Here is a 144179-nt window from a genome sequence, read left to right as displayed (position 1 = left end):
CCCTGTGCCATGGCACTGGTCGCACTACCCTAGTTACGGCCCTGCCTGGTCATATATCTGAGAGTCAGTGTTGGGACTGGCCAGATGAGAATGACCGTGAAGTGGTGGTCAGCTTGACAAATTATTGCAATATTTTGGAACTAACATTTCCTGTATTCAAAGGAATTACAGTTTGAAAAGATAGTGAGTGCCGCGTTTGTATGATATTATATACAGTATATCCGGACAAAGCTGCTGTGATTTCTCTCGAGTGCCAGTCCCTGGTCTATATATATATATATATATATATATATATATATATATACACATTATATGTATATATGTATGTACATATATACAGACATTCCTCACTTAACGACCGAGTTCCGTTCCTACGACTAGGTCGTTAAATTAATAGGTCACTAAACGAGGAACCAGGAGGTAATCATTTTTATGCATTCTGAATAAAGAAAAGGTCTAAAGGAAACTCAAACTTGATACTATAACTGTTTTACTTTGCATAACTCTTACATACTGTACAGTACAATTAAAGTTATTAAAAAAATATATTCAGAATAACATTATAGTCATTGTACTATGGGTTCCAGCTGGTCAGAGTGCTGGTCGTATATCCGAACGGTTGTTAAACGAGTAGGTTGTTAAGTGAGGAATGTCTATATATATATATATATATATATATAAATAAAAAAATAACACACATTTTAAAGGGATGGGAAGGAAATGGAGATAAAATATATAAAATGGTAGCCACGTTCCTTCAATGGTAATCATGCACACTACATAGAATGGCATAGAAACTCCCCTGTAGAAATCCTGTGTTTGCCCCTGTACTGTACAGTATCAGTCAGTATAATACAGGGTCAGTATAATACAGGGTCAGTATAATACAGGGTCAGTATAATACAATATAGCTGGGTTTCAGAAAAATGGCAGCACTTTCATTTGTTTTTGTAACACACATTTCTGTTCTAGTTCCTCAGACACCTGCTATATTTTCCACAGAGACATTTTCCTCTCCCACATAACGCTCAAGCTGTTTCAGTAGCTGCGTTTTAGCTGGAATTGTGCCTTGATTTTTAGCAGGGATTTAATGAACAGACAGGAGCTTTGTATGCTCATGCTATTTTTACATCTAATTATAGCACACGGAAACGACAAAAGGAAGAAAAGCAAGGCAACTACAATATGACATGTTGGAATAGTGCTTTAATGTAATGTGCATGTAAAGAAATAAACACAGCACACGATCTTTAACCCTTTAGTGACCATGGGGGAAATTTACTAAAGTGCCAGAGGTTTTTATGCAAATTGATGTTTGGTTTGTAAACCCAACAATTAATAAAGGCAAAACTGCTGATGAAATTACATGAATCAAAACAACAATGTCTCAGTTGGCATTTTCAGCGTGTAGACTTTACTGGGCAATCGCCACTGAAAAGCAGAAAAGATAAGACGTGGCTCTAACAAGCAAGATAGCAGAGACGGCATGCTGTGTGAACTATCTCGTCTGTCAGAAATGAAAAAGAATTGAGTAAAGTAAAAAAAATGAGAAGACTGCCATTCGTACATCGCAGATTTCTCAGCATCAACCTCTGCTTTTTTTGTGAGGGAGTCCCAAAACATGATTGGGCCCCTATAGATTACCAGCCCATTGTTGGCTATTCAGGGGGCAAAGCTGGGGGTGTTGGCGCGGCCTGTGTTCCGGGTGCCAGATGTGGTAGGCACATTAGTCAACCCTGTGACTTGAGGAGGTCTATCTGACTCCTTAGATCTCAGCTATCGGGGAGAGTTCAGGCAGACTCGCTCCCACAACCCCATGCTCAGAGGAAGTGTGTTCACTTCTCCTCCTGACTGAGCAATATAGGAGCTGTACAGCAGAGCAGCACTGCAGCAGAAACCTGCCGAACAGTAAAATGGCGATGATGGGGGCAATGACAGAAATATGGTGGGGTCAGTAAGCGTTGTGAGTTGGCAGTGAGAGCTATGGAGGGGCAGTGAGATATGGAGAGAGGGGACAATGACAGAGAGGGCAGTGAGACAAATATGTAGAGGGCATTGAGAAAGCTATGGAGAGGGCAGTAAAATACATATGAGAGAGCTATACAGGGGGCAGTGAGAGCTATGGAAAAGGCAGTGATAGAGCTCTAGACAATTGTTGTACATAAATCTGGTGCCTGGGAAAGAGCTGTAGAGGTGGACTCACCGTCTGAACATATGCAGGTAAATGCGTTTTTCATGCGCGCCTATTTTCCTGCTTCCCTTCAGGGCGCAAATGCATCTAACTCTATATAAGCCACATACTGAGAACTGATGGGGCCTATTTAGCAAAGGTAAAAACAGATGTGATGAAAGACTATTTTTGCCTTGCTATATGCTTCATATATTAATGGGATTCCATTTGCGCGGCCACCATGCTTAATCAGCAGTCGGCTATACATTGGGGTATATTTACTAGGTCAATTTTAACCGATTTCGATAGTTTTTAAATCGGTCTAAACTATGTTGTGATTCATTTACTAACACTTAAAAATCAAAAATTGTCTGTATTTAACACATCTTGAAAAATATATTTTGATTTTATATCAGGAAAACAAATGTATTACAAAATTCTCACTATTTAGAAGTAGACACAGACACGTCATAACATGTAAATGGTTTCTGGTCTTTGTTTTTATATGAAGTGAAGTGGTGAAAATCCCATCTCGCATAGGTAGGTAGGTAGGTAGGTAGGTGGCATATAGTATCATTAACTGCACTAGAATTGATCATACAGTACTTGCTGACTTTACATAAATCCTCAACGGGAGAAGCCCGGGAAGGAGATGCAGCTGACAGCTTCAGGGGTGGGGCAGGGGCCTCCAAGTCATTAGGCCCCGCCCCTGTCATGGCAAAAAACAGCGATTAGTGGGTCCGTGAGGAGGGTGCGTGGCCAAATGATGCAATTTGCAGATTGATCCACCGTCAAAGCGCAATTGGCTGGTTGATGTGCCTGGGCTGACAACACAGCTGCTGCAGGGGGACCGCCGACATCTCAAATGAGCGGGCATTTATATTAATCAATTTGTCACAGACATATCGGTTGTGCACAACCTCTGGTGCAGTCGTGATATATCACTCGTCAATAGAACAAGCGATATATATCACCAAGGGCATACCCAGTCTAACGGAGGAGTGTAACAAAGAAGGTGAACTGGGAGAAAGGGTAGATGGGTAATCAGAGGAGCTGAGTAGTGAGTTACGAGAAGCTGAGTAGTGAGTAATAAGTAGCTGGGTAGTGAGTTATGAGGAGCTGAGTAGTGAGTTATGAGGAGCTGAGTAGTGAGTTACGAGGAGCTGAGTAGTGAGTTACGAGGAGCTGAGTAGTGAGTAATGAGGAGCTGAGTAGTGAGTAATGAGGAGCTGAGTAGTGAGTAATGAGGGCTGAGTAGTGAGTTTGAGGAGCTGAGTAGTGAGTAATGAGGAGCTGAGTAGTGAGTAAAGAGGAGGTGAGTAGTGAGTTATGAGGAGCTGAGTAGTGAGTTATGAGGAGCTGAGTAGTGAGTTACGAGGAGCTGAGTAGTGAGTTACGAGGAGCTGAGTAGTGAGTAATGAGGAGCTGAGTAGTGAGTAATGAGGAGCTGAGTAGTGAGTAATGAGGGCTGAGTAGTGAGTTTGAGGAGCTGAGTAGTGAGTAATGAGGAGCTGAGTAGTGAGTAAAGAGGAGCTGAGTAGTGAGTTATGAGGAGCTGAGTAGTGAGTTATGAGGAGCTGAGAAGTGAGTTATGAGGAGCTGAGTTACAGAGCCGTAACTAGACTTTTTGGTGCCCTGTGCCAGAGAGAGCATTGGCGCCCCCCCTCCATTTTTTAAATAGGGACATAAGATAGTGCACCTGAAAAAGGGCCATGGCTTCATGGGGAAGGGCCAGGGAAGAGATAGGGGTACTCCTGGGGCAGCCAGGAGATGCTGGGGATAAAAAAGAGTAAGCTACAAGTAAGAATGATAATAAACAGGAAAATTGACAGCCCCAAACAGTGCCCCCTGCAGTGCGGTGCCATGGCACAGGCCGCACTACCTTAGTTACGGCCCTGGTGAGTTATGAGGAGCTAAGGAGAGTTATGTGGAGCTGAGTAGTGAGTAATGAGCTGAGTAGTGAGTTATGAGGAGCTGAGTAGTGAGTAATGAGGAGCTGAGTAGTGAGTTATGAGGAGCTGAGTAGTGAGTTATGTGGAGCTGAGTAATGAGGAGCTAACTAGTGAGTAATGAGGAACTGAGTAGTGAGTAATGAGGAGCTGAGTAGTGAGTTATGAGGAGCTGAGTAGTGAGTAATGAGAAGCTGAGTAGTGAGTTATGTGGAGCTGAGTAATGAGGAGCTAAGTAGTGAGTAATGAGGAGCTGAGTAGTGAGTTATGTGGAGCTGAGTAGTGAGAAATGAGGAGCTGAGTAGTAAGTTATGTGGAGCTGAGTAATGAGGAGCTGAGTAGTGAGTTATGTGGAGCTGAGTAGTGAGGAGCTGAGTAGTGAGTAATGAGGAGCTGAGTAATAAGTTATGTGGAGCTGAGTAGTGAGTTATGTGGAGCTGAGTAATGAGGAGCTGAGTAGTAAGTTATGTGGAGCAGAGTAATATTGAGCTGAGTAGTGAGTTATGTGGAGCTGAGTAGTGAGAAATGAGGAGCTGAGTAGTAAGTTATGTGGAGCTGAGTAATGAGGAGCTGAGTAGTGAGTAATGAGGAGCTGAGTAGTAAGTTATGTGGAGCTGAGTAATGAGGAGCTGAGTAGTGAGTAATGAGGAGCTGAGTAGTGAGTTATGTGGAGATGAGTAATGAGGAGCTGAGTAGTGAGTTATGTGGAGCTGAGTAATGAGGAGCTGAGTAGTGAGTTATGTGGAGCTGAGTAGTGAGAAATGAGCTGAGTAATGAAGAGCTGAGTAATGAGGAGCTAAGTAGTGAGTAATGAGGAGCTGAGTAGTTAGTAATGAGGAGCTGAGTAATAAGTTATGTGGAGCTGAGTAGTGAGTAATGAGGAGCTGAGTAGTGAGTAATGAGGAGCTGAGTAGTGAGTTATGTGGAGCTGAGTAATGAGGAGATGAGTAGTAAGTTATGTGGAGCTGAGTAATGAGGAGCTGAGTAGTGAGTTATGTGGAGCTGAGTAGTGAGAAATGAGGAGCTGAGTAGTACGTTATGTGGAGCTGAGTAATGAGGAGCTGAGTAGTGAGTTATGTGGAGCTGAGTAGTGAGTAATGAGGAGCTAAGTAGTGAGTAATGAGGAGCTGAGTAGTGAGTTATGTGGAGCTGAGTAGTGAGTAATGAGGAGCTGAGTAGTGAGTTATGTGGAGCTGAGTAGTGAGTTATGTGGAGCTGAGTAATGAGGAGCTAAGTAGTGAGTAATGAGGAGCTGAGTAGTGAGTTATGTGGAGCTGAGTAGTGAGTTATGTGGAGCTGAGTAATGAGGAGCTAAGTAGTGAGTAATGAGGAGCTGAGTAGTGAGTTATGTGGAGCTGAGTAGTGAGAAATGAGGAGCTGAGAAGTAAGTTATGTAGAGCTCAGTAATGAGCAGCTGAGTAGTGAGTTATGTGGAGCTGAGTAGTGAGTAATGAGGAGCTGAGTAGTGAGTAATGAGGAGCTGAGTAGTGAGTTATGAGGAGCTGAGTAGTGAGTAATGAGGAGCTGAGTAGTGAGTTATGTGGAGCTGAGTAATGAGGAGCTGAGTAGTAAGTTATGTGGAGCAGAGTAATATTGAGCTGAGTAGTGAGTTATGTGGAGCTGAGTAGTGAGAAATGAGGAGCTGAGTAGTAAGTTATGTGGAGCTGAGTAATGAGGAGCTGAGTAGTGAGTAATGAGGAGCTGAGTAGTGAGTTATGTGGAGCTGAGTAATGAGGAGCTGAGTAGTGAGTTATGTGGAGCTGAGTAGTGAGAAATGAGGAGCTGAGTAGTGAGTTATGTGGAGCTGAGTAGTGAGTAATGAGGAGCTAAGTAGTGAGTAATGAGGAGCTGAGTAGTGAGTAATGAGGAGCTGAGTAATGAGGAGCTGAGTAATAAGTTATGTGGAGCTGAGTAGTGAGTAATGAGGAGCTGAGTAGTGAGTAATGAGGAGCTGAGTAGTGAGTTATGTGGAGCTGAGTAATGAGGAGATGAGTAGTAAGTTATGTGGAGCTGAGTAATGAGCTGAGTAGTGAGTTATGTGGAGCTGAGTAGTGAGAAATGAGGAGCTGAGTAGTACGTTATGTGGAGCTGAGTAATGAGGAGCTGAGTAGTGAGTTATGTGGAGCTGAGTAGTGAGTAATGAGGAGCTAAGTAGTGAGTAATGAGGAGCTGAGTAGTGAGTTATGTGGAGCTGAGTAGTAAGTTATGTGGAGCTGAGTAGTGAGTAATGAGGAGCTGAGTAGTGAGAAATGAGGAGCTGAGTAGTAAGTTATGTGGAGCTGAGTAATGAGGAGCTGAGTAGTGAGTTATGTGGAGCTGAGTAGTGAGTAATGAGGAGCTAAGTAGTGAGTAATGAGGAGCTGAGTAGTGAGTTATGTGGAGCTGAGTAGTGAGTAATGAGGAGCTGAGTAGTGAGTTATGTGGAGCTGAGTAGTGAGTTATGAGGAGCTGAGAAGTGAGTCATATGTCATAGTGACATTTTACATGACAGATAATAAAATAAAAGCTGTGTGCTTTATTCCTGGCCCATCCTTCTATTTCTGATCTACCATCCATTATGTAAAAGATCTGCAGACTGCACTTCTATTCTAATACAGGGATTAATAATCCCTCATTTAAATGCTGTTATTTCTCTGTCCACCATGCTGTACCATATGGGCATAATCTGTTCTGCGCCTATGCATAACGGGTCCTGCGTCGTCACACGCAGTGCCACCCAAGCCGCTGCATAATTGACAAACTGCGGCCGTTTGGGGGCGGGGATGGGGCGGCGAAGCATTCCCGATATTGGCCCCAGCAGCTAACGCCATCTGAAGATAGTGTTAGCCGCTGTAGTCTATAGGCACTTACCGCATATCAGCAGGCGGAGGGATCTCCCAGATCCCTCCGCCGGCAATGGGCGCCGCTCAGGTGCAGTCCGCAGGACTGCGCATGCGCAGAAGCCCCGACTGCCCTCCGGAGACATCGCAGGGACGGGCTCTATTCGGAGCCCGTCTCCCTGCATGTCCCGGATAATACATCCGGCAGATAGGATCGCATTTTGCAATGCGATCAGGGGCGGTACTGCATGCCCTGATCGCATTGCAAAATGCGATCATTAATAAATGGGCCCCATTGTCTGCTGTCCATCATATTGATGATCACTACACCCAAACAAACAGGTATGTTATCTAGGTGCTGATTCATGAACAAAAGCAAAAGATAATCCAGGAACAGTAAAGTATAAAGAGACAGCATCACACCCACGTATACTGTATTGTGCAGGTTCAAGAAAAGGTATTTATCAAAAGTGTAATTTAGTCCAGTCACCTTTGTTCTAGCCACTGTCTGAACATACTAGCAATAAATTATATATGGATATCTTTATTAGAGTGCATACAAAGATGCAACAAAGCATTCATCCCTATTGCCATTTTCACATCTTATTGTAATATATAATTGAATTAAATGGATTTAGGGCCTGATTCAGGTTGGTTCGCAAGGCTGTGAAAATATGCTAATAAATGCAATTGCACGGCAACCGCAGCACTATACCAAGACACCCACCACTGTATAAAGCCGCTCACTTCCCATGACATGCATCCGCAAGTCAGCGAAAACATCAGTAACATCGAACCTATGCGCACAAACTGCTAATCTTCATGTCACCAACTAGATCTCTGGCTATATATACAATCGCAGGGGCTTAATTATGCATGCCCCTGTAACGGCGTTCAAATGCACAGGCACGCCTGTGTTCACCCAACCACCCCTCTTCTCCACCCCCAAACAGTCACTTCCTGTCAATCACTGTGTCATGGGACTGCATGCTTATTACTGCGACCGTTTCCTGATCGCAGCGGTCAGTTGTGCACGGCGATGCATACGCATGCGCAGAATGCAAACATCGGACGACTGCGGTGTGTGCGTACACAGCCTTGCGAACCAACCTAATACAGGCCCTTAATCAGAAAATCTTACCACTGATCTAAATAGACTCTTTTTTTTTTTATTATTAATTACATCTGAAAAAAATACATAATAATTGATTACACAGATAATTCACCACCCCTTGTTTTAGTGCTTGGGGCAAGATCTACTAAAAATCGTGTTTTGCTGAGGTTTTTAAACCAACAGAAACATTAAAGTCTGGTTCTGATCCCAAAATACAGCATTTAATATAGGTCATTTGGTCTCCTAAAAAGAACCCGCTGTGCATCTGAACCCTTATCCCACCACAAACTCACCACGGTTTTAAAGAACTGCACAAACCTTAAGGTCTGTACATGATTCTGTATTGAAATAAATATATACAGTATCTTATATATATAAAATTCATTGGTCTGTTTCTTTGTTTATTTGTTTGTATGCCTGTCCGGTTATGCATTCGGACATCCCTGCACCGATTGGGATGAATCCAATGTGAAGTGGTCCAGTTGGAACCTGGCCAGGTTTTAGGGGGTTAGGGCAGAGCTGTCCCCAGCCAAATTAGTGCCCTAGGCAAGATTTTGGGTGGTGCCTCCCCATATGATCCTGAAAAAGCATGTGGCTCCACAAAAGAGGTGTGGTCTCACTGTGCTGTGGCCCCTTCCCCATTGTGTTGCGCTCCCAGCACCCCTAACCCAGCACAGATCACAGCACACGTCACCCAGCACCCCTCACCCAGCACAGCACCCCTCTCCCAGCACAGCACCCCTCTCCCAGCACAGCACCCATCCAGATTCTCTGCCCAGCCAGCAGCAGGTGCCCCAGCCGTGCATGCCCCAATCTTCTGCCGGCCCTAGGCGGGCTTGGGTGCCCCTAGACATTCCAACTGCCCTAGGCATTTGCGTAGTGTGTCTATGTCTAGGGCTGGCTCTGGGTTAGGGTCCCTGTTGAACCTCCCGTTGGGGTACATTGGGCAGGACTTTGACCCAAAGAGCCTGTTCTAATAGTAATAATAATAATAATAATGATAAGCCCATTTTTTTTACTTTTTTAATTATGAGCAAGTCCATCGTTTATTATATTCTTCCTCATGTATCCTTTGAATGTGAAGTCTCAATGTAATTAAATTAAAGTGAAATCACAAAATTTAGGGCCCACCCCATTTATCAAAGAGACATAAACCCTTTAGCAATTACTAAAGGGGTTTTGTCAGCCTTTCAATATTTAACAAACAGCAGTAATCTAAGATTAGCACTGTTTGTCATTGCATTGTGCGATGAAGACAGCGAAGCCTTCCAGGCACTGATGGGACTCACCGGGTTCATGTGCGCATGACACAGAAACCCATCGCTGGCAGCCAGTGAAGTGCGGTCAGGTGAGGCAGAGCCTTTCCTGTCATACTTAGGTATATTCCAGAGTTTTCACTATAAAAATTCTAAGAAACATTTAAAGAAAATATTATAAATATCTTCTTTGTATTCTAATAATTTTTATAGTCAAAATGTCTGGAGTAAAAAGTGTATGGCAGGTGAGGCACTGCCTCCCCTGTCTAACTTTTCCGCAAATCCCTGATTAAAACACACCAAATTTCCAGCACTATATACTGCTGCACCTTTGTATAATGCCCACATGAACCATCAGGTTCATATATGTAGGTGTAAATCTGGCTCTGATACTAGCCAGTGCCTCCCCAGCCATTTACCTCACCGCACATAAAAGCTGGCAGCGATAGGCTGCCAGCAACAAAGCAGAAGATGCTGCTGAGGAGGCGGATCGTCGCTGGACCTCGCTGGAGGGATAAGTAATGTTGAACACCAGTGGTATATACATTTGTATCACTACAATACTAAATGAAATATGCCGCTGGTATGTAGATTCGTTGATAAATGGGCTCTTTAGGTGCTAAGCAATTAAGTTTTAATGCTCTATTTAGTAAAAATTGTGGAAATAGTTTGAAATATATCGGTGGTTTTCAGGGCATATTAACAAACTATTTCTCCGCTACTTAATGCAAAGTATACCTTGCGCTAAAGGTACTGAGAACTTCTCAGTGAGTAAATGTCTGTCCTGACGAAGTTGGTGATCAGCCTCAAGAGGGTGATCTCCAATGCGCATGCACCAGCTACTGCTGTCTGCTGATACTAGCTGTCTTGTAGTCCGGCAGTGCAGGCTGCTGATGTTGCTCCTGTTTGCTGGCCAGTGGGCAGGGGTGTATCTAGGGATCCGAGCACCCCTGGCAGTGTAATGGACTGGCGCCCCCCTCCACTCATAATTTCAGGCAGTGCCCCCAGTATCGGCCACCCCCCTATGCAGTGCCCCCAGTAGTAGTCCCCCCTATACAGTGCCCCCAGTAGTAGTCTCCCGTATACAGTGGCCCCAGTAGCGGCCACACTCCCCATAAAGTGGCCCCAGTAGCGGCCCCCCCTAGACAGTGACCCCAGTAGTAGTCACCCCTCTACAGTGCCCCCAGTAGCGCCCACATCCCCCCCAATACAGTGCATCCAGGAGCAGCCACCCCCGACACAGTGCCCCCCCATGCCAGGCTTACACACACACACACAGAAAAAAAAAACTTACCTGATCTCTGATCCTGCCGACTACCACCGCTGTCCACTCCTACGGGCCTGCTCTCGCTCTGCAATATGGGATGGGAGAGACGTCATGACGTCTCTCCCATCACCCGCTGTGGGGTAAGCCGGAAGACGGAGCTCATGAGAGAGCTCCATCTGGCTCCGTCCATGGATGACGCAGCAGCCAATGAGTCTGTCTAACTCTCATTGGCTGGCTGCTATAACAAACACACAGCTGCTGCTGGCGGCTGTGTGTGTTTGTTACTGTGTAGGGCTGCGGAACCTGAGATGTGCTGAATGTGATGTTACAGTGGGGGTGCTTTTGGACAGTGTGGATAGCGTCAGTGGTGTGCCACCTCAACGGCACAATGGCAATGATATCTACACTATTCCCAGGCTCCGTCACCATACTAGCACATCTGTCCACCATAGCCGGACCATACCTCCAAACTGTCCATGATGTACAGCCAGTGACTCCCACAGCTCAGCAGCGATCTCCGCATAGATAGCCTCTCATCTGCTGCTGCCTCTGATAGTATCCAGTCATTGCCTCCCAGGCAGGTGCTGATATAGCAACGTGCTAAACATCATAGAATAGACACAGATCACAATCAATGGGTGGGTTGTAAAAGGCAAATAAAATAAAAAAGAGGGGGGAAAAGTTTTGATAGTAATGGTAGGAGCATGCAGGGCCGGGGCGCCTGTGAGCGCAGCCTGTCCTTAGTGCTTTATTAAAGCTGGGACAGGGTAACTTCTTCTCTAATTCGTTAACCCATCCAAAGGCACCAGGAGCAGATGTAAGTTTGGGGCAGGAGCTTAGGAACTGGAGGGAGCAGAAGGGGCAGTTGCCCCCCCCCCCATGATTTCTGTTGGGTGAGCAAAGACTGTGTTTTGCCCCCCCCAATGAACTTCTACACAATAGCAAATGGTAAGAATGAAATTAAAATGGGGATGAAGCCATAATAGCTTTATTTGATCTCACTAATTGCTGTTGTTTCTGTTTACCAAAAATAAAGTTATCTTCATGTTTGTTCTGCGTATTTTCTTCTTGCAAACGCTTTTTTTTCTTTCTTAGAAGCCTCACTCATTTTGTTATCGCAATGTGCAGAAAGCATAAGCAGACACAGGAGACCGGGAAGCTGCACTCCCCATTGACTGTTCTTGTGAGTTGTACGACAATGGAACAGAGAGAGCGAATGATTGCGGCCTGCGAATGGTCTAAACCGTTAGCCGCAGTCTCATTGTCACCGGATCATAGCACATACCAGATATTATAGCACATACCATAACCAGTGAGGCAGTGGCTATTTATAGATTTAAAAATACTCCCAATCAAATGAGATTAGGCTGTCAGTGAAATCTGAATAAAAACTAGGTTAATGGCTATGAAAAATTGTACATTTTTAAGATGAACAATTTAATGTATCTATCTTTCTAACAGCTGTTGTACTAATTGGTAGTTAATATTAACATTTATTTAATAATGTATACATTTTTATAGTAAAAGAAACAATGAAAGTGGGGTTGGCCAACCCCCAGAAACACTGACGAAAATTAACATAGGAATGGGAGTCATTGTATATCTACAGCCACTGTTACAAAAACGCAAGAAAAAGGGGCTACAGGCCCTATAGTAGTCCTTGGCCTTTTTCCAGCCCCCATGAAAATTCTGTTCCTACGCCCCTGGCTGTGAGATGAAGATGATGCAGGAGAGATGGGGAAGAATGTGGCTACTTAGCAGCAATTAAGAGAATGATTTCAGACTGAGCCCAGCATTGTCCAGCCGGAGCACCCAGCACGAGGGCAATGTACCAGCACACTGCTGCCACTCACATCACCCGGTGCAGTAGGGTGAGCACCTTGCACAGCTGAGGGATCCAATGTTCTAACCATCCCACCCCGAGGGGACAGCGGGACAGGGAGGGGGTATGGGGCCTATCATGTCCCCCCTTTCCCAATCCTCTTTAGTCTCACAGCTAAGGATGCACGGTTCACACAATGATAGCCAGGGAGTACGCCATGGATGTTAGGTTTGTCACATGCCACAGAGCGAGCTCAAAATTAGGTGATCATGTTTGCTTGATGACCTAATTTTGATCATGGAATGATTTATATATTGTGATGACTTGGGGTAATTAACTCAGTAGATGGGTGTCAGTGGTGCAGTGTTTAGTGCTCGAATGAGGGCCCACGCAGCTTTTCCAGGTAAAATAAATGAAAAGTGCTTTAATGTCAGTATAATCAGGAAACAAAAATAACAAATGTCTAGCCCCCCTTCAGGGCACTGACTCACTTCTTCGCCCCTGAATAACCTTGGGCAGCTAGTCTGCAAACAAAGCCTCTCAGTCTCACACTCTGCTTTCTGCAGAGTAACACTGGGAGTTAGCCTGGCCTGGCCTCTGGCTTCTCAATTGTCAGCTATCCTGCAGGTTAACACAGGCTCCGGCCTGGTCTTTAGCTGGCTGGCTTCCACAGCCTCACATTTGCAATCTTAACTCAGTCATGTTAGAGGTTAGGGTTCTCCCTACCTCCTGTAGGTCTGAACCCTGGTCTCTTAGCCACCAGTGGCTTCCACACTGGTCTCCAATTGCAGTCCCATCTGGACTGTCTGCCTGGTCTGCCTCAGCCCTCCCTGGACTGAATCCACTGGGCAGCAATTAGGTGAGCTAACACCTGGCTTTTTTTCCCTGAGTGGGCGGATGTCTCTCACACAGAATCTGCTGCTCATCAGCGCCATCTCTGGTAATCCTGTCACTATATATATATATATATATATATATATATATATATATATATACCCAAAGTCCTTAGGTAAAGAACAAAGGGCGGCACTCCAATTCATCAGAAGCAAAAGTGTTTGTATTCAAAACATTACAGTTGTAATGTGGCCATCATCGACGTTTCAAAGTCATTCAGACTTTTTCTTCAGGATGTATCACTGTACATAGATCTATGAATTGGAGTGCCACCTTGTTCTTTACCTAAGGACTTTGGGGACTTTCATTATTTGATTTGGGAAGGCACCCTACTTGTGTACTTATCATCTGGAGTGCCAACGCTATCCAGGGACACATATATATCTAAAAATTTTTAAAAATGGGGTGCACTCACCAGTCTTCTGAATAAAACTCCTTTATTAAATTATGACATAGCAGGTTTCACATCAAATCGACGTTTCGGTCCCAAGTTTGGACCTTTGTCAAGATATCGTGTAGATATGTGTGTAGTATGCTGTACATGTATGTATGTGTACTTAGAGACAACACAAAACGATGGAACAATATATATCGTGCCGGCCGCACACACTACATGATCCTGTGTACAACTGCGCAATATATCATTCCATGCTGCATTTAGCAACATGGCGTCATTCATTCAGTGGCGGCTGAAGGCACGGGCAATCCGGGCCATCGCCCGGAGCGCCATAGCCTGAAGAACACAGCCCTGCCTAAACAGAGGCACTGACCACCGGCCAGCTACAGAAAATCCTGCCCTCCCACTCGCTGGCGTTATTGGTATATGCTCAGGGGGTGGGAGTGGGGGAGGGTAGGAGCGCGACAGGACGGCGCTGGAAGCAGAGAAGCCTAATACAGGCCCTGGTTTCATTGCATCGTCACCATCTGCTGTGTAGCACAGCAGATGGAATTATGCGAAGTATGACCACCATGCACGCATGATTGGATGTACACACTATATGGTGTGTGCGATATATTGTTCCGATCCGCATCGGAACGATATATCATGAGACAGATTTCAAAGTGTGTACCCAGATTAACACTTAAAAATCCTTTTTTTTAATATCCAATTTATTTGTATTAATACTTTTGTATCTGCCTGCACAATTAATTGTGTGTTTCTATGCATTCTCCTACCATAACACCATATGGACGAGATGGACGCTAATGTGATCGCAGCTGTGAAAACATGCTAATAGTCCCAAAGATCACCCAAGCATAGGACGCCCTCTGCTGCCTTCTCATCTGCATATGACGTTGCTTACATGTGTAAATATTGGTAACATTGACGCACATCTAGCAGCCATCTTGCCCTTTCGGCAGGTCTGACCAGCTGCAAACACTGCAGCTCTCCTGACAAACAGATAGCTCTCATGCTGCACAGGAGATCACAATAGTTAATTTATGCACGCCCATGTAATGTTTAAACAGTCCGACGCACTTGCGTTTTATTAACCACCCCCCCGTTACCTCCTCCAAATGCTGACTACCTGTTACTCATTTTGTGTATGGATCCCCTGTGCGTGCGTAATCGCAGAATAATCACAGCGCGTGCACAGTGCGGCTTACACGCAGGAACATTAGCATCTATCTCTAAATCAGGCCCTTACGGCTTTGCGTATTTATCAAAGTCCCTAGTCATAGGTATAGCTAGCTAAGCATCACTCATATGCTCATGTGGCTTTTTTGATAAAGGGATGCAAAGATGATTATCTATGGCTGTAATAAGCAATGACAGAATTTTTTATTTTCTGAAGGACCTTGATAAAAGACTTTTAAGAGTTTTACACATCTGGAAAGTACATTGGTCACCCATTGTTCTTTACAATATTTCTCCCATTCCATAAAGTTGAATGGGGACTGTGTTTAAATTGTAATATTTACATAGATTTAGATGGTATTTAGCTGCACGGAATGTATTTCCTGGAGCATGTAGGAAGAAGACTTCAAATTACCCTATCAATTTTTTGATGGTATGTTTGTACATGTTCACCAAATGTATGGTCTACAAAAAGAGTACTTCAGAGTCCAGGTAACTACTGGATTAGAACTAACTGCACTTGTTTGCATGAAATAAACCATAATACTACTGTGCCTCACCATCATCTGAATTTGTATATAACAATAAACTGGATTACATTACCATCAAAATGCATTCCTAAACCAGAGACAGAAGATGATGGCTACATAATTACAGCCAACCCATTTCTATGTCCCAATGTACTTGTATCTGGTAAGAGGATCTCAAAAATATTATGAGATAGCATCTGGTAGTGGAACAGTATAATCTAAGGAGATAATTAAAATGTACAAACCCTATTCAAGCAAGCTCACCATCTGCAAACTACCAATCTAAAATCTAGAATTTGTTTGCATGTTCAATTCTTGCAGCTAAATAAGGAAATAAGACAGCAAGACTTGATATACTTTGAAACAAAATTAGTAAAAAAAAATGGATGTAATTTATAAAATGTAATAACTAATCTGCACACCCCTACATGGTTCTCAAGACCTCCGAATTTAATTGTAAACAGAGATGGTGACTATCTGATGAGAAGTCAGCCTACTCATCGGCCCCCCACTCTTATTGAAAGCTGTATACTGGCAAGAAAAAACATGGTAAATTCGAGCAAAACAAAAAAATCATTTGTGTTTTCTGAAAATTAAAAATGCGGATTGTAATAAATGAGCACTTTAAAGTGAATGAATGTGTGTAATATATGGTCACGTCTAATAAGAATTTATATTAATAGAAGTGGTCCTGTGCATGGACACCCTCTCGTCCCCACCAATACCCACCACAGTTCCTACCAATCCAGTACCCAACTCTGATCTGACTGTGATTTTGACCTCCACCCGGTTACATAGGAACATAAACACAAAACTCTTCTCTTGTTACATATGCTCACACCCTCCCTTGTAAATAATGACCCACTGTCACTTTATCATATTGCCCCCACACGCTCTTCTTGTCGCATATACTGTGCCTCCAACCTCCTTCATATTGTCACGTTTCTTCCCCACTATCCCTTTGTTACCTATGTGCCCTCATTATTCTTCCCTTGTCAATTACACATACCACTTTACCCAGTGGTCGGTGACACCCAGTGAAGCAAGTCAGCCACCTGCACTCACCATAGGCCCGTGCCCATAAAAAGGGTGGTGGCCTCATTGAGAGGGTGCATGGCCTCACTGGACACCCCTGGATTCATCACTCTGGGAGCGTGCCCAACATTCCAGGAGATGCCGAGCTGCCCCCAGAGACTCTCCCTGCATTGCCGGCTCCTCCTCAGTGACCGAGAGCCAGGCGTGGCACAGTGATGTTAGTGTGCAGAGCCCAGCTCCCTGTCACTGAGGAGGAGCCAGAATTTTGTTGTCACCCCCTCGGAGGGTGACACCCGGTGCAGTTCACATCCCCCTAGTGACGCCAATGACTTTATCCTCCCCACCCCACTACTTTCCCATATCTTCGTCACCCCCAATAGATCCTGCAACTTGCAGTAATATCCTTCTAAGCAGCTTGCACTGCAGCGCCTCCATATGGGAAATAACTGTGCGAGACGTGATGGATGCTCTGCACAGGCTCTGCTCTGCACATGGAGTGTGTAGTGCAGTGCAGCCCTTAGTTCACTCCTCCACTGCACACACAGGGCCTGAGCTACCATTAGGCAGCTGCTTAGGGCGCCAGGATCTTGGGGGCGCCGCCGAGGCCGCCTAAGACTATAATGAAGGACGTCTCTGAAGGGAACTGAAAATGAAGACTGCAGGCAAATCACTTGGATTACCAACAATAATAATAATTTAAGTAAGTATTTATGTATTTAAAATAAATGACTAGTAAATACGAGTAATCTATACTTATAATAAAGTTGTAATGGTTGTGTATGTACATAGAATTTTTTGGGAGAAATGTACTCCATTATGCAAAGCGGCGGAGGAGCCTGTAGCAGCGTCGGGACCAGGAGCGGGGTTACAGGTAAGTGTTTTTTTTTTTTACATTTCTTTCTACTGGGGGGCTACTACCGGGGGGTACTACCAGGGGGGGATATCGCTACTGGGGGCACTACCAGAGGGGGGGGATTAATAATGGGGGAACTACCAGGGGGGGATGTTGCTACTGGGGGCACTACCAGGGAGGGGGGGAATACTGGTGGCACTACCAGGGGGGATGTTGCTACTGGGGGCACTACCAGGGGGGTTAATACTGGGGGCACTAACAGGGGGGGATATTGCTACTGGGTGCACTACCAGGGGGGGGGATTGCTACTGGGGGCACTACCAGGGGGGGATTAATATTGGGGGCACTACCAGGGGGGATGTTGCTACTGGGGGCACTACCAGGGGGGGATTAATACTGGGGGCACTACCAGGGGGGGATATTGCTACTGGGGGCACTACCAGGGGGGGATATTACTACTGGGGGCACTACCAGGGGGGGATATTACTACTGGGGGCACTACCAGGGGGGGATTACTACTGGGGACAGTACCAGAGGGGGGATTACTACCAGTAGCTGCTGCATTTCCCACCCTAGGCTTATACTCGAGTCAATAAGTTTTCCCAGTTTTTTGTGGTAAAATTAGGTACCTCGGCTTATATTCGGGTGGACTTATACTCAAGTATATACGGTAATTAAGGTACAGATTTTAACGGGATCTGGCGCAGGTGAGACTGTGTTTATACCACTTCTGCCCCTTATCCCCAACATTTTCCTTTTCAATGCAAACGCCTGCAGTTTCCTGTAAGCGTCTGCTTCGCTATGGCAATCAACAAGTCGCAGGGATAAACGCTCAGGGCTGCAGGAGTAGATCTCAGGACCAGCTTGTTCTCCCATGGGCAGCTTTACGTGGCTTGCTCACGAGTTAGTAGCTCCAAGCATCTTTTTGTGTTACTCCCTGAAGGAAAAATGGGAAATATTGTTTTAAAGTCAATTTTGTGATGTTTACAATATAAAATATACATCACAATATTAGATGTCACAACTGTCTTTGTAAAATAAGTTCCGCTGACCAATAAAAAACATCCACGCAAGCGAAGCTGTGGGCAAACGCTAGTCATAAAATAATGTTACTTTCTTCTGTAAAAAAATTAACTAATGTATGCTTTTTTTTCCTATTTAAGTTTACATTGTATCTACACCTAGAAGTCCAAGTCCAAGAAAGAGTCCAAGACAGGCCTGTAACTTAGTAAGTTACTGGCTACTGCTCCCAGCCAGTATCACATGGAAGCTGACCATTGCTCAGCTGTCCTGGTGACTTTGTATTGTTAAATAAGCCCGAAAAAGATGGTGATAAAAATTTCAAAACTTTGATAATAAAATATTGTGCCTTTAAATTACATCTACATGCAGTTAGGATGGCAATAGCAGGGGTAGCTTAATTTATTTATTTAGTGTATTTTTTTATTTATTTAAATCACATATACAGTAGACTGTACTAGTGTTTTTTCTATCTTTTAAACATTTCATTTTTTTAAATTATCTTTTCCACTTTTTTACAAAAGTGGATCTGAAAGCCCAATTCCGGATTTAAATTCCACTGCACATGTGTGACCCATATTTAAAAAGTCCAGTGTGTGTTTGTGAAGGGCTAGGAAAAGGGTATTGGGGTGCATGGGCGGCAGGGTGATGCTTTGTCTATGGCACCTATAAACCTTGCACTGGCCACGTATATTATCCCTCATCACTGAAATATTTCATCCCTCTCTTCATATTTTTCATATTTAGACCCAATAATTAAATATAATTTCTTATCGCCGCTATTCATGGCAATGCAGGAATGGGTGCTCTGAAAGGAGCCTGTCTTTGCAATGTGTAAGAAGAAGTGATCTCTAATTATCGCTAATTCTGTTATTATTAGTGATCCACATACTACATACAAAATTGTGACCCAGCACACTATAAATTACACACAAGACCCATGCTGACAGTTATACATAACATATATAAACATTGCCTCTTCCAGTGCCAGCAAACAGGTTCCCAAAATGACTCAGATATTTACGCCATTGCACAACAGCAGGGAAGCACAGACGCAGGGTAGCACAGGGGCAGGGAAGCACAGCTGCAGGGTAGCACAGCCACAGGGAAGCACAGCCGCAGGGTAGCACAGGCACAGGGAAGCACAGCCACAGGGTAGCACAGCCGCAGGGAAGCACAGCCACAGGGAAGCACAGCCGCAGGGTAGCACAGCCGCAGGGAAGCACAGCTGCACAGCCACAGGGAAGCACAGCCGCACAGCCACAGGGAAGCACAGCCACAGGGTAGAACAGGCGCAGGATAGCACAGGGGCAGGGAAGCACAGCTGCAGGGAAACACAGCCACAGGGTAGCACAGCCGCAGGGAAGCACAGCCGCAGGGTAGCACAGGGGCAGGGAAGCACAGCTGCAGGGAAACACAGCAGCAGGGTAGCACAGCCGCAGGGTAGCACAGCCACAGGGAAGCACAGCCGCAGGGAAGCACAGCCGCAGGGAAGCACAGCCACACATCCACAGGGAAGCACAGCCACAGGGTAGCACAGCCGCAGGGAAGCACAGCCACAGGGAAGCACAGCCGCAGGGTAGCACAGCCGCAGGGAAGCACAGCTGCACAGCCACAGGGAAGCACAGCCGCACAGCCACAGGGAAGCACAGCCACAGGGTAGCACAGCCGCAGGATAGCACAGGGGCAGGGAAGCACAGCTGCAGGGAAACACAGCCACAGGGTAGCACAGCCGCAGGGAAGCACAGCCGCAGGGTAGCACAGGGGCAGGGAAGCACAGCTGCAGGGAAACACAGCCACAGGGTAGCACAGCCGCAGGGAAGCACAGCCGCAGGGTAGCACAGCTGCAGGGTAGCACAGCCACAGGGAAGCACAGCTGCAGGGAAGCACAGCCACAGGGAAGCACAGCCGCAGGGTAGCACAGCCGCAGGGAAGCACAGCCACACATCCACAGGGAAGCACAGCCACAGGGAAGCACAGCCACAGGGTAGCACAGCCGCAGGGAAGCACAGCCACAGGGAAGCACAGCCGCAGGGAAGCACAGCCGCAGGGTAGCACAGCCGCAGGGAAGCACAGCTGCACAGCCACAGGGAAGCACAGCCACAGGGTAGCACAGCCGCAGAATAGCACAGCGGCAGGGAAGCACAGCGGCAGGGTAGCACAGCCACAGGGAAGCACAGCCACAGGGAAGCACAGCCACAGGGAAGCACAGCCGCACAGCCACAGGGAAGCACAGCCACAGGGAAGAACAGGGGCAGGGTAGCACAGCCACAGGGAAGCATAGCCGCAGGGTAGCACAGCCGCACAGCCACAGGGAAGCACAGCCACAGGATAGCACAGCCACAGGGAGGCACAGGGGCAGGGTAGCACAGCCACGGGGAAGCACAGCCGCACAGCCACAGGGAAGCACAGCCGCAGGGAAACACAACCACAGGGTAGCACAGTAACAGGGAAGCACAGCCACAGGGTAACACAGCCACAGGGAAGCACAGCCGCAGGGAAGCACAGCCACAGGGTAGCACAGCCACAGGAAAGCACAGCCACAGGGTAGCACCGCCGCAGGGAAGCACAGCCACAGGGTAGCAAAGCCGCAGGGAAGCACAGCCGCAGGGAAGCACAGCCACAGGGTAGCACAGCCGCAGGGAAGCACAGCGGCAGGGTAGCACAGCCGCAGGGAAGCATAGCCACAGGGAAGCACAGCCGCACAGCCACAGGGAAGCACAGCCACAGGGTAGCACAGCCACAGGGAAGCACAGGGGCAGGGTAGCACAGCCACAGGGAAGCACAGCCGCAGGGTAGCACAGCCACAGGGAAGCACAACCGCAGGGAAGCACCACCACAGGGTAGCACAGCCGCAGGGAAGCACAGCCGCAGGGAAGCACAGCCGCAGGGTAGCACAGCCACAGGGAAGCACAGCCGCACAGCCACAGGGAAGCACAGCCACAGGGTAGCACAGCCACAGGGAAGCACAGCCACAGGGTAGCACAGCTGCAGGGAAGCACAGCCACAGGGTAGCACAGCCACAGGGTAGCACAGCCGTAGGGAAGCACGGCCACAGGGTAGCACGGCCACAGGGAAGCACAGCCGCAGGGTAGCACGGCCGCAGGGAAGCACAGCCGCAGGGTAGCACAGCCGCAGGGAAGCACAGGGGCAGGGTAGCACAGCCACAGGTAAACACAGCCGCAGGGTAGCACAGGCACAGGGAAGCACAGCCGCACAGCCACAGGGAAGCACAGCCACAAGGTAGCATAGGCGCAGGGTAGCCCAGCTACAGGGAAGCGACTGTGCAATATAATATTCTAATGCCTGCAGGAGGCTACTGAGGGAAAAAGATCCATTCATCCCTTCCTGACACCAACTAAAGTCAGGGAACGCACCTGTAAATGAGCCCTATAAAACCCTTTATCTTATTAAAACATTCTTGCCTAGCAAAACATTTTATTTTTGCATGTTGTTGCATAATTGAACAAATGAATGCATCTGACCAATACTTAGACAAGGGTCACCCTCATCCCTCTCTAAGCAACTTCTCCACTTTGGCCAGCAAATGTATTGCCTCCTTGTAAAGCTACAGTATGTACAGTAGTCATTATGATTATTGTCTATATTGTGCCACCATATTACTCAGTCACACCAGTCCCTGCCTCACAGTAACACAGAAGTGGCAATGTGATGAATATTTGCCCTGTGAGGTTATAGTCTGTAAATGACCTTTAGTGGGAAACTTCTCCTGTACCCTCTTCATGCTCCTCTTTAGTCCTGAATGTCAGCGACAGTTTTAGTCCACCAAAAGTGTAACTCAGAATCCCCCTTACTTTTGCTGACATGTCTTATCTCTGTCTTGTGTCACTGACACTATCCTTCCATACGCATCTTCTATATGTGATATTTCCTGTGCTTCTCTGTCTCTCTACTTAAGGTACCCCAGCCCCAGTCCTTTGGAACTCATCCAGTCAGACTCTGGGCCTGATTCAGAGACGGACGCTAATGTGACCGCAACTGCATTTTCGAGCGCAATGCAACTGCGAAAATATGCTATTCGCAAAGATCACCTGAGCATAAAGATGCCCACTGCTGCCCTTTTACCTGCAGGGCGACGGCGCATACCTATGTAAACATCGGTAACATTGAAGCACATCGGCGGCCATCAGACCTGCCGCATCCTTGACATGCAGAGCTGCGTATGTAATAGCAGTGGCTAATTTATGCACATCCATGGCATTTAAACGGACAGACATGCCTGCATTTTGTGACCACTCCCCATTACCACCCCTAAACGCTGGTAGTCTGTCACTCGCTTAGCGAAGAATTCCTCTGTGCATGCGTAATCACAACGCGATTGCAATGCATGCGCAGCGTGGTAAATACGCAAGCGGAATGGCAAACAATCACTCAGTCTGCGTGAAAATTGCATTAGCGTCTGTCTCTGAATCAGGCCCACTGTACGAGTCTCCCAAGCTTTAAACATGTCCTTAAAATATATTTTTATAAAAATAAATATTATCAGACCTCCTCCAGTCTCCCAACTGTTCCCCTCTTCTCCTTAGTAAAGCTCTGTTACCAAGGCCAATCTGCATGACCATAGGTATACTCGGGCTGATTATACAAGGATCTGTGACCTATGCTGTGTATGCAGTCATTTGGATTTTCATTCCAACCAATCAACTAGTTAGATGGTTGGAGAGAAAATCTTTAGGTGTGTTCCCAGCCTAAGTCATGCCAGGACTCTCGTGTCATATGGTGCAAAAAGGATAGGTGTATGAGGAGACATCTTTGTACCTTCAGCCATAGAACAACACTCTGTCATGTAGCCACACCAAAGGCTTATCCCCAGGACACTCATCCTTGTACCATTGTCAACTACTAAGCATGGTAGAAAGGCTTGCAGTCTTCATAGTTGGAGGACTGCATAGCTAGCTAGGGGAAAATTGCCAACTTGGAGAAGCAACAATCGGGGAAGAGGATTGTATCCCAGCCCCTGCCTCCCATGGTAGAAGGCTCACAAACAAAAAAGGTACAATTTGTGAACACCTGGAACACTGCAGAGGACAAACTTTGCATTTAAAATGGAGCTTCTGCGGCAGCAACAGGGCACTAACCAGTTAATGGCTGCTTGAGACTGGCCTCAAGCCTACAATTTATGTTAGGGAGGTACCATCGATCCCTGGAAGACTGTCTAAAGGAAATACCCAGCGTGGACAAGTACAACATTTTCCCTGAACTCTTTTCAGTTCTTGTGGGGAGGTGTCCATCTAAAGCAGAGTGACAGTAACCCATTACCACTGTCTTGCAGGTAGCCTCAAAGGAAGGTGTTTCTAGATAAGCTTGTATGGGGAGGTGTTTACTGTATAGTTGCAGCTTATTTATAAATGTTCTAATTGCTGTTTGGTGCAATTATATTATATATATATATTTTTTAAATAATTCTTATATTTCACCTTGGTGGTTCTGGGTACCAGACATTCCCTATAAAATGTAAGCTCTTTCAACATGTAATGTAAATTGCCAATTGTAATCATATAATAATGTCTGTAGGTATTTTGTAAACTTGTCTTTGTAAAGTTACTGTTACTACGTTCTATTCGCATAGCACAGTTTCACAGTCCCCTTGTGGCGTCATGTACAGTAAATAAATGATAATGTTATCCATTATATGACCACTTAGAATTAAACATATTTAAAATTACCTCAAAAGAAAAAAACAAGCCCAATAATTTTGTAACAAACTTCATTTATATGTTCAAAACGTCATTACAACCAAAACTGCACAATCATAATTACAGAAAAATGTTTAAAATTAAGTACAGTAGCTTATCTAGATTTTATTCAGGCATTTTACACTTTCACACACTGAAGAGGGCTGGATACAGTATTTGGCCATTGATTCCCAGTGCGACAGATGTAAAAGTAGGGCAGAAATTTTCCTTGTTGTCATGAAGTTATCATTTCTTTGTAGTTCAACACAGTCCAAGTGAAACAACAATTTAGAATGTGTACGTTAAGCCCGATATCTACTCCCATTTCCATATCCTCTCAGGAGAGAGGCTAAAGAGTATGTCGCCTACAGTAGACTTGGAATCGACCAACAGAAATGGTCCATGCTCACACAATAGGGCACCCAAAAGAAGGGGCAGAGGTAAAGGAAACCATATGTCTCATCTTAAATCGAGAAATGTAGGCACAACCGACACCTGGTCTTTCTGAAGAGTTAGTACCTACCAGATGGCTTGTTCGAAATCCTTTACTGCAGGGCCAGCTCGAGGCATGTTCGACCAGTGCGGTTGAGCAGGGGTGCCACCCTATAGAGGGCGCACCCCTCCCAGCAATTCCCGATTTCAGCGGGACAATCCTGTTTTTCGGGCACTGCCCGTTGTTCCACCCGCGGGACGAAGTGTCCTGCGGGCGGTCAGGAGGTTGGGCACCTCCACCACCGCACAGCTGGATGCCGGCCCCGGAGAAAAGGAATGGATGCCGCGCGCATGCGTGCACCATTCATTCAATGCTGGAAGAGAAGAGGCGGCAGCCCAGCTGATGCCCCAAATAACATAATTAAGGGGCATGGCCTATGGTAATTAGGCCACACCCCCATTTTCGGTCAGGGCCGTCGATTACCCGTCCTGAAACAGGGCGCGGCTCCCCCTGGAGCCGGCCCTGCCTTACTGTAAATGGGAACAAGAGAACCTATACATCTGAAATTCAGATACTTCACCAACTTCCCAAATGTTATCCCCCCCCCAAGATTTAAATGCTGCAGGAGTTAGGGGCTTCTACTGTACGATGGCAAATACCATCTCCTAAAAGAATGTGATAAAAAAAAGCCTCACACGAATAAGGTATAATGGTGGGTAATCAGTGTAGCATATCTTTCTCTCTTCTAAGTTACTTGAAGATTAATTATGTAATATTCCAACACTACCAGATACCTTAGTCAGTGGTAATATGGTTGGTTAGTCAGTGGTGCTCCCCAGATACATAGAAGTATAGTATTATAACAAAAAAAAAATAAAGAAACAAAGGACACTGGGCCTGATTCAGAGGTGAACGAAAAAATCTTCGCTGATGTGTCTTTGTGCAGTGCAGCGGCTGTGCGAAAATAAGCCAAAGATGGAGGAGACATCTTGTGTAAAAAGACGCCCACTGCCAATGCAATATTCAAGCAACATCGCAACCATCGGTTGCAGCAATGGACCTCTGAATAACCCTCAGGTTACTCAGGATGCATGGCAAAACTACACTGCAGGGGCCAGTGGAATGCATCTGAGGAAGCAGCCACTGGCTTCATTAACGCCCAGGTTATAAAGCCAACAAGCCCCCATTTTCTGCAATGCAACCCCGTTGCCACCCTGAAACACCTGCAGCCTATCAGGCTGAGGTTTACAGGGCACTGACATGAGCAGTCACGAAAACAATTATCATTTGCGACTGAATCGGGAACTGCGTCTGGGCCTGAATCAGCCCCTCTATGGGGGACACACTTGAAGAAGAGATGTTTCTTTGTTATAGAAATTAAAATCTAACTTTTATTAGTCAGAAAGGGAAAAATAGCTAAGTGCTTCAGTAATCAGTCTGAGTAAACTAAAATCAGATCGCAGCTCACCAGAGAGGGCTGGATAACCCCTAAAAGGCTTGAAAGAACGAAGGGACTGGGAGTGGGATCAGATTCAATATAATAATTTAATAATGCAATTTTATTAGTCTCGTTTAAAAAATATGATCAAGTAATTAAAAATGGTGGTGAAAAAACCAATAGCATAGGCCAAATATATTTGATAATAATGACATTCCTTTGAGCTTACCGCTGTTATTTCGAAGGTAGTGCGGGCCTTAAATCCAATATTGCACATATATATAGATATATATCTATATATATATCTATCTATATATATATATATATATATATATATGCAATGTCACCACAGTCCCATGCATCTCACAACAGCCTCCTGCTTCTCACTCCTGCCCCCTGCATCTCACAACAGCCTCCTGCTTCTCACTCCTGCCCCCTGAATCTCACAACAGCCTCCTGCTTCTTACTCCTGCCCCCTGCATCTCACAACAGCCTCCTGCTTCTCACTCCTGCCCCCTGCATCTCACAACAGCCTCCTGCTTCTCACTCCTGCCCCCTGCATCTCACAACAGCCTCCTGCTTCTCACTACTGCCCCCTGCATCTCACAACAGCCTCCTGCTTCTCACTACTGCCCCCTGCATCTCACAACAGCCTCCTGCTTCTCACTACTGCCCCCTGCATCTCACAACAGCCTCCTGCTTCTCACTACTGCCCCCTGCATCTCACAACAGCCTCCTGCTTCTCACTACTGCCCCCTGCATCTCACAACAGCCTCCTGCTTCTCACTACTGCCCCCTGCATCTCACAACAGCCTCCTGCTTCTCACTACTGCCCCCTGCATCTCACAACAGCCTCCTGCTTCTCACTACTGCCCCCTGCATCTCACAACAGCCTCCTGCTTCTTACTCCTGCCCCCTGCATCTCACAACAGCCTCCTGCTTCTCACTCCTGCCCCCTGCATCTCACAACACCCTCCTGCTTCTTACTCCTGCCCCCTGCATATAACAACAGCCTCCTGCTTCTTACTCCTGCCCCCTGCATCTCACAACAGCCTCCTGCTTCTTACTCCTGCCCCCTGCATCTCACAACAGCCTCCTGCTTCTTACTCCTTCCCCCTGCATCTCACAACTGCCCCCTGCATATAACAGCCTCCTGCTTCTCACTACTGCCCCCTGCATTTCACCGCAGCATCATATATTTCACAACAGTCCCTTGCATCTCATGGGCCCCTGCTTCTCACTCCTGCTTCTTGTCACAGCCCCTGCATCACACCACAACCCCGTTTCTCATACATGCCCCCTCCATCTCAACAGTGTCACCACAACTCACTGCTGCTGGATGGGGCCCGGCCACTGGGATGTGCTGGGAAGGGCAGAAGGATCATGGATGAGAGATTTGTATTGCAGCTACCATAAGCATTATCAGCAGCATGGTGTTCCGATGGTTGTTTGTTTTTATTAAATTCCTGATAGTTAGGCCTCCCCTGGCTCCTTCCTGGCTCCTGGGACTGCATCAGGGCATCTTGACGGGTTCGTTGGAGGCAGTCTCTCACTCTCTGGGCCTGATTCAGATTTGGGAAGAGTAAGATAGAGCAAGTAACTCAGTAACTGGACAAACCATGTTGCAATACAAGCAGTGTAAATACATACTATTTTTTTGTATGTGGGGTATACTGGCTGCTTTTGCCTGTACAGATGTGTCCACATACATCTATCCTCCATGCGCTACAAGTCACGCTACACATAACGCGGGAGCTCCGTGTGACTTGGAAGCGCAGGGCGTCTTTTTACCTTCACATGTGTCTTATTAGCACTTTAATGTGAATAGGTAGCACAAGCAGCCTTTTCTGATTAAAATGATATGCATCATGCCTATGTTCTGTGTTCGACTGTAGGTATATCTGCGTATGAAACGCTACGTTACAGTGTTGCAGCCGCTGACACAGTAACGTAGCGTTTTGCATGCAGATACACCCGCACTCGCTCACAGAATATAGGCATGCTGCATTTGAAGGTCAAAAGTCGCACGAAAAGATAGTTATAGTTATCCTCCCCTCTCCCACTATGCATGTGACTAATGACCACACGTATTCACCCTCCAATGTGCATTTGTGTACCAGGCATACTTATCCATCTTCAGGCCCAGTGACAGGGAGGTACAAGATGGACACTTGTCCTGGGTGTATAGAGGGGTCCCAGCTCCCAATCACTCAGAGGCTGCCGCACGCCAATACAAACTAACAAGGTGACTTACTATAAGAATATTTTAAATAAATAACAACAAAGTGAAACTTCACCAACCTCCTGGTTACCCTCAAAGTGTAGGAGACGGGGGAGTGGGAAGCCACCAGGCCACATGCGCAAAGCTTGATGACACAGCGACAAAATGAAAGCGTTTCTCCTCTGGAGCCGTCTTGGAACCAGCAGCATCGGATTAGCAGCATCTATCGGAATTGCCTAGCTGGGCGCTGTGTAGCTAAAGCTGGCCATACACGTAAAGATGATCTTTCCAACGCTCCAACGTGTTGGCTGGTTAGAATATAAATCTGCTAATGTATGGGAGCAAATGACGAAAGGTAAATGACAAATTAGGTAAATCAAACGGCCTTAGGGGATGGGCTTTGCTGAACGAGAATTAATTCAGAAGAAGATTAGATTTGGACCTATTGGAAGAGAGGGAGCCGGCCTTCTGCCCTAGCTGTCTGAGAGCAACTATTGTAACTTTTATTGTGACTCTAGCATATTTTACAGAATAATATGAACTGGGGGCACTGGCCCTGATTCAGAGCCGCTCGCTCTGACAGAGCGCTCGCTCTGAATCAGGGCCAGGCTTTTTTTTTGAACGGCCTCCTGGCCTCTCACATAGCTGTGGGTGACCAACCACAGCTATAGCGAGCAGCCAGGAAGATGGTCGCGATGGTCAAAACCATCGTGACCATCGGGCTTGCGACGAGACCCTTGTGGTAGGGTCTCGTTGCCGCAAGCCCCAGAGAGATTTCGGCTCTAACAGAGCCGGAATCTCTCCACTGACATCACTGTTGATGTCAGTGGGGCCGGCCCCAGACGGAGGCGTTCACATGGGAACCCCTCTGTTTGGGCAGCCACTCCTCCGGCCGCCCACCAAAGGAGGCATGCTGTCACTCAACATCGACAGCATGCCCCCTTTGTTGCGAGACCCGGAGCGATGGAGCATAGCTGTGGGTGACCACCCACAGCTATAGCGAGCGGCCAGGAAGATGGTCGCGATGGTCAAGACCATCGCGACCATTGGGCTTGCGACGAGACCCTTGTGGTAGGGTCTCGTTGCCGCAAGCCCCAGAGAGATTTCGGCTCTAACTGAGCCGGAATCTCTCCACTGACATCACTGTTGATGACAGTGGGGCCGGGGAACGCCTCCGTTTGGGCAGCCACTCCTCCGGCCCGCCCACCAAAGGGGGCGTGCTGTCACTCAACATCGACAGCACGCCCCCTTTGTTTTGCAAGACCCGGAGCGCATGCGCACTGGCCCACCATCGACCCGGTTGCGAGCGCACAGCGCTTGCGACCGGGTCTGAATCAGGCCCACAGTGTGGGATCTTATGTGAATTAGGAGAAAAGTGTGTTGTATAAAGTCAATTGGGGCACAGTGTTGCATATAGGGCCAGATGCTGGGTCAGACACAGAGGTGGTGTACATCCGCACCTCTACAAGCTGCAACACCGCCAGTTATTAGGGACACGCCACCATTGGCGCACCATCAACACTTGTACAGCCCTATGGCAGGTGCAGGTTCTCCATCTGACTGTGGACTCCTATGTGTGCGGCCATGAGTCTCTGTATGTGTGACACTCCCATAAACACAATATCTCTGTGCGTCTTCTTAGCCACCACTCTGTTACCTCCCAATTAATGTCCAATAATGCCCCTACATTTCTGCTACAGTGTGTCCATTCTTCATGTGATTCCGTACAAACAAAATAGGCTCCATCGTGCGCATACGCGAGACCCGGATAGCGACGGGCACTCCGTCACTCCGGGTCTCGCAACAAAGGGGGCGTGCTGTCGATGTTGAGTGACAGCACTCCCCCTTTGGTGGGCGGGCTGGGGGAGTGGCTTCCCAAACGGAGGCGTTCCCATGTGAACGCCTCCGTTTGGGGCGTCCCCACTGATATCACGAGTGATGTCAGTGGGAGAGATTTCGGCTCTGTTGGAAATCTCTCTGGGGCTTGCGGCAACGAGACCCTACCACAAGGATCTCGTCGCAAGCCCAATGGTTGCGATGGTCTTGACCATCGCGACCATCTTCCTGGCTGCTCGCTATAGCTGTGGTTGGTCACCCACAGCTATGCGAGCGGCCAGAAGGCCGTTAAAAAAAAAAATAGCCCGGCCCTGATTCAGAGCGAGCGCTCTGTCAGAGCGAGCAGCTCTGAATCAGGGCCTTGGAGCAGTGTCCACTGCACATGTGCGAAATATTGTGAAAACCCTTGCGGTTACTCTAAGTGGAAGCACAAAGGAGCTGTTGTGTAAACAGGCCCTGATTCAGAGCCGGACGCTCTTACAGAGCGCTCGCTCTGAATCAGGGCAGCATTTTTTTTGTGCCGGCCTCCTGGCCCCTCGCTAAGCTGTGGGTGACCACCCACAGCTTTTGCGAGCAGCCAGGTGATGGTCGCGACCATCGGGCTTGCGACGAGACCCTTGTGGTAGAGTCTCGTCCATCGCAAGCCCCAGTGGACTTCCTGCTCTAATAGAGCAGGAAGTCCACCTACTGACATCACTAGCGATGTCAGTAGGGTCGCCCACAAACGGAAGGCGTTCCCTCAGGAACGCCTCCATTTGTCCAGTCATCCCCCCTGCCCGCCTCCAAAACGGGGCGAGCTGTCAATCACAATCGACAGCCGCACCGTTTTGGTGCGAGACCCGTAGCGACGGAGCACCCGTCACTGGCCGGGTCTCGCACATGCTCACGCCGGAGGCGGCGCATGCGCAGGGGGTAAACATTACCCGATTGCGAGCGCATAGCGCTTGTGAGCGGGTCTGAATCAGGCCCACTGTACAGGACAGTTGGCATCAGAAATGGCAATGGAAACCATAGGCAGTTCTGGGTAGATCCCTAAAGACTTTACTAAGGATATGGCGATATATGCATGTTTTAATTGATGATATATGAGTGCAATATAGTAATGTCCTTTGTTTGAAACAATAATGCACTATTTGTTCTATTTGTATTTGAGATCCTATATCATCTACTGGAAATCAGAAGAAATATTAGAGACACTGTGGAGAGAAGCTCCGATAAAGGATACACCTTGGATATGGTGATATATGCAAGCTTCGTTATTACTAAATGTGAGCGCAATATTGGAATAAAACACTATGAGGGGTATTCAATATGAAACGTAAACTTCGCTGTCGAAGTTTACGTTTCATATCGGAGCTTTTACCTGGGATAAAGTATCGGGCGCGCGCCCGCTTATCCCCGTATTCAATATGATACCTACGAAAACGGGAGCCTGCGAAGTGGGATTTGCGTTAAATTACGAAATTTTCCTTAGAAAAATTGTAGGACCCCCCTAAAGCTGTAAAAACATGGGGGATCACTATGGGTACCCCCATTTTTGGCCTGCAAATGAAAGTGGGGGATTTAAATAGCTGCGGCAGGTGTTTTTTCCCGACATTTAAGAAGTGATGCAGAAGAGCACTTAGGTTTTTTTTTTCGTTTTTTTAAGTGGTCCCATCAAATTTGGGGTACATGAAAATGGGTACTAGCATATTTTTATGTCCCTAAAGTAATTTTTAAAAAATTCTGCAACTGTGCACCTGCCGCTATAAATCTATTCTAGAAAACATCTGCCGCATTTTTGCAGAATAGCCCTGAACCTATTTCCCTATTGTTAAACAATTTTTTCCCATTTTTTTTATTAATTTTTTGGGGTGTCCCTATTTTTATTTTTTTTGACAGTTATTTTTAAAATGTCATTCCCAGGGATGTGCGCTTTTTTTTTTAAGCCTGCACCCCTAAACCCCAATTCTGCACTTTTTTTCACCACTTATTCAGTGGTGAAAAGTTATCCCCGTTTTTTTTCAAAGAATTTTCGAACCTGCGAAAAGTCTTTGAAATTGAATACAGTGTAAAACTAAAACCTGCGATAATGCCGTCATAGGTGCGATATTAACGCAAAAAACGGACTTATCGCTCCATATTGAATTCCCCTATATATTTAGTTTATGATAGTATTACACTATATTTGTTCTTTTCATTCTTTACCGAGAAACAATATCTGCGGAGGAGTGGAATGGGGATATATAAACCTCATTGATGAATCTAAAAGTGGAAAAAACAAAATTTGTGTAAGAGATTATATCACAAAAACTTGGGAGAACACGTGCTTATGCGCCTTTGTGGAACACTATTTTTTGTTGTTGTGGTTGATATTGGAGTGTGGTGAAGGCTCTTTTTTGTGTTACACAGGCAGCTTGGCACCTTATGTTTGCGCATTTCTGATCTAATCCTTGTTGAAAAAGTTTGTGGGTGGCAGCCTGAAGTGAAAGCAAAAAAGTCTGTCGTGTGGACATGTTAAGGGAGTGTCGCGGGACTGTTTTGGAAAGTGGCTGTGTTCTCAAAAGCAGAGCCGCAGCCACAAAGGCCATCTTCAGACATACAGGGCCTGATTCAGACCCGGACGCTATTTGCGGACGGTCGTTCAAAAAAATGGGCCGGCTATTTAACTTGTGCACTCGCTCATTGGGGTTTGTTGACGCCTCTATGTCTGAGCGAGCGAACGAAAAAGGCGCTTGCTATTTTGTAAAGACGCCCCTTTGCCGTTCGCATCACACGTCATCTCCGGTATTTATTTGATTAATCGGGAACATCGAAAGGCATCTGAACTGCTCGCAGTGCTTGTGGTAGGTTTTTCTTACCGCAATCACTACGAGCAGTTCAGGCTAAAAGACAACCAAGTGACGTGGTCGATGACGCTCCTTTACTAATTATGCACTCCCATTAAACGCCCTTTTTACCATTAGGCACGCCTGCGTTCGGATCTCCACTTCCCCGTTTTCAAGCACCTTCCCGTTACCACCCACAAACGGTACATTCTGTCACATCAAATTAGCAGTCCCTCGCTGTTTTGTGCGTGCTCGATTTCCGACCGCAATGACTAGTTTGCGCATGCGCATTATGACCCATACGCATGCGCACTTGTGCGAACATCGCTCAGAGCTAACAAGCGGCCGCTTACGAGCGGCTCTGAATCAGGCCCAGAGTCTGCACCTGTCATAGGGCTGGTGTAATTGTCGATGGTGCATGTGATTGTGCAGGCGATGGTGGAATGTCTTGAATCACTGGTGGTGTTACAGCGTGCAGCATGCTAGTACACGCGGGGTAGGTTGGCACTAGCATTTTCAGATTATTTTTTATCCGCAGAAACTTCACAAACATACGCACCAGTGGCTGCAACTGTGTGAAACTCTGAATAAGGACCATAATGTGAATTAGGAGCACAGTGTGGCATATAGGGGCTGATTCTAATACACCCACAAAGTGGCTGTAGAGGCGGGCAGCCACAGTAGCCTGGTTTATTACTTTATGCTAACCTGTTAAATTAAAGCTGGGGTTGGTGTGTGTATAAACGGAACCTGTGTTGCACACTGATTTTACAACGGCTGCCGCAACCGTCATCGTTAGTATCAGCACCTGCCGCATGCTAGGTGCCAGAGATCCCAATGAAACAGGCGTTCCTTCTCACATAACTCAGGATCACATGGAGCTTTTGATTCACTCCCATGACACTTCCACAGGCCAGGATGGTTCCATGTATTCGCTTTGCCACCGCTGGGTTCCCACCCCGAAATGTCATGAAGAGATAGATCTAGCCAAGTTGCGACCAATTCAAAATAAGGTGCGTAAAGTCGCTTCTGCGCATTCTCTGTATGCGACAACTTGCCATTTGCGTCTGTGATGAGAGATCTATGCAACTCAGAATTAAGGTGCGTATCCACTACACGAGAGTGGAACGACTGTACGATTACAACATTGTAATCGTACAATCATTCATCATCCCGTGCAGTGGATAATGTGCCCACACTGATTCAGAGCGAGCGCTCTGAAAGAGCGTCCGGCTCTGAATCAGGGCCTGTCTACACAACAGCTCCTTTGTACTTACACTTAGAGTAACGCATTTGTCCCGCAAGGGCTTTCACAATATTTCACACATGTGCAGTGGTCACTGCTCCAAGTTCACATGTCGATGTTTTAAGTCTGTGCACGCGTCTTTAGTTGCATCGCACATGCGTCCCTATTTTGTTTGTACGGAGTCACAGAAGAATGGACGCACTGTAGCAGAAATGTAGGGGCATTATTGGACATTAATTGGGAGGTAACAGAGTGGTGGCTAAGAAGACGCACAGAGATTTTGTGTTTATGGGAGTGTCACACATACAGAGACTCATGGCCGCACACATAGGAGTCCACAGTCAGATGGAGAACCTGCACCTGCCATAGGGCTGTACAAGTGTTGGCTTGTCCCTAATAACTGGCGGTGTTGCAGCGTGTAGAGACTAGGATGTACACCACCTCTGTGTCTGACCCAGCATCTGGCCCTATATTTAACACTGTGCCCCAATTGACTTTATACAACACACTTTTCTCCTAATTCACATAAGATCCCCACACTGTGCCCCCAGTTCATATTATTCTGTAAAATACGCTGGAGTCACAATAAAAGTTACTGTAGTTGCTCTCAGACAGCTAGGGCAGAAGGCCGGCTCTCTCTCTTCCAATAGGTCCAAATCTAATCTTCTCCTGAATTAATTCTCGTTCAGCAAAGCCCATCCCCTAAGCCTGTTTGATTTATCTAATTTGTCTGAACGACTGTTTTTGTCTTTTTTTCCGTTGTCTGGGAGCAAATGACCTTTTCATCATACATACATCTTTACGTGTATGGCCAGCTTTAGCTACACAGCGCCCAGGTAGGCAATTCCGATAGATGCTGCTAATCTGATGCTGCTGGTTCCTAGACGGCTCCAGAGGAGAAACGCTTTCATTTTGTCGCTGTGTCATCAAGCTTTGCGCATGTGGCCTGGTGGCTTCCCACTCCCCCGTCTCCTACACTTTGAGGGTAACCAGGAGGTTGGTGAAGTTACACTTTGTTGTTATTTATTTAAAATATTCTTATAGTAAGTCACCTTGTTAGTTTGTATTGGCGGGTGGCAGCCTCTGAGTGATTGGGAGCTGGGACCCCTCTATACACCCAGGACAAGTGTCCATCTTGTACCTCCCTGTCACTGGGCCTGAAGATGGATAAGTATGCCTGGTACACAAATGCACATTGGAGGGTGAATACGTGTGGTCATTAGTCACATGCATAGTGGGAGAGGGGAGGATAACTATAACTATCTTTTCGTGCGACTTTTGACCTTCAAATTCAGCATGCCTATATTGCTGTTATTTAAAATATTCTTATAGTAAGTCACCTTGTTAGTATATATTGGCTGGCGGCAGCCTCTGAATGATTGGGACCTGGGACCCCTCAATACACCCAGGACAAGTGTCCATCTTGTACCTCCCTGTTGCCAATCGCATAACGAGACTGAGGGCCTCTATGTCTGAGCGAGCGAACGAAAAATGCGCTTGCTATTTTGTAAAGACGCCCCTTTGCCATTCGCAACACAGATCATCTCCGGTATAGATTAATCGGGTACATCGAAAGGCATCTGAACTGCTCGCAGTGCTTGTGGTAGGATTTTCTTACCGCTGTCACTGCGAGCAGTTCAGGCTAAAAGACAACCAAGTGACGTGGTCGATGACGCTCCTTTACTAATTATGCACTCCCATTAAACGCCCTTTTGACCGTTTGGCACGCCTGCGTTCGGATCTCCAGACCCCGTTTTCAAGCACCTTCCCCTGTTACTACCCACAAACGGTACATTCTGTCAATCAAATTAGCAGCCCCTTGCTGTCTTGCGAGCGCACAGTTTCCGACCGCAATGACTGGTTTGCGCATGCACATTACGACCCATACGCATGTGCAGTTATGTGAACATCGCTCAGAGAGAACGAGCGGCCGCTTACGAGGGGCTCTGAATCAAGCCCAGAGTTTGCGAGAATGCTCTCTCCCAGCAAATACCCTCCCCACAATTATCAGTGTATCTTTTGCAAGAAATACCGTGAAAATGTGCCTCCGCTGGCCTCAATAACCCTGCATTCAGATCTGGCTTGTGATCAGCCTGTGAGTCTAAAAAAAACACAGGCTGATCACATAGAAAATAAATAGAATAGAAAATGAGTTGGGGTTTAACATAAAATTGTTCCAGTGCTGTTCCCCCTCTACCCTCCCTCTTACGGGCCGCGGACAGTCAGCGGCTGTACTTCATAGTAATAGGCTGCACAGGCCATACACCGCACGGAGGTGGAAGTATGATGTTTTAACTTAAAAATTGGCACTTTATACCCCCTCCCTCATGCGGTGCAGCGACTGTGCACCCTATTACTATAAGGCACAGCCCAACAGACCGTGGCCGCTGCTCCTTTGAAATGTATGGGGGGGCGAGCCGTCCCCTTGCCCCCGTTCCGACACCCATGATCGCAAGACTCCCTCTGAAATTATTTAACATTTTAATATTAGTAAATTTGAACAAATTGCATTTCCCATTAAATGTGATCTGCTTACTGAAAAAAAAAATAAGAAAATAAAAAATCTAATTTAAGGCTTAGAGAAATTTGGGTACTTCCGTATCTTTGCGGCCCCTGGTTACGCTACTTGCATATCTTCAATCTTCAGTGAAGATACGTAAGTAGCGTAAACTTCAGGAAATACTATTCGGACCCTTGCGGGCTCGCTTCGCTCGCCACGCTGCGGGCACAGTGGCTCGCTTCGCTCGCTACATGGATTTATTCCCCCTCCATGCCCACTTGGATGGTAGGGAATGACGTTGGATGGTAGGGAATGACGTTGGACACTGGCTTATAAGCTTGTGTCAAACGTTATTCCCTACCATCCAGGTAGGCATGGAGGGGGAATAAATCCATGTGGCGAGCGAAGCGATCCACCGTGCCCACTGCGTGGCGAGCGAAGCGAGCCCGTAAGGGTCCGAATAGTATTTCCTGAAGTTTACACTACAGTACTTACGTATCTTCAACACACATCCAGCAGGGGGCCTCAAAGATACGGAAGTACCGAAATTTGAAATGAAAAACCTATCCAAAATCCCTTTGATACAGTTAAGTGAAAATAAATAATGCGAAAATAACACCATTTTCACATTATTTGAGATTTTTTTATATATATATATATATATATATATATATATATAAATATGCCCCATAATGTGAATTGGGGGCAGTGTGGCATATATTGGTGAATTGGGGGGCACAGTGTGGCATTTATGGTGAATTGGGGGCACAGTATGGCATATATGGTGAACTGGGGGCACAGTATGGCATATATGGTGAATTGGGGGGCACTCATTGTATTGCAGGCACAAGGATGCTCTTTGTAGCTACTGGATAGGGGACAAATGAGCATGAGTGTACCGTGCCCAAGATTCCTGTTGCCAGCCGTGTTCCTCTCCCACACACACACACACACTGCATCTGCCTGCTGAGGCACACTTACCCCAACTGTGCCTGTGTGCAGGCGTCCTAACCTCAGCTGACACCCCTATGTAGGCGCCTACCAGGAGACCTACCGTATGGCCGCGGGTGTCCTTTGCCAACCCTAAGGCCGGGCCCAGGACAGGTCACGCCGCCCCCAGCGGGCAGACAGAGCATCAGGTTATTGTATGTCTCTCCTATAGCTGTCAGGCTGCCTGTGTGAGTGACCCCCTCCACTCCGAGTCCTCTATGTCAGTCAGTGATGATGTTCCCTGCCCTCCTGCCAGTGTCTCACTGTCACCCCCTCCATGTCCTACCCATCCGTGCCAGTGAGTGACCCCGCCCCCATGGTTGTCACCAGCTGCCAGCAGCAGCGGCGGCGCTTCCTCTCTCCCAGCCCGTGTGTGTATGTGCGGTAATCTCGCGATACTCGGCCCCCCCCAGCCACTGGCCCGGCCTGTCAGCAGCAACAGCCGCGGCGTGTATCCTGTATGTCAGCCTTGTCAGTGCCTCCGGGGAGCGGCGCCCACTGAGGCCTGTCCCGTACCCTGCCCCGGGGACTCCCGGCCATGGCGTCCGACAGCGACACAGAGGAGTTCTTCGATGCCCCCGAGGATGTGAATCTTTCCGTCTCCCCTATAGTGTGAGTATCGGTCCTGTATGTGCATCACCCTCTCTCTATATGTATCATCCAGTACCTGTCCTAGTATGTGAGTATACTTATGTGTCTCCTGTAGTGTGTCTCTCCTGTATGTGCATCACCCTCTCTCTATATGTATCACCCAGTACCTGTCCTAGTATGTGAGTATACTTGTGTCTGTCCTGTATGTGCATATGTATCACCTAGTAGTACCTGTTCTAGTATGAGTATACTTGCCTCTCCTGTAGTGTGTCTGTCCTGTATGTACATCACCCTCTCTCTATATGTATCACCCAGTACCTGTCCTAGTATGCTTGTGTCTCTCCTGTAGGGTGTCTGTCTTGTATGTGCATCACCCTCTCTCTATATGTATCATCCAGTACCTGTCCTAGTATGTGAGTATATTTGTGTCTGTCCTGTATGTGCATCACCCTCTCTATATGTATCACCCAGTACCTGTTCTAGTATGTGAGTATACTTGTGTCTCTCCTGTAGGGTGTCTGTCCTGTATGTGCATCACCCTCTCTATATGTATCACCCAGTACCTGTTCTAGCATGTGAGTATACTTGTGTGTCTCTCCTGTAGTGTGTCTGTCCTGTATGTGTATCACCCAGTACCTGTCCTAGTATGCGACTTCTCTCATTGTATGTAGCATCAAGTATGCGCATGGTTCCTGTGTGTATCCCTCTCCTAGTATGTGAGTATCACTCCTGTGTGTGTGTCCCCCTTTCGCTATACTGTATGTATCACCAAGTATCTGTCCTAGTATGTCAGTATAGTCCCTATTAACTTTCCTGTACTGTGAGTATCGTTCCTCTGTGTGCCTCAACCAGTATTTGTCCTCCCCTGTCCAAGTATTGTATGTGAGTTGTAGTCCTTTCATGTCTCTCTGGTATGTATGTTACTCTCTCCTAGTATGTGTATATGTCTCCTCCAATATCTTCCCTATATGCTTCTTTCATTATGTCTCTTCCGCTCCCCTAGTATGTATGTTACCACTCCCATTATGTGAGTATTTTCCCTATGGGGGCATTGCATCGGTAAGGGATAACTGCAAAGCGCCTCTGTATTGGTGGTGGTGAGGGCATTTTACTGCCAATAACATTGTTAATATTCCCTGACACCCCATAGAGCTTTGCAGGAAAATTAGCTGTGTTACTGGACTGTAATGTGCCATTATGTGCGCAGTGGAACGTCGCTTAGAATTGAATTCAAACTTATGTCTTCCTTTCTCCTCCCAATTCACCCAATATTACCATCCATAGATTGCATTACCCATACATTGCACCCTTCTTTTTCTTCTACTATACAAGCACCTCCCTGTATATGTATCTACCAGGCCTGACTTTTATCCCTACTTTATCTCTTCACTTCTTTCTGCCTTATTAGCCGTTTTATGGGGCCTATGTATCAAACCTTGATGTGAGATAAAATTGTGAAATATAGATCACCAACCAATCGGCTCCAAGCTATCATTTCTTAAACACAGCCTTCAAAATGTAAGTTGAGCTGGGCATACACGGCCAGATGAAATGCCTGTCAGACCGACAGACATTTTATCTGGCAGCCTGCCAGCCGCAGATGTCCGCGACATACACTGTGAGATTTCTCACAGTGTATTCGCCTGACATCTGCGCTCCGCCTCTAGGGGAGGAGACATTTCCCTGTTCTTTCCATGGGAAGGAACACAGGAAATATCTGTCTGTCTGTCGGCCGCGGCTGGGCATACACAGCCCGATGCGGCCGACAGTCACCTCGTAAATATCGCATCGGACGGGCATGCTGGACAATCCGCCATGCCAGACCGAGCAATGTTTAACAGTCGGTCGCCAGCACACGTGCTACAATTATTGGGGCGATCTGCGGATATCGGGCGGATCCCCCCGATAATTCTAGCGTGTATGGCCAGCTTTAGAAGCTGATTGGTTGGTGATCTATATCTCACATCAAGCTTTGATACATATGCCCCTATGTTGGTTATATGTGAGAAGATGTGCCTCCTTTCCTCCTGTGATCTGTCCTTGCTGTCACTGACACCTGTTCCCCACATTCTTGGAATCCTGCATTGTCTCACATATAATTATACCTCTGTCATCAACATGTTACATGCAAATGTTCATGTCTGCTCCCATCTTCCTTCAGTATGGATCTCCCAGCAATCTCTTGTAAGCATGTTTAATTATCATTTTTACATATGTGATCACTTGGCACCTCATTTTACATATGTGATCACTTGGCACCTCATTTTACATATGTGATCACTTGGCACCTCATCTCCCACTCACTCCTTCTCTCTGCTTTCCTCATCATGTTACACATTATTGCCTGTCCCTTAATGAGGAGTCCTCAATCATGGTGCACTCTGTTACATTTATGGCTGTGCATTCCCAGTCTCTTTACAGTAATGTGTTCATGCTTTTGATGTCTGTTATAATTATCAACCTTCCTGATTTTTAAAAGCTGCCTTCTTCTACCTGTGTGTTTGTATTTTAAAGAGGTTTCCACTGAAAAACAAAAAAAACGGATTTGAGTAAATTGTTCCTTCCCAATACTGCTGCTGCCATCAGATTTATGTAGCAGGTTCTTGGTGCCCAGATATAGCGGAGCTGCTGCCATTCACCTGCTGTATTATGCTGCTTTCTCGCGGCAGGAGACAGCCAACAAAGACTCTAATGGAGATACTTTGAAAGCAAGTGACCTCCACCATAGTACAGTTATTGGAATGGGAGGGGATCAAGTAAACTTTTTATTTTGAAAGTGGATAGAGCCTTCAATTCTCCTTCCCCTACAGTCATTTGTAAAATCTTAATTTGTTAATATATATTGGGTCTAATTCTGGAGTTATGATAGATTGTACTTATGTTGTATATAGTGTAGTCTAGTTGTGGAGTTATGATAGATTGTACGTATGTTGTATATAGTGTAGTCTAGTTGTGGAGTTATGATAGATTGTCCTTATGTTGTATATAGTGTAGTTTAGTTGTGGAGTAATGATAGATTGTACGTATGTTGTATATAGTGTAGTCTAGTTGTGGAGTAATGATAGATTGTACTTATGTTGTATATAGTGTAGTTTAGTTGTGGAGTAATGATAGATTGTACTTATGTTGTATATAGTGTAGTCTAGTTGTGGAGTTATGATAGATTGTACTTATGTTGTATATAGTGTAGTCTAGTTGTGGAGTTATGATAGATTGTCCTTATGTTGTATATAGTGTAGTTTAGTTGTGGAGTAATGATAGATTGTACTTATGTTGTATATAGTGTAGTCTAGTTGTGGAGTTATGATAGATTGTACTTATGTTGTATATAGTGTAGTCTAGTTGTGGAGTTATGATAGATTGTACTTATGTTGTATATAGTGTAGTTTAGTTGTGGAGTTATGATAGATTGTACTTATGTTGTATACAGTGTAGTCTAGTTGTGGAGTTATGATAGATTGTCCTTATGTTGTATATAGTGTAGTTTAGTTGTGGAGTTATGATAGATTGTACTTATGTTGTATATAGTGTAGTCTAGTTGTGGAGTTATGATAGATTGTACTTATGTTGTATATAGTGTAGTTTAGTTGTGGAGTAATGATAGATTGTACTTATGTTGTATATAGTGTAGTCTAGTTGTGGAGTTATGATAGATTGTACTTATGTTGTATACAGTGTAGTCTAGTTGTGGAGTTATGATAGATTGTCCTTATGTTGTATATAGTGTAGTTTAGTTGTGGAGTTATGATAGATTGTACTTATGTTGTATATAGTGTAGTTTAGTTGTGGAGTAATGATAGATTGTACTTATGTTGTATATAGTGTAGTCTAGTTGTGGAGTTATGATAGATTGTACTTATGTTGTATATAGTGTAGTTTAGTTGTGGAGTAATGATAGATTGTACTTATGTTGTATATAGTGTAGTCTAGTTGTGGAGTTATGATAGATTGTACTTATGTTGTATACAGTGTAGTCTAGTTGTGGAGTTATGATAGATTGTACTTATGTTGTATATAGTGTAGTCTAGTTGTGGAGTTATGATAGATTGTACTTATGTTGTATATAGTGTAGTTTAGTTGTGGAGTAATGATAGATTGTACTTATGTTGTATATAGTGTAGTCTAGTTGTGGAGTTATGATAGATTGTACTTATGTTGTATATAGTGTAGTTTAGTTGTGGAGTAATGATAGATTGTACTTATGTTGTATATAGTGTAGTTTAGTTGTGGAGTAATGATAGATTGTACTTATGTTGTATATAGTGTAGTCTAGTTGTGGAGTTATGATAGATTGTACTTATGTTGTATACAGTGTAGTCTAGTTGTGGAGTTATGATAGATTGTCCTTATGTTGTATATAGTGTAGTTTAGTTGTGGAGTTATGATAGATTGTACTTATGTTGTATATAGTGTAGTTTAGTTGTGGAGTAATGATAGATTGTACTTATGTTGTATATAGTGTAGTCTAGTTGTGGAGTTATGATAGATTGTACTTATGTTGTATATAGTGTAGTCTAGTTGTGGAGTTATGATAGATTGTAGTTATATATAGTGTAGTCTAGTTGTGGAGTTATGATAGATTGTACTTATGTTGACTCTGATGCTTTCACTTAGGGGCCTATGTATTAATAATCGCGGCACCGCTGTGATTATTAACGTTACATCTCGCCAGGAATATTTAAATTTTTAATGAAAATATCCAGGCTATGTACTACCAGGAACTCGCAGGGACAGCGGTTGCGGTAACTGCTGTCCCCATGAGTTATATCCCTGGCATTTTGGAGAAGTCTTTCACAGAAGTGAAACACTTCTCCGGGGGAAGCTGGCACAGCGCATGCGCACAGCGTCATCGTCCGGGTGCCAGCCAGGAGCTGCGAGGGAGAGATTGAAAGATCTCTCTCCTTCCCCGGGAGCGCCCATAGACAAACAGTGGTTTACGCCATCTGAAGATGGTGTGAACTTTCGGGGCTAAACCCGAAAAGCTTTGCCTTTTGGCGTTTAGTACATAGGGGTCAGGTCGTAGTCCCCATTGACAATAATGGGGACTGCGATTTGCAGTGCTAATTAGCACTTTGCCGGAGATTTCTGTGAAATCTCCTGCAATGTGCCATTAGTACATAGGATCGATACATAAAATTATGCAGAAACTGCAGTTTGTGCATAATTTTTTGTAAAAAAAATGACTTGATACATAGGCCCCTTAACGAGTTTACAGTTCATCTAAATTATATATCTGTAGTGCATGGCAGATTGTACAACTGATAGTACTCCGATGATGGGCTCCTACCTTCAATGATCTCAATAATTCTATACCATGTCATTTTAGTATTATTTTGTCTGCGAACATATATTCAGACAGAAGTGGGTGATAGTATGAAGGTTTTTGCTATTGTCGCAGTACTAGGCATCAGGGTTTTTGCTTTGCTCCATTCACAAGGGTTATGTGTATTCAGTGACGTTTGTGTATTGCAAGATAGTTGGAGTATTATTTTTTTATGCATATGGGGTTATTGATTTGCAGCATGTTCCTAAAAAGAAAAAAAATCTGTGCGTGATCATAGCACAAAGAATCATGTGGAGAATTTTTTTTTTTTGCCTGTTACTGATGGGAGTCTGACAGAGCAATTCAATTGTTGACCCAATTGACAGTACCACGGACGCCAAGATATCTACTTGTAGCCTCCTGAGATAGCCAGCAGAAATCCGTTAAAAGTCAGTCTTTTGGGCTAACAAACTGTAATTTTGTCAGCACGCTCAGTAGTTTATCTTTATTCGTCTGAACCCAGTGATTTGGGCGCGACATGCACAAAAAGTAATGGGTGCCCAAATGATTTGAATATTGCCCCCCGATTTCCCACCACTTTATATGGGAGATCAGGCGTGAAAAAACAAATGCATTTTCCCTTATGGGAGTGGGACCCATAGCTTGAACTCCTCCCATGCCTGGGTAGATTTAATCTGCCACTGTTTGTGCTGTATGCAGTTAAGAATATGATAAAGTACATGGGACAGCATTACATTCATAAGTGCAATTACAAATTGACTCTGTAATTACAGTAAGCAACATAAAAACATGTCCCTTCATATTGGACTTGGACTGGTGTTACAACTAGGAGAAACTTGGCTAGAAGGTCAGTGTTTAAGGGGTGCATAAAATGCTTAATGTGTGACATGTCAAAAACAAAAGATGCCAGCCTGGCCTTGCTCCACACTAGAAGAGGAACGGGGTGGAGTGCGGAGAGGTGGTATACTGTATTGGACCTGGTTAGTTTACAAAAGGAACTTGTATTTGAGCTCGATTTAGCTCAGTCAGTTTACTTTGGAACCATTTCTATTTTGTTTAATCCTATGCAGAAATTATGGTTGTTGTTTTTTTTTTTTACAGAGTTTATCTGCTCAGCCTATGAAAAACCATAGACATACTCTTCTCATAACTCAACCTATATTTAACCTTTCACATATCTCAAATGTAAGGAATGCATAGCCAGCAACAGACGTCACTGCTTTTACTACGGATCTTGGTATATTCTCTTTATGATTGTTATTCCATTCTGGACGACAAATATATAGCTTCAATTCTTATTTTATGCAAGCATGGTTGTCCGCAAGACTTTCTGTGGCCCCATGTCCTTCATAGTCTCTGAAATATAATTGTGTCTGGCTGGTGAGCAAGTAGTTATAAGGGATACGGCATACCTTTATAGAAGAATTTAGACATCAAAGTAATAATGTTACTGCTGCCAATTAGACTCCAATGTCCTGCATATTTCATGAAGTTATTGATCAAGGTGTCTGATCAGCTTTTATTGCCTAGTTTGCCGGGCTCACTGTCTAGTATATTAGGGCTTGGACGTCACTTTACAGTTATTTGACTTCCAGGTCCGAAAACGACAGATCAGATACTTCCTAAGTTGCTCATTGTCTGCCCAGAGAAATACTATAAAATACAGTAGGCCTATATAGCTAGCGTATACATTCTCCTGCCCAACCCCAATTAGGTCCATATATCTAGCATATACATTCTCCTACCCAAACCCCAATTTGGGCCATTCTCCCACTGGTATTCCATTTATGTAAAAAACACATATAAACACTATGCAATTGCACATGCATCTGACAAGTATTTGATATGTGGTTCATGGGTGAAGGGGAATCTCTTGTAATAAATAAATGGCCATTGTAGCATGGGGTCCCTCTGTCATAATAGAAACCGGTATGAAGCTGCTCCGTGCAGGACTGGTACCTCTATGCCCCCTTACCTCAGGTGGGATACTGTACTGAAAAAGACTGGAGCCCTTCCTGGCAGTCCCCCAAGCAGTGAGCGCTGAAAAATATTCCACTATAATATTAAGGAGTCCCTAAGCTTGGCATTATTCTGAATTATTAAAATAATGTATAGAATACATACACAATTGACTTTTATTTATATAAAGCTCTCCAAACTCTCATTCACTAATTAAGAAAAAAAAAATCTTTAATTCTCATCAACTTGGATTTAGAAACAAATATAAAAATAATAGACAATGCAAAGTTCTCAATAGGCGCCCTGCCAAAGAATGAGATGAGCAGGAGTGTCATCAGTTGCTCAGCCAATCACAAAAGGATTCACACTCTAACTGCCTCTAATCACATGAGACAGGCTGGCGGGGAGGGGGAATTCCTGCTTTGTTACCACAGCGATGGAGAGTCTTGATTTTGCATGTAAGACCAATTTGGTGTTAAACTCCATTTATGTGAATGGATAATTCTTTTGATTTTTTTTGTTTGTTAATCGGATTGCTGCATGCAGCACGCAAACTCACTTTAGAATAACCAGGAAAAACACAGCACTATTGGGTGTAGCGGTGAAGCCCATTTCCTATTGGAATGGGCATATTAACAAATTGTACTGTTTAAATTGTATGTAATATCTACTGTTCACTGTAGGTCCGGCGGCAAGCAAGGCGTCGGACCCAGAGCAAGGGCATTTGTGCGCGCGCCCGAAAAGGGGGCATGGCCAATGCAAGGGGGATGTCTTTATGACACGTCCCCTGTTCGTCACTCTTGGGGGCGTGCCCGGCACCTACGGACACACCGGACAGCCCCCAAGCGCTGCGGTTACTGTGAATGAATGCCGGGCACATGCGCCCAGCCTCCATTCACCGGCGGTGACCGCTGCTCTTCCGTTTTCCCCACCTGTGGGGGCCCGCGGGTTGAGGACAGAACCCGCAGGTTGTTTCAGCTGATCGCCGCGCTGGATGGCAGGGTGCTTTCTGCCCTTCAGAAATAGGGCAGGGCGCGGAGTCCCGCGGGAACACTAATATCTATGTATTTTCTGTAGGAAAAACGTATTTTCTAACTGTATTACAAATGGCCAGTCTGTAAGTAACTGCTGGGGAGTTATGTGGCTGGATTGAACAGCAGTCCACAACGCCATCAGAATTGCGCCTTTAGGTAACCGCTATTCTAGTGTCTATCAAAGGGGGGAGGTGTGATGATGGGGACCCACCCACGCCTAAAATATGATCTGCAAGGATGATTAATGTATCATAATAACTGCTCAGGAGGTATGTCATCTGGAACGAACAGCCAGACACTTGCATGTACAAATTGATTATTCTGTTTTGAGATGCTGATCAAAGGTAAGGATATTCCCTGCTGAGAGGCCCACGTAAGCTGGTAACCCAAAGGCTGTGAGACAGCCAGTCTAAGTTCTACCTTAGAGAAGCCCAGCAATTTGTGAATACCCCATGGGGGTCAGGGACATCGGGGACATTTTATTGTAGCAAGGTGTGAAACGAGCTCTCAGCTGTGCTGGTTTAGCCAGGAGGCCATAACTCCCTAGGGGGCCTATTCATGACGCGCATCGTGATCGTGAGTGGGGACTCGCGATTTACTCTCGACTTGGGCATATTTTACACGATCTGTCGCCCCGATGCGTCGGAATCGGCCAGATTGTGTAAAATGTCGCTGTGTGTGTAGGCACCTTAAGTGTGCATAATTGTATGGCAGGTAAGGGCAAAGGCTTACCTTGTGTTTTTAACACTAAAGTTGCTCTTTGCTGGTGGCAGTTACCAGGTTTAGTTAACCACACGTGCTGAGGTAACCTGTAAAAGTCACGGGCGGCGATTCTCAGATTGGCGTATCTGGAGGGTCGGCCTCCGCAGGACCGTGACATTAGGTATGTAGACAGTGCACTTCCACAGAGGAGAATTGCTTTTTCAAGAGCAGTGACATACTTTAAACGCACTGACGCGGAGCAAGCAGCAGCCAAAAAATGTTCCGCAATGCAGATGCACATGCAATTAGGAATGCATTGGGTATGAATGCAGATTGGAATCGCATTCATTTTCACAAGCAGAATTTTAAGTGTTAATGCATAGCTAAATGTGGGCAGGTAGGGAGTTTCTGGTTGCCTGAAAAACCCCCTCCCCAGCCTACACCATGATGACCACACTATAAATAGCATATAATACTAAGTTGCATGTTTTTAAGATCCCCTCAGTGTCACAAATTAAATAATTAGCAGCACCTGTAGATTTTTTTTTTTTTAATTTGTGAGCCAGTAATGAATACACTTGTGCACCAATTAGGAGATCTGGAAAACATGCACTGTCAGCGGTGCACTGATATAGACCATCTATAGGGTCAATTATTAGTACTGTATAGTAATACACTATTCAGTGCATAAGGATACCAGTCATATGTCCAGGGCAGTGCTAGGTTCTTTTGCTGCTTCACTAGATTCCAGAACTTGCTCAAATGCTCTGGAATGGGGCCCACATCTGAAATAAAACATTCAGCTCAGGCAGGATGGGCTACTTCCGCACGTAATGGCTTACTGTGATTGCTGGTGCTGTATATATCCGAATTATTACATGCACTATACTTCTTATGTCATATATTATAGCTGGTTAAGTGCTAATTATGCCCTCTTCATGGACTGGCCACACTTCCTTTAAAATCAAGCATTTGGAAACCCCCCTCTAGAAATCCTGCACTTGCCCCTGTAGTGGGTAAGTGCCCTTAGTTGTAGACTATTTTTTAGCTTGTTCCCTTACTGGACTCCATTGCATGAAAAGCTGTTAAGCCCACAGAATGGTTTCCGGCACTGTGTCATGCAAATTCTGACCCAAAAGTTAGTTTAGTGCATAAGGAAGGTAAAATAAAGTGCTAAATCGTGCCCGCACTCCAGTGATGCCCAGATTTGGCAGGTCTCTTATGGGACCATTTATCATTGTATATTTGAGGTTTAATCCCCAAAAACACCAGTTTTCGGGGTTAACTTCAAATATTACGTTTCCCCCAAATGTATGAAGGAGGGACCTGCAGCAGCTATCTCCAATACCTGCTTTGATCCCTCCATTCCCGCAGGCAGCTGCATCCCCCATAGGTTTCTATGGGGGATGCGATGCTGCTATATTTACCAACCTCCAGGATTGCCATGCATTCCGGATATTGGCCCCCGCAGCTATCGCCATCTGAAGATAGCGTTATCCGATGTAGCCTATGGGAACCCTCCCCGGCAATGGCGGTCGTGCATGTGCAGTCAGTTGGACTGTGCATGCTCAGCAGCCCCGGCGGCTATCTCGGAGCCCGTGTCCCTGCATGTGCCGGATGATACATGGCTATCATATTGCTATCACATTGCTATCATATTGCAATGCGATCATTAATTGTCTATGACAGCCAGCAAATTGATAAACTAAAATAAAAAATCTTATTTATCTTCCACTGAAAACTAATTTTTGTTAAACTAATTAATAAATTGGTTTGAATTGTATAATCATAGGGAGCTCTATTAAGTTAAGTGTTGGGACCCCGCGGTGTAAGCCCCAGAGGGTGAACTTAACGTGGATTTCTCCTCGCAGCTTTAGGAGCTGCAAGAAAGAGTCCTCGCTAAATGCACCCTCTGGGGCTTACCGCGCTGGGTAACCCATAGATACCAGGAATCAATGGGTTAGCGATGCATTAACTGCCAGGGGAAATTGCCTAATAATTGAATAGCTCTGGGCATTAAACAATGAGCCTTAGCCATGCGGTAAACACCGCTGCTGATTGAATCTGCATCTAATTGTGCAGTACAATTCCCGATATCAAACTGGGCCTTGTCTGCAGATGAAAATATTGCCATTCATTCCGCATTTGCCATTGACTTAAAAGGTCAGGATGTCTAATGCTGGCCATACACTAGCGCGATTTTGTGCCAATTACACGATTTTAGACTCCTCTTACGATGCATTGTGTGCAAATCGTGCAGTATTTAGGTAGGAATATGATCCGATTTGCGCTCCCACTGCTCTTACATCATATCTTATGATCAGACGTGCAGCTCATATCCGTCGTAATCGTATGTTGATCGTGCCGTATATTTGCGCTTTCGATGTATCTGAGCGGCGCCATTTAAATCTATTACGATATCATGTTTTTAGTGAGGCATACGATCGATCGTATCACGACCCGTCGTATAGGGACGAATGATCGTATGTGAGATCATATGTACATCGTGTGTCAAAAAGCACCAAATCGTGCGGCCGGGGAGTTCAAGGGAAATCGTATGCTGAATGGCATCTTATGCTGGACGTACTAATGTATGGCCAGCATAACACGTGTTTACAGTCTCAAGCAGCCATTGTAAGTGTGTTTATCATTTTACCATGTGTTTTCTATCGTCCTTCATTTGTACTGTTTGCTTGTAAGTTTTGGATCTTATTGTTCATTAGCCTGGCTTACTCATGTATTTAATTTTTGTCTGAGCTAATGGTCCACACTGATGTTTTCCTTCTATCTGCTATAATATAATTTCTGTATTTTTTTATATGCATGCTGCCACGAAGAAGGTATAGTAATAGATTTAGTTATTGCTATGTCCTGATATGCTGCATTTGGAAGCAATGGAGTTAATGAGCCGTTTGGCACCAAGACATTGTTCTACCTCCTGCTTGTGTAGGTGTAGTTCCAGCCCCATGCCTTGCCAGGGTGTAGTGTGCAAGTTGCATATAGAATTAGAACTGCCAAAACAAGCACATTGCTATACAGCACGTCCTCCGCTGTAGCAAACAGTCGCTATGTCACTTTGCTAATGCATTTTGGCTGCTTTGATTCATGCTAGAGGCACTTGCATTATGACTCCCCTTGTCCTCTCTGCACATATTTTCCAAGCATAAGACAGTGTATTGCTAGGGACAGTCACTGATGCATGACTGGAGCAAGTCAGAAATCTGCCACGACTGCAAGTTTCACTTCTATGTAGCTCCTAACCTGCAATGAGATTTTATCTGGCTGTGAAATGAGGCTGCTCTACCTTCATTTACTCACCCTGTTAATATGGTCGAAGAGAGTGTCTTAAGCTGAACCTATATTGAGGATTTAGCTATTTTAAAAAGCTGTATTGCCTATGAGCACTTCTGTTTTAAGGGTACAGTCTGCTCATATTGCTCACCTCCCTCCAGCTAGTAAAACCAATGGTATGTTCAGTCAGCTGTGTCCTGAAAACATGTATAAACCCTGCTCACAGCCGGAATTCTTCACATGCTGAAGAGGTATAGTGGCGAATGCACTGTTCAGGAATGCTTGATTTAATAGGGTTTTATTTTATGGGGTAGATTTTAAAAATCATTTTATGATCTGCGTAACATTTAGTTAACTAAGGATACAGAGCTATCCGAGAGGAAATTGTTGAAGGCTGTTTGCAAGCTGCATGTATAATGATATATGATATATAATGATATGATATAACAGTGTTCTGTTGAGTCTATACAACAGTGATGATGTTTCCTTTCTAGAATGGGAGATGCGAATGTAACGTTTTGCTTAACTTAAAGTCAAAACGATTGTTTATAAATAGGCTATAGTTTTCCCTACACCAGTGAGTAAAATGTAATTGTATAAAACAACATCAGTAAAACTATTCGCTCTATGGAAAACTTATGAGCGGGATATTCACTGAAACATTTATGGTCTTTCTAGGTAAATTAAGTGGAGATTATCTCACACTTTGCAAGCTGGGTACACCTAGATGATATTTTGGATGGTTTCAGACCGATCAAAACGACAAATCGTTCAAATTGTACAGTGTGTACCCACTATGCCGGGCGGTGCGCGCTTCTGTGGGGTTGTCAGCCACATCGTTGGGTCGACCCTACATGCGGCTCAATCTGACGATGCGGCTGACTACCCCATGCAGTGGGATGTGGCAGCAGCCAACATGTCGGGCACTGGATCGTCTAATGTGTACCGGCTGCCTGATCTGTCGGCGGGGGTGTTGCCCGTCTGATCGCTGGGCACACACATTTAGTTTAGCTTTCTTGTTTTAAAAGATAATTCCATGTCGATGTTTCTAAGTATTGGCCCAAATACAATCGTGAAGCTTAACAGTGCAAAGATAGTGTTCTAGCTGCAGGACTCTTGTAATAAGAGAGAGCGAGCAAGCGAGGTGGGGCAGTTACTATTCAGGAGCTTCAGTAGTCAGGTGATCTGTTGTTTATGCCTTTCCTTGTACATATTCCAGACAAGTCTGGGGTCCACAGTTTGCTGCAGAAGCTGGACCCTCAGGAATTCTGCTGCTTGCAGTGATGGGGCAGTACCCTTTCAAGAAAAATGTGACTTCGCTATATTTTCCCCATGCAAGATAACTAGGGCAGGATAATTTCAATGGGCCAGAGTCAGGCATTACTAATAGATTCATGCTGATCTTGGGTCTAATGTAAGCTCTTATATTAGATCCAATTATAGCAGAGTTCGGTTAACCACACTTGTACAGTACTACTATACAACCAGATAAACTATCTGACAGATAGTGAATAACATTGATTACCTTGTTACAATGGCACCTGTCATAGGTGGGATATATTAGGTAGGAAGTGAACACTCAGTTCTTGAAGTTGATGTTTTGGAAGTAGGAAAAATGGGCACGTGTAAAGATCTGAGGACTTTGACAAGGGTCAAGTTGTGATGGCTAGACGACCGGGTCAGAGCATCTCCTAAAAGGCTGGTCTCGTGGGGTGTTTCTGGTATATAGTGTTTAGTACTTACCTTAAATGGTCCAAGGAAGGAGAAATGGTGAACCAGCAACAGGGTTGCCCATGTCCAAGGCTCACTGATACGCGTGGGGAGCACAGACTAGCCCGTCTGGTCCTCTCCCACAGAAGAGTTACAATAGCACAAATTGTCGAAAAAGTTAATGCAGACTATGATAGAAAGGTGTCAATGCTGACCCCTGTCCACCACCGAAAGTGCCTATATATATTTTTTATTTGTGAGTACATGGTCTCCAGCACAGGGATCACATGATTTGTATCTTTATCTGGTTTTACAATGGTTACAATCTTGTATTGTTTTCATAAATGTTATTCCATTCACATTATACTCTTTCTGCTTTACAACCACAAGAAAATTAGGACTGATATTTCCCACATGTGGAAACTTCCATAATTGTCTGAAATATCTGTGATTCATCTGATTTATAATGTATACTTGTGCAGTAAGTCTTTATTTCACAATATGCTAATACAGCATGCCTGCTCAGGATCAGTTCAACCCATCTGTGGCTTATTGAGTAAAAATGTTTCATAGGTGTCTAAGGGCAAACTGGGGTTATAAGTTTTGCATCATGTACAGACATAGCATGAAGGTGACCATAGTTCCTGAGATGGGTTTGGAGGCTATTTCAGGATGTGACCTGTATTAGGGGGATACGTTCAAGATCCTGGCAGATGAGATTCTGGCAGTCAGAATGCAGACACCAGAATCCCGACGCCGGCATACTGACCGCCGTAATCCCGAGGGTAAGTAGCGGGGTTAGGTTTAGTAGCGTGCCCGCTAGGCTGTTTTAGCGGGGCCTTGCGCCCTGCCCTCCTTCTGGAGGGCAAAAAGGACCCTGCCCTAACCGTTCAGCACATCTGGTAATACAGCCTGCGGGTGTCGTCTTCTCCCGCAGGTTGCAGGGTCCCGCAGGTGGGTAAATGTGCGCTGACCCTGTCACCGCCGATGAATAGACGCTGGGCGCATGCGCCCGGCATCTATTCTACCTGTCAGCAGCTCTTGGGGGCTGCCCGGCACATCCGTAAGTGCCAGGCACGCCCCCAAAAGTGACGAAAAGGTGATGCGTCTTATAGACACGCCCCCTTTTCAATTTCCTTTGGCACGCACAGAACTGCCCTCTCTAGCTCCGGCACCCTGCCTGCCGCCGGAGCTAGAGTGAACACTAGGTTTAGGGTGCAGGGAGGGTGAGGTTAGGTTTAGGCACTGGGGGAGAGGTTAGGTTTAGTCACCGGGAGGGGGGGGGGGGGTTAGAATACCGAACGACAGGTGTTTGTATGCTAACCTTGTCAGGATGCCGGCGTCGGGATTTGTGAACGCTGGGATCCTGAACGCCGGCATCCCGTACCCACCCCATATTAGGTACTTTCATAAATTACCATTTTAAATCCTTTTATAATATTTATATTGTGCTAGCAGTACAAAACACAATGTTTTACCAGTATGCTTCTTTATAAACGAGTATGCTTTGTAATAAACATTGACTTTAAACCGCTTAAATATAGTTGTATAACTTTATTAAATGTGCCTTTGTAACATGGCAAATATATATGTAGCTATGTTAAGAATAGAAAAAAAAAATCATGCATAGGTGGAGATGTATTAATCCTTCTAAAGGGTGGACAAGGGTAGAAGTTGCCTATAGCAAGCAATTAGCTCCTACTTATGATTTTATAGAATGTATTTAATACATGCTAACTAGCAGCTGATTGGATGCAATGTACAACTTCTCTACTTCTCCAGTCTTTAGAACACTGGTTCGCAAACTCGATCCTCATGATCCTCCTGCATGTTTCCAGGTCTCTAAGTAGCGCCTATTGAGACCATTTAAAAACCACAAATACCATTATCAACGCTGGACGTTCAGACTTTCATGTCGTTAAATGGATAGGCCCCTTTAAGGTAATACTTTGTTAGATATTTGTACAACATGTGCACTTTTGTGGCAGTTGGAATATATTACTACGTATGTCTGTTAATTCTGCAGTGTGACCTTAGTTGACAGTTACAATTATCTTTTTAAAGCAGGTTCTCATAATAGCATACACCGAAGCTTCAGTTAACGCGTTTATATTCGGTGCTTGACTTGCAGGTGTTAAGTTTTACTTGTGACTCTTGATTTTCCATTTTAATACTTTTGTAAATATCCCTTTGTAAATATAAAAATTCAAAACTCTGGATAGAATTATGAACATTAGTTTTATTTTCGTTTGTTATTTTGCCTGCATTTACCTGTCAGCGCCATTTATTAGGTTTAAGAAAGCTTGGTCATCGTCGTCTTTGCATTGAGCCCTGTCACCTCCCTGCCCCAGTATCAATGCTGTAGCTTGAACACAACTGCCTGACTCGGGAAGATGATCGGGGAGTGCCAAGGACAGCAGACTATTTCCACCATAGTGATTCAGACCGCTGGGATAGGAAGTATGTCCGTCTTCTGCAATCAAGTGCCACATCCACTACACAACTACGTACAGCCCAGGCAGGCTTTCTATCTATACTCAGTCTCCTGCTATTTATTTTCTTTATATTGGTAGTTGCAATCAGAGAGGGCACACCAGCCCACATAATCACCCCCCATATAATAGGTTGGGATATCGTGTAATAAGAGGAAATTGAACAAAAATAGACACATTCATTAGCATATATAAAAAGTTCTACTTGGTGCTTTCAATGGAAACCATTTTTGCTTATTCAGCTAATTTTCTATTCTGTTGCTGTGGACATCATGTACTGCACACATGGAAAAGATAGACTGAGGTCTACTCCCGGCTTGAGCTGTTGAGAATATTTTTAAGCTTTTCAGAACACACATTCTGACGTTAGAGTAGAAATAGTAACTTTTGTGCATAACTTGTAATTATTTTTTTCTGGTCCGTAAATTATCGTTTTCCCCATGTGTGCATCACTGTCCTCTTTGTTGTAAAGCAGAAACTTAGTAGGTAACCAGCTATGCTAAATATATATTGTTGGCTGCCCATAGAGATTTCAGTCAAATATTAAGTTTGTATGTGCACATAAAGCCGCTTGCAGTTCATGAAGTGGCGATTTACCCATACACATATTGGTCTCGTAAATTTATATTATTAGCATAAGTAAAGGTAAGTCCTCCCTGCCCCCCTCTTCTATTCTCCTGGGGGAGAGCACTCCGCTAATACAGGGCTCGACAAAACCCGGGGGCCAGGTCACCATGGCTACCAGATTTTGCTGCCTGGCTACTAGATTTTGCAGTGAGGTAGGAAGCAGATCCTCATCAGCTCCGGCAGAGATTCGTTCCTATAGTATTGCAGTGTTCATATCGTGCACAGGAGTGCGTGTGCTGAGTGTCGCCTGCGGTGACTGCTGTGCCTCTGTCCGTCCTGCACTGACGACTCCTCTCCATCCAGGACTGCTCTGATCCCTGCTGTCTGTCCCAGTCTACTCTGATCCTCATGTATATCCCGGCTGTCTACTGTCTCCTATCTCCGGCTGCATAGAGCTCTATATCGGTAGTAGGGTCTATGCGTGGCCAGGGATTGCGGAGTGGCTTCAAAGGGATAGTGGTGTGACCACGAGGGGAGGGGGGTTTTGTTGTACTTTATGGCACCATTATTTGATGTGAAATGTGGTCCTCTATTACTGTAGGGTGGGGGTGGAGCAGGGGAGCTGTGCATAGCAGTGTGTTGGCCTCCATTTAACTGTATCCATTCAAGTGTGACCATTTTGTGGACTAGTATAGTGTGTATAACAGTTGCATAACACACAGAACTGTGCTCCTCACTTACTCCTGTAATTTTTTGGGGGGATGGTGGTCTGGCTCCTACACTTTCATCCTGGCTCCTAGATTTTAGAATAATTTGTCAAGCCCTGCGCTAATAACTTGACTCTGAAGTCACACTGTCGGCATATGATATCCATAAAACGTGCCCAGCTGTACAGATAGAGCATGTTGTATTAAGTCTCTCTCAGTTGAACAAGGTCAAGTAGGAGCTGCTTCTTTTGCCTGAAGCACTAGTAATTTGCAAATAAAAAACTGTATATAACCTGCTGACAGGTGGTTTGTTAGTGCTAGTATTCTGTGTCTCTGCCATGTTGCCTAACCATCCATACTGGAGGAGGATCGTGTGTCAAGAATGTTCGGTTCTACGCCCAAAGTGCTTTAGCTGGTTTCCATGCTCTTAGCATCACATAACACTATGCTTTTCATACCTGGAAGTCAGCATTTTCTCACCCTTGTGACCTTTTTATTTCTACATACAGGTTGAGTCTCCCATATAAAATATTTCTGAATATTTGGATATGGAAGACTTATCCTGTATTCAGTTGTACAATTCTCAGAATTCCAATTTTGGAACCACATATGTTTTTATTGTAACCATAAAGTAGAACCACTTCTTTCAAAAGTCCCAAGTCATGTTACCAATCACATGCGACTTAGTCAATAGAGGCAGACATTTTTAAGGTTGAAGAGATAGCAATGACAATATTAGCCTATCAATTCAGTTGGGTCCAACTGTATCACAAAGTTAAGTAACATTATTGAGGCTCTGCATACTTATGAATATTAGTTCTGTAAACAGTGTGCATGAATGGATCCATAGTAACATGTATATTGCCCAGTGATCACTAATGTAAAAATATCTTTTGTTACAAACTTTTATTTGTGAATGTTGTTAGCAGAGCTTGACAACACGTGGTCTTCATGTGTTGGCGTGGAGCTTTCAAATGGCCACCCGCATTCATCGTACCTGTCTAGTGTAATTTTGATTGTGTGGTTTTATAAGTTTTAGGGGGTTATTTGTCAAAGTTGGGAGAGAGATAAAGTACTAACCAATCAGCTTTCAATTTGCATTTTGCAGGCTGTGTTTATAAAATGATAGGAGCTGTTTGGTTGGTAAATTTATTTTTTACAATTTTAATACTCCACGCTTTGATAAATACCCCTTATATCTGCAAAAGGTCACTTCTGAGTGGCTATTGACTCATCCTGAGTATACAGAGCTCTGAGTTGAAAAACTGGATCATACTTTCCCAAAACGGATTATGCACAGTATGGTCATCTATATGTTACATAGCTGCATGTATGTCTGATGTGGAACCAAATACACGTGGTTAGATGGCAGATCCACCCAGATCATATTACACACAACTAAACGACGACAACACGCATCCTGTGATAGTAGTCAATGACAGTGACCACCTTTTTTTTTTTCAAGGTTCCAATCAAAATTTAAATGTTCCTGAGGATTTTGATCGTAAATGCCAGTGTTTTCTATCTGCGCAGGCTGCAATTTGCATCTATTAAGTTCTTTATACAGATAAATTGGTTTGACATAAGTGAGAGCGTTAAAAGCAATTCAGGTTTATTATTTCCGTGATGGAAGTATGCTGGTACCATATAGAAGAATTAGCATTTGCTGGCTTTCGTTATACGATCTGGTGATAACAGATGCTCATGTTGGTCTCTGGGAACAGACATCTAGATTATAATGATCAGTCGCTCGTCTCCTAGATGCTGTCCGAGGACAAAACGCAATAACATCCATATGCTGATACAGCGGTGAAAGACTATCCGCATATTATTGTTAAACATGTTCTGTAATTGATATCACCTTGAGACATTAGACCCAGTGAGTGATTGTGTATGTAGGCAGACTATATGGCTCATTACACAGATCACAATGCTGCAGATTGTCACTACAACCAGCTCTCTTCCTGGCACCGCCATGCTCTCCATGCTCTTTATACCTTTCAGAGCTATTTTTTACATCTGAATGTCATCTGACGTCCTTAGGATCATCATACTGTACAGTATAGTTCTTAAACCTCTGCTCATGGGGACCATAGCTGTGTACTGCTTGAATCTAATCGCGGGGCAGCAAGGTGCTCTTTTTAGGGCACAGCACAGTAAATCACTAAAGGGTATAGTATAAGGATTTAAAACAATCAGAGACACAGCTATTAACACATAGTAAGGAGAGGAGCAGCTGTACAGAAGGACTGGGAGAACCATTTTGAAATCTTTTTGCCAATTATGTTTTTAGATTTACTCTTGAATTTCTGGCCTCAAAATTCTGTATAACCCGGCAGAGAGTACCTTTTACCTTACTCTAGAAAACATTAACTTTGCCTAAAGCAGCAAAGGGCTTTTTGACTGCATGATTTCATAGCTACAGATGAGATTTATTACCATTATCTGCACAGTAATTTGCCATGTTCCAGATCATTTCAGGACTGTAAATAATGGCAGCTTTACCAGACATAATTGCAGATTAGCTAAACATCAAATGTGATGGTTCCTGAGGGTGATTTATGGGGCTAAATGAAATGTGGTGGTTCTTTTTGTATGACGGAAATGGATGTAAAGTACCCTAAACGGCTACCTCCCTGCATCTCTCAGGCCCCCCTCACATACCAATACAACAATCTGCAAAATGCGCACTAAAACAATCCCCCCCCCCCCCCCCTCCCCAAATCCCAGGTGGTTTGCAGTCTAACTGTACAGGTTAATGTAGAGATGCTGCAGATTTCTCCATCATTTATCAAATGATGCTGCATGATATGGTATAATAGGTTCTAAGCTGGTTTAGTAATTCGTAGCAAGGCAAGCGGTGTTCTTCCTAACACAGTGTTAATGCAATGTGTATGCTTGATGGAAGTGGGTGGCATTTATGAATAATTTAACTGATGCACACTCACAACTAATGAACAGTTTATTTTTATTGCAGAATGGGTCTGTAGAAACATAATGACGTAATAGATTGAGATCATAATATATTTATATTTAGATATGGGTGTGTTTGCTGAGAAAGTGCTTGGGTGACAACGATATTTGTTATTTCCTCAATTTAATATGGCTCTTGTCATTGTGTAAAAATAGTGTGAGGTTATAAGGGTAATGCCTATATAACTAGCTACATGGATCTCCCCTGTCTTTCCCGATACCAAATGATAGGTTACGAAGTGAACAAGGCGAATGGGGGGAGGGGCGCACACACACCCTTTTATGCATAAACTCGCACAGCCTACAAGAATAGCGACAATATCATAAGTTTTACCCATGTTGTAGGGACTGAGCTCCTGTCCCTACGTGTGTACAGCAGGCTAAACCTGTCCTTAAGGTCCTTACACCCCCTTATTTCATCACATAGTGAGAAAATAAAGATAGTGCTATTGATTCCTGTATTGCTTTTTAAAGGAATTCATCAGGATGTATGCTAGAAAAAAACTGCATGCTGGTTCAAAATCCCATATGTAATCTGTGCCCTTGTGGTAATTGTCAACTCTAACCTTAATTCTCCTTTAAATTGCACTTGTTGCCTATGCACAGTCAAGGCAGCCATATTAAGGGCTAGGTATGTGTCATTTGCCAAAGCAACATCACAGCCTAGTTCCTAATCTGTTCTCTCATAAAGAAGTTGTAGGTGTACTTTAAAGCCAGCTAGTTTGATACAGTTTTTGAACAATTGATACTGCTTTAGTGGGGGCGATACCTTCGTTGAAACCTCTCTCTCATAGATGTGTGCCCAGGTGACTTGTAGACAGGATTTCCTGTGCAAAAATCCAAAAATAACTTGAAAGGTAACACACCCTAATGTAAGGGCTCACACTCCTATTAGTTTATATATATATGTTTGACATGTATTTATTTTAATCTCCTTTATCAGGGTGTGCTGAAAAGTACCTTTTTATAGTTAGAGGTTGTCTTGTTCCTGACCATAGCCAGTGTTGAGGATCGACATCCTAGACAAGTTTGTATAAATACACCACTGCACAGTTACGCTGGTGATAAATCCGCTCGGAGGCGTGCCGTGCCGTGCCGTGGCTCAGCGGAATCCAACCTGGACAGAAGATCCCTGTGCTTCTCCTAATTGGAGAAAGAGCTTGATCTTGGGTTAGATAATAAATGGTGAATCCAATTACTATGAAATCAAATTGTAAAATTGTTAGTTAGAACGATATGTTATGAATTGATCTAATAGTTCCGTTGGACTTGTTTTAGCTATTGAATTGATATTATCTACTCTAAATTATATGCATCCTTGATTAAACCGAAATGATTACTTAATTAGTGAAATCCTCTTGATGCTGTGAACCATTAATGCTGACTTAACCACCTAACTGGCTAATATTTTGTCCAGAAACCGCTCAAATTGTCAGGTTTTTCTTATGATGGAATTAGGTCAGGGACATCTATTTAAAACTAATTCCACACAGTTTTATAAAAAGAAAATCCTAAAATAAAATGTAAAATGTTATTTTTTTTTTTTTTTCGATTTATCAGACAATCGATAAGCATTGATTGGTGCAAGTGCTGGGTGCCGGGGCTCTGCTATATTACCCTGGCGGCTGCTCCTCTCTGCAGCTACCAGGTATTCACATTGACTGGGGGCGGCACTAGTCTGACTAACCCAGCAACTGGTCCTCTGCAGCCGTCGGGTCTATACACCTGGGCAGTGCTGGATTGACCGATGGCTGCACCTCTCTGCAGCCGCCGGATTGCACACCCTGGCGGAGGAGGATTCGAAGGTGCAGGGTTTTAATGCAGATTATCTTTCGGCAGCCACCTACTAGGCGTTTGACTGTTGGCATAAGATGCATCCATGTCAGGGAAACTCCAGCCTGGTGTGGTCAGCAACCACGCCAGGCAGGTGATTAAAGAGAAAAAATACATTGATTCAATTGTGGTGCGCGCCCCCTGCTGGGCGTCTATGCGAATTGGTGTCCGTCGGAGCAATTCAGTTGTTGCTCCGTTCGGATGCCTAGCTGTGTGGGGGGACACATTCATTCTCGCAGCCTGCTGAGATGCGAGAAGAAATGCGGCTAAACCCGGTGCTTGTGGGCGTGGTAAATACTAATGGGCGGAGAAACATTTGAATTGCTCCATTGGGCGCCTATTTGGATAGACGCCCAGCAGGGTGCACGTGCCCCAATTGAATCGTACCCAAAGTGACATAATGGGGGCGATTCAATTCATTGCAATGCTAAATAGCCCCGGGAAGGAGATCCAGGAGCTATTCAATTGACCGCGCTGTTTAGTCTGACTAGAGGATTTCTGCTTATAGGATACCTGAGGTGCGGGCAGAAATGCTCTTTTCTGGCTTAGCGTGGCATCGCGGCCGGCATTTTAGTAGGAGGAAGCCGGTTGGTGCGACTAAACAGCCAGCTTAAGGTGCGCTAACCGGCATTCTCCGACTTAAGTGGTTCTAGTCAGACATAAACAGCGCGGTCAATTGAATAGCTCCAGGAACTCCTTCCCGGGGCTATTCAGCATCGCGCTGGATTGAATTTGCCCACAATGACTTGCTTGCCAGTTTTGCCAGCTTTTATTATGTGCACCTGTTGTATATTCTAATCTGCAATGGGACATCACTGGACTGGTTTATTGAAAGAAATGTAAGATTACATGTACACTTGGCAAAAGTATTTATCTTCCTTTATATGAATGCTTTTCTTGTCAACCTGGTTCTTCTTGGACCTTGTAGAAGTGTAACGTCACTCTCTGGGCGCAATTCAATTGTTTTAGCGCGCCCGATCTCCCGTCTATGTTGACGGGAGATCACGCAGCATTATTCACTTGCTGCCAATATTCGCGTCGATCGCGCCCAAAGAAATCTGGTTTAGACGCGTAAAATGGCTACACCCGACCAAAGAGCTGTGTCGGCACCTGTTCGCGCCTGACAGGAGCAGCAGTTGAATTGCTCCGTCGGGCGCGAGGAAGGGCCAAAACAATTCAATTGCGTCCATAATATGGGGATAATGTGTGTTATTTTAAATGTGCGCAGAGCAATGCAAAACATAAATGTACAATGTCTTCTGACTTGTTAAAGTCAAACAAATTTTTTTTTTTGTTTTATTTATAGATGTACATTGTTTTGCAGCAGTGCATCCATTTGTAGCAGCTAAAGAAATACATATTTATAACATTTAAAGCTGCTTAAAGAAATAAATGAAACCAGTACACCCTTCTACTCCAGGGGCAGCATCCTGTTTTTACTTTTTGAGACTGTTTCATTCTTGAGACTTTGCAGGTTTATTTGTCAAGAGAGAGGTCAAAAAGTGAGTAGAAAATCTGATGTTATCAACATGTAGTTATGGTTTCATTGGGGGGGATTCAATTGTTTGCGTCAGCGCCTGCTACTAATGGGCGCCCAACGGAGCAATTCAATTGTTGTTAGATTCGGGTGCGAATGCCGCTGCCGCACAGTTTTCTGCTTGCACCCTCCTGAGGTGGTGAGCAGAAATCGTCTAAAAATCCTGGTTTTGCAGTTTGGGTACGCTAGCCAGGACTTTAGACGGGTATAACTGCTTTAAGTGGCTAAACACTATCTATTTGAGTGTGACATGTGCGATAAGGCATGAGCGCCCAAAACCATTGAATTGCCCCCACTATTTAGTTTCTTTCTACCTCAAGGCTTAGTGAGAGGGGTTGAAGATGGGGGTTGTGTCCGGTGTCCAGGCCCTCTACAAGAAACCGTCTGGGTGAGCGACTTGCATTAATGTTTCAATCCTGACATGTATAATGACTCCCTTTAAGTTAAAAATGAAGAAGCCTTCCCTTACACTGACATTGGTTAGCTTGTGATTATCTCATGGGGATTTAAGCTTTGCCACTGAATATGGGCCACAAATGGCCATGAGAGAAAGTAGCTTCTGGCTTGGTCATGTTTGTCTGCATTCACCTTTTGGCTAATTTGGTATTAATTTTCTGGTTTCACCGGTCCACTGGTTCTGAACACTGTGGGTGATGGGGCAGTATAGGGTAATTTATTTTATTTGGAGTTGTTACCCCAAGTTACATGGTCATCCTTGCAAACTCTGGGCCTGATTCAGAGCCGGACACTCTGACCAGAGCGCTCGCTCTGAATCAGGGCCCTCCTACCTAAACTTGGAGTGGCCTCCTGGCCGCTCGCATAGCTGTGGGTCACCCACAGCTTATGCGAGCGGCCAAAAAGATGGTCGCTATGGTCAAGACCATCGCGACCATCGGGCTTGCGACGAGACCCTGCGGTAGGGTCTCGCTGCCGCAAGCCCAGGAGTGCTTTTGGCTCTATCAGAGCCAAAAGCGCTCCCACTGACATCACTAGTGATATCAGTGGGGCCGGACCCAGACGGTAGGCGTTCCCATGGGAACGCCTCCGTCTGGGCAGCAACGCCCCCGGCAGTCGCTATGCGGGTCTCGCGCATGTGCACGACGGAGCTCCCTCTGTCGTGCGCATGCGCACTAGGGCACCATCGGCCCGCTTGCGAACGCTCAGCGCTCGCGAGCGGGTCTGAATTAGGCCCTCTGGTCAATGTTCTATGTCCAGTGATCCTGCTGTGTGTCACAAATTGCGAAGTGAAGTATTCGAGCCATGTGACAGCCGGCCCTGGAGGTAAATGCAGCAGATCAGCAACAGACTGAGTTAGTAAAAAGTGACCAAGGAAAACACCTCAAAATCCATTAAGGGAACATAAAGCATTTGTGAGAATTGAGACAATGGGCTCGATTCAATTCAACGCAAATTGAATAGCGCCAGGAAGGAGCTCCTGAATCTATTCAATTCAGTGCGTTGTTTTGTTGGAAAATGTCGATTCTCGCGCCTTAAACATGGTGTTTTAGTCACGAGAACCGCCATTCTCCGACTAATCTGTCCGGAGCTATGCTGTTTCCGCTGCACTAAGGGCAGAAAATAGTATCGCGCCTGTAGGTTTTGTCAGATTTCTGCTCACACCCCAGGAGGGATGCGAGAAGAAATCCTTATTCGGGCTTAAGAGCGCGCTGAATTGAATAGCTCTAGGAGCTCCTTCCCGGCGCTGTTCAATTCGCGTTGAATTGAATAGAGTCCAATGACTGAAGTGTCTGTATTTTCCTACTCCAGATTCCATTTGTAGCAGTGCATTTGGCCCCGTGTTCAGTCTGATTACAGTGGTGACAAATACCTTACTGCTTATTCTGAGTGTTATCTTGGAGTAGTTCCCTGACTGCAGCTGTGTGATAGTGTGAGGGGGTGAGAGGGGTGTTTAGGGATTGTAGAGCCAACAAGGCAGAGTGTTTATCAATTCCTGCCCAAGTGGCACATTTAATACCAGCCAGCTGAAAGACCTCTTTTCCGGGTGGTGACCTACCGCAAATTTAGGGCTTATACCTGAAAGACTTCCATATATGATAACGGCAGTAGTGGTAAAATTCAGCTACTTGCTCCTTCTGTGTTTTACATTTAGCTAAGTTAGCCTCGGCTGAGAGCCACTAAGGATGGCCCCGAGTTCCTGTTGTTGATGTGGTTTCTGATAATGTAGCTGTAAGGAAGCACTTGGCAAAGCCAGTAGAATACGTGGTGGTATAGGTAGAACTATTAGCAGCAGGAAAAGGGATTTTAAATAGTCTCTGATAAGGCCATGTTGAAAGGTTCAAATATAATAATAGTTTAGGAAGCCAGTGTTTAAAAAAAAAAAAAAAGCGGATTTCACTTTTTGATTTTGCTATAATTTTTATAAAAAAAGAAAATTTTATCAAGCAGCTTCAAGAACACATGGGAAAAACATGTGATAGAAAGGAAAATACCCAGCTAGGTGGATCTCTAAGGATTTTTTATGCATTTGCAGAGTTAAAAAATTGTGAGAGCTTTTACGTTGTGGCTTCCTACTATAGTTGAGTCACTTGCTCCAGGGGGTTAATTTCAAGGCAAATCAAAGTTTCAGTAGTATACTAGTCTCCTACTTGCCAGGGAGCATTCACAGCTGATAATTAATCTACCTGGCTGGCATTGTACCCTAATGTGTAACAGACACTGTCTTAAGCTGCATACACACGTAAAGATTTTCTGTCCAACCATCCAACTAGTTGATTGGTTGGAATGAAAATCTGGTAACGTATGGGAGTAACTGATGATCAGCAATTTGCTCCTAAATGCCAGAAAACAGATGAAAATGGTCATCAGACAAGTTTGTTAAATGTCTGATCTAAACAATTTGTTCAAACAACAGTTTTTGTCCATTTTCCGGCGTTTGGGAGCAAATCGCTGATTGTCATTTGCTTTCATACCTTACCAGATTTTCATTCCAACCAATCAACTAGTTGGATGATTGGACAGAAAATCTTTACATGTGTATGCACCTTTAGACTATTACATGGTGTAGTTGGTTAAATTGCTGCAAATCCTTTACCGGATATCATCATTTTGCAAAGATTTACATTGTGATTCAACTTTTTCTCAGCTTTTGTTTCTGAACATGCAGTTTCTATTTTGCCTTACAAGTTCCAAGCCATTACACTTTTGTATACAGCTGTTTATCCAATTCATAGGTGCCCTCAAGGGCCAAATTCTATTGCCCCAACATACATACTTTATAATAGACTATTTTGGCACACGTACAATGTCACTGTAGACCCCCTCAATTTCAAATGGGGTTACCTGATCCAGTTTCTCATCCTATCCTTTACTTTTATTGTCTGAGGATCCTGCTCCTGAGGGTCAGTCGCAAGTTGTTATTTTTGAGAAATAGGTAATTTATTGCACGGACATGTGAATCTAGAAGATTGCTGACAACAGAAGCTGATGGAATAGATTAAACAAAAAATTAAACACCCTGTTCCTCACTTGAAATAGGTCCTCTATAAAGACTTATAATCTAAAATAATGTGGCGTACAGTTGATGTTACACATACCAGGACTTGTCTAGTATAAATTAAGTCTACTCTCATTTGGTATAACTCTTCTAACAAATCCACAATCACAATTCAAGACCCCATTATTCTAAAACCGAATCATAACCTATCAACATTGCTATCATTCCTTCTAGAACAGACCGAACATTCACTGAAACATTCAACATTGCTATCCTGAAGGGACAGTATTGTATTCTATCTTCAGCTTTTAAGTGAATGGGAGGGTTTCAATTGTTTTTTGGGAGGAAACCATTTCAGTAACAGACATCATTACAGGAGGTGGGATTTATGTTCCTGACCAACAACCATTCTAGTCTTTCTAATCACGAATTTCTGATAACAGAAACTAACTATTGTGTGTTATGTGCGATGTTGGTTAGGCTCCTCCTAATTTTCCGATCTCCAGATTCAAGTCATGGCACCAAAATCTGTTGTCCCTGGAGAAGGACATTATCACTGGACCCAGAAATAACTCTTTTTTTTAAATTGAGAACAGAGCAACAAGAAGAGGCAAGTGTATGTCATCTTTTAATTTGTAGAAGCTAGAGGCAAGCCTTGTAAAGAGTCACATTGCAATATATTCACATGTTGGTGTTAAGAACGGAAATATTTCCTTTTTTAATATTTATAAAGAATAAATGGCCAAAGTACTCCCTTCCACATCAAGGATGATATCCTGTTTTTTTTTTTTCAGATTTCTTACTCCTTGTAAGAGACTTTTGCAAGCTCAGCAGTTGTCTCTTAGGCCTGTGTTCAGTTCCCAGGCATGAGCGTCATTCAGATGCGCTCATCCCTGAGAATCCAGATGTGTCCTTTTACGTCTTGGCCACATAAGCGGCAAACGTGCCCGTGAGTCATGGCATGTGAATTACCGTGCATATGCGCAGCACAGTATGCCATGCTGTGGCATTGATTGCACCATGCGTTTCATGGGATCACTGGGGCGAACGCTATGCACACGTCCCTAGCGGGCACTAATTTGTGGCATGCATACTGTGCTGCAGCGCTGGCCAAGATGGAAAAGGACACATCTGTATGGTACTGCAACATCACAGATTTCCCTGGGATGTGAGAAACATTCGGAACACCAGCACATGAGTGCTAATTAAAGTTCCCCTTAAAATAATGAGCTAAATAGCTTCAACATTTTTATATAAACACTCTTGTGTAGACAAGCGCTGCTAGTTGATTAATGTTTGTCATGCAGAACATGTAACATAATATTATAAAGTGTTGATACTGCAAAAAATCCACTGTCAATTGCTGAAACAGACCCTTTTCTTCTTCAGCAAGGTCAAGCAAGTATAGCGGTAGCAGTCCGGATAATTTACTCTGCTTTCTTTGATTAACCACCCTAACATTGCCTAGAGCAGCACTTGGTGCATAGAATAATTAGAGTCTCTTGACTAATATACACGTATTGAATCTAGAATTGCACCATACCTAAAATATTATCCTTTATTGATAAGGCGCCAACATACTATGCTATACTGTATTTTCAGTGGATCATGATATACATAACATACATGAATATGTTACCAAATGTAAAGATCTACTAATTTGCAGATTACTTCTATTGCTGCCTGCACTGCCCCTGCTAGTCCCTTCCTAGCAGTGTACAGAGCGTACATTGACAGCAGGAAAATGCACTTAGAGATCAAGGGGGATTATCAAGCCTTCTAAATAGAGAAGTTGCCTACAGCAACCAATCAGCTGCTACCAATCATTTAATAGAATGTACTTGATGATAAATACTAGATATAAGCTGGTTGGTATGGATAATTTTTCTATTTATCCGCTATTTGGAAGGTCAGATACATTCCCCCCCAAGTGTGAGAGACAAGGAGCAACACCAGTAATTTTACTTTGCTTTCTGCATAATTGGTTTTCTGAGAGAGTCTCATTCCTGCATGATAAAAATTGCCCTTACTTTGCAATGTTCACACCGTGCAATGGTTAACAAGGGCTAGAAGTCCTCATTATACTGTAGGTCGGCCTGTCTTAGTGCTGGGCTCATTCTCAATAAGCCTGGGGCTACCTCCAGCATTCTGTCTTCCGAATTTCCCTGTGATACTTCAGCTATTAGCTGGATATTAGAATGAAGTTTATTCTTATTCTGGCAAGATGTGAAATGTGATATACTGTACATTTCTATTTTATTTATAGTCAGTCATATTACTCTAGTGTTTTTCGTAATGTTCTTAGAGCTACATGGTTTGTACAAAAGGTACAGTTTGTACCAGCTCTAAATCGGTGCCATCAGTAGTACTCAGCCTATCCCCTGTACCACTGCCAACATGCCTTATATGTGTTTCTGCTATTGCTGATATTTATATTATATTATACATTCTTTATTTTGAAGCTGGTGTTTGAGTCGGTACATTTCTATTGACTCTGACTCCACAGTCCTGCTTTGTAATTACCTTTTTTTTTGGTTGACTTTTGTCTTCATTCATTAACACTACGTGCACATGGCCTAAAAAGCAGGACTAGATGGAACCAGCATATAATAAAAACTTTGTCTGATTAATGGATCGTTTACAAAAGTTTTGGAATTTGTCAAAAAGTTGATCTGTTTGTATGCATGATTATTTTTACATAAACTATTGATTCTGTACATTTGTGCTTGTGCATATGTCTGTCATTTTGTACCTGTGAATGTTTAGATTTGCACCAAGTAAATCTGGCTATACGTGTTATACTTTTGGGCAGTATATAACCAGCAAAGGTGCGTATACACTAGCAGCTAGTGGAACGACAGTACGATTACAACATTGTAATCATACAGCCGTTCCTCTTCCCCTGCAGTGCCTACACTGAACGATATGTCGTACAGTGCAGGCACCCTCCCTCATCCCTGAACATGGTCAATCTGTTATCGGCAGAGTGACCAGCATGTTCAGGCGATGATTGATGTCGGAAACGACCAGCGGAAGTCCGCATCGCTGATTGTTTCCGACATTATAGTGCATGATTTGTGAATGATTAATGAACGATAATGTTATCATTCAATCGCTCATTTTAATCTGCTAGTGAATACCTGCCTTAAGTCTCAAATCACTGGGTACATGAGCAGTCAAAATACATTCAGATAGTTATCCCTTCTTTGCTGAAAAAGCAATTGGCTGGTGACTATTAAGGGCCCGGTTCTGGGCTGGACGCAGCTCCAGCTGCAAAAGCTTCTCGCAATTATCAGCAGATTGCATGCGCTGCCAAATGCTATTGCAAACTCCGCATGTGCCGCACCATGCATGCGCACCTTGTCGGCGGCTCCGTACAAGGGCAGATTAGTGAAATGGGTGTTCCTGGGTGTCAACTGAGCGGTTACCAACACATGCAAGAGATCTGTTTTGGAGGAGTGTGATGGGAGCATTGTGTGCGTGTAGCCAGATTTCCATACTACTAATATGATGTGTTGAGGGCACGTCCACGAACATTCCCTGGAAGGGTGATAAAAACGAGTATGTGCAGCAGGTGTGGTTTTGTACAAACTGTAACTTGCTTTATCAATGTGTAAGTAACAGCAGTTGCTAGACAGGGAGGGCTTCTTTTATAGAGGTGCTTTTAGTAATACAATTTTAATATACTTTTTATTCGATTTGCCTCTAAGCATACAATACAATGTACTGGTGGCATATGGTAAAGCAGGAGACATAGGGAGAGGCGCATTAAACATTTTTTTTTTTTTTTTTGAACAAAGCGTTATCATTGTAGAACTCATGGTGGGAAGGGCACAATCAATATTTATTTTTTATTTATTTTTTAAACTATTCTTGTAAATTATAAATAATGTGCTTCTCATGCTTTTTTTAAGATGTCATAAGCAGATATATTTATATTCAGTACACTGTTACGTGTGTGTGTGTGTGTGTGTGTGTGTGTGTATATATATATATATATATATATATATATATATAATGTGTGTGTATATATATATATATATATATATATATATATATATATATATAATGTGTATATATATAATGTATATATATGATGTATGTATAGCTTATTTTTTTTTATTTTTTTTTACCTTCCTCGTAGTGTTGAGATATGTCTGTACTTAGGTTATACAATACATTTAAGCATGCTGGGATTAGATTCTCTATTCCATGTTTTTAAATTAAATCCGTTCTATAATCTGAATTCCAACTCTAAACTATGTATTTAATAACCAACAACATACTTGTGTAGGGGGTGGTCAGTTTTATGTAGACACCTGAAAATAGTTATTTATGTTTCTTTCTTTATTTTACATCTCTGCAGATCTCCAACAAAGCCGGGAGCTTTCATCTTGCAGGTGAGTCCGTCCATGGTTATTTTAGATTCTGCGTAACCCTTTTTATTTTCTTCTCTTCAGCACAATTTACCATCATCATTAGCATTGTTATTAATATCATTTAAATCCCAGTTGTAGTCCAACATTGTTTTCTCACCAAAAGAAGCAATTCCAGGTATTGTATTGGACATTATACAATCAGTGGAACCCACTGGACGTACCGATTTACAGGTTGCACGTACATGGGGTACATTAGGCACACACATAATGAACAGTTTTGTATTTACCAACGTGCATAAATGTGTTAGGGATCTGCGCATGCGTACTTACAAGTGGAAAGTTCTGTAGAAACATTGGAGACGGACTGGTTGGGGTGGTGAGATATAGAATTGGACTTCTAGAGGTGTTAAGGTCGTCAGAGAAGCAAGGTTGGGTATCGCCTAGGATAAAGGTAATTGGCTTTTAAGGGAACTTGTTAAAGGTTTGCAATTTCTATAATTCCGATGGGTTGAGTTGACCAATCGACAAGAGATTTGAAAGCACATATGAGAAAATACAGGAGAGGAAGAGGTTATTATTGAAGCACAGAGGTTGTGTAAGAGATCAGTAATGTAAGCAGTGAACCATGGATTGCTTTATAGGTGATGGACAGCAATCTACAGTTTTAGAAGTTTAAGTAAATCTACCACTTAAAGATGAGTTGCTGTTTTTCGTAAAAAGCAATAGTCTTCTAGCTATCATTTGTCTGCTACATTTTCTAAAATGATAGCTAGAATCTGATTGGTTGCTATAGGAATATATCCACAGACGTTTTAGTAAGACTACTCCTAAATAATGATCTTAAGTGTAGGTAATCAGTTCTCCGGTTTTCCCTGTGCAACAGGACAGGCTGGTAAGACACAACATGAGGAGTGGATGAGTCAATACTGTGTATTTGTCAATAAATATATTTTGCAGGCTATACAGTGACTGAACCCGGTGTGATGTGTGACTGCAAAGGGGTGCTGCTTTTTTTTTGTTGGTGTGTGAGGGGAGGGAGGGGATCTGATTCCTGTATTATACTGGATATGTCTGTTGTATAATGGTCCCCAGGCTCCCTTGGGTTTTTACCAGGCTTGCGCTAGATGAACACTGAAGCCCGTTATATACAGATGCATCCTCTTATACCTTGCGCCATATGGTGTAAGAAGCTCGGTGAAACTGAGGTGCTCCAAGACGGATTTAGTGCCCAATATTTCTTTCATTTTTGCATCTTAGTCGCATCACAGATGCAGCAAAAAGCCGCTCACAGTGTACTAGAGACGCTTGTCTGTGACTTTACTCGCACAGGAGTTGGTATAAGACACGTACAAAGCTGCAGATTCATACTCTGTCACATATAGATGTACAAGTACCACAAGCTCCAATGGTCAGTGTGTGCTAGGGATACAGTTCTGTCTCTTCTAGTTGTTTTAGTCATGCGAATAGGACCATTGTGAGTGTAAAAGATGATTGTGGCCGAGTCGCACTGTGCACGGTGTGCCATGAGGGCTATTTGGCACCACAGTGTATGAGGACACATTTTTAATACTTTGTATATATGTGTGTATATGTATGTGTGTGTGTATATAATATAATATGTGTGTGTGTGTGTGTGTGTGTGTGTGTGTGTGTGTGTGTGTGTGTGTGTGTGTGTGTGTGTATACTGTACTGTAGGAACCAGAGTTAGCTTTTGAGGAGGCAGGAAATAACTTTAATTTCATGTATACTCCATTGCTCACAACTTATCCATCACTTAGCAGGGTCCTCCAGATGCACTAACAGTTTATCTCTGCTTTCATCCATTCCTCTGCTCACACCATGACACTTTCACTGTCACATGAATTCCTCATACGAGTGGACAAGTTACTGCTTCCCACAAGATCAGTACGTTCATGTTCTGAAATATCCTGTGCTGCTGTGAAATTTTCTTTTGTTTGTATTGGCTGCAGGTTAGTCTATACCAAGACTTGTCAACAGCAGCCCTAATGTAGGGTGTGGACCATGAAGCATTTTCCTGAGACCCCCAGCTTTTTGTTGCTTCATTGATAGATTTGTTGGTGACATTTGTGGATACTGTGATAAAGAGTAATGTGCTTTCCTGTCGGGTTGGGTATATCGGCAGTCGGGATGCCAGCTGTCATAATACCGACAGCGGTGTCCCGATGCTCAGTACCCCGACAGGGGTATGTAAGTATCCTAACCCTCCCAAGTTCTGCCTCCAACCCTCCTCTTTTGCACCCTAAACCTAACCCTGCCCCCAGTGGTGCCTGAACCTAGCCCTGCCCCCAGTGGTGCCTAACCCACCCTGTCTAGCTTAACCGTCCGTTGGCATCACAACTACATCCCGTCCTTTCAGTGTTAGAGAACTATGGAGCCCATGAAGTGAGTCAGGCTGCCCTAAGTGGGGTACACAACGAAAGGCAATAAATGAAGAAAAATTCAAATGTACTTTTACCCTAGTTAAATGCAGCTTTTAAAAATAATGGATTGTGTTTACAGTGCATTTCCTTTGAGATGAATGTATGTTTTCAACTACAGTACATCATGTGCATTGAATTGGCCTAAGTGACATTAAATATCATGCAACACTAGTTAGATGACCATAAAATCCATAATCTTGTACAGTCTGGTTGTATAGGTTGCTGGGATGAATTTGTTTTTCTTTAATTTTTTACATAGGTTTATAAGCTCTTAACTTGCATTTAAAACATGTTTCATGCCTAATTTTAACACTAATGGGTATGATGCTTTTAGGCCGGCGTGATTTCTTATGCTCCAATAAATCGCCCTTCGATATAGATATTGGCAGAAAATAGATGTCTGCCCCTGTTCAATTTATATAGCTACGCTACCTGTACAGCTATTGCTGGCATTGTGGTCATCTGTTACACTTTATACCTCAGTGATGTCGCAAAATCCTACAGATAAGGCTGCGCCTTCATAAGCATTGTTTCTACCAATGAAATGGCATTTTAGACTCTCTAGTGAAGGATGGTTTTAATGCTCCAGGACCAGTTTAAACAAAAGAATCATACATTGGAATTACTGTTATACTTGTTAACAATCTGAGGGTGACAGATCAACTGTGTAGAACCAGAGGTTGAAGCATATTACCTTACTAAATACAACTTGCTAGTTTGACAAGGCAACGATCCGGTTACAAGTAGAAAGGAGACTATTCTTACCTAGTTGATGTAAAGGATTCTTAGACAATATTGCACAACTGTCCCATACACTTCCATCACTGCATAATACGACCGTGGAGGGTGACCTATGTCTCTGTTGTATTTTGAAGGATGTAAGTAGTTCTGTAAATTGCAATTTCCCAATGAATATTGCAGTGAAGAAACTCTCATTGTAATCTAATACGTGGTTTGAAGCAAACACACAGGAATTAAAGTATTTGAACTGTATGTGTGATTATCACTTCATGTATAATGGCTTGTTCCTTCGTCCTTGGAACTACAGCTTCCACCATGCATTAAATGTTTAATGTATTGGCCAACAGCAGATGGAGAGCTGCACCTTTATACCTCGTGTGTGCTGTTAAATAATTCAGCTTGGTTATCCAAACTATTACATGCAACATGGGATTGGGAACACTTATGCTAATGTGTCCATTTTCTAAGCTGTACAATAAATATGGTCCCATCTAGTTGCCCTGGGGTAGAACCCCCTTTGCTGTAATCAGTTTTACTAGCGGCCCGGTGAGCTGGTTTTGCTGTGTTGACCAGCAGACTTCCGAGTTTATTGGAATATACAGATTGCTACAAAGAGATCACCTGGCGTTCAACCAGATACGAGTCTTCATTTTAATATAAATCAATGGTTACTCACACCTGTAAACCTCCACTAATCTTTGTACCAGGCTGACGTTCTGTGCTTAGTCAGTGATGCAGGAAGGTGACCGTGCCAGTAGGAGAACGGCTCGCAGATCTGTCCCAGAGGGAGTGTTTGTAATCCAGATCAATGTAGTGCCAAATAGCTGAAGGTAAATGAGATTCCACCCTGTAAAGGTGTGCCCTTTCTGTCTGCCAGCCAGCCATAGCCTGTCGCTTCTCTCTTCCTAGTAATGTGCATTAAAAAGAGAGCGCGTTGTTTTTAATGAAAGGTTGTGAGAGCGAGGTGTCCTCTGTGAAAGCTTGCCGTTTGAGCAGGACCCTGTGTCTCTCTCTGCTCATGCTTCCAGAGATTTAAATAATTTGGGTTTATTAGAGTTTTCACTTTCTAAGCTTGGCTTTGTTTTTTTGTTAAAGAAAGAAGTTTGTGACTTATTTTCTCTTGCAGTAAAAGCCGTCGGAGCCCAATTCAGGCGTATTATATTCCTAAATATCTTGGGGTTTCTTGTTTACATCGAAGCCCGATTTGATGGTTATCTTAGCTGCTTCTATTTAAACAAATATTTGCTCATTTTGCACTATGTAAGTTATGTATATGAGCATTGTTTTTAATCTAATTTTGAAAACAAGAGAGATGCATTTGAAATGTAGTAATCTGAAATGTGGGGGTATAGGAGATTATTTAATTGCAGTTATTGGATTTAGGGCCCGATTCAGAGATATACGCTGTTCTGATTTTTATGCAATTGACCGATTATCGGTGGGCTGCGCATGCATCGAAATGTGCCAAGGCCCCCTCTGCAAACCTTCAGGGATCTCAGTGTGATTGACATGAAGGCAGTTTAGGGAGAGAAACGGGAGAGGGGTCAGCAAAACGCAGATGGGTCGGTGCCGTTTTGGTGACTGGTAGCAGAAGACTTCTGTGATCCCCTATACACATAAGTTTGCTCCAGCGTCCCAGTCCAGGCGATTATCAAAGAACCTCAATATGGGCTACAAATGTGTATGCAGGTTCTATTGCTCTTTGCGATAGCTTTTGTGGGCCTGTCAGTACTATTAAAGGGTGTAATTTTACAAACAATCGCTCCTCCGCCGCATACGAAATCGCAATTGCAACACCATAGATTTGTGCATCAGGCCCTTAGCCAGGTGATGGCAGCTAACCGTTCCATGTGTAATGAGGTTAGCTAAAAGTGTAGGTCCCCCTTCCCATTTTCCTTTTGTTCTCATTGCTCCTTACCGGCTAAACTTTACGGTTGACTACCTCAGTGATTTTATATTTATACATTTCTCTTTAATCCACTAGGGGACACTGGAAACTAGTATACTGCGCTATAGAGGCGTTATTAGTTGGAGCTGGCACTTTAAATAATTTAGAAGTATGAAGCTCCTCCCCTCTATTCCCCATCAGCCCTCAGTTTAGAAATTCAGACCTGGACGCAACGCAGTGCACTTTCGCTGCCGGCAGGGGCCGGGTATGCAAATTCCACAATTGCACGGCCAGTCATAAGGACGCCCTCTATATCTTAGTGACGGCAGAGTGAATGTGTAAAGACGCCCTCTTTTCTTTCTTAGCACACGTCATCTCCAGGAAGTGTGTGATTAATCAGTGTCTTCGAGAACCATCGGAGTGTGAGAGCGGACGCTTTTCATTCACCACACCGTGGTCTCCCAGGACTGCTTTTGAACACAGGCAGACGGCATTGCTCCGCTAGTTCTACAATTTGAATTTATGTGGTGAGAGCATACTTTTGCTTCTAAAAGGCATTTACAGTACATGAAAAGACTTTCTTTAACCAATAATATGCAGATGGATAAGAGCTTATACAGACAGATATATACCAACTAAAGGAGAGATATCTCCCTCTTTTCCATCAGGACATTTGCTGATGCACTAAGCTTTAAGTGGAATGATTATGTGCATGTCACGAGTGATTTAAATTTAATTGCTACCAGTGCTATTTTATGCAATTACTGTGTGTTTTAGATACGTGTTTTTTGTTTTATTAATTATGTCTATTTTTTACTTATATTTATTGTAGGTTGTGAATACATTTGTTACTTTGTATGTAGAGGAGCCTTGATCGTTGGTTCATTTCAAACAAGCGAAATATACAGTATGGGATATTATATTTTATAGCACCGGCTAATTTGTAGTTTTTCGTGGGTGACTTAATTGAGACCAGGTGGTACTGGTCGTTTTGGACTAGCAGCTTGAATTGTTTTATTTACACACCTGTTATATTAGCGCAAGGAGCTAGTTGTTGTTTTTGCACCAACTAGATTTCAGTTTTCTTTTCCTTATGTAGCATGGGTGATAGTCGGGACTTTCCGTCTGGGAATTTTCGTTCATCTAGGCTATTGTTTTTTCTTCAAATGTTCTCCGTTTAGGGTCTTTAAAAATGCAGATATCCGCCTTCTATTTTCTTTCAACGCAAATTGGCCCTCATTCCTGAGGTGCAGACTTTTCTTCAGTGAGTGTTGCGGGTGCAGCCACCTTTTGTTCCACCTATAGCGCCCTGGGCCCTGAATTTGGTTCTTACTTTTATTCAGTCTTGTTTGAGCCGCTTGATGATGTAGATATCAAGTGTTGTCTTTGAAGACTGTTATCCTCCTGGTGTTGGCTTTGGCCCGATAGGTTTTGGAGTTGGGGGCCCTGTCTTGTATGCCCCCATACCTTATCTTTCATGATGATAGTATTGAATCCTAACAGTCGCTAGTCGCTATCAGCGCTGCAAGTCGCTTAAGAAATAATTGCTTTCCAATCCAATTGAGGTTCCAAAGCACAAAAAGTTATATTATTTAAGAAAAAGTGTAACACGCTGTGATCTAAACAATTAGCGCAAAAAGCAAGTAAATACAAGGTACAAGCCAATACATACGCGTGCACACTGGTCCCAGTATACAGTCGTCAATCCAGAAGCCTGTGGTCATCTAAGGAGAATGGCTGTACACTAGAATCAGCATGCAGGTTATATACCTTACAGAGTTCAGCTCTAACAAAGAAACTAGTTGACAGATTTCCATTGGTTCTTGCTCCTGGACATTCTGGTACGATGCAGGTCATAGGTCAGTTCATACAGTGTCACTAGGGGTATGTCCCAGTTCCTCAGAAGCTGCTTTGTGTGGTTTTCCTGCCGAAGAACTGGTTTAAACTGGCTCAAGACACTACATACAGAGGTGTACATTCTAATCACTAATTCCCTATAATTCATAACTTGCGGGCGCTTGATGCGATCTCCTTGCCGATAGAACCGGAGATCTGCGAATAAACAGGGATTTAGAATGGTACCAAACATGACATGTCTACTATATTTCTGTACCTTAAATATCATATACATTACATTTCACAATATAAACATTTGCTAATAAAACCTCTAATATTAAGCTTAATGTGAGGGAACCTTTTTATAAGTGCGTGCATGTGTGAGTGTGAGAATATTGTGTATTTTCGCTAGTATGCATTGTGCGTATGTGTTTTGTGCTTATCTGTAGGCTTTGATGTACAGAGCAAATGTGCGTTGTGTGTCTTGTATATTTTATATGTATTATCTAATATGCATATAGGTTTTGATTGGACTTTCAACAATATGCAGTAGCAAAACAGACTCACAATGCTAATAACCAAGTATAGTGTCGTACACAATGGTTTTGTGCTGACGAAGCAAAATGGCGTCGTCAGACGCAATGCAAAATGGCGTCGCTAGATATTAATGTAAAAGATTTGGTCTCAGCCAATCATCCGGCTTCGACAATAGGGTGTATCTCAGGACGCAGGTTGTTTTCCTTCCTATGGTTGTGTCGGCTTTCCACGTCAATCAACCTATGGTGGTGCCTTCCTTGGTTGAGGACTCAGGAGTATCCTTGATTCTGGATGTTGTTAGAGCGCTCCGTGTCTATGGGCTCGGGCAGGGTCTTTCCGTAAGACTGATTTGTTTTTGGTTCTGTATGATGCTGTTCGGAGGAGTTGGCCAGCGTCAAAACAAAAGATGGCGAGGTGGATTCGACTGGCTATACGTCAGGCTTATGTCAGCAGTGATAGGTTTCCTCTCACGTCTATTTCGGCACATTCCACACGCTCTGTGGGTATGTCGTGGGCGGCACGTCATGTTGCCTCCACCATGCATCTGTGCCATGCGGCTACTTGGTCCTCTGTACATACCTTTGTGAAGTTTTATAGGTTTGACACTTTTGTGGCTTCAGCTTCACGATTTGGCCGCCTTGTTTTGCAGATTCCTTAGAGCGCTTCCGTCCGTGGGGAAAACTTTGGGACATCCCCAGTGTACTAGCTTCCAGTGTCCCCTAGTGAATGAAAGAGAAAATGGGATTTTGGTACTTACCGGTAATTTTTTTTTTTCTCTGATTCCACAGGGGACACTGGACGCCCACCTCAGCGCTCTTCGTCTGCCTGTTCAGTTTGTTCCGTGCGTTGTATAGTTTTGTTATTGTGTGACCTTCCCTTCCCTTCCCTTTACTCCTGCTGTTCTCCATCTCCGCTCTGTCTTCATTTCTGTAAACTGAGGTCTGGTGGGGAATAGAGGGGGAGGAGCTTACACTTCTAAATTATTTAAAGTCCAAGCTCCAACTAACCACACCTCTATACCCCAGTGTACTAGCTTCCAGTGTCTGTGGAATCCAAGAAAAGGATTTACCGGTAAGTACCAAAATCCCATTTTTTGGGGTTCTTTATTCCATTGTGTTTTTCTTCATTGGACTAATTTGTCTCTTTAAATAATTGAGATGTTTTTTTTTATTTTGCTGTTGATTTTTGAGGTTTGAACACAAAAAAAAAAAGCCACAAATCACCACTTAACAGTGGGGAACACGCTCTGTGCCAGGTAATTGTCCGATACGATTTGATTTTAATGGCACTTAGCCGTTAATAGCATTTTATCCACTGGACCACATAGCTGGCAGCATCAACAAGCAGCTGATAACTGCAAGAGAATTATAATCTTTTTTTTTTTTTTTTTTTTTTCGGCAGGGTGGGAAGAAACATTTCCAGTAGTAACAGAAGAAATTGTGGTGATGCCTATAGCAACCGATCAGATTTGCTTTCCTTTTCTGAATTGCATTAAAAAGATGACAGGTAGACTTAGACGCTATGGGCATCACCGCCTTTTTGCAAGGTCCTATGTGCTTTAAGTGTATGTATACAGTATTACACTGTTAGCAGAAAATACTAAGTTATATCATAAGATAAAAATTATTTATTAACAGTTGCTAATATAGCACAACATATGACGTTGAGGTTCACAATTGGCAACATTAATAGATCAAAACTGGGTAATAATAACAGATAGACATAGTGGTAGGAAGGCGTACAATCTAGAAATCACAATCTTATAGTTGTGCTCTCAATAGATCTAAAATGTGATCACTATCTGGAGTAGAGAAAGTTGATTCCGCACAGGATAAGGATTGAATGTCTTCTACAGAGATACCAACTGTAATAAATAATCACTTCACATACGCTGACTTAGTTCAGATCACTTGTGATAGTAGTGCCCCACGCAGTAGCTTAACAATATACTCAGTGGGGTGGTTGATCCCTGTGAATCACCCCGCTGAGCTCTGATCCCTATACCTGTACATACTGTATCTAATAGTGATGTGTATGTATGTTTGTGCAAATATACAATATGATTCAATGGTACACACCATGGGTGCCCCACCATTACAATGCAAATTTAATTTGTGTAAAATTAGTATTTTGTCCCAATATGCTGCCTAAAGGAACCCCTAACTTATCCTAATTCAGAAGTGTGAACCTCCGGCAATCTTTCCTGCACTTAATATGAAAAATATCATGTTAATAGGTGCAACGTTAATAAAAACCTCAGACATAATCTGATCGGTGTACTTGGTCTGGTGTAATTATGCATGGGAGTAGCCATAATGGGATTTGAATATAGGGTCATGTGCCATTAGCGGCAATAACGTCTTTTTCCCTGATTTTTGGTAAAAATGGTATTCGCTAAATTCTATTAGCCTCGGTTTTCGCGTATGCGAAAAACTGTTTAGGAATTATCACAAATTACTTTTCACCATCTCTGAGTAGGTGATAAATTGTGCAAAAGAAATGTCGGGAGAACCTCTTGGACACACCCCTTAATGACTAATTGGGCAAAAAGAATGTTTGAACTAGATTCATTTAGCCAATAACATGTCATTTTTGGGATGAGGCAGGAGAAAGCTGTGCAAAATGCCTATTTTTGTGTAAAAATGTGGGGACTTGGTTCAGAACCCTTTGGGTACCCCCCTAATGACTAATTAAACAAAAAAAATAATATCTTGGTACCCCCTAAAAAAGGCATGTCATTTTTGGGGTGAAAATGTAAAAAAATGTTGGAAAATGGGTTTAAAGTAGTGGGCCAGGTATTTTGGGGGGCTTTATGGATGGGACATGTTTTTTAAACATTGCAGGTGACTGCACCAGGTGTATTTTTAGCATTTTTTAAAAGTGCTCTGAAACGACACAAAAATATACTTGCATCAATCTTAGTGTACACCCAGCAGCAATTATTTTGGCCAAAAAACTTCTATAATTTATTTACTGTTATAGAAGAAATCGGTATGTAATATCGACAGACGGGATCTAGGCGGTCAGAATCTCAACGCCTGGATCCCGACAGGGTTAATATACCGACACTTGCTGGTCAGTATGGTAACCCCTCTCCCTTCCCTAACCCTCCCTCCCTGGTGCCTAAACCTAACCTCCCCACACCCTAACCTAACCCTCCCCCCTAGTGCCTAACCCACCCCCACCCCGCTACTTTCGGCATCCCGTCGGTCGGGATGCCGGCGCTGGGATTCTGACCTGCGTCGGTGTTCTGGCGCCAGTAAGGTAAGCGTCGGCATCCACACCGCCTAGATATCGAACTTACACCGTTATAGAAAAATTCATATAACAGCCATTTGATGCAATTTAAGAACCCAAAACCCTTTATGTCCACTAACACACTTCTATACCATTACCCTATCTTGGTTTACCTTGTTTGGGGGTGCAGGCTGATTTCCCCATTTTCATCTGCACTTTTCGCCGGTCTTCAAAGCAAGAATTAGCGGGTGAATGTGTTATCACGTCTTTTACAATAGGAGTGCCCGATTAAAAAGGAGCACGCAAATATGCGAAAAGCGTCAAATACGGTGAATGGTCTCAAAAGATTTCTACGGAAAGAAATCGCGGCTAATTGGATATGGCCCAAAGGATGGTCCAAATCTTTTGTGAAAATGTCATCCTACTTTGTCCCCATACATAATGTAGCGTCATGTCTTTCCATATTGTTTGAATGCTTTGCGCTGGCTAATGCCGTGTGCACACTGAGCGATGCGGCAGATAGGTCATTTCTGGCTGAATCGGAATTACCTATCTGCCGCAGTGTGTACAGCCAATATGCGTGCTCCCGCGGACGCTTGCGACATCATCTGGTCGGCCGTGCTGCACAATATTGCAAGCAGACCTGTTGCAGGTAATGAAGGAAGGAGTGAGGTATCGTTCTGTCCTTCATTACCTCGTTCTGATGTGTACCCACGATCCGATATGTCGGCCCATCGGGTACCCAGCTTAACCCTGAGTAAATGATCCTTCAGACAACCTTAGTTAATGGTTACTTTGTCAGCAAATGTTTCCCTTCTTGTATCTGCTCCAAGCCGTGATAATCTGGAGCACTGGCTGTTGTGGTTTGTGTTCTGTACACAGAATAATTGAGCTGCAGGAGTTTGGGAGTGTGATACAGTACAAAGTGCACAGAGTACTTGTGTTTTCACACACAGATTTATTTAGAATAGAAACTGCCTTATTGAATTCAACATGTTCACATACTTCAGTGTGAGTTTTATATACCATTTAACCACATTACTGTTACTATACTGGATTTACAGTACATGTCCCTGATGGCTGCTCATCTCTGCAGCTGCGCGGATGAGGGAGTGCTGCTGGGTTCCCTGATCAGCCGTGATGGGCAGCACAGCAGCTACTGGGGGCAGATGCAGGCTGGTAGGTCCCCATGCCATTGGCAGCTGCTGTAAGATTATCTTCTGGCAGCTGGCCAGTGTGTGTTTTTGACTGGTCGCATTATTTGCTACCATTTTCATGGAACACGCCGCCTGGCGTGGTTGCAAACTATGCAACCACGCCAATAAAGTGGCTAAACTGCCTGCATTATTATAATCTGTAAATAAAATTGATCTCCATAACGTAGCAAGATTTTATATATTTTTTTTGTCCCTAATTTATCTGACAAATGTATCACTAGTGAAAAAGGCTGCTCTCCAAAACATTTCTAATTCAAACACATTGGCAATTCTACGCTTGGGTGCAAAAGGGCATGAAGCATGACAAACCTCCCGAATGTCCCTGCAGTCGGGACAAAGGGCCTGATTCAGACCCGTTCACGTGCGCATAGTGCTCGCAAGTGGGTTGATGGTCGGCGGCGTGCGTGAGCCCCGCAGTGACTGAGAACTTCACACGCTCCGGGGCTCGCTACAAAACGGGGCGGCTGTCGGTGTTGATCGACAGCTCGCCTGTTTTGTAGGCGGGGATGGGGGGCGGCTGGACAAACGGAGGCGTTCCCGAAGGATCGCCTGCCGTTTGTGGGCGGCCCTACTGACATTCGTGATGTCAGTAGTGAACTTTCTGCTCTATTAGAGCAGGAAGTTCACTCGGACTTGCGGGAACAGAGACCCTACCACAAGGGTCTCGTCGCAAGCCCGATGGTCGCGATAATTGCGAGCGGCCTGGAGGCAGATTGAAAAAAATAATAAAAAATCTGCCCTGATTCAGAGCGAGTGCTCGTGAATAGTGAGCGCCTCTGAATCATGCCCAAAGTCCTGACTGATCGGTACAATCCAAAAAAAAAAAATGGACAGAAGTCAGACAATTACACTCCTACTGGTTCTTGTAGAATATACTTGCTGCTGCTTTTTCTAGTGTTTTAACCTCTGCTGCTTGTCTGGGTCTCTGGGTCCTGGAATGTTGGGGTCCTGTTTGGGATAGAGGTAAGAACCATCCATCTCCAGGATAGCAACAAACAAGTAAACTCTCTAAGATCCCTCCCCTCAACCAACCCCACCTTGATCTTTGTTGTTAACAGACGTTTTCCAATGCTCGTGTACACAGGCCCTTGCCATTAATCTCCATTTATATACTATACATGACTACCACCAGGTACAATTTAAATATAGTAATAACAGTAATTTACAGTACCAGTCATTTACTGTACAGTTATCATCAACTTTAATTTACTTGCTTTTCAACATAAGTGTTTCCAGCACTCTTGCCAATCCAGAGCAAATTTAATAAAACAAAAACACAGAGACGGCTTGTCTGGTCTATTGTGTTGTGGGTTATCCACATAGTGGACGCCATGCACAGTGATTATGTTACTGCAGATCTGGAATATATTTCACTGCTACCAGAGTGACCCAGTAACAGAATAAGAACTTAATAGTTAGTTTCAGAGCATATAGCCCACAGCGGCCTATCCCATGTTGTAAGTGTTTTTTGTTGATTTGATTTGACTTGTATTCTGCTGCATACTTCTGTTTATTACGATGTACACTACCGCCAATGTACTTTGCAGTGATTTATGATTTTGTGTACTATACAGTATGAGTTACGTTTTCTAAGCTCCAACTAATTTTCACAGGAAGAAGTCGCCCATTCCGAAACCCCCCGGCTAGAAACTGGAACCACAGAACCAAAGCAAGATGACCCAAAAGAGGTTTGTTTAAAACTTGTTGCCACAAGGGGGAAATGTATTAAGCTGTGGGGTGCAGGCATTGGCGAGTCTGTCCCATGTGTTAAAGCGGAGATCTTTTAAAAGGCAATACTAAATATAAGATAAATTATTGCCACTTTAAAACATTGGGTTGTGTTGTTTGAATCGTGCTGATGCAGGTGTCAAAGTGTTTGTCCAGCTACATAACTGGTCTGCTTTTTCCATTTTCTTAAACTAAATCGCCATTCCGTTTAGCACTTCAACCAAAATAAGAACTAAACCTAAAATACTGTATAATATACAAATCATCTGGACACAACGTGCAAACGTTGATATGAATAGTACAGTGGAAATTATTATGGGGCTGATTCAGCGTGCTATGCTGATTGCAGATTCCCGATTATCTGGAATCTGAGCGTACACAGTGCAGAGGAGTTTACAGGAGGCGGGGCGGGGACCACCAGCGTTTTTGGATTGGCAAAGCCAGTCTGCGTTAGCGGAGGCTTGCTCAGCAGGCCGGCGCCGTCCACTATCGCGGCCGATAGTCACTATGGTTCTCACTGCCTGTGATGTTGGTTGCAGTGCTGTGATCGCAAATGCAGCAGGGGGTGAAATCCTGTGATGTCACAGGGACTTCTCCCAGCAGTGTCTCAAAGGGGTCTCTTCAGGTCTTTCCTTCTGCTATCTCCATCAGATCCAAGTAAACATAAGTGTCTATTTATTAAGCAGTGTTAGGAGACAGAGTGAAAAGTGATAAGGTACCAGCCAATCAGCTCCTAACTGTCATCTCACAGGCTGTGTTTGAAAAATGACAGGAGCTGATTGACTGGTACCTTATCTCCTTTCACTTTGTCTCCTAACACTGCATAGTAAATAGACCCCCTAGTCTGGTACAAACAGTTCTTAACTCAAGTTTACTGTATACAGAGTCCTTTAATTTTGGCAAAATGGAGACTAATAAAACACACCAGGTTGTCTCCAGGTTAAAATTAAGAATAAAATAAAGTTTACAATGGGCATGAAATATTTTTCAGCCACTTCTGCTTGCATTGACAGGTAAATTAATGGGCTTAAATGAACAGTAAAAGTTACAAAAAGCATAAGATTATTCTGGCTACACACCTGAACGAGGGTGCGACGCAATGTAACGATATATTGCATTGCCATACACACTACACGATCCGTTGTACAAAACTACGCAATATATTGTTACATGCTTCATGTAACAACCCCACATCATCCGTGGAATCATCCCATTGGATGATGCAATGAACGATGGGTGACAGCCAACAAGCCGGGTGGGGCCGCCAGTCTGAAAGGGGTCTCACTCAGGTCGCATCCAGGCTGGACCCGTGTACAAAATCCCAGGTGCGACCCGGCATTGCGTTGTGAAAGGGTTATTAATGTCCAATAATGGGCGCTTTTATGAAAGCTTGTGCCCTTGTTAACTGTGTTGCCCATAGCAACCAATAAGATCAAATTAATTTTTTTAGGTGACGCCATGTTTTTTTTGTTTTTATTAGGTTTTTTTAAGGGCCTGGTCTATTAAAGTATTGCTATGTACTGTAATTAAATGGTGGTCATGCATGCTTTTTATTTGTTTTATTTTATTTTTCAGATTATTGACAGCATAATTCAAGAGAGCCAGAAGTCCATTGACATAGAAGAAAGTCCTAGCCCGGTTGTGGAAATAAACTTTACTAGCAATTCTGTAAGCACAGATCAGAAACTTTTAACAAACATCCCTGAACTAGTGGTCACTGAAACCACCTTTCATGATGATCCAAAAGAACTTATCCTTCAAGAACTTGAGGACTATTCGGGGCCAAAACCCAGTCAAATGCCTGATGTTTCTATTCCTCTCATTGACCAATTGGTAGAAACCTCTAAGATTGCAGATATTATAGAGTTAACTGAAGACCTTCATATTACGGAAAAGGAAGAACCGGAGGAGAAGACTCTAGTTTATGAGGAGGATAAAGAAGAACAGTATAAACAAACTCTTGAAAATGTGTCCAATGAAACATCCACCTCTGACGCTACAGAGCAACTGCCACCTGCTAAGCCTCCTCGACAGATTAATACTGAGCCTGATATTGTAGCAAGTACTAAGAAGTCCGGCCCCTCACGTCCCCCACCTCCTATGAATGTACCACCGCCGAGACCGCCGCCACCTGCACGGCCAGCGCCACCGCCGCGCAAAAAGAAAGGCGATCCAGATTACGAGAGCCCAAGATCGTCCGGTCTGGACTGTGAGTACACATATCTAGATTATTAAATACTTAGTAAACTTTTCTTTTGCATTTCTTTTTGTTTAAACATTTTTATTGTTTCTATTACGTTCACTCAAACATACAGAGTACAGAGATTCAGAGAAAAAGCCCATATAACAGTGCCCAAATCGATTTAAAAGAATTTATTTATCATGCGGCCAGCGGTTCGATTCCCGTCAGCGGCAGCCCGACAGGAGCAGAGTGTGACGCAGCGGAAGCCCGACAGCGCTGGAAATCCCGATCGTGGATAGGTAAGTATCCACTAACCTAACCTAACCTCCCTAACCCTCCTTAGGGGTGCCTAACCCTAACTTCCCCCCCCAAGTGCCTAACACTAACCACCCCCTTCCCCGCTGCCTAACCCTAACCACCCCCTTCCCCGCTGCCTAACCCTAAGTCCCCCGGGGGGGTGCCTATCCCTCCCTCCCCCTAGCCTAACCCTCCCGGGGGGGTGCCTAACCCTAAGTCCCCCCGGGAGCCCTAAACCTAACCCTCCCCCCCGCGGCTGTCCGCTCGCGGCGCCCGGCATCACTACGATCGTGATGCCGGGCGCCGGACTCCCGGCGTCGGGGAAATGCGGGCGTCTACATCTAGACGCCCGGCATTTCACCCTTGCCGGGATAAGACGGTCGGGAAACCGGCTGCCGGTATATAGGCAGTCGGCTTCCCGAGTGCTTCCACCTTGAAATATTAAGTATAGTACCAATGTATGAAGGAGGGTTCACAGCAGATATCTCCGATATCCCTCCCATTTCCAACAGCACCTTCAGGTCCCATAGGTTTATGTGGGGGCTGCAAAGCTCTCAGATATACCAAGCTCCGGAACACAAAGCATTCCGGAGTTTGACCATTCCCCGTAGCTAATGCCATCTGAAGATGGTGTTGTGCTGCTGTAGCCTATGAGCTACACTTTGCATAAGCTACCAATGTCCACAGCACATGGTGTGGTCAGCAGGACACCGTGCAGGCACAGGAGTCCCAATAGAGTAGTGAAGAGACTGCTGATATGCGATCTCTTCACTCCAAACACGTCGCAGGACAGGCTCCTTTCGGAACCCCTGTACCTGCAGGTGACCAGTGATAGGCCTTCAGAGCATGAGGGTCATTTTATCACATACTGCAGAGCAATTGTGGTTGCTAATTTCACACCCATATCGCACTGCTAATGTGATTATTGATAAATAGGCCTAATAGTGGTACAGAGAAGAAGCCAAACCAAACTGAGTACATATACTAATAATAATTCTTTATCAAAGTAACCAATGAGAAATGGGATTATTGTTTGCGAACAAAGAGAGACAAACTAGCATGGAGACCCCAACCTAATTGGGGTCTATCCATTTATACCAGATATTGAGATCTGGGAAAACAGTTTCTAAATAAATCCAACTGTACTTTTGGCCAAATCCAGGCCCCTATCCCCGACCCCTTATGAGCCACCATCCAATAGTCTAGCAATGCAATGCCTTCTCCAGCATTTGTTTGTTTTGATGGATTTATTTTCTTAAAAATATAATGGTGTATTTACCTAATAGTGGAAATAATTCCATTGTTTTTTAATCTTTTTATAAGTATTCCAATGTACATATTTTGTTTTCTGAATTAAAATATCTTGGAAATTTATTTGAGCACTAATTATTGTTGTAAATCTATTTTAGAACACTGCTGGATTCCACAACTGGTTGGCATTACTTTTACACTTAAAGTTAAGCACAAAATACCACTTGGTTCAATATAAAAATCAGTTGTATGTCATGCAGAACCCTTTGTAAAAGATGCTTTGCCATGATGAGAGAAGAGAATCTGACATTGTATAAAACGTGATCTACGTCACAGCAAGCTATTTTATTCTGCTGTCGGAGTTCTCTGATCTAGGCCACATAGGAAACAATCCTATTTATCAGTGGTTCTCTATTGCAGGCCATACACTAGTGCGATTTTGGGCCGATTGCCCGATTTGCGACGCGTCGTACGATGAATCATGTGGACATCGTGTAGTTTTTAAGGTAGGATACGATCCGATGCGCGCTTCCGCAGCTTTTAAAACGTATTGTATGACCAGCTGTGCAGCCCATCATATCTATCGTTATCTTATGCCGATCGTGCCGTGTATTTGCACATGCGATGCATCGTGCGTCCGAGCGGCGTCATTTGTTAAAAAAAAAAAGAAAAGACTGATGCGCGCACGGGGAGATCTGTGATGCATGCATCTGTCTTTAATAAAATTAACAGATGGTGGGATGGTTCAGTGAGAACCATCTGTGCATCTGTGAAAAAAGTGTTTAAAAAAAACCAAAAAAACGAGAAAACCTGACCCGCGCAACAGTTACCAACCGCGATGGTTGATACCTCCCGAATGAAGCGCTCAGATGCAGCATTACGCTTTGTAGTGCTGTGTCTGAGCGTTCATTGGCTGAGAGAGGTCAGCCCCCGCCTCTCTCAGCCAATGAACGGCTCCCACCATTGACTACAATGGTGGGAACCGTTCATTGGCTGAGAGGCGGAAGGCATGCCTCTCAGCCAATGAACGCTCAGCAGCGGGGTTTCCATGGTGAAATCCCGCCGCTAAGCTCTCATTTGGGAAGTACCGTTCTTATAGAACGGTACTTAAGTACGTGGGTTCGCACTTTTTTATTTTTTTTATTTTGCCAAGTCCGGGGATGCCTACTTTGGACCGAAGAGGACCCGAACTTCGCATAGGAGATAGTGAGTATAGATATTTTTTCACAGGTACCCTATAGATATTCCACATGGACAAGGGGACCGATGCTACAGGGATACATGAGTGAGTATGTGTGTGTGAGTGTATGTATGTTTAATAAATGTATACTTAGTACAGTGTGTGTGTCCTGTGTTTATTTTAATATTGCTTTTGCAGTGGAACTACAGGTACCAGCGGGCCCGTAATTCCCCAAATGCTGGTACTTGTGGTTCTCCGAGTACCAGCATGCGGGGAAGGCTTGCTAGGACCTGCAGTTCCACAGCAAAATACAATATTTTCAACTATTCGAAATGCACTACACTACATAATCAACCCGGCACCCACCACCCAGGGGTCCCGGGGATAGCCCCAGGCTATCAGTCAAGGCCTGGGGTGCCCTGGAGAGGGGGACCCCTTTATTGTGGGGGGCTCTCAAGGGATCCGCGGACTAGAGGTCAGGGTTGATGCTTCAGCTGGGGGGTATGGTGAAAGGTCTCCCCTGGCTGTGGCATCAACCCCCCTGCTAAAAAAAAAGTCTGGTGCTGCTTCTGGAAAATACAGGGGGAACCTTATGCATTTTTTTCCCCCCTGTATTTCCAGAACCAGGACCGGATACGAGCCCAGTGCTGGTTGCACAGAATACGGGGGACCCCTACGTCATTTGTCCCCCCTATTTTGGCAACCAAGGCTAGTTCTGAAAAGCCCGGTGCTGGTTGTGCTTACATATGGGGAACCCCTACGTCGTTTGTGCCCCGTATGTTGCACAACCAGCACTGGGTCACTAAAAGCCCGTGGCTGGTCGCTCTTTGGTGGAGGGGGGGGGGGGGGGGCACGCCGTTTTATTTTTAAAACACTATTTAATTTTTTTTACACAGATGCACGGATGATTTTCACTGAACCATCCCTGTATCTGTGTTTATTTTATTAAAGACAGATGCCTGCATCACGGATCTCCCCGTGCGTGCATTAGTCTTTTATTTTTTATTTTGTACCAATGACGCCGGTCGGACGCACAATGCATCTTATCGTGAGATCGTATGTCACAGCCGAGACTGCCAGGGAGCTGCCGGGGAGTTCAATGGAAATCTTAAGATGAATCTTAAGCTCGTCATACTAGTGTATGGCCAGCATAAGTACTCAGGACCCCAAACTGTTCACGTTTTCCAGGTCACCCAGCAGATGCACAGGTGCATTCATTGATCACTGACACATTTTAAAAGTTCCACAGGTGATGCTAATTATTTCACTTGCGATTCTGTGAGAAGACTTGGAAAACATGCCTTCCAAGTCCCCGAAATCCCACTACACATCCCTACATGCTTTGAGTATCGGGAGGCTGCTGCCGTCGCCGAGTGTAGCAGCAGTCTCCTCTCCTGCATCTGCGGTGTGCGTGGCTGTGTGTTGGTTTTTGTAAGGCTCTGTACAGCCCTGAGAACCTGTGCTATATATTGAAAATTTGCATAAAATATCTTCTTTATTAGGCTGACAACATTATGGCATATATAAATCTATTATATAGTTTTTGCTCAAATTAACTTGCATTTTAGGCTTAATGATCCTTTTAAATATTTGATTTTCAGCTGCTGGAAAAGTACTGTATAATGGAAACTATGTTTTGCACAACTTAAGTATTACTGAATTCTTGCAATTTGTCTCTAAGAAACTGTTGTAGAAGTAGCTGGAAAGCGCAGCACTGTGCCATCTTTGAGTTTCACCACATTAATATTGGAGAGGTAAAGGGTTCATATAGCTATACTTGTAGAGCTTTGTCATTTTGAGAAGTGAAAACACCATTATAGTTTTCAAATAGTTATCTGTGAGTGTTCCCCCTACTGTTTCCGTGATGGACATGGGGAACGGCAAACTGTCTGAGAGTGAGTTCTTGGCTTGATATCATCTATTGTTTTCTGTGTGTTATGATCTGACTACAAGTAATGTATCAGTCCTGAGAGCATGAGAGAGGGTTGATACCATTAAATCTGGCATACGGAAATGGATCGTGATGCTCAATAAACCGTTTTAACACGATCATTTGTTGTAATGATTTAAATATAAAAGCCAAGGCTTTGAGTTTGTGATCATGTAAATAACACCTTATGTTAATATTATTATCCTTTTATAATTATGGCACCACATGGGTTCTGCAGCATCGTATATAGGGTAACATAACAAACTCTGCAGGTACAGACTAGCATATAACCTACATAGATGCATAAATTAAAGTGCTCACATGACATAATTACTCGGAGATTACAGAACAGAAAGGGTCCTGCTCACCAGAGCTCACAATCTAAGGTATATATTTTATTTATTATTATTTATTAACAGTTTTCTTATATAGCGCAGCAAATTCCGTTGCGCTTTACAATTTGAATCAACATTAATAGAACACAACTGGGTTGTAAAAGACATACATGAAGGTAAGAGGGCCCTGCTCGCAAGCTAACAATCTATATATGAGCACAAACAGGGAGAGGGGGGGAAGAGATGCGAACAAAGGGCCTGATTCAGAGCCACTCGTAAGTGGCAGCTCGTTCGCTCCGAGCGATGTTTGCCCAACTGCGCATGCGTACGGATCGTTATACGCATGCGCGAACCAGTCAGTGCGGCCGAAATTCATGTGCTCGCAAAATAGCGAATGCCTGCTAATTTTAGTGACAGGATGAGGCGTATGTGGGTGGTAACAGGGGAAGGTGCTTGAAAACGGGGAGTGGAGATCCGATCGCAGGCGTGCTTAAAGGTCAAAACGGGCGTTTTATGGGTGTGCATATTTAAAACAGCAGCGTCATTGACCACGTCACTGGGTTATTTTATAGCCAGAACTGCTCGCAAAATTGGGGTAGCAAAAACCAACCACAAGAATAGCGAGCAGCTCATACCCTGTTCGATGTACTTGATTAATCTAATAAATAGCGGACATGACGTAGGATGCGAGCGGACAGGGGGCGTAGTTTCCCAAAAAACGACCACAAGTTTTGTTCGCTCGTTCAGACCTAGAGGCGTGAACAGACCGCAAACAGCGAACGGTTCATTTGAATAGTCACCCCTATTTTCTGGACGAGCGAGCGCAAATAGCGACCGGCTCTGAATCAGGCCCAAAGTGCACCTTTTTTATTTATTCTACAGTGCATCCAGAGAGTATTCACAGCGCTTCACTTTTTCCACATTTTGTTATGTTACCAAATGGAATAAATTAATTTTTGTCCTCAAAACTCTAAACACAATACCCCATAATGGCAACGTGTAAAGAGTTTTTTTGAGATTTTTGCAAATTTAATTAAAAAAAAATAAAAAAACAAAACTAAGAAATCACACGTACGTAAGTGTTCACAGCCTTTGCTCAATACTTTGTTGATGCAACTTTGGCAGCAATCACAGCCTCAAGTCTTTTTGAATATGAGGCCACAAGCTCAGCAGACCTATCTTTGGGCAGTTTTACCCATTCCTCTTTGCAGCACCTCTCAAGCTCCATCAGGTTGGATAGGAAGCGTTGGTGCACAGCCTTTTTCAGATCTCTCCAGAGATGTTCAATCGGATTCAAGTCTTGGCTCTGGCTGGGCCACTCAAGGACATTCACAGAGTTGTCCTGAAGCCACTCCTTTGATATCTTCTCTGTGTGCTTAGGGTTGTTGTCCTGCTGAAAGCTGAATCGTCGCCCCAGTCTGAGGTCAAGAGCGCTCTGGTACAGGTTTTCATCCAGGATGTCTCTCTACATTGCTGCATTCATCTTTCCCTCTATCCTGACTAGTCTCCCAGTTCCTGCTGCTGAAAAACATCCCCACAGCATGATGCTGCCACCACTATTCTTCACTGTAGGGATGGTGATGAGCGGTGCCTGGTTTCCTCCAAACATAACACCTGGCATTCACACCAAAGAGTTCAATCTTTGCGTCATCAGACCAGAGAATTTTGTTTCTCATGGTCTGAGAGTCCTTCAGGTGCATTTTGGCAAACTCCAGACTGGCTGCCTTGTGCTTTTTACTAAGGAGTGGCTTCCGTCTGGACACTCTACCATACAGGCCCGATTGGTGGATTGCTGCAGAGATGGTTGCCCTTCTGGAAGGTTCTCCTCTCTCCACAGAGGAATGTTGTAGTTCTGACAGAGTGACCATCGGGTTCTTGATCACCTCCCTGACTAGGGCCCTTTTCCCCCGATCGCTCAGTTTAGATGGCCGGCCAACTCTAGGAAGAGTCCTGGTGGTTCCGAACTTCTTCCATTTACGGATGATGGAGGCCACTGTGCTCATTGGGACCTTCAAAGCAGCAGATATTTTTCTGTACCCTTCCCCAGATTTGTGCCTCGAGACAATCCTGTCTCTGAGGTCTACAGACAATTCCTTGGACTTCATGCTTGGTTTGTGCTCTGAAATGCACTGTCAAGTGTGGGACATTACATAGACAGGTGTATACCTTTCAAAATCATGTCCGATCAACTGAATTTACCACAGGTGGACTCCAATTAAGCTGTAGAAACATCTCAAGGATGATCAGTGAAAACAGGATGCACCTGAGCTCAATTTTGAGCTTCATTGCAAAAGCTGTGAATACTTATGTACATGTGATTTCTTAGGTTTTTTTTTTTAAATAAATTTGCAAAAATCTCAAAAAACAACTTTTACATGTTGTCATTATGGGGTATTGTGTGTAGAATTTTGAGGAGAAAAATGAATTTATTCCATTTTGGAATAAGGCTGTAACATAATAAAATGTGGAAAAAGCAAAGCGCTGGGAATACTTTCCGGATGCAATTTAAACTTTCTTTGACCACATCATATTAATATATTTTCCTTACAATGTTAAAGAAAAATTGCTATAGCATTTGTAATTTATGTACATGAACCTGCATGATGGTGATCCAACCTGTACATTTTTCTTATACCAGGAATCTGAAAGCTCTTCCTCTGTTTTGTCATCTGTGATCTCTGCATATGACTGCAGGCTGGGCTGAGTAAGGGACTTAGAACAGGTCGGTAGCTGTGTTGGTCAGCTGACGCCACATGGGCATTGGCGAGTGTCAGCTGTCACAAGGAGCGTCAGCTTTCCCAGCACTCTCATGACCTATAGCTGTACAGGCAGCCTGTTCCAATGCATCATTGGTGGCTGCCAACTAGCAGCGGGTGATGAACCTAGATTTTCTATCTATGGCAATGATCCAGCTTCTGTATATTTGTACCTTTTAGGCAATGTGTTCTCTCTTTTGGGCTATTACAAGGACACTCTTTATTTACAGTAGGATGAATTAATACTGAGGTTAATAATAAGAATCCATGGTTAGGTTTTTAGCAATAATAACCTTAGATATTTATCTATCTTTGCACTACTATCATGTTTCAATTGGTCCAATACAATCCAGTCAATTCACAAATGAATCGGTAGTAAATTCAGTCGGCTGATTCCCCAGGAATGATCCTTTGCCAGCACAGGAATGAAATGGACATTTTGGATAGATTAGTTACCTAGGCTGCACCCTCGCAGATCATTACATATTAAAGTTCAATAACTGTTTTTGCTCACCAGATAACAATGCTCCTTTTTGAGTGTGTCTTCCTTTTATGTAGTACCTCTTGGTCCCTATATTTCCTCTTAAGTGTGTGTGTGTGTGTGTGTGTGTGTGTGTGTGTGTGTGTGTGTGTGTGTGTGTGTGTGTGTGTGTGTGTGTGTGTGTGTGTGTGTGTGTGTGTCAGTCAGCACACCTCCTCTTGGGGTTTGTTTCAACCAGTTACACTCCTGCAGAATCAGTCTACTATGAAACCTGATGGTGCAGAACTGTAGGTAATGGCTTTGACCCCATTTTGCCATGTAGATATCTGATTCCTAGTGCCTGGAGAATGGACACACTGCTGGTCCTGCCTCATTATAAAGACTTCTTCTTTGCCTTGCAGTTACTAAAGATGGCTTTCTTGCTGGCGGACTCCTGTCTCCAAACCCCATGGCAGAAGGTTTAAACAGAGACTCGCAGCCTTCCCTGGATCTAGCAAGCGCAACCAGTGGAGACAAAGTAGTCACTGCTGAGGTCGGTATAGTACATGTGTCGGATGCTCTCATTTCTCCTGCACAGTTGAGGCAACAGAGCTAACACTGGGTACATTCAGTCGTGTGGAAAGTAGTAAAGACCCAAGGAAGATTTGGTTATTTTCATTTGCCTTATGTTTTATAAATTGCTAGTTCAGTGCATTTACATCCAGTTCTCACTGTCTGTCTGCTAACCTACTTCTAGGAAAATGGAAAGGCAGCAGATGGACAACTGTCCAGCTCCCCAGCGGAAAGTGCTGGTCCTCAGAGGCCTCGATCTAACTCCGGAAGGGAGCTGACTGATGAGGTAATGTCATCACTGGGTTCTGCATTGTCTCTGATTCCTCCTTTCCTCTCTGTCTCATATTTGCTCTAGAACAGTAGTTCTCAACTCCAACAGATCATGTTTTGTGGATTTCTTTAATCATGCACAGGTGAGTTAATCTATTTTGCTGGGTGAATAATTATCCCACCTGCTTCTGCAGAAAGAAACCCTCAAAACATGACCTGTTGCGAAACCTTGAGGATTGAGGTTGAGAACCACTGGTCTAGAACAATGATGGAAGGGCTCACATTGTATTCAAGTCTCTATGGTGAGCAGTGCTCATGTTCCACTTCGGGTTTTAATTTATTTCAGCATCTTCTCCCATATGTATATTGGGAGCCATTACTGTATTTCCTCGTCCGAGCAGGATCTGGTGTCTGTCTCTTATCTTTTCCACATTGAGTGGCCACATTATTATGACTAGCAGGCGATTTTATGCAAAGTAGCTATTCCACCGATACTGCTGACGGCTATGCAGAAACTAATGAAGTTGGTCACTCATGAAATAATGGGCAAACAACGTGATCTTTTACAGACTTAGAACATGGAATAATTGTTGGAGCTCGCAGCAGCGGTGGAGCTTTAGCAAAACGGCTGCACTGGTGAATTGTTTGAGGGCAGCAACAGTTAATGTGTAAACGGAGTGGACCAGCTGACACAAAACTGGGTCTGAGCACTAGGCCTGTGGTTGTAAACGGCTACTGGATGCTCAAGTGGAACAGAGAGTGGGCAGACTAGTTCAGTCCAACAGACCGGGAGCAGTGCATCAAATTCCATATAATCTAAATCCGGGATCAATTCAGATGGCCTCTCAACAAACAGTATGCTGCACATTATATTGTATGGGATACATAAGCAGAAGGCCTGTCCACACGCCATTGCTGTCTGCTGAAAACCGGGTGAAACCCCTCCAGTTTGCTGAGGAACACAGAAATTGGACAGAATGTTTGGAAACTGGTCCTGTGGTCTGATGAATCACTTTTTCGGTTATACCATGCAGATGGTAGGGCGAGGATATGAAGACAACCACACGAAAGATTGGATCCTTCTTGCATTTTCGCGACTCTCCAGCCCGGCGGAGGCAACGCTATGGAGATGCAGTTCATCGTATTTGGGTTAATACTCCCCACGAAACGTACCGAAAGTTAGTAGCAGTAATACCTAGAAGAATTTACGCCGTATTAAAAGCGAAAGGTAGGCCAACAAAGTACTAACCCGGTGGTCATAATAATTTGGCTACTCAGTTTATTATGCTTGTTACCAGCCAAACTACCCACTTACTGCAGTAACAGGGTACCCTGGTTTTACTGCTGCTGCTCCATATTATCGCTTATTTGTATAGCACCAGCAATTTATGCAGCGCTGTGCAGAGAATATGATCATTCCTTTCAATCCCTGACCCATTGGAGTTTGCAGACTAAATAGTCAGAATCTGATGAGTCTATCAGTTTGTTTTTGGAGGACGGGAGGAAACTGTAGTTAACAAATGAATTCCCTGCAAACATGGGGAGAACATACAAATTCCACACAAGTAGGACCCTATCCAGTAACTGAATGCATTACCTCAGTGCTGTGAGTCTGTAATGCTAACCAATACACAGCCTCACTGTCCCGCTTTTCTTTAGTATTTATATGTATGGATTAGGGATGCGGCTTATAGCGGTTCTAGAATGCAGGGAAAAGCTATTCTTATAACAGCAACTTTTTATATGTCCATTCAAACCATTAGCTGCGGTGTCTGATGCCAGATTAGCACATCAGTGTTTGTCGTTGCAGGAGATATTGGCCAGCGTAATGATAAAAAACCTAGATACCGGAGAGGAGATCCCTCTGAGCTTGGCAGAGGAGAAATTGCCAACTGGCATTAATCCACTGACCCTGCATATCATGAGAAGGACAAAGGAGTATGTCAGGTAAGGATCACACAATCAGGGGTATTCAATATGGGTGCGATAACATCGTTTTTGCGTTAATATCGGAGGTATGACGTCATTATCGCAGGTTTTACTTTTACACCATATTCAATTTCAAAGACTTATCGCAGTTTTGAAAAGTCTTTGATAAAAAACGGGGATAACTTTTCACCATTGAATAGGTGTCGAAAAAAAGTGCAGAATTGGGGTTTAGGGGTACAGGCTTTAAAAAAAATAGCCTGCACCCCTGGGAATGACATTTAAAAAAAGAACTGTGTCAAAAAAAGTTTACAAAAAAAATAGGGACACCCCAAAAAATTAATTTAAAAATTGGGGTGAAAAAAAAAATGGGAAAAAATTGTTTAACAATAGGGAAATAGGTTCAGGGCTATTCTGCAAGTATGCAGCAGGTGTTTTCTAGAATAGAATTATAGCGGCAGGTGCACAAATGCAGAATTTTTAAAAACTTACTTTAGGGACTTAAAAATATGCTAGTACCCATTTTCACGTACCCCAAATTTGATGGGACCACTTAAAAAAACGAAAAAAATAACCTAAGTGCTCTTCTGCATCACTTATTCAATGTCGGGAAAATAACACCTGCTGCGGCTATTTAAATCCCCGACTTTCAATTAAAGGCTAAAATGGGGGTACCCATAGTGTTCCCCCATGTTTTTACAACTTTAGGGGGGGGTCTTACAATTATTTTAAGGAAAAATTCGTAACTTTACTCAAATCCAACTTCGGAGTTTCCCGTTTTCGTTAATTTTATATTGAATACGGGGATAAGCGGGAGCGCGCACCATACTTTAACGCAGAAGAAAACTCAGATATGAAACGTTAACTTCGACAGTGAAGTTAACGTTTCATATTGAATACCCCTCAATGTGGCTAAACCCTAGGTCCAGTTTTCTTTCCCAGGTATCCTGCTATGTTAATGTAATCAGTCACTGTGTGCATGTGGTTAATGTTTTCTTGCATCGCTATAATAATGCCTATGTTCTGTATTTTCCTCATTTTTTTGCAACAGCATTTTTCATGCTAAATCCCCAATATTACATATTTTGTTGCAGCCTCTCTAGTGCTCTAGTCACACCCAGAAGCAAACCCTTCTATCGTGCCATAAATTCAAGTGCAGACAACTAAAAGGGGATACACAGCCCCTGTAATGGCTCTATGGTGTAGATCAAAAGAGAGAAGGCAATAGTGGTCTTCTGTGTCTAGTGATACTAATCTGCTATTTTTCTGTATGGATGTTGTATTGCATCAATGTACGGCCAATTATTTGTGTGAATTTATTAACACTATGCCCTGACTGTGAGAGGGACATACTTTTGTTAATGCCGAGGTTATTTATTGTCACACATGCAGGTCAAAATGCTGATACTGACCATTTACACTTGCCTCTCCCATTACTGGTGAAACACCATCAAATAACGATGCAGAGTCATATCTTATATATATCATTTGCTTAGTCCCTTTGTCCAGAACGCTCTTTGATTTTGAATATCTCAAAGACTAATTAAGATATTAATGCGATTCTTTTGCGACGGATTTCAATCAGCAATAAACAACAAAATTTGGAATAAAACTGTCTAAAATGTTATGAAAAAAAAAAATCGACAAAAACCACAATAAATGCTTTGGTTTAGCTAACCTGAAAATGTCAAGAAAACTACCGGAACACAGAGCCGGCACTGTGACCCGAGGGGATAGGGGTGATCGTCACCGGCTGCTGTTGGTCTGTGCTCTCACATGGACCCGGCGCCCTAGCCATATGCGGACACTGTTTACGTTCTGCTCCTGATTGGCCGCCTGGCTGCATGACATAGCTATTACATAATGATGGAGGGCACGCAGGCGGCACAACACGTGAGGCTGCCATAGGGGTCGCTCTTTCCTCACCTACTTTCTCCAACACGTCGATTCCAGGCTCGCAACTCCCAGCCAATCAGCACCGGGTTTGCGCCTCGAATGCAACGCCTCTTTTCTCTGCTTTCCACTAGAGCTGCTGGCAGCTGCTGATTGGCGGGAGGCCGAGAGACAGTGAGGCGGAGTAACAGTGCAGTTATCATTTGCATCTATAGGGGCTCAGCTTGTAATAGCTCCTGGAAACATTCCATTTTGCTTCAGAGTCCATTGTCCAAATATATAATCGCACGTACATATTGGCGAAATGATACAATAAAAAAATCCCCCAAAACCATAGCTGGTTATGTTTCACACACATCTTTTATTACCCGATTACATCATATTAACATATGATCTAGCCATTATCTAGCGACGCATTTTCCGTACGTATGTTCTGCGTTCAAATTGGCGAAATGTTCACCACCGGCATACTAGTACTGTTCTAAAACCAGACTTTATGGCGCAGACTCCGAATAACTGTATTTCCCAACTCCTAGCTTATGGTATTAGTATAATGTATGTGGCCATATTTATAGAAATGCATTCTCTTGTCATAAGCGCCCTCAGTCCAATTTTATATAATGTCTTCTAAATACAAGCTCTGTGATGTAACATGGCATATGTGTGTGAGACAGAACCACAAAGCACAGATTATATAGCATTCCAGATGCAGTTTGAGGACTCTGGGCCTGATTCAGAGCCGGACGCTCTGACCAGAGCACTCGCTCTGAATCAGGGCCCTCCTACCTAAACTTGGAGCGGCCTCCTGGCCGCTCGCATAGCTGTGGGTGACCACCCACAGCATATGCGAGCGGCCAAAAAGATGGTCGCGATGGTCAAGATCATCGCGACCATCGGGCTTGCAACAAGACCATGCGGTAGGGTCTCGGTGACCGCAAGCCCTGGAGTGATTTTGGCTCTATCAGAGCCAAAATCACTCCCACTGACATCACTAGTGGTGTCAGTGGGGCCGGACCCAGACGGTAGGTGTTCCCATGGGAACACCTCCATCTGGCAGCCATGCCCCCGGCACGCCTACCAAAGGTGGCGTGCTGTCAATCAACATCGACAGCATGCCCCCTTTGGTGCGAGACCCGGAGCGACGGCTTCCCCGTCGCTAACCAAGTCTCGCACAATCAGCAATTTGCTCCCAAACGCCTGAAAATGGACAAAAACTGTCGTTTGAACAAATTGTTTAGATTAAACATTTAACAAACTTGTCTGATGACCATTTTCATCTGTTTTCTGGCATTTAGGAGCAAATTGCTGATCATCAGTTACTCCCATACGTTACCAGATTTTCATTCCAACCAATCAACTAGTTGGATGGTTGGACAGAAAATCTTTACCTGTGTATGCACCTTAAAGAAGAGGGATGTGAGCAGATCCCGCTGCCGCTTTCTCATTGCCTCCGCAGCAGCTTTGTACATGAGGTCACACATGCGTAGAAGCCGGCCACAGGGGAGGTAAATAACGCTGCTACTGAAGCAGCAGTGCTACTAATAGCTGTCCCTGCCCCGGATCAATGCTGAGTTGCTCCGGCGATGAGTATCCCCCGTGGCGAGTGAGAAACGTAATCATTGGGGGCCATCAGGACCCCGATGATAAATAGGCCTCTGAGTGCTCAAAACCATTTGTTGGTTTCCAAATAAGAATTTAGTATATTGTTTGTGTGTAATGTGAGATCAACATTTAATGTCATTATGCTATCATGATGATAATGTCACCTATTTAAAGTTTGAAATTTAATTATCAGGTCCTTGGCTTCCTTGCTGTATCAGAGCTAATTAGGATGCAGCACATAAGGTTGGATTCACGTTGATATGAGTTTGTTTATGCAGATGATGAGTTTGTTTACTCAGAAAGTCAGTATGTAATTTTCCAAGCTTAAGCGTCTTATTATAGGTTATTATTTCCTACCATTACAGCCTAAGTAGTTTGACCTAATAATCTTCAGCTTCATTTTTGCAATACATCTTGTAGCAATGCAATAGTCTGCAAGATTGCATCACTTTCTTGGACCGGTTTGTTCTCATAAAACAGTCTAGTAGATGAAACTTCTGCTTGTAAAATACTGAAGTAAAGCTAAAATGATATTCACAATACTTTTAAAGCTAACCCTTTAAAAATTGTGTGCTTTTTTTGTTTGTTAAAGCACTGTGACAAGAAGTTTGTTTGTGCAGGCTGATATAATTGATTTTATATTTCTATAGAGTTTTCAACAGTGATAACTATCGGGTCCACCAGTCATATGAAACATGCTAATGTGAGCAGAGTGGCTTAGGACCACCCCTCTGAGCTCTGCCCCCTGTATGTACTAAATCCCCCCCACCTGCTATCACATGACATGATGAGTTTGTGTGTGCATGATGGGCAGCCATAGTTGTCTGCCAGTCAGAGTTGTTCCCTGCTAAGAAAAGGGACTTGCAGATTAGGTTTAGGCACTAGGGAGGGAGGTTAGGTTTATGCACCAGGGAGGGGGGGGTTAGGTTTAGGGTGCGGGGAGGTTAGGTTTTTGCACAAGGGAGGGGGGGTTATGTTTATGCACCAGGGAGGGGGGGTTAGGTTTAGGGTGCGGGGAGGGGGGAGATTAGGTTTAGGCACTAGGGGGGCAGGTTAGGTTTATGCACCAGGAAGGGGGGGTTAGGTTTAGGGTGTGGTGAGGGGGAGATTAGGTTTAGACACTGGGGGGGGGGGGAGGTTAGGGTTAGGCACCGGGCAGGGAGGGGAAGGGGAAAGGGTTAGATTTACCGTCTGTCCTTATGGGTGTTAGGATAATGACTTTGAGATGCCGCTGTCTGCGTTCTGATCAGCTGCATTCTGACCGCTGGGATCTCATACCCAACCCGGTTTCTTCATATCCAATCTGTGTCTGAAATGCCATAGACTGTAACCTCCCGATGCTAAAAGGGTTCAACTATGTATAACACCAACTTCATTATTTTCTACATGGGTGGTGAGAGGAACATGTATTAGCGAGGTTGTACAAAAGTGAATGAACCCTTTTATCTTCTTACGCAGACAAAAGGGGAAACTGCAGGTGCATACTCTGAAGGTGTGTACACACTTGCCGATATAGTGAACGACTGAACGATATTGGCCAGTGTGTACGCTAAAACGATGAACGATAACAACCAATGATGTGCGCTCCCGCAAGTCGTTGGTTATTGTCAGGTTGATGCATGTTCGGGGATGAGGGAGGGTGCCCGGCACTGAACGATATCATTAACGACACTGAGCACACCCCTGCCAGGGACACTAGACTATATCACTCATGGAGCGAATCGTCTATTGTGTACGCACCTTAAGACTTCTGGTGATCAAAATATTTATAATAAACTCCCAACAACTTAAGAGAGGGTTTTAAGTAAGATCCTTAGTAAATGTTTGGGCAAAGATGTTTGCCCAGCTACCATGTCACAGTGAAACGCCAGAAGCCCCTCCACCATTTTTTTCCCCCACTTTTATCTTACCAGATTAGCTAAATCAGAATTTATATGTAAATGAAAATGGAGTTACTGTTTTTATAAAACTCTTTAATGCCTTTTTAGCATCTCTTATGAAGTTTCTCTGAACAGACATGCGGAGTGAGTATAAATGATATTTTCTGTGTGCTTCCCCTCCCCCCAGTAATGATGCTGCACAGTCTGATGATGAAGAGAAGCTGCAGTCTCAGCAAACAGATACAGACGGGGGAAAACTAAAGCAGAAAACGTAATCCACTTTCCTTTCTGCTTTCCCTGTAAAGCATTTGCTCTGACAGTTGTTGAATTCCGTTTTACCTCTGCATGTGTACAGTAGGGTCAGTGCATAGACATATAAGGTAACCCAGCTCCCACAGGTCACATGAGTTCAGGGGTGATGTCAGCCGGTGCCTGTTCCTGTTTATGTGTATGTGGCTTTTTTTACATGTCATGTGTATATGGCTGTATGTGTTTTCTTTCAGTTTTGGCTTGGGAGGCGTTTTATACCTGTAAATGAGTAACTAGACACTCTTTCTTAGTTTCAAATCTTAACTTTGACTTCTGGAATGACTTCAATGTGTATCAAACATTTTTAAGTTTTTAACTTTTTTTTTTAGAAATGAAGTGAATCCGTATTCTGGTGTTGACACACCGGTGACCTGTCTTATTGTATGTGCTAATCAGAAGTCACTAATCCTTTGTAAATTTGTGTATTAGGCTTGATTTTGGCATGGAACGCCTACTGTGCTCACTCACTCTGGCCTGTCTATCTGGTCATATTGTCACTATGTATTGCAGACACAAGCCACAGCTATATTCATTACACCATTCACTTCCAAATGTTCATCAGTGAAGACATACAGAAGTGTCATCGTACTCTATTGCTGCAGTCACGCCAAACGGCACTTCTCGGCCTCCCCGGTCCCACCTGTCTTGCGCCGAGCGTCTTTTTCACATTTTTTTTTCCCCTCGAAAATGCATCTAAAGACCCCTGCACACTACACGATACCTTTTAACAATTTGGCCGATTCCGACACATCGGAACGTCAAATAGTTAAAAAATGTGTAGTGTGTATGCATTACATCGTGTAGTGCGCACTCCCGTGGGGTCGTTCGCCTCATCGTCTGGTCTTATGTGTTGCATGTAAGATCAGGTGATGTGGCTGACGATCCCATACAGCACTATGGGCCTCATTCAGAGGCGGTCGTAGGATGCAAGTGATTGTTCTGAAACAGGGCGGCCGCTTGCATCCTGAACGGCCGCCTCCATGTCGGTCGTTAGGCTGTGGGTTAACACCCACAGCCATAACGACCGCTAGGGTGATGGTCGCGATGGTCAAGACCATCGGGGCTAATGCGCACTGGAGCAACATCGACACGGTTGCGAGCTCAGAGCTAACGACCGGGTCTGAATAAGCTCCTATGTGTGGGGGGCTGGCATGTCGGGCTCCACATCGCCCACTGTGTATGGACCACTCAATATGTTGGCCCATTGGCGCTGGGATCGTCAGCTGGGTACGCACATCGTTTAGTGTATACACTAAACTGTTTAGTCTCAAACACAGATTGTCACAAACAGGTATACGAGTGTTGCATATCAAATTAATCATGTTTGTCACCTCCGTTTGCAACTAAGAGACAATTTCGGGTGAAAAAGATGCTCAGCACAGGAACTGGCGGCTCCCCCTTCTCCTTGGCGTATTGTGGCTAGGTGTATGAGGGGAATGGGTATGAAATAAGTCTCCTCCGGGAGTCCCTAAACCTAACCCTCCTCCCCCGCAGCTAAGTGCTAAGAAGCCCCGGACTTACCTCGTTCGGTCCGGCGTCCTTCTGCATTCCAGCATTGGGATTAAGATAGGCGTCAGTATTTTGACGCCTATCTTAAGTCCCCCGTCGGGATATTGACCGGCGGCATCTCGTCTGCCTGTCTATAAACTACATCCCTGTATGAGGACATATCTGTAACACACTAATCTATTAAGATCACTTAGCAACTTGATTAAGGAGCTTCCGTAACTTGTCAGTCATGAAAACTTTCAGGGCTGTCTGAATGAAAAAGACGGTCTCTGTAACCATTCTGGTGCAGTCACATGAAAATCTGGGATCTTACTTTTTTTTTTTTTTTTCTGAATTTCAAGGACGCAGCTGAAAAAATTCTTAGGTAAAAAGGTGAAAAGAGCAAAACATCTGGCAGAAGAGTATGGAGAGCGAGCAGTGAATAAAGTGAAAAGTGTCCGAGATGAAGGTCAGTTACATCCGCTCCTTATTCTTTAATATTTAAATAAAATCATTAATGTCAGTATTTTGTGCGTTTTGGAAGTGCCTCCCGTTTTATACTGCTGTATAATAGTGCATCAATCGCAGGTCACAACCCTTAGGATGCATAAACACAGCTGAATAAAGTTCTGTCTAGAAAGCTTTATAACCATCGAACGTCATAACAGCCATCAGGAGATGACTATATTGCCTGCCTCCTCTGTGCTCGCATTCACTTCAGAATCAGACCTGAAAAATACAATAAGCTGCTGTCATGGTCTGTCCACCGTTTGTGGCCCCTTCTGTGGGAGTATAGTCACAGCAGTTACCCTATAATCTGATCACCGTATTATCAAGCGCTGACTCAGTCACCTTTCAGCAGTAACAGATGTTAGATTGCTTGTGAGTGTTTCCCAAGTGAGACCTTTAACATTGGTTATTGGACAACATGTTCTATTTTACTACTCAGATCTAAGCTTTGTATTTAAGATGGTGTAATTTTAAAGTAGATTGCATGGAGCACTTAGTCAGAGGTATCGGACAGATTGCTCACAGCTGCAGTATAAAGACTAAATTAAATGTTATTTATTTCATATCCTTTTCAAGCATGGGAATGATGTACTTTTGATTACTGTTAGAAACACTGTTACCGGACTGTTTATTATTAGACTTTACTTAAAGTTGTGTACATTTGCATACTAATGGTCTACTCTGGCCCTCAGTCTTTCACACTGACCCTGATGACCCATCGTCCAGTGATGATGAAGGGATGCCCTACACCAGGCCTGTGAAGTTCAAAGCTGCTCATGGTTTCAAGGGCCCCTATGACTTTGAGCAGATCAAAGTGGTGCAAGATCTCAGTGGAGAACACATGGTAATCAAACTGTTACTATTATACTTTATATAGCGCCACAAAAGTACCGCAGCATCTTACACAGTACATAAACAAGTGAGCTAACAAGAAAACACCGACTTGCAGTACAAAATAATGGAGGACAAGGTTAATAAACATTGCTGCATTAGCGATCATAACACTCACATAACCAGCAGGGGGTAAGAAGCCAAGTGCTAGGTAGGAATTTCGGAGTAGATGATAGTATGAGAAAGGGAAGGATATGCACAGGAGGGAAGAGGGCCCTGCTCGTGAGCGCTTACATTCTAAAGTATTTAATATCAGTATTTTGTGCATTTTGGAAGTGTCACCCACACATCTTCATTGATAGTGTCGCTCTATTTCTTCGTCGCTCTGTCTCTTTCTCGCTCTCTTTGCCGCTCTGGCGCTCTCTCTTTGTCTCTCTTGCTCTATCGCGCTGTCTGGCTCTCTCTGGCGCACGCTGGCTCGATTTAGTAAAGAAAATTATGTTTTAAAATTCTTGAATGTGGTGGGGGTGCATAGTGGAAATAGGTGAACTATTTTCACTTTACTCCCCACCCCATATTTACATGTGAGGCAGTGTAATGACAGTCTGCCTGTTACCGTCAGGACTTTATCCTTTTTAGTTTTTTAATAAATCTTAAGTGTTTTGTGACTTATTTTGAATACATATTTATTCACCCTCAATGCATCTCTTTTAAAAGTTGCATTTTAGAATTGCCGGACAGGGTTAGATAGGGATGGAAGTTACAGTAAGGGTTTGGTCTATGTATCTTTAGTTTGCATTTTATTTTAATTCTTCTTTGATGTCTGCTAGGGTGCTGTCTGGACAATGAAGTTTTCTCACTGTGGACGTTTATTGGCATCTGCCGGACAAGATAATATCGTGAGGATATGGGTTCTCAAAAATGCTTTTGATTACTTCAATAACATGAGGATCAAGTATAACACAGAAGGTACATGTTTTGTTCATTGCTATGTAGCTAGTCCTAAAATATACATTTATTAAAATAGTATTTGTATTATATGTGTACCCATCTCCTACAGACAAAGGAATCAGCCCCTATGTAGTTTATGATCTGTGTTTTGTGTTAAGGAGCTATCTCTACCTATTCTGCCCTGAGGAGTCAGAGGAGTAAACCTCCCGAGCTGGTGGTTGTGATTCAGTAGAAACCTTTATCATCCTCTGTACGACCCACCTTTTAAGCATCATTGAGGCGTTTATCCTACTTTTACACTTATTTATACTCCGCTTTAAAAAAAAAAAAAAAAAAAAATCTGTACCTTGATTTTTTTTTTCTGCATGATTAAGTTGTCCTGCTCACAGATAGGCAGGCCAGGCATCATAATCACTGAGTGACCAGCTCTTTGTCCCGTTAAGGCTTAATAGCCCTTATTGACTTTTTTGCAAGTAGCAGCTTTTATTGTGATTACCCAACAACAGCGTACACATAAGGTTAGTGGTCCTCTGTAATCATATTAATGTACTTGAGTTGTTGGGTGAGAGACTGTATAGCAATGGCAGAACAAGGCCTCTCTTGTGGTAATGGGTTGGATACGGGATGCCAGCGGTCAGAATCCTGACAACGGCATCCTGACTGGGTTAGGATACTGACACCTGTCGGTCAATATCCTAACCCACCCCCTCTCCCTACCGCTAACCCTACCTCCCCAGTGCCTGACCATAACCTCCCTCCCAGTGCCTAAACCTAACCCTCCCCCTTTAGTCCCTAACTCTAACCCTCCCCCTAACCCGATGCTGGCATCTGGATTCTGACAGGTGTCTGGATACCAGTGCCGGCATCCCGAATGTCGGTATTATGACTGCATCCCATGGTAATACTGTAGAACAGGGGTGGCCAACCAGTCAGAGGCAAAGAGCCAAAATATATCTGTGGTCAAGTTAAAGAGTGCCGATCGCATGCACTGTCACTAAGCCACGCCCCATTTTTGTGCGCACGCCTTTGGTATGACATTCACAGGAGCATGACCTTGTGTCACCCCCCCGTTTTTAGTCTCTCTGCGGGCGAGCCCAGGACATTGAAAATACACAATTTACATAAACTTCCCAATATAATTGTTTCACTGTTGAAGTGAAAGAAAAACCCAGAGCAATATACAAAACATTGAAATAGCCACGTTCACATAAAATACACAGAAACAAGCCAGATCCACATAAAATACATTTTAAAATAAACATTACATAAAATAACATATTGAAATCCAGAACCACATAAACTACACTGAGAAAGCCAGTGCCCCATATGCAGTGCCCCCTTGTAGCTGTGCCCATTATGCAGTGTCCCCAGTAGTTGTGCCCCTTCTGTCATGCTCCTGTAGCTGTGCCCATTATGCAAAGCCCTCAGTAGTTGTGCTCCTTCTGCAATACCCCTGCAGCTGTGCCCATAAAGCAATGCCCCCAGTAGTTGTGCCCCTTCTGCAATGCTGCCTGTAGTCGTGCCCCCTAAGGTAGTGCTCCCAGTACTAGCTCCCCCTCCCTGCCCACACCCCTATGAAGAAACTTACTTGTCTTCATGCTGGCACGGCTCCACCTCATCAGGGCTCCCAAGTTCCAACTTCGCTGCCGCTTCCGCTGCCTGCTGGATCTAACTGGATCCAGCAGGTGCACTGGCTCCTTTCTTCATGGGTGATGTCATGACATCACCAGCGCACTGCATTACTGGGAATGCAGGCCTCTGAAGCGATCAGAGGCTTCTTTAGTCTCTTGATCGCTTCAGAGACCAGCGTTCTCAGTATAAGTGGGGGTCTGCTGAGCCGGGAGCCGCATCGTAAACTCGAGCCGCATGCAGCTCGAGAGCCGCGGGTTGGCCACCCCAGCTGAAGGACATGGCTTGGTGGGCTGCTGTGTTCACATCTTCACAGTAAACAAACATACTGTTCTGCCCATTTTATATTGTAAGCACACTTTATTTTTCCTTTAACACGCTTTGCTATGAGATATTTGGTATGCAAGTAGTAGTGCTGTTTATTTTTAATGTAGCTCTATTATATTATGCAGTGTTTTATAGAAAATAGATTATATACGATCCTGCCCCATAGCCACTTAGTGTCTGAATTCACTATAATACAAACACGCACATTAGCATACATTATCTCAGCAGCCTATTAAGTCACCAGTCTGTCTGAGTGTTGGAGGAAACCTAGGCAAGCAAAGCCCACACATATACGTTGTGGTCTTATTGGGATCAAACTCGTGGCCTCCGTGGTGTGAGGCCATTAAGTTTATCACAGTGTCACTGGAATGTGGCAGTAGGCGCACATGCCTCTCCCATTAGTTATTACTCATGTTGTGTTTTTGTTCTTTACAGGGCGAGTTTCTCCTTCGCCATCTCAGGAAAGTCTTAATTCTTCCAAATCCGATACAGATGGTGCGGTAAGTATCTCCCACTCTGAACCAGGTAGAAAAGATCAAATGCTTAAGGATTGCACCCCAATAAAAGAATCCCTAGTAACCCCACTCCCACAATAAGAGCTGCAAGAGTAACATGCCAGGGACCTGTGTAGTTCTAGAGTTATTCCCCACTATAAAGGTTCTGTAAGGGCATCCTCTCCCTAGCTTGGAGAAATGCAGTGTGGTAAAGGGTGTATATTGGACAGTCTGGTGCATTCAGCCAAAATTCGGCTTTACGTGTTAGGGGTGTGCGGTGTGAGGGGGTGAAAGCCCGGGCTTGGGAACTTCTGGGAGGGTGTTATAGGCACCCTGCTCATGGTGTAGGGGACCAGGTCACTGACCTTCATCCTCTGGGGGGACACGACAGGCAGCCAATGATGGCTAAGAGAGAGGCAGGGGACGGGGCTTTTCACTGTGACCTCCAGGAGGTGGGGAGTGGATTATGTGTACGGTGTCCAGCGTGCCTGCGCTAGGTATACTGTGTGGATTTATATAATGGATTGTAACTCGTACCAAAACTTTAAGTTCATATTTAAATCGTATTGCAAAGAATTGTTTTCATTTTAAGACTGTTTCTTCTCTTACTCCTCATAAAGTGTTATGACACATGCAGCCTGGTATCGTGACCGAGAAATGTGACCTGACACACGGGTGCAATGACAACACTGTCAGCTGGTTACTGATCACACACACTGTGCAGTGTATCAGTTTTTCAAGGTTGAGGTAGAAAAGCTTAATTGAGAACAATGGCTGATGCCAAAGTTTGGGCCATATTTTCACCATTATTTACACATAGTATATAGCTGTTCGTGTACTACCTTATGCATTATATACAGCTTCTGATGAGGATTTTGTACTTAAGAAACTTTACTCCTTCTTAGTCGATCACGTCATTCACATTCAGCCTTACTTTAGTTTGCTTTAAACAGCTATTAAATGTGGTTTTTTTTTTTTTTTTTTTTTTTTTAGGCTTATAGTGGAGGGGACGATAATGACACAGATGATAAAAATGCACCTTTTCGCCAGGTGCCGTTTTGTAAATACAAGGGACACACAGCCGACCTTCTCGATTTGTCCTGGTCTAAAGTAAGTTCACGGTTGAGGCTGATCTCGATTGTATGTTGTAGTGTTCTGTCCCTGTACACAAAACCACTCTGGTATTGCTATGTATCATCATATAACGATTTGTCTAATTTTATGTCTTCTTTACGATATTAAAATGCTGCTAAATCAGTTTTCTCCTTTCTAATTTGCATACGGCAACCGCTCACTGGTAGTAAATGGAAGCAGCACACAGAGGAGACTGATTAAATATGACGGATGGAAATGGTGCATGCTGTTAATCCAAAACATGCGTTTGCTGTGAGGAAACACTGTGTTCCTTTAGCCATATAAAAATTCAAACTGTAAAAATGCTGCTGAAATGTTTGTATTTTGTCACACATAGAGATACATCGTAGACTTCAAGCTGATTTTATTTAGTATTTTATTAAATCAATTCTTTAAAAGAAGCAGTTATCGTAAAGGACCAATAAACTGTAAAATTAAATATATTTCATTAAATTCCCTACATCAGAATGTTTCATCGCTTTTAGAGAATGCAGCTTTTCATTGTCAGATGCTTGTTTCTTTAAGCATGGCCGGTTTGTACATCATTACTTTGGAAATTCATAAAGTAGTAATTAAGGGGTTAGATTAGTGTAAAACTTTTTATTTTGGTAATTCTAGAATTTTCTAATTCTCTGCCCTAGATGAAGTACTTCTGTTAGTTCCATAATCTGTGCCCATAACAGCTGTTTTCATAATGGATTTAAACTCAGGTGGATGAAGACTGTAATTGTAAAAGACATAGGGCCTGATTCAGAGCCACTCGTAAGCGGCAGCTCGTTCGCTCCAAGCGATGTTTGGCCAACTGCGCATGCGTACAGATCGTTATACGCATGCGCGAACCAGTCAGTGCGGTCGAAATTCATGTGCTCGCAAAATAGCGAATGCCTGATAATTTGAGTGACAGAATGAGGCGTATGTGGGTGGTAACAGGGGACGGTGCATGAAAACGGGGAGTGGAAATCAGAACGCAGGCGTGCTTAAAGGTCAAAACGGGCGTTTTATGGGTGTGCATAATTAAAACAGCAGCGTCATTGACCACGTCACTGGGTTATTTTATAGCCAGAACTGCTCACAAAATTGTGGTAGCAAAAACCGACCACAAGAATAGTGAGCAGTTCATACCCTGGTCGATGTACTCGATTAATCTAATAAATAGCGGACATGACGTAGGATGCGAGCGGCCAGGGGGCGTAGTTTCACAAAAAACGATAGCAAGTTTTGTTCGCTCGTTCAGACCTAGAGGCGTGAATAGACCGCAAACAGCGAACGGTTCATTTGAATAGCCACCCCTATTATCAGGATGAGCGAGCGCTAATTGCGTCCGGCTCTGAATCAGCCCATAGATACAGGTTGTCTCACACATCCAGAATGCTTTTGGATATCAGATTTTTCGGTATTTTGGAATATTTGCATACCATAATAAGATCTTGGGAATTGGACCCATCCCCAAGTATGCGGCAGGTGTTTTTTTAGAATGCGCTTGGTTGCGGCAGGTGAATCTTTAATAAATCACTTTAGGGACTTAAAAATATGCTGCACCCATTTTCGTGTACCCCAAATTTGATGGGCAAAGTTATTTAAAAAAAAAAATTAAGCTAAATGCTATTATTCACTACTTCTTTAAAGACGCATTAAAGCACCTGTCGCGGCCTTTTAAAAACCCCAAATACCTTTAGCTGGCCAAATCGTGGGTACCCATAGTGATCCCCCATGTCAGACCATCTTTTGGGGGGTTACAGGCTGATTTCCCCAAAAGTGACAGGACTTTTCGATACTTACCTTTCCGCTGGGTCCCGTTTTCACCGAATCCTAATTGAACACGGGGATAAGTGGGTACGCGCCCGATACTTTATCCCCAGAAAAACCTGCGATGATGGTGAAAAGTCCGACCTCTGACTTTTCGCCTCTAATTGAATATGGCCCATTGTCAATGATTTTTGACAAGTCGTACCATACGCACTACCGGACGACCAGGAGGTAAGGCAACGTTATTCATTAATGACTGAACGATGCACGTTATAGACTGTTTGTATATAGTCTGTGTGCACTATATCGTTTGTCTGGGAGTTCAAGGGAAATCGCGACGACCATCGCGGTGTTTGCACATCATCTAATGTGTACTCAGCTTAAGTATATGTAAGTGATGAAGGGTGGGATATGGCATAAGATCCCACTAAGGCAATGTGTTGATGGTTAAATGTGTTGATGATTCTGATATATCGCTAACTTGCCAGCGCCTTTTACTACCTCATGATTGAACTTTGTATAGAGAGAAAGGAGAAACAATTTTTCATCAAATAACCGAACTGTCCTCCAGCTTAGTTGAACATTGTCACACAGTAAAGAGTCTAATCAATATGCTGACAGAATGAAACTGTGCCATGACAATTATTTTTGCCTGTACTGTCTGTAACAGCGATTTTGTTGTCCGCAAAGTGACTTCTGCTACTTAATTATAGTGAAGAGCCAAAACTATCTGGGTACAATTACAGTTGTGCCGCAGCTTAGCCTCTCCAGCTAACGATCCCCTTACAGCAGATAATTAGGAGGTGTGCTAGACGCCGTTCCTGTTATTGAAGAGAACACACTGTGACAGTCATCCTGATATTTTCCCCACAGAATTACTTCTTGCTCTCATCATCAATGGACAAGACGGTCCGGCTCTGGCACATATCCAGGAGGGAGTGTCTGTGCTGCTTCCAGCATATAGATTTTGTTACAGCAATAGCTTTCCATCCAAGGGTAAGTAAACCTCTATGTGACAGCTAAATGCTGCTTGATGGGAAATGACGGACACTTTTCTTAGGAAATAGGGTTCTAAAGTGTATATAAGAGAATGTAATACCAACCGTTTACTTCCTGATATAACAGTAGATTCAAGTTTTAATGGTCTCCGGTGTGTGTTTAGAGCGGTATTTAGAAAACAATTTGTATCCTAACCCTAGAGGACGAAGGGGTTTGGGAGCTGCAGCTAGCCGTGTTCTGAGGATGCCGGAAGAGACTCCGCCATGAAAGTCACAGATTGTTTAATGATTACTGGCAGATGAGAACCTCCCAGTCTTTCAAATCTGCTTTTTATAGCTTTGTTTGTTTGTTTTTTATTACAGCTTTTAATGTATTCTTTCAGACCCTAATTGATTTTGTTGTAAAAACATTGGTTTAATTATGGTAAAATATATAGTTTTGTTGTTGTTGTTCTGTGTGTAACACGTTTGCTTGCTGTCTGGACACAGCTGGTGGTTGTGCGTTTTATTAGCTGCTATAAAAGGTTGTATAATTGTTCAGGGATGTTATGTTGCCTAATTTGCTGTACCAGGGGGCAGAGCAGGTTTTTCCATTTAGAACATGCAGTTTCCAGCACACATCTTCTGTCTTTAGTGGCTGATGTGAATGTGGCATCTTGCAAGTCAGCGGGTCAGTGGTACCAAGATTCATTAGAATTACTAGATGTTTTCATAGGAAACTGGTAGGGAACGAGCAATTTCTGTCCCATGATATTTGTATCTCCCAAAATGAACATGCCCCCTCTACATGTCGGCTACGTTGTACATGGTCAGTCTAATACCTCCTTGTGTTATAGCATAAGAAGGTAAATGTGCAACACTCTCCTACACAATGTTTCAGATAGCAGCATTTCCAGCTCCTTGGTGAATGTCATTGGTTCCTAATGAATTTTAAGGCTCCATTCAATATTTCTTCTATCCACAAAACAATGGTCTCATCTTTGTGAGGACATATGCACTTTAATTGATCAAGAATAATGCATAAAAATGTGTTTTGGTAAGTAAACAAGCATAGGGCCTGATTCAGCATGGACCGCAAGTCTGCAATCGCACGCACCCGCTTGCTGCGATAATATGCAAATGAATGCGATTGCAATCGTAGCACTATACCAAGATGCCCACCACTGTATAAAGCCGCCCACTTCCCATTACATACATCCGCAAGTCAGCGAAAACATCAGTAACATCGGACCCATGCGCACAGTTGTGGTTGAGCTGACACCATCTAGACCTCTGGCTGCGTATGTCATCGCAGGGACTTAATTATGCACGCCCCTGTAACGACGTTCAAATGCAGAGGCACGCCTGCTTTCCTTCAACAACCCTCCCTCTCCACACCAAACTACCTGTCAATCATTTTAGTGCCGCTGCGTGTCTGCTGCGTTCACATACCTGATCGCAGTGGCTGGCTTGCGCAGAACACGAACATTGACCGGTTGCTTGCGTTCGGCCAACCTGAATCAGGCCCATGTTGAATTCCTATGTTCATGGAGTGTTTCTTGGAAAAACCAGCCAAACATTCTGCCAGATGTCCTGGTAATGTGACCACTGGGGAGCGCTGTGTATAGGAGATATATATATATGTCTATATGGGTGTGTGTGTGTATATATATATATATATATATGTGTCTATATGTATATATATATATATATATATATGTGTCTATATGTGTGTGTATATATATATATGTGTGTATATATATATATATATATATATATATATATGTGTGTGTGTCTGTATTATTTTTACTGCATTCATAGGGTGAGTAATGTATACTTTTTATATGTGCATATACTGTATGTCAGATAATAGGGCTGTCTATGCAGAATAACATGCACATATTTACTGCGAACATGCAGAGTTATAAAGTGACATCCGATAAGTATACTTAAAACCTGATCTAGTTAGTGACATTTCTTAGACCTCTAGGGTAATTTTAGTGAATGGTGGCTCCTATATGATGACCTGTACTATCAATGATAACTCCTACAGTGTCTGTGTTGCTGGTTCTGTGCTTCACTCCAGATTCCTGGGCTAATCCCTTCATACAGTTGATGCTTTTTAACGAAGGCCTAAAGTTCTTTGTGTCTAATGATGTTAGATTGCAAAGTATATAGCATAAAGATAAATGCTACTATGTATGAAGTAGGGAACATTACTGATACATTATCTCTCTATAGAAATAAAAGTCTGGTTTCCTGACAAATGAGAGCTATTCTTCAGAATGTCCTACGCTACTTACAGTAACTAGTTATCATGGATATCTGTATACTGCTGTGTGTATAGTACAGCACCGATTTCAGACTTGTATGATACATCCCTAATAATATAGATGGGGCACTTTTGTTTTTTTCCTGTTAGTATAGATGCTGTTGAAACTTGGGAAGCAAGCAGAACTTCTCGAATCATAATATATATATTTCATTAACCATAAGCCCTTTCTCTGGAGCGTTACAATGTTTAAATATTTCCTGATGGTAGTCAGCCAGAGTAATTACCCCGGGATGGGGAGTCTGCTGCTGTCGGGTTGTGTAAATAAGGAGTGGACACTGCAATGCTTGATTAGACACTGATTCATTTGTAGGAGTCAGAATTCTGTTCTGCAATCTTAAATACAGTTTTGATTATCGGTGATTCATATAGCAATATGTTACATGTATCTGGTCCCTGTCTGTAGGATGACAGATACTTCTTGAGCGGTTCCTTGGATGGGAAACTTCGACTTTGGAACATTCCTGATAAAAAAGTTGCCTTGTGGAATGAAATCGATGGGCAGACGAAACTCATTACAGCAGCAAACTTCTGTCAGAATGGCAAGCATGCCGTGATTGGCACGTATGACGGGAGATGTATCTTCTATGATACAGAGGTACTAAGGCTTTTACCTGAGCATTAGGCTTTTGTCAGTCATGATGTTGAGGACCGTACAGTGGTGGGATGTTGAAAGTAGAGACATCGATTTAGATTTATTAAGGATTGAGTTATTAAAGCCGCGGGATCATCTGCTTTGAATACCCGCTCCTTGGTAAATCTGCCCCATCAAATTATTCTGCCTTTCCTACATTTGTTTGTTGTACAATTATCCTAATTCCAAATTAGCATCCATCCTTGGCGTCTTTCTCTCAAACAACCTCAACCTTCTGGCAGTAACAGAAACATGGCTCAAGCAATCAGACACTGTCTCAGTAGCAGCCCTTTCTCCATACCTGGAAACAGTAATGGAGTTGTGGGTGTAATATTTCTGGCGCAATATTGCACATTCTCATTTCTACCACAGGTTCCATCACTCAAATTCCCATCGTTTAAAGTACATGCTATCAAGATTTGCACCCCTTTCTCTCTGCATGTTGCTGCAATCTCTCATGCCCCTGGACCATACCAACAATTTCTTGTACTTTTCTCTGCCTAGCTTCCTCATGTCTTATCCTCTGACATCCCCACAATCATCATAGGTAATTTCCATATCCATATTGATAGACCACAATCTCCTTGTGCATCCAAACTAATACTCCTAACCTACTCTCTCCGCTTCTCCCAGACTCTTGTACTCATCAGCATGGCCACTAGATTATGCCCTGTTTCTGATCTTTCATTTTCCTTTCCCCCTTTCCAATCACAGCTTTATCACCTGCAAGCTCTCTTCTATTACTTCAAGCTCTCTGTTTGTTATTGAACTCTACTAAACATTTATTGACATGGCCTAATTGGGTGGTGGTCACAATATGTGTCAGGTGGAATGTTACAGTGACTATTAGGTCTTTAAGGGATGCAGTCGGGATGCCGATGGTCTAATCCCGACAAGTGTCTAATGACCGGCGTCGAAATCCCAACGCTGGTCATTAGACCTACGCCAGGAACCCGACACCCGGCTTACCTTTGATAAACTTGGCGCGGACAGCCGCGGGGAGGGGAGGGTTAGGTTTAGGGTTCCCGGGGGGGACTTAGAGTTAGGCACCCCCCGGGAGGTTAGGTTTAGGCTAGGGGAAGGGAGGGTTAGGGTTAGGCACCCCCCCCAGGGGACTTACGTTTATGCGGCGGGGAAGGGGGGATTAGGGTTAGGCACTTGGGGGGGAGGTTAGGGTTAGGGGGTAAAATTAGGTTAGCAAATACTTACCTTGGACGATCTGGATTTTCACCCCTGCCGGGCTGACGCTGTCGAGATTTGAACCACCGGCCATGCGTAAAATTGTATGTATTCCGTCTTTAACCAGGATGCTGGGTTTAATGATTTCAACAGGGTAACACAGCGGTATCCGCAGTAAGCAGAGTTGCGGTATTGCAGGGTATAACTGCAGTATTTGGATTTCTCTCCTTATGAGCTAAGTACTGTACATATGCGCTGTACTGTGACACACTTCACAGTAATGATGGTGCCAGTTGCACATGAGCAGTAGCACAGCGGTGACGTCATCAGGTCGGAGGTCACACCTCGCTCTAGGTCCTAGTACCAGCGTGGATAGTAGGGAGAGTAGACTGTTCCGGAGTGCACTGCTCTCTCATAACTTTCTCAAACCCGCAGCAATAGTAACCCCCATTCATTTTTAACAACTTTCCATCTCATTGCAACAAGTGATCTCATCAATTTTCTTTTTTACATTTTTTACTCCTGATACTGCTGTACCACACCTTAGCCAAACCCTATCAATAGCCCTTGATGAGGTGGCTCCGGCTACTCTTCACACTCAATGTCTGCTGGATGACCGCCATGGCACGCTAAAGTAACACAACACCAACAAATCTCTCATAGAATAGAACATCATTGGCATAAATCTTGTACTCCTAATGGCTTCCTCCCGTGTAAGGTATCCACAACCTGCGTTGAAAGGTTCAAAACACTGTCAAACAAACATTTCCATTCTCTCTTCCTACATTCATACCTCTCCTCTATCTTTCACAATTTGGCCGTGCCCAGTCTCCTGAGCTCATCCCAACTCCACTAAAATAGTAATCTTTCTCTACTGAACTTCACATCATTATTCAAGCAGGCAGTGATTACTGCTAATCTGAGAAACACAGTTCTGACCCAATTTGCTCAAATTACTGTCCCATCTCTCTGCTCCTTTGGCCCTGAAAGCAGATTGAGAGACTTGCCCACACCCACCTCACACACTTTCTTGATTCGCACAACTTATTGGTCCCAATACATCACAGGGCTGCACTGAATAAGGTGATTTGATAACTGCTGTCTAAAGGCAATTTTACTCACTTCTAATTTGCTGGAACTCTCTGCTGCATTTTACACTGTTGTCCACTCTCTTCTCATAACAAGCTCTACAGTCACTAGGTGTTCAGAACACTGCCCTATCCTGGTTCTCATCCTACACATCAAATCACTCTTCTCTGGATCCACCTCCTCTTCCTCTATCAGTTGAAGATCCACAAAGCTCCATGTTAGGTCCTGCTTTTCTGTATCTTTACCACTTCTCTCTGTAATCTAATTCGATTTGGATTTCAGTATCATCTATATGTGGATGATGCCTAAATTTGCTTATCTTCTCCAGATCTCTCACCCTCCATGTTTGCTCACGTTGAATGTCTTTCTGCCTCTTGTTCTTGGATATCATCTTGCCACCTCAAACTCGTTCATTATATTTCCACCAGACAGTAGTACTGTAGCTACCAACCTGAAATATCTTTCTGTGGACACACACGACCATAAACCCTACCCTTTAAGAAATACACCCAGAATGTGCCCCTCTCTCACATAAAACACTGCAAAAACTTTTATTAATGTAATTCTCTACCACATTGGTATCCCCCTAAATAGATCTTCACCCCTACAGTCATTGTTGAATGCAGCTGTTAGGCTGAACCGCCCCGCAAAAACATTTGTTCTGCTGCTCCGCTCTTGTCAGACTCTCTATTAGTAATTTTTTTTTTTTTTTTACCATATTCTGTATAAAATACTTATATTTACACATTATTTACGAAACTACATCAACATACATCTCCATCTTCCAGCTCTACCCCTCCGCTCTGCACATGATCTGCGTCTCTCATCCACTAACATTACCTGCTCCTATTCACAGTTACAGGACTTTAGTCGGGCTGCCGTAAAATAAAAATAATATACAGTACATTGCTTCCAGGTTAATAAATAGAAGATTCTATTTTCTTTAGCCAAAAGTAAGATCAATGGTGTTAGCCGACGTGTTCCACTAAATTTTCTTTTTGGTTTTTCAGCATTTAAAGTACCACACTCAAATACACGTACGCTCCACTAGAGGGCGAAACAGGGTTGGCAGAAAGATCACTGGAATAGAGCCATTGCCAGGAGAAAATAAGGTGACTTTCTCTCGTATATCCTTTCACCCTCCTTAAATTTTAGGCGGAGAGTTATTAAATCTTGGAAAGAGATAGCAACCAATTAACGTCGAACTATCATTTTACAGGCCGTGCTATAAAAATGACAAAAGCTGTTTGGTTGTTATGAGCAACTTGTCAACGTTCTCTCTCTCCAGGATTTGATAGCTACGCCCCGTAGTTTCCAACCGATCTCTCTCGTTTCCTAACTTTTTTTTTTTGTTTGTTTGTTTCAGATCTTGGTAACATCTAATGATTCAAGAATAAGGCTGTATGACCTAAGAGATTTATCCTTATCCATGAAGTACAAAGGCTGTGTGAACAGCAGCAGCCAGATAAAGGCCAGTTTTAGGTAAAGGGAATATACTGGGTGAGAGCTGTCTGTATATGTGTATATGGAATGTCAGGCTGCATGGGTGATGGCACATGGTGGGTGTCCTGTTCTTCTCTCATCAGGCTGTGATTGCAGCATCTCCTGCATGGCACCATACAGCATCAGTACTGACCTGGCCATTCATATCACATGTGCAAGTGTTACGCCTCAACATATAGCAGCAAAACAAATGTTGTTGCTCCACAATTTGTTTGAAGTAATGCAACTAAATAGATTCTTTGAATCGCGCTATATTGACTTGTTATATTGACAATGGTTAATACTTATTTGCATGAAAGTGACCAAATATGTGAGAGCTTCTAGGAAACTGGTAGGAAGTGCCTGTGCCATGCATGTGTGACGTCACTATACATAGTCTCCACTCATGATGTCTCCACAAGAGCCTGCAGTATACAGTGTCTGATTTGCAGACCCTGAACGTGTAAGGCATCTGTGAGATTTCATTTATCTTTAGTAAATGCAGTCTCATAGGTACAGATCTAGATGAAATCATGGCATGCCTGTCAAAAATAAATATACTGTGTATATATTTATATATATTTTGTTTTCCAAACTTGCATCAAGTGTCAGAAATGTATTCTACATGTATTCTAGGGGTGGGGTATATATGGAGGAGGACCCTAAGGCATCCTGGGAGCTGAAGCTTTAACTGTTTGGTGCCTGGTCTCCAACTATAATATCCCCCATGGTATCCCTGTGGATCCCTATGGACCCTGAAGAAGAATGGCAAAATAAATGGCATTGAGGTTTATTATGTGCAATATATAAACCTCAGTTTTTATACATATATCTACAGTTTGGAGTGCAGTTTATTTTGATATTCTATATATTGACGTCTTGGAAATGCCCAGACATGCATCAGTTGTAATCTGACATATCGTGAGTCGGTTTGAACAGTGGCTAGGCTGCTCATGGCAAGGCGTCGTGAATTATTGGAGTTTGAGCAGGGTACGGTAGTGGGTGCTCGACGGATGGATCATTCCATTTCCGAAGTTGTGCGGACATTCAGCATTCCTCAATCTACAGTGCCATGTGTAATGGGAATACCTCATTGAAGGCATTACCACCCACCGGGGACAGCTCAGTGGCCAACCACGGCTGCTTAATGATTGTGACCAGCGGTGTCTGGACAGAATTATCCGTAATAACATTCAAGTGATACTGGCTCAAATCGCTTCCCACGTTCAATGCAGGAGGTACCAGACACATATCCAGCAGGTCAGAGCAGCATTTTTTAGTTTCCATAGGATATGGGAGCAGACGATCCACCAGAGTGCCCTGTTAATATTATGACACCGGACACAGCGCCTCACCTGGGCTTGTGATGCCACTAATTGGACCCTGGAAGATTGGCAACAAGTGGCGTGGTCCAATGAGTCACGGTTCCATTTGTTTTGGGCTGATGGTAGGGTTCGGGTGTGGCGGAGTCACCATGAGGCTATAGACTCTAGTTGTCAACAAGGCATCATGCAGGCTGGTGACGGTTCCATAATAGTGTGGGGGTCTGTTCACTTAGCATGGGTTGCGTCCGTTGGTCCACCAGAACACGTCATTGACCAGTAACTGCTGTGTTGCTATATGCAGCCCTTCGTAGACTTCATGTACCACCTCAACAGTGGAATATCCCACCAGGGTAATGCCCCGTATCATCTGTTTCAAGTTGTCCAGGATTGGTTAGAGGAGCATTCTGGAGAGTTCCGACAAATTGTGTGGACGCCACGTTCACCTGACATGATCACAATCGAGCATTTATGGGACGTGGTGGAGAGGTCCATTCGCACCCAAGATCCTACATCTACAAATATCAAGGAGCTGTGGGAAGCTATCCAGACCAGCATAGGTTAACATCTCTCCACAGGGCTTTCGTCCACTTGTTCAATCGATGCCACATCTAGTTGCTGCACTGTTGCGTTGGAGGGGGTCCTACACGATACTAGACATCTATCTCATGACTCTTGGCACTTCAGTGTGTTTTTACATATTCTGATTGGTTTAGATTTGTTATGATTTATTTTGGGATTCCTATATTTTGCTAATATTGTTGATGTTGGGTAGTATCTAATTGCACTAGCAGTTTTCAGCAACATATAATATTCAAATCAAGCAAGTCCAGTTTTTGTAATAGTAATTACCCTTTTCTTAATTACCTATTATGGTGCACTGCCTAATCCTGACCGTTTTTTCAAGTGCCTGTTGGAGCTGGACATTTTCTATGGTAGGCTGTTAGTAGCTCCACTGATTTTTTTTTTTTTTTTTTTTAAAAACATGGTCTCCTTAACCGTATCCCTGGGGCAGACTCTGGGATTGCTGTGGTAACACCTCTGGCTACAGGTGTCTGCCTCCACTGTGGGACATGTTCCAGGGGGACCCGTCACAAGCTGGTGTCTGGGAAGTGCCCTGAGACCTTCTAGAGAATAGTGCCATATACATAGTTATTATTATCCCAAACTCCACTTGCCATCAGACAGAGAAGCTCAGACTGTAGTCCAGACATTTTGTAGTGGGCACGTTGCCTTTAGTTGAAATAACGAAAAGCTATTAATTACTGTAAGTCGCGGTCACTGCCCCTCCAACTGCTGATACGGAATAAAGATCTGTTGGTGGATTCTGTCCCGATACACGTCTTTTCAGGAGGATGGTGACTCAAGTAATCAGGGAATTGAAGCTTTAGTCAGGGCTGTTAAACAGGTTTTACTCGCCAAAGAAACTGAAGATCCTGTACTTCCAGATACCTCCCAATTTAAACATAAGAGGAAGCCAGTAGTGTCAGTTCCATCTTCCCACCAAATGAAGGATCTACGATGTGAAGCATGAACTCGCCCAGATCATAATTGCATACAAGCTTAAATCTCTCTCTCCTCTTCCAATGGCTTACAGGCCAAAGTGGTAGTATTCTCTAGTGGATTCTCCTATTACGTGTCTGGATAGGACTAGATCCATTCCTGGACTTGGGTTTGCTTCTCTTAGAGATAGTACTGAACATAAGTTTCAGGCCACCTTAAGGAATATTTTCACTACTACGGGTGCTGCCTTTAGACCCATTCTAGTCTCTGATTGGGTAAACAAAGCAGTGGAGAGGTGGGCATATCAGCTGAAAGAAGGGCTTTGTTCAGGCAGTCCACGAGTTGAGTTGGTCTTTTTGGGGAGCACATTTGTGAATCTGCCAACTACTTAAGGGAAGCAGCCATTGATGCGCTGGCCCAGCCAGACTTTCTCTTTGGTTTTGGCATGCTGATGCATGATGGGTTTTCCCCCCACCATGGAGATTCTGCGTCAGAGCCCATCTTTTACAGGTCAGATGGTTAGAGACCACTACCAAGGCTCAGGTGAGAAATATAGTTTCTTCTGGTTACAAAATAGACCTTTTAGGGTTTCCTCTGCAATGGCTTTACACCACGGTCTGCCTTCAGATCAACTCAAGGGTCTCACTGTGAAGAAAGCGGTCCAATCTTTGATTTCCACAGAGGTCATCATTCCAGTTGTGGTGGATCAATAAGGAAATGTGTTCTATTCCAATCTCTTTGGTTCAGAAGCCATTTAAATTTCAAGCCCCTCCAGTAGGACTAGGTACAGCTTCTGAGGCCTTCACAATAATTATATATGTCATTATTTGAGAACCAGGTGAGTGACTGTTCCATTTTTGGATGATCTAATGATAAATGCTCCTTTTTCAGAAATTATTAATTCTCATATGTCCAACAGGTTGATTATCAATGTTTTAAATCCAGCCTGGTTCATCTCAAAGGATAGTGTTTCTAGGCATGGTTTTCGCTTCCCATTGTCAAAGGGTATTTCTTCCTCATATAAATATTTTCTCACTATCGGCTTTGGTCCATTTGGTTCTGAAACAAAAACGTTTCAGTTCATCTTCGCAGAAGAAACTTCTAGGCAAAATGGTTTTCACTTCAAGGCGGTTCAGTACACTCATATCCATTCATGGGAATTACAGATAGACTTTCTCTCAATGTGGAACGGATTTCCTCTGCACTTTTCCTAGCACATTCTCTTTTCCCAAAAGCTCTCCTCTCCCTCTCTTGGTGGTTGCAGCCCACCCACCAGACCAAGGGCTGGCTGTAGTCCATCTAGGACTGCACTCTAGTCCCAGGGAGTGGGGAGAAGTCGCACTCCAATCTACGTTCCAGGGATGTTGGACTCGAGAACAGTCTGTCCTCCCTATCAATGTTCTAGAGCTGAGAGCAGTCTTTAACGTTTTAACCAGAGCTCAGAGTCGTCTTCAGGGAAAAAAACGATGCAGATTCATTCAGGTAATGCCTCAGCGGTGGCATATCTGAATCACCAAGGAAGCACCATTAGTGCCCAGGCTATGAGGGAGACCTGCAAAATCATGAGCTGGGCCGAACAGCACTTGCCTGCCATTGCCCCTGTTTTCATTCCAAGAGTCTAAAATTTGGAGGTGGACTATTTGATCAGAAAAGCTCTTCACCAGTAGATTGTATTATCCATCTGGAGGTTTTCCAGCACCTGGTGGACCAGTGGCGTTTAAAAATCGAAATCAAGAAAATTCCTGCATCCTAAACCCTTACAAACTATTGGATTTTTAGGTTTTGTTATTCTTCCCCCCTCTTTTTCCTTTCGTTTGGCTAGGCTTTTTTTTCTATAACAGGGTTTTTGGAAGTCTGATTGAGATCTTTCAAAGTTCAAATCTCTCTGCTTGCTTTTCAAAGTTGATTAGTCTTGATCCCAGAGGTACAACCTTTCTTGCGAGAGGTCCTCCATGTGAGCCTCCTTTTATTCCTCCGGTAGCTTCTTGGAACTTTAACATAGTCCTTCATACCTTAAATTAGAATATGTAAATCCTTGAACTCAGTATTCCATGTAGATACTTCATGTCTACTATCTTTTGTACATTTCCTCAGCTAGGTGGGTTTTAGGAGTCTTGTTCTGCCACTTATACCCCTTTCACACCAATCCCGAGTCCGACCTGGGATTTTGAACACAGGTCAGTCCCGGACGAGATCCGGGTCAGACCTCGTTACACTGTACCTTCGACCCAGGTTATTCCCGGGTAGGCCCCATTCACACTGCACCAGGGTCTACCCTGCTAAACTTGTGAGGTCATAAAAAGTGGGTGGTGACTGCTCCACAGCCACCAGTCGGCTCATTTGAGGCATGACCCAGGTCAGATAACACTGCACCGTGACCCGTTCGTTCCCATGTCCAACCCTGGTCGCAACCAGGGTTGGATTCCAAGGTCACTTGACCTGGGTTATTTTTCAAGGATCCTTTTTCACTGAGCTGCGACCCGTCTTACCCGGCAATAACCCGGGTTATTTTGGCAGTGTTGCATGAAGACCAGGCAGTGCTTAGGACGAAACCATGCGTTCTACCAAAGGTAATCTTCAAGATTTATATATATTATATATATATATATAGGCATTCTGCATATTATTTTAATCAGCAGAAGCTGCTTGTGCTATCTATTCGCATCGCTGTGCAAATAAGACGCAATTGAAGGTAAAAATACGCACGAAAATACGCTCTGTGCTACTGAGTCATACTGAGCTCCCGTGTTGTGTGGCACGACTTGTAGCGCACGTAGGATAGGTGTATGTGGGCACATCTGTACTGTTAAATCTCTTTCTGCGATTCCATGGGGATGCTGGATGCTCTTCCTATGCTTTTTTGTTATACAGTATATATTATTGTTTTACATTACTCAATCTGTTTTTTGTTTGGGATGGTTTCCGTTCTCTCCTTTCTTCCTGTGCTTGGCCATGGTCTTTGGGGCTTTTTTAGAAACTGAAAGAGCTAAGTAGCGGAGTATAGTAGGGGAGGAGACAAAGTTCAAGAATTTTAGCATTTTAAAGTGCCAGGCTTCTCGCACCACTTCCTATACTCCTGTGTTCCCTATGGAATTGGAGAAAGGGATTAAATGGGAAGTACAAAAGTACTGCTTTTTGTGAAGCTTCCCTTTTAAAATGTATCTCTAACTGCACCTGATTTACCTCCTACAGTATGTGAAGCTTCCAGTTTAGTTTATAAAAGGGTGTCCTTTTTTTCTTTATCCTTTCAGCCATGATTTTACATATATCGTTAGCGGTTCTGAAGACAAATATGTTTATATCTGGAGTACGTACCATGACCTAAGCAAGTTCACCTCCGTACGAAGAGACCGCAATGATTTCTGGGAGGGGATTAAAGGTATGCTATGATAATTGTGCGGTCTTTTAGATAATATAATAATAGTGGAGTCTTTTTAGATAACTATATAATAACTGTAACTGGCCTTTTTAAATTAAACAAGTATAGTGTTTACCTTCAGTATTTATGTTCTCATTAGGGAGAGTGGCCAGAGTGGTCTCCCTAATATTGCTCCTGGCCAAGACGTTAATGTGACTTTCTGAGACCTGCTCCTTTTGGAAATTCCTCTCTATCAAAAATAAATAGCCGGTTACTTTTCATGTGTTCATCTTGTTCTTCTAGCACATAATGCAGTTGTCACATCGGCTATCTTTGCCCCAAATCCTAGCCTGATGATATCACTAGACCCATCCTCTGAGAGGCAAGACACTGACAGCAAGGATGAAGAAGGGGAGTCTGTAGATAACATACCTTCTGGTGAGTGATTTATTTTCATTATGATTTCAATTTGTATGTTAATGCTGTTTATTTTTCTAAAATAGTTCCCCTACAGCCTTTATTTTGCCTTCCTGCCTCCATCTTCTTATTACAGAGTTGTTTGCTGAGTTACTAAGACTGACACTTCATTCATCTTTGCGAGTCTTAAGGGTCAAACACCGTTGAATACTTGCAGAAGATTTTGGGATGGAGTCCTCGGTGATAGGTGTCCTTGTCAGTGGGTTGATTTGCTATGGCAATAAGCAGGATCAGGCAGCGTGGGCAGGGGGTTGTTGGGTTAGGGTGGTGGCTAGAATCTCCCCCTTGGAACAGGGGGTCACTGCACTCACACTTGCTCCTTATTTGCAGACTGGTGTGATCTGTTGCGTTTTTCACAGCGGGACAAATATGTAACAATTGCTATCCGTGCTATAGAGCGAGATGGGGGGGAGAGATGGGGGAGAGAACGAGCTGGAGCGATATAGAGAGAGGGTCTAATTCAGACCTGGACACAAGTGCAATATGTTTTACTTAGGCGCATGTGTCTCGATGGTCCCCATCGGTGGATGCAGATCGGAATTGCATGAAATTCCATGCAGTTCCGATAGGCGTTCCTGGACGGGGTGTGGGTGACTCGAGACGGCGGGCGCGTTGTATAAAAACTGCATGTATTTACACATTACATATAGTGTCAGCTGCCTTAAAATATCTCATGCTCATATTTTTACAATTGTATTTAAGAGAACAATTATTTAACACCCATGATAATGTATTTGATATACTGCTTTTGCACATATCACGGAGTATATCCAATGCAGCTGATTACAGAATGGGTAATTGTCCCTCTGTACCCCTCTGCTTACGACTTAAGTCTTCATCCATAATAGGTAACAATTATTTTAGATATTTGAGACCATCTCATAACTTTTTCAGAATATTTTCACTCTTTATGTATTAGCAGATATTTGCCTTAATTTAAACAATATTTTACACCTATATGTATGAACATGGTCGCTACTCAATAATAACCATTAATAATTGAATGGAAATTTTTATCAAAAGTGGAATATTAATATTCACATTTTTTACATATTTCAGAAGGGGTTATAGTTAAAATGCCGGTGGACGGGGTGTCCAAGGGATGGGGGAGTTGGGTTTAGGCACCCCCCCCGGGGATGGTTAGGGTTAGGCTACAGGGAGGGGGGTTAGGTTCAGGCACCACCGGGGAGGAGGTTAGGGTTAGGCACCCCCCTCCCCCCTCCCAGGAGAGTTAGGTTAAGTGTGCGGGCAGGGAGGGGTGAAGTCTAGGCACCACCAGGGCAGGGTTAAGGTTAGGCACAACTAAAGCAGAGCTAGGGAGAGGATTAGGGTACAAACCTTCAATGTCGGATCCTTCAGTGTTCGGGCTCCCAGATTTAAAACGGTGCCTATATCATCCCCCCAATCCTATAGAGATATATATCTATCTATGTATAGAGATATATATATATATATATATATCTATCTCCATGTATCTCTATCTATAGGGGTGTTTTCTATTGTTCTGAGTGCCGGACATTCGGATTTAATATGTGTAAATATTTATATTAGTGGGGAATTCAATTCATTGCGATGTTGAATAGCCGCTGGGGGGAGCTCCTGAAGCTATTCAATTCAACGCGGTGTTTGGGTGGGCTAAGTATTTCTTCTCCCCCCTGGGGATGCGAGGAGAAATCAGACAAAAGTGTCAGGCGCTGCTGTTTACCTGCTTAGTGCGGCGCTAACAGCCGCACATCTGGCACTTTAGTCAGAGAATGCCGGTTCTCGCGCTTAAACACCCATGTTAAGTCGTGAGAACCGGCATTCTCAAACATAACAGCGCACTGAATTGAATTCCGCCCATAGATGCATATTTAGATAACACAATGTCCTCAAAATACATGAACAATGTGCTGTCCTGCGAGACCTGATGTGATTATTGTTTTTCCAGGTGCTTTGAAGTCTGATCACACAGAAGTGCTTCTGTCTGCCGATTTCACGGGCGCCATCAAGGTGTTCATTAACAGGAAGAAGAATATATCTTAAGCCCTATTTTGATGGAATAAACCTGTACTTATTATAGTAGCCACCAATCACAATAAAAGATAAACCTACATTGACCTGTGGATATTACTGCAGCTGCCGCCTCTGCACATGAAGATGCTGTTTGTGGATAATGGGTCTTTGTTTTAAAATTCAACCCTGCAGTAATATTGTGACTAGCAAGTGTGTGCGCTGATAAGATCTCTCCTGACCACTTCTTCCAGTGACTTTCTTTCTGCAATTTTTTCTTTTCTTCCTTTATTCAAGTAACATTTAACGATCAGCTGTAGATGGCTGCTTAAGAAAAATGTTTGGATATCCATCTTCTGTTTTATTCCACGTCACCGTTCTTTAACCAAAATGCTCCGTAAAGCTGCCTTTAGTTGGTAGAAGTATTTAGGTCCCAGGTAGGACGTAGGGTGCAGTGTTACACATGCATTAATATGATGAATTACAGAAAATCAGAGCTTTGATTTCAGTAATTTTGCATCTTGCTAAAAAAAAAAAGCATTCATCCTCCACAACCCAGTGCTGATCAATATAATCCTGTATAGATATGCTAGAAAATTGCTTTGCAGGTCCGTTCTTGCCTTGAAGGAGGTTCTTGAGAGAGAGGTTTATAGTATAGTGTATGTACTAGTGCTATGTTACAGGTAAAGAACACTACTAAGTACAATGTCTTTTTCTCCACCAATGATCCTCCCTTAGAATTCAGTTATTCTCAAAATTCTTATATACAATACATCTTTATTGTCCTCAACAAAACAACAATATTTGCCAACGGAATTAAGTAGAGTAAAACACTCCGGCACAGTAAAACAAGCAAAATACTTTCACCATACATCTAGAACAGTACATTTTGACAATTCAGCAAGTGAACAGCTGTAGGAAAGAATCTGTTATAGAATGGCTTTGTACGTGATCTCATAATCCTAAATCGTCTATTTGATGAAAGCTTCTCAACATGTAATTTGAGTGATTAGGGTCCAACAAAATACCCCTGGTTCTTTTTAACACTCTTCTCAGAGAGAGCTTAAATTTAATTCAATTTTACACCAGTCACTCTCCCTGCAGCATTTACTACACATTCGAGAGCAACCCATTAAACTCCCCATACAGTTGCCAAACCATACCGTGATCCCATACGTCAGGACACTTTCTGAAATGCCACAATTGAAATTTAGAAGGGTACTTTTTACTCAAGCAGGCCGCCCTCAGGCTCCTCAAAAAGTAAAGGTGTTGCTGCGCCTTTTTTTTTACCAAAAGTGTTTAAGGACCATATGAAATTCTTAGTAATCTGGATCTTGAGCAAATGATATAGAATCTAAATCTGTTTTATTTATATATCTTTTCATTATGATGCACTTTTTGTTTTCTATATTAGGTGTCCTATTGAGTATCTAAAGCTGCCCACACACATAGCGATATTTTACCCGATCTGGCCGATTCGACACATTGGAACTACAGATCGTGTAAAATATGGCCAAATTGTGAGTCCCCACTCACGATCACGATGCTATGCGCGTCCCTGCTGGTCGCACATCGCATCGTCAGATCTGCTGTGCAGTAGGGCAGATCTGACAATCTAGGAGGCGATGCACTGTGAAAGTCTGGATGCAGGAGAGATCGTACGAAGATTGGACACCAAATTGTGTGCAGATTGTGTGCAGAGCTGCCGGGGAGAGTTTCAAGGGAAATCGTACACATCGGCTGATCGTGTGCAGATCGCTATGTGTGTGGCCAGCTTTACACCCAATTAGTCTTTAAGTAGAGTTTCCCAAACTCCACCACTACAGTCCAGGTTTTAAGGCTATCCATGCTTGAGCACAGGTGACTTAATTAGGACCTCAGTCAATTTGATTTAACCAAGCATGAATATCCTTAAAACCTGGACTGTACTGGAGGAGTTTGGGAACCTCTGGTGTAAAGTAAGCCAGTTCACATAACACTAGTGAGGTGGTAAAACACATCTATTTTTAAATTGCGAGCTTCTGTATTGAAAATGGACATCCAGTGGAAGCCGTTATAGTGTGTACTGAATTTATATCCGTGACACTGCAGACCAGCACTTCACTAGTAGTCCTTCTGAAGCACGAAGTGAATTCCTGCTGAATTGGTGGCCTGCATTTTCGTGGCTATGATTCAGCCTGTAGAATAGCTTTCTCTGTTGTGTGTAGCTTTTAGTGACACTTTAAAATTACAACAACTGCAATCTGCATTAGTAAATTGGAGATGACTGCAGTGCTAATATAAATCTGTGTAATTACTGCAAATGAGTTAACCAGAGTATGTCGTTGTATTCAGATTACTGAATGTAACCTATATATTTTTCACGGTGCATTGTCTGGATGAGGGGTGGGGGTTGATCCCTTCAGAAATCTCTTTATTGCAAATATTAAGGGTTGTGCATAATTTATCATTTGAAGCCTAGAGATTCACTATTCATGTATGTTTGTTTTGGTAACACATTGTAAGAGGGACACATTACCTTAATGGCACACAGTTGCACAGCATGAACCTTTGCTGGTCTTAATGATTGACCTGACACTAATCGTGCTAGATGTTGCTAAGATTCAGAGTACATTTACAATCTTAGAGTATTTTAAGGCATACCGCCATTTAGTAAATAGCGACCCAAATCAAATGTTTAGTTTATTTTCAGGTGTTTAGACGCTCTACTTTTTTTTTCTTTTCCTGTACATCTTCAGATTTCTGGTGGTTGTACCTAATTTTAGAATCAGTTGTACATATATCATTTTTAATGGGGTCAATGGATTTTTTTTTTTTATTTGTACGATCTGCAATATGATAATTTGTTGGCTGCTCCTTGCTCCATCTCCTTTTCTGTTGTGTGATCTGTAACACTTGCTTTTTATACTAGGGCACAATATTTCTGTGTAATAAGTAGAAGGGAAATACGGTATCTCATTCCTTAAATTCATGCACCAGGGGAGAGTCAGTGACCTTATTACTTTCAGGTGGCCAGAGGCTTATTTTTGTTTTCCTTTTAGTTCTGTGTTTGGTTTTCCTCTTGCACCTCCACCTGTGTAAAAAGATACATTTGTTTACATTTTGTAACTACTGTAGTAAAGTGGAAGTTTTTTTTCTTGTTTTAGATATCCTGGATAATGAAAATTGTATGTAAATATTCTCACTAAATACCAATGAAGTAACAGCCTGGGATGTCCCGGCAGTACATGTTATTGATGGTTACTAGTGTAACACAAAAAAAAATACACAAAAACAAAGTCTTATCATTAAAAGTCTATCACAGAAAAGATTATATCACTTATTTGTTGCTTACAATTTTATGTGTGCATTACTGTGTTCATAAAGTACACTGCATTTATGTTCCCTGGTGTTGACTTGTGGCTAGGTTACATATACCTGGCTGATCAAGGCCGAGAGAGCCTAGTGAGGGAGGGGATCTAGTGTGTGGAAAGAGGGGGTGTGTGGTGAAACATGGAGATAACACTAGGGCTGAGAGACCTACAGGTAACTATCCAGAGGAGGATGGAGTTTGGGGATGTTACCCAGTGGAATTGTTGGAGTAGTGTCCTTGGTGCCTGCTCATGCCATCTTAATTGCAAATGAATATGGAGGGATGCTGCTGGTATGCAGATATTATTCTTTATTTATATGGTACAGGTTGAGTCTCCCATATCCAAAATGCTTGGGACCAGGGGTATTTTGGATATCGGAATATTCCGTATTTTGGAATATTTGCATAATATAAAGAAATATCTTGGGTATGGGACCCATATCTAAACACATAATGCATTTATGTGTTATATACACCTTATACACACAGCCTACAGGTCATTTTATACAATATTTTTAATAATTTTGAGCATCAAAAAAAGTTTGTGTACAAACATGAAATTCATTTATGTTTCATATACACCTTATACACACAGCCTGAAGGTTATTTTATACTGTATTTTAATGATTTTGTGCTCTAAAAAAAGTTTGTGTACATTGAACCATCAGAAAGCAAAGGTTTCACTATCTCAGTCATACTAAAAATATTCCGTAATTCGGAATATTTGGATATGGGAGACTCAACCTGTACCACCAGCCTTACAAAGTACAGAAACATTGTGAACATAAAACACAGGAACGAAAGTGACACACAATACAGAACATTGCGTAACATGGACATTGTTTATAAACATTGCGGCATCCGCAGTCATAATGCTCAAATAGGCAGCAGGGTGGCAGAACCCAAAGCTTGGGTGGTGTTGTGGGCAGTGGGGAGGAGGTGATTGTAGAAGCAAGGGAAGGAAAAGCATATGAGGGGTGAGGGCCCTGCTCGTGAGAGCTTACGGTGTAAAGGAGAGAGGAAGGCTACATAGTAATGGCTACTGTCACTTCCTATCCTCTCTGCGGCCTTATTTTCTGCAAATCTGAGTCCTGATAGTCTCAGCATAATGTCATTGCTTTCCCCAGTCTCTGGTCACTACTCAGTAGTAGCAATTATTATATATACATCCTGTTATACCACAAATATTCTCATGAACATTTCCATAATAACATTGTTCGGGCGCTAATTTATCCCCGCGATCGGCAAGAAACTGCTGTTTTTTGCCGATTATCGCCTAGGATAGCTCTCCTGAAAACACATAGGAGCTGCGATAAGCTCGCGGACCTATGTGTTTTCTGCTTTTTTTTGGTGAAAAAAAACTGCATTTTATCATGGATTAGTTTTCGGGACCCATCAGGTCCAGAAAAATAAAACCAGATAAGTGCCGGCGCCGGGCCAAATTTGCGGCTAATTGGATAGCCCCAGGCGAGGTAATTAGCTGCAGTAATTTACTGCGGCTAATTGGATACCCCCTATAGGAATATATAGAAAATAATCTGATTACACGCTTTTGAAATGATCTCTGAGAAGAGGCTGTTTTACACATACATTTATTTACAGAAGTGGCAAAAGGCTTTAATCGCTCAGATACTATCCACAGGGGAAACCAGAGATCACCAGATAGTTATTCTAGAAGCTCAATGTTCTAGACCCACAATAGAATAAGTATATTGTTTGAAATACAGAACTATTGATCCTCCACTTAGACATTCTTCTAAATTTAAGCAGTGCCGTGGTTATGAAGAAATAGTTAGATCTTATGTATTTCACAATAAAGGAGCCGGCAATAAACCGTTGTAACCTTCACTGTCCCTGTGTGATACAGCAATGCCACTATGCAGGTATGCAATAAATAAGCCCTGATATTGTATTTATAATCTATCTGTTCCAGCTGGAGCACAGATCTTTACACTGCTACAAAATGACATTGTATAATTGGTGGTGAGTACTCAGGGGGCCACTTCAAAGAGCTTAGGTCATAGCTCCGATATGTCAGTGCTACTGGTTTGTACCATGTACTGGAGTTGTTGCTTATGAGAACAGGGTAAATTGCACAAACTGGGAGGCATATACTAATAGATCAATGGTACCAGTTACATCTTCACTTTGTAATTGTATTACTGTATGAATGAATGAGCACTGACATTCTGTACACAAATACTGAGTGTTTGCTCTACGTGTCAGCAAATGCCACAATCATTGACCCTACAGCCTCTGAGATGGAAGCATTAGTTACTGCTCACACGAACAGCATCAATGTACACACGGACTACATGAATCAATCATGAAACAATGATCATTTGTGGTGTTTGAGATAAATAAGATGGGATTGAATCAAAACCATTTAACTCATTAGGGTGAAAATGAACGTGAATGAAGTAATGCAGAGTGACTGAATGCATGGAGACAATGTGTCGTAGCCATTGCTATAGGCCAGTGGTTCCCAAATGTTTTCCAATCACGGCGCCCTACAGTATCAGCATCTTTTCCATGGCAACCCTGAGCCTAAAGTTTCTTTATTGAGAAATTCAGCAAAAATTAAATGAAGTAAATTGTGCTTCTATGTCACCCTTAGGCTCAGTTATGTGGTGGTTGATAGGGCTGTGCTGCTTTTTGTCCACATAATTTTTGATAGGTAAAACCAGTGGTAATGGCTGCCAGTCACACTGACAAATTGTTTTTATTTGGTACTGGACCACTAACCTGAGGCACCCCTGCAAGGACCCTGAGGCACCCAGTTTTGGAACCACTGCTATAGAGCATAAATTCCATGTATAAACTAATAGCTACTTCTGCATAAGAGAATCCTGGCCTTGCAAGGGAAGGTGATAAATTCAGGTTACAGAATCCTCCTATTTGACTTATAAAATATTTTGGTACATATGTATTAATAATCGCGGCACTGCAGGGACAATGGTAACGATAACCACTGGTCCTGCGAGTTATATCCATGGCATTTTGGAGGAGACTTTCACATTTGAAAGAAGACTTTCCCTGGGGGAAGCTGGCACTGTGCATGTGATAGTTTCAGATTCATGTGACGTTTGGAGGATGCGGGAAAAAGATTCTAAGATCCCTCTACTTGGAATATGCCTCCATAGGCATAAAGCGGTTAACACCATGTGATGGTGTAAACCAACGGGACCAAATTCCGAAAAGCTTTTCTGACTTTGGTGCATAGCGGGTCAGGCCGTAGTCCCACTGATAATAATGGTGCCTGCGATCTGCAGAAGATTTCTATTAGTACATTGCATAATTTTATGTATCCCTGCTGAAACTGCTGTTTCTGCATAATTCTATGAAAAATAGGCTTGATAAATAGGCCCTTAGACATATGCATTCTGTGACTTAACTATAAAGGGTGAAGGTTCTATAGTGCACACAGGCCTTGATTCAGAGCCAGACGCTCTGACAGAGCGCTCGCTCTGAATCAGGGCCAGCCTTTTTTTTTTTTTAGAACGGCCTCCAGGCCACTCGCATAGCTGTGGGTGATCACCCACAGCTATGGCGAGCGGCCAGGAAGATGGTCGCGATGGTCAAGACCATCGCGACCATCGGGCTTGCGACAAGACCCTTGTGGTAGGGTCTCGTTACCGCAAGCCCCAGAGAGATTTTGGCTCTAACAGCCGAACGCCTCCGTTTGGGGCCGGCCCCAAACGGAGGCATTCACATGGGAATGCCTCTGTTTGGGCAGCCGCTCCCCCGGCCCGCCCACCAAAGGGGGCATGCTGTCACTCAACATCGACAGCACACCCCCTTTGGTATGAGACCCGGAGCGACGAATTGCCCGTCGCTATCCGGGTCTCGCGAATGGGCACGATGGAGCCGGCTCTCTTGTGCGCATGCGTTCTGGGCCACCATCGACCCGGTTGCGAGCGCTCAGCACTTGCGACCGGGTCTGAATCAGGCCCACAGTCCCATGAATTAAAGGGGTCCCTTTGCCACAGACTCTGTACTTGGGACAGGCTCTTCCAAGTTACAGGCCTACTGGCAGCGCCATCTTTCCAGCTATGTCTTCAGCCTGCTGGTCTGGATTATATGGAGGTGGGTGGCAGGTTCACTAGATACAGACACAGTTCTCTTCTTTTAGTAGTTCTTAGCGGTGCCTTCAACAGAGTATTCCTTTTGATAGTAAAGGGGGAGTCCACCAGGTGTGAAGGACCTTACTTTCTCCCTTATCAGTAAACACCAGCATAACTATTAATGTATGCTTTCTATATTAACATAATGAGAACAATTTGCACTAAAATTGCCAATTTCACTATATTACGTGACTACCCAAACTTAAGCCGTGTACACACTAGATGATAAATTGAACGATATCTTTATCGTTCATTGCGTTCAATATCGTCCATTGTGTATGCAAGATATTGTTAATGATGCGCGCTCTTGCGGTTCGTCAATGATGTCTTTCATTGCTCATACTTGCAGGGCAACCTGACGATATTGTCAGATTCTGCAAGTTCGGGGATGAGGGAGGGTGCTGTCACTGAACGATATCGTTAGCGACATTGAGCCCAGCGGTGCAGGGGAAACACTTACTGATATGCTCCATGAGCGATATAGTTAAGTGTATATGAGCCTTTAGAGATGTTCATATCTGTATATCAGGGCTCAACAAATCTCGATGGCCATGGTGACTATACTTTGTTGCCTGGCGACCAGATATTTCAGGGAGGGAGGATTGGAGGAAGCAGTGCCCCAGCGGAGATTCATGGGCAGTCATTTCATAGGAGTGCATGTGCTGATGGTGTCTCCTGTGCTGGCCCCACTCTGCTCTCCCTTTCGTCCCGGCTGCATAGACCTCCGGGGATTGTGGCTGCGGAGGGTAACGATGTGGCCACCGGGGACTGGGGGTGGGGTGATTTGCCCTAGGGGGGCACGTGGGGTAGCGGCACTGAAGGGGTTAAACCCACCCTGTGCTGCGGCTCCATATTCGAAGGGCGCTAGGTGCCATGCTTTAAATGTATTAACGGTGCCGGGTGTTTTTAAAAAAATAAAATAAATGTTTTATTGCTGCCGCGGCCACGCCTGCTCTGTGGCCATGGCAGCACAGAGTGTTAACCCCCATCATCTCCGGTGGCTGCGACAATGGGGGACAATGTGGCTGAGCCGCTGCAGCCGAGACAACTGTCCCGGACTGCATTGCTAAGTGGTACACAGCCAGCTTCCTGTACCCCCAGCACTAAGAAGGGGAACAGCAGCTGAGCACTGCTGGGAGTAATGGTGCAGCTGGGGCATGGTCCCAGGCTGCAGAGCTGAAAGCCCTATGCTGGGGAATGGGACCTCGACTCCCAGTGTCCCAGCACGGCAGGGCTGATTTAGTAAATTATTAACTGTTTTTGTTTAGAACGGTGGTCTGGCTCCTACTCTTTCATCCTGGCTCCTAGATTGTAGAAAAATTTGTTGACCCCTGCTGTATATAGATTATTGAAATATTTTCTAAATAGATAGTGCTATGGGTATAATGTTACATAGTGGTCTGTGTGTAGAAATACAGGTTCTAGACACCTTAATCATTTCCCCAATTGGAGCGTTCCTTTAGGTCACCTCTACTTTATAATTCTATCAAATAGGAAAATAATCTTCTCTCCCTAAGTAAAATAAAAAACCTTAATCCTGAACCCCATCCCTCATTCACAGCTGGCAAACATCTCATTCACAACACAACTATTGTGCTTCAGGTGAGCAATATGAATCCATTTTACATTTACTGTAGTGTCAGCACATTATGGCCAAGGGTACATGGGGGCATATATGAAAATTTATTGGACCAGTGTCATTTTGTAAAAGTCCTTTAAGATCTGATGAGTGGCATTCAGGAACGACACTTATGATTTCCTTGTATACCGTCCAATTGAGTTAAGACGACTGATCTCTATGCGAAGGAAGAATGGTCTGGGTTACAGGTTTGTAGTAGTTGGTGGGGTAAGTATGAGACAGAATAATCAGTCTCAAAATGGCTGGATCTGTAGTCTTTATCAGGGTTTAAGATGGGTGAAGATCTCACTGCTACAGTATAAAAAAAATTAACTTTGCTGTGACTCTGTAGCTGGATTCTGTGATTCCCCTGAGTATTGCAGCACTTGTCCTCTCCCACGCCTGACACTTAGCAATCTAGCAGGCACCTACCTCTGGCTTCCTTGGCTCAGCAATGCTGCTGTAAGTACTTTTCTCTCACAGACCCATCATACATGTTGCCCTGTGGCAGTGCAGTGCAGGAACTCTCTTCATCAATCTTATCTACTAGTTTACTTGCCACACATTTTTATACACTTTCTGTATTCCCATCAACTGAGTAGAGATGGATAACTGCACCCCCTTCACTAGTCACTCAGATTTGGTAGCTTTTCTATTTTGTGGAATTTCCCTGCACCAGACTCCACTCCAGCCGTCTACTCTGGCACCGTGTCTCACAGCGAAAACCCCACTGCCCAACCAACGATGTGTAAATGATTTGTAAGCAATGAAGCGAAATAGGCCAACGTTCCCAGTCATGTAGTGCGCGGGTGATGTCATGACATCACCCGCGTGCTGAGGATTCTGTGCAGCCGCGCCTGCTGGATCATGTTAGATCCTGTCAGAACGGCAGTGTGAGGGACATCCTGGACGGCGGCGAGTCAGGTAAGTAGCATTACTGATGGGTGGGGGCTCAATTTCACAGGGGTCTGTATAAGGGGCACTGCTACAAGGGGGGCTACATAAGGGGCACTGCTCCAGGGGGGGCCTGCATAATGGGCATGCTCCACGGGGGCCTGCATAAGGGGCACTGCTCCAGGGGGGGCTGCATAAGGGGCACTGCTCCAGGGGGGCTTGCATAAGGGGAACTGCTCCGGGGGGCTTGCATAAGGGGAACTGCTCCAGGGTGGCCTGCATAAGGGGCACTGCTCCAGGGGGTCTTGCATAAGGGGCACTGCTCCAGGGGGGGCCTTCATAAGGGGCACTGCTCCAGGGGGGTTGCATAAGGGACACTGCTCCAGGGGGGCCGGCATAAGGGGCACTGCTGCAGGGGGGCCTGCATAATGGGCACTGCTACAGGGGGGGCTGCATAAGGGGCACTGCTCTAGGGGGTAGAACTGAGGAAGCTTAAATCCAGGTAGAATACAGTACAGACATTCCTCACTTAAAAACCTACTCGTTTAACAACCGTTCGGACTTACGACCAGCACTCTGACCAGCTGGAACCCATAGTACAATGACTAAAATGTTATTCTGAAGATTTTTTTTTTTATAACTTTAATTGTACTGTACAGTATGTAAGAGTTATGCAAAGTAAAACAGTTACAGTATCAAGTTTGAGTTTCCTTTAGACCTTTTCTTTATTCAGTACTACATAAAAATGATTACCTCCTGGTTCCTCGTTTAGTGACCTATTAATTTAATGACCTAGGGCCGTATTCAATTTGAGGCAAAATGTCAGAATCGGCGATAATTTATCACCGATGATGTTATTTTCGCCTATTTCAAATATCCCCGTATTCAATTACATTGACTTTTCGCCTGTGCGAAAAATCAATGTTAAAAAAACGGGGATAATTTGTCGCCTACCTTTAGCTGGCGAAAAAAATTGCAGAATTGGGGTTTAGGGGTGCAGGCTTTAAAAAAAATAGCCTGCACCCCCGGGAGTGTCATTTTAAAAAAAACAGCGTAAAAAAAAGTTTAAAAATAATCGGGACACCCCCAAAAATTAAGTTTAATTTTGTGGGTGTAACCCTGGTTAAGGGTTAAAATAAGAACTGTACTTATAAATCTATGTAATATTTATAAATGTACAATTTATGAGGTAAAATATATGTATGTAGTCACAATTCATGATATATGTATTTAATGTATTAACATATCCATTTATGTGGTACTTTTTTTATCTCTGTGGTGAGGTTGTGCTACAGTGTGTTGGATGTATGGGAGGAAAAGGGGCGGAGTGATATGGCTGGAAGTGATTTGGTTCCTGTCAGGAAAAGAAGGTCCGGTTAGAGAGAGGGATATAACAGCTGTCAGGAGTAGCTGACAGGGAGTCAGGAGTTCCCTTCCTTGGGTGCTCATACTCACCCCCCTGTGTCCTGCCAGGCACAGGGGGGTGGAGCCGGTGAGGGAGCCTGTCATAGCAGGCAGGGCCGGCTCCAGGCATGTTCCACCTGAGCGGCCGCACGAGGGTGCCACCTACAGAGGGTGCGCCGATTTTCTCCCGGCATTTTGCCTGGCTGGCCTGGCTGTCACTGTCATGCCAGGCTCACAGCTAGCATGGACGGCCAGCCAGCCAGCGGACCAGACGACGAGTGACCGGATGACGAGTCATGAGTGGGGCTCACTCAGCACCATCAGCAACCCAGAAGCTGAGCAGCACTGGGCGGTCGTGGAGGCCTGGACGAGGCAACGAGGGCGGCCGTGCGGTGGAGAGATGGTAAGTGAATGCATCACCAAGGCTGGCTGCTGGCACTGTCAGGGCAGGCTGTGTGTGTGACTATGTACCGGCGTGCCGCACCCCACCACATACAGCTTGCCTGTCAGTGCCAGCAGCCAGCCCATGAGTTAGAAAAAGGTGCCAGAGTCTGAATGAATGTTGCGCGCGTGCGTGTGGTATCCATTCAGTGATGGGAGATGGCTGGGGGAAGCCCAGCTAGTGAGGCTTACCCCAGCCTGACGTTATTTGGAGGCACATAGGGAGCGTGGCCTATGGTAATTAGGCCACGCCCCCATTTTTGGCCCACGCAATGTAAGGGCACCCTTTAAGGTACCGGCACAGGGTTCTCCAACCCCTGGAGCCAGCCCTCACAGCAGGAGCTGTGAAGATGACGGGATCCAGCACCCACCCTGCTGGAAAGGCAGCCAGCAGTGGTGCCCGGCAGCAATGGACAGTCTGGTGGCCAGGAAGCTGTCGGTGGCAGATTACACAGCGGCAGTGACTGACAGCAGGTGGTAGGCGAAGCAGCCAGGCTAAAGGGCCATACAGGCTAAAGGAGGTGGTGTGATGGCCAGAGGCTAGTCTCCCTGTCCAATGGACAGAAGTGTTGGGTAAGCTGTATCACACCAGCACCTAACATCACAGTAGTGGCCAGGCAGCAGAGACAGGTCACAGAGACACAGCAGAGTGATGGAGGTGGTCAGCGCTGCTCAGAGGACAAGCACAGCAGTAGCTATCAGTAGTGGCGCTGCATCTCAGGTACATACCGCTGCGGGGAACAGACATAGATTACCAGCACTCCCTAGCAAGCTAATTTATCCAAATACAGGGGACTATAATCAGTGGCGGGCTGCCCCCGGGCCGCAGCGTCATGCGGGCCGCGGGCCGGTGCAGTCTGTGTCACTGTGACACAGACTGCACCGCGTGTGTAGCAATGACCAAACAGAGTTTGGTCAGCGCTACACTGACAAACACACAGCCGCCGGCTCCGGCAGCTGTGTGTTTGTTGTAAGCAGCAGCCAATGAGAGTCTGTCAGACTCTCATTAGCTGCTGCTGCTGCGCCCACTGCGGGAGCCGCTCCATCTTCCGGCTCCCGCAGTGGGCAATGGGAGAGACGTCATGATGTCATATGACGTCTCTCCCATAATGCAGAGCGGCCCGGCCTGGGAGGACAGATGGAGGAGCAGATGGCGGTGGCGGGAGTGGGGATTCAGGTAAGTGTTTTTTTTTAATTTTGTTTTTTATATTATGTGCGTCTACTGGGGGGGGGTCTGGCACTACTGGGGGCACTACAAAGGGGGGACTACTACTACTGGGGGCATTACAATGGGGGTGGGGGACTACTACTACTGGGGCACTACAAGGGGAAGGGACTACTACTACTGGGGGCACTATAAGGGGACTACTACTACTACTACTAATGGGGGTGGGGGACTACTACTACTGGGGACACTACAAGGGGGGGACTACTACTACTGGGGGCACTACAAGGGGGAAGGGACTACTACTACTGTGGACTACTACTACTACTGGGGGCACTATAAGGGGACTACTACTACTACTGGGGGTACTACAAGGGGGGTGGGGGACTACTACTACTGGGGACTACTACTACTGGGGACACTACAAGGGGGGTGGGGGACTACTACTACTGGGGGCACTACAAGGGGGAGGGGACTACTACTACTGGGGGCACTATAAGGGGACTACTACTACTACTACTGGGGGCACTACAAGGGGGGTGGGGGACTACTACTACTGGGGACTACTACTACTGGGGACACTACAAGGGGGGGACCACTACTACTGGGGGCATTACAAAGGGGGGGACTACTACTACAGGGGGCACTACAAGGGGGGGACTACTACTGGGGGCACTACTGGAGGCCTGCATAAGGGTGTTCTCTCCTGTGGCACACGGGGGCACTGCATATGGGTACTACGACAGGGGGCTGCCCTAATCTTTATTTTTACCTTACATTAATCCCATATGGACCCACCTCCTCCCTGGAACACTTGAGGGAGGGGCGCCGTAGCACGCATATTCTTCGGACACCCTGGCTACACGCTACTCCTCTGCCAGGGCCGCCTGCATGCATTTGCCTCCAAGGCTAAAAGTTGCCAGCCAGCCCCTGATTATAATATAAACCCCTTTTTTTACATCAGTTACAAATATGTTGATATAGATACCATACTAAGGAGAGAGCTGGGGAGTATTTACATGCTCACTTACTGAGAATAAGTGGGCACTACTTTTTTATAGTCAGAGACTATATGATCTGGGGGCTGTATTCATCCTCAAGCAGCAAGTCACAGTACTATCTTCCAGACACTAATCCACCAATTTTTAATGCAACTGGTAAAGTAAAATATAATCTACCACTCAAGAGAAGGATTCTACTCTCTAAAGATTAAGAGGAACATATGTATCCAAAATTGTTTAACATCCTTTTTCAGTGGTGATAGACTTTAAGTATCTAAAGACAGCTGGAGTCATACACTAGCGCAGTGGTCGGGGAACAGGGGTAAATTACCCCATTTGTGGTAAAACTGAAATTCCTGGGCGCAATGGACGGACAGCCGGGCATGCATATTAACCCGCTGCACGCTGCGTCAGTGACCTCCAGCCCGGAGCCGCAGGGAGGCTCTAAGCTGGACGCCCGCTGAGATGTTATTACCAGCAGGCGCCCGGCTCCTTCCCTGCAGCGCCGCGTTAGCCGGAGGCTGGAGTTCTCTTCTGATCTCCAGCTTCTGGCTCTCTCCATGCGCACTATGGGAAAGACATCATGACGTCTCTCCCATAGTTCTGAGGAGCAGCCGGGTGGACAGGATGGCGCCGGATGCAGGAGCGGGGATTAAGGTAAGTTTTTTTTTTGTACAAGCGGCACTACAGGGGCATAACTATGGGGGCACTGCTAAAGGGGCATAACTATGGGGGCACTGCTACAGGGGCATAACTATGACGGCACTACTACAGGGGCATAACTATGAGGGCATTACTACAGGGGCATAACTATGGGGGCACTACTACAGGGGCATAACTATGGGGCACTGCTACAGGGGCATAACTATGAGGGCACTGCTACAGGGGCATAACTATGGGGGCACTGCTCCAGGGACATAACTATGGGGGCACTACTATAAGATTTCCTTCCTTTGAAATCAAGGGGGTAACGTCGGCCTATCTAAATATATTTTGGGGTAAAAAAGTTCCCTGACCCCTGCACTAGCGGCTGCTGCAGATACAGACTCCAAATTTTCTTATACCAAGGAGGATACTGGCATAATACCCGAGGTATAACAGGAACCTGGTGCTGTTGGCTCAGAATGCAAGTAACTAAAAGTTAAAAGGGATCTGGACTCATAATTACAAACGAGCACCCTCATAATAAAGGATACACTGTAGACTTTACATAATCTTATTATATGGATCCATATATGCATATATATTACTCTGATGTAGTATTATAGTATTGTTCAGTTACATTCTATGTATTGCTAGGTATCAAACTGTACGTTATAAATTATGTAATGCAAAAAAGATAAGTTCATGTTTTTATATGCATGAATATCTTGTCTGTATAAATTGCGTCAAAACTAAACTACAGAATGGTGTCAACTTACTGGTAAGAGTCATTGGAGAACCCACAATTCCAAAAAGGACAGTATGTGATCAGGAATATGGGTATACAGTATATATTGTGTTATTTACACCAGATGACTTAATCGCTATTAGCATTTGTGTTTTCCCAAGTAGGTCCCTACCGACCACAAACACTTGGGTGGAGGCACTGATAGGAAAAGGTACACCACTTAGAGAGAGTTTAATGGTGGGTACAGTACACTAGATGGATGTTAGTAACCCAGTGTACCTTTAGAGAGGTAAAAGTGGGGTTACAGGGGTGAAAAAAAAAATTGGGGAGCAAAGTGCCAAACTATCTAAATTAATTCAGGTCGGGTCCCCATGTATGCGGCAGGTGTTTTCTTCATTGCGGGGACAAGCGGCAGGTGCATTTTTTCAGATTTTTTAAAATAACTTTAGGGACTTAAAAAAATGCTTAACCCCATTTTCATGTACCCCAAATTTGATAGGAATACTTATTTCCCCCCAAAACAAATGTAAGTGCTAGTCTTTACCACTTCTTCATAGCCGCAAAATTGCACCTGGCGTGGCTATTTCAAACCCCAACTTCCTTCAGCAGGCAAAAATGGGGGTACCCATAGTGATCCCCCATGTCAGGACATCTTTAGGGGGGTCCCAGGCATATTTCCCGAAAATTCCAGTTTTTTTTCGTAAATTGGGCGAAGAGTCATTTAAAAAAAACGGATAATTTTTCAATTACCTATAGCAGGTGAAAAAAAGTGCACATTTGGGGTTTAGGGGTGCAGGCTTAAAAAACAAAAAAACAAAAATGGCAGCTGCTCAATCAATCTTGCAGTACTAATCAGGTGCATGAAAGGGAGGGGTCAG

The 144179-nt window shown here is 43.9% G+C and overlaps 1 protein-coding gene across 1 annotated transcript; it reads left to right on the top strand.

Annotated features, from left to right (window-relative positions):
* The first annotated feature begins 37756 nt into the window (after window positions 1-37756).
* Window positions 37757-131210, top strand: WDR44 (WD repeat domain 44). Its single transcript, XM_088452960.1, has 20 exons — window positions 37757-38087; window positions 69976-70009; window positions 83499-83573; window positions 85189-85822; window positions 94427-94557; window positions 94762-94863; window positions 96658-96794; window positions 102336-102419; window positions 104308-104414; window positions 105148-105299; window positions 106117-106255; window positions 108629-108693; window positions 109681-109797; window positions 112441-112563; window positions 115283-115474; window positions 118789-118890; window positions 119145-119260; window positions 125337-125464; window positions 125747-125881; window positions 127851-131210. The coding sequence occupies exons 1-20, from the start codon at window positions 38014-38016 to the stop codon at window positions 127943-127945; spliced, it is 2742 nt and encodes a 913-aa protein (XP_088309086.1). The 5' UTR covers window positions 37757-38013; the 3' UTR covers window positions 127946-131210.
* The last annotated feature ends 12969 nt before the right edge of the window (window positions 131211-144179 follow it).

Source organism: Taudactylus pleione, unplaced genomic scaffold (assembly GCF_031769625.1).
Source record: "Taudactylus pleione unplaced genomic scaffold, aTauple2 ptg000039l, whole genome shotgun sequence".
Classification (NCBI taxonomy): Eukaryota; Metazoa; Chordata; class Amphibia; order Anura; family Myobatrachidae; genus Taudactylus; species Taudactylus pleione.
Note: the sequence above shows the minus strand (reverse complement) of the source record. Positions and strands in the feature narration are given on the sequence as shown.

Excerpts from the sequence above, each read along its gene's own strand:
- WDR44 (XM_088452960.1), top strand. The coding sequence starts at position 38,014 with ATGGCGTCCGACAGCGACACAGAGGAGTTCTTCGATGCCCCCGAGGAT. Across the intron at positions 104,415-105,147 it reads GAAAAGTGTCCGAGATGAAG|TCTTTCACACTGACCCTGAT; the intron begins GTCAGTTACATC and ends TCTGGCCCTCAG. Across the intron at positions 108,694-109,680 it reads AATCCGATACAGATGGTGCG|GCTTATAGTGGAGGGGACGA; the intron begins GTAAGTATCTCC and ends TTTTTTTTTTAG.